This window comes from Oncorhynchus tshawytscha, linkage group LG15 (genome assembly GCF_018296145.1).
Source record: "Oncorhynchus tshawytscha isolate Ot180627B linkage group LG15, Otsh_v2.0, whole genome shotgun sequence".
Taxonomy (NCBI): domain Eukaryota; kingdom Metazoa; phylum Chordata; class Actinopteri; order Salmoniformes; family Salmonidae; genus Oncorhynchus; species Oncorhynchus tshawytscha.
The window spans coordinates 15,548,825-15,693,003 of NC_056443.1; the positions used below are offsets into that span (position 1 = coordinate 15,548,825).

Genomic DNA, 144,179 nt, shown 5'->3' on the forward strand with positions numbered 1-144,179 from the left:
ACCGCATGATGACGAGTTTCTCACACGACTGGCCTATCTGGGTGATGTTTCTTCTCGCCTGAATGATCTGAATCTAGGATCACAGGGACTCTCCGCAACTATATTCAATGTGCAGGACAAAATTGAGGCTATGATTAAGAAGTTGGAGCTCTTCTCTGTCTTTATCAAGGACAACACACAGGACTTTCCATCATTGTATGATTTTTTTGTGTGAACACAAGCTTATGGACAATGTCAAATGTGATACAGCGAAGCACCTGAGTGAATTGGGTGTGCAATTATGCAGGTACTTTCCCAAAACGGATGACAGAAACAACTGGATTCGTTATCCCTTTCATGTCCTGCCTCCAGTCCACTTACCGATATCTGAACAAAAGAGCCTCATCGAAATTGCAACAAGCGGTTCTGTGAAAATTGAATTTAATCAGAAGCCAATGAAGCCACCTATTTCTGGATTGGGCTGCACTCAGAGTATCCTGCCTTTTGAAATCGCGCTGTTAAGACACTGATGCCCTTTGCAACCACGTACCTATGTGAGAGTGGATTCCCTCACCAGCATGAAAACTAAATACAGGCACAGACTGTGTAGAAAATTATCTCCAATAGAACCCAATATTGCAGAGTTATGTGCATCCTTTCAAGCACACCCTTCTCATTAACCTGTTGTTATTCACAATTTTCAATTAACAAATAAGGTTTTATATGTAAAAGAGCAAAATTATTGATTTTTATGATATGATTATTTATGCCCTGTTCCTAAAAAGAGCTCTTTGTCACTTCCCACGAGCTAGGTTGTGACAAAAACTCACACTCATTCTTATGTTTAATAAATGTATCACATAGTGTGTGTGTGGCAGGCAAAAAACAAAATTTGAGAGTGCGCTGACCCTGGTGCTAGAGGGGGTATGCAGCTGGAGGTTGAATGTTTGAAGGGGTACGGGGACTATAAAAAGTTTGGGAACCACTGTTCTGTAACACACAAAAATGGCGTATTCACATAACCAACATGCTACAAAGTAAATAAATTGTATTTGCTGGACTGAATATGTATGTAATAAACGTACAGCTCCAATGTGTGTGTGTGTGTGTGTGTGTTGTATCTAAGCCTATAGGTCCATGTTCATAACTGTTGTCAGATTGTGTGTTGGGAAACCTTGAGTGTGTGTGTGTTGTACTACACTGTATGAAACAGAACAACAATGATATATCAACCCAAAGAGGAACATGCTGGGGAACAATGTATCTATAACATATTCTCTTCTTTACGGTTGCAAAATTAGTTATTTTCCCAAATTCTCAGGTTTTCAAAAAAATACATATTGGGGTCCTGTGTGGCACAGTTGGTATAACATTGACGACCAGGTTGACATGAATCTTGTCCTGGAGGCAGAACTGAGCGATTTCCCCTTAGGCCAGCTGCAAAGTCAAAATTGGCTAGATTGTAAAAATGCATGAAAACTAAAATGAGCTTTGGTGTCTTAATTTAAGGTTGTATGACTTTGTGGCTGTGCCAGCTAGTGTCTGCTAAATGGCCTTGTGTATTAGGATTCACGGGTTTCCTGCTTATTCCCTTCTAATTCTAGCAATCTTCCAACATTTTGGGAAAGTTATCGGAATTAACTTAACTGGCAGATGGCTTGGTACCGTTAGTGGGGTGTAGTGTTTTTTGGGGTCTCCTTACGATATTTTTGCAACTAGTAGGAGTGTCTATATGTGTGAGCGAGGGTCCAGTGAGCAAACTTGATCAAAGTAAAAAAATGTTGGAAGTGACAGGATTAAAACAGCAACCAAACAAATAAAGACAGCTGTCACACTTGTGAAAAAAACTAACAATTTATGGTTCACTTGGTGTCTCCACCCTCTCCCTCAAGTTTACACAGTATAAGAACTATACAGATGGAGGCTCTTAATTTGCGGGTGCAGGAAATTTCTAAATTGTTGTGTATTTGAGGTTTAAAAAGACTTCTGAAGTTTGTAATTTCCCCCGCAAAACCCCCCACAAAAATGTCCAAGAATTATAATATAATTAGAATAATTCACATTTACTGTTGCTGCAGGATTATGTTCCTGCATTATGGATCAAATTAAGATCCTACACCTGTACATACACTATAAACACAGATACAACCCACCACAGATTCTTGGAAGAGGTGGTTAATCGTCACCCAGTTTTGTGTGTTATGTGTGTGCGTGTGTATGTGTAAGAGAGAGAGTGTGGGCGTGTGGGTTGCATGTTCTGCGGAGTCCCTATCATGTGTATATTTATGCATTTGAATGTGTTGCGTGTTCTGCGGAGTCCCTATCATGTGAATATCTATGCATTTGAATGTGTTGCGTGTTCTGCGGAGTTCCTCTTGTGTGTCTGTGTGTTTGTGTGTTTTTCTGCATGTGTCTCGTGTTCCGCGGCGTCCCTCTCGTGTGTCTGACTGTGTGTGTGGGTGTATTTCGTGTTCCTCTTTGAGAGAGAGAAAGTGTTTGTGTGTGTTGCATGTTTCTCTGTAAAACAAAGAATACAAAGCTGGCAGGCGCGCCCCCAAACAAACCCTACTGTATGTTTGTTTAACCTTTCCTCCGAGACAACCACGGAGCCAATGAACACTGAAGACACACACACACACACACACACACACACACACACACACACACACACACACACACACACACACACACACACACACACAGCCTCCGCTTGTGCACTGACAATTACCAGACGACAAAGGTGTGTGTGTGTGTCTCAGAGAGAGAAGTGAAGTGTGTCTGTAGGGCAGGGAACCATGATGTACTGTGTATGGTTTGTGTTTAGATTAAAGTGTGTTTACTTTCTGCCAATTGTTGCTGACTGGCATGGACTTAAAGTAGGTCCGACAGTGTGTGTGTGTGTGTGTGTGTGTGTGTATGTGTTTCCCGGCGTCAGTATGCTGTTCCACAGGTTACACTGGACAGACAGGTGGAGACCAGAGAGATTCCAGAGAGAGAGATTCCAGAGAGAGAGAGATAAGAGAGAAAGAAAGAGAGCAAGAGACAACGTTTACTTAAGAGACTGGTAGGGCCATATACCCCTCTTTCGCTCTCTCTGTCCTTTCTTTGTACTGTCTGTTCCATTCCTCTGCCCTTTCCTTATCCTCCTCTTCTTCTCCTTTATTCAATCCATAACTGTGTTCAACAGTGTCCAATGTCGTTTAAACAACAACAAAGAGTCCTCTTCCAAACTGTCTTACATCCAAAGTTTAAAAGTCCTCAACAAAGCAGCGAGCAAAAGTCATCCACTCTTCTTCTTTCTCTAAATGGTCTTGTATACAACATATTAGTATTTGTTCTAATTTCCCAAACCGCCGAATGTCCAGTTAGAACCTTTGGAACAGACAGTCAACTTCACAGAAATAGAATGATTAGAATATAACTCATTCTAGTTCTGTGCTCAACTCCTTTCTATACAGTCAGTATGTAATGTGTGTATAAATGGCACAGATACAGCGAGCATACTGCACCACTCTTGGCTATCACATACATTTCTTTTTTTCTGCTACCATTCTGTTCCATAGTTCCACATTATATGATGTGAATTATAAATGAATACATTCTTCTGTCTTTTGATCCTCTGTGTCCATCCAATGTTTTGAGGTTCATAACTCCCTCCTTCACATGTAGAATCTACAGATCTATTTACAATTCACTTTGGAAAGAATGGGGGAGTTAGTCCTTGGGGTCTCACCCTTCCCTCCTCCTCTCCTCTAAATCCCTCCTTTCACCCCCTAATTCCTAACTCTGGCAGTGTCCTCACGCTGCCTCCGTTCCTCACCCTATCCTTTTCATCCCACCCCATACCCTCTTCTGGCAGTGGTCTCCTCTCTCTCTCCTCCATCCATCCATCTTTACAGATCCAAACGGAACACCCCAAAATAACTTGATGACTCCTCTGCATGAACCATGGTGGGGGAAGAGACAGAGACGAAGAGCTCATCCCCGGCCCTCAGCTCAAACAGCCCTCCCTGGTAGACAGAGTGGAGGGCGTACTCCGCCTCTGGGGCCCAACACTTAGTGCCTACGCCCTTCAACAACTGGATGGGCCGCAGGTAGGACGTCTTCTTGTAGACACACTGGACCAGCTGGTGACTGGCTGTTGGCTGGTCCCCTTCACTGGGCGACGGGTAGCGGAAGTAGACCTAGGGATGAGGGCGGGATGTAGGGAGAGAGATATACATATTACTCAACGTGATAAAATGCATTATGATATGATTATAATGCAGTAGAAGACTTGTCTTAAGCATGCATCACCACTTAATAATGTCTTATTATCATCGCATATGATGCTCACTATATTTAAAAAAACTTTTGAGTCTCATACTTGTTCCCACAATTGCAAAAGTATTCATCCCCCTTGGTGTTTTTCCTACTTTGTTGCAATACAACCTGTAATTTAATTGGATTTTTTTTGGGATTTCATGTAATGGACATACACAAAATACTCAAAATACAATTGGTGAAGTGAAATTAATGTGAAATCACCCCCTTTGTTATCAGACCCATAAGTATGATCTGGTGCAACCAATTACCTTCAAAAGTCACATAATTATTTAAATAAAGTCCAGCTGTGTGCAATCTAAGTGTCACATGATCTCAGTATTTATATGCTTGTTCTGAAAGGCCCCAGAGTCTGCAACACTATAAGCAAAGGACACCACGAAGCAAACGACACCATGAAGACCAAGGAGCTCTCCAAACAGGTCAGGGACAAAGTTGTGGAGAAATACAGATCAGGATTGTGTTATAAAAAAATATCTGAAACTTTGAATATCCCATGGAGCACCATTAAATCCATTATTAAAAAATGGAAAGAATATGGCACCATAACAAACCTGCCAAGAGAGGGCCGCCCACCAAAACTCATTGACCAGGCAAGGAGGGCATTAATCAGAGAGGCAACAAAGAGACCAAAGATAACCCTGAAGGAACTGCAAAGCTCCACAGCGGAGATTGGAGAATCTGTCCATAGGACCATTTTAAGCCATACACTTCACAGAGCTGGGCTTTACAGAAGAGTGGCCATAAAAAGGCATTGTTTAAAGAAACACATTGTGTTCACCAAAAGGCATGTGGGAGACTCTCCAAACATATGGAAGAAGGTACTTTTTGTCAGATGAGACTAAAATGTAGTTATTTGACCATCAAGGAAAACGCTGTCTGGAGCAAACCCAACACCTCTTATCACCCAGAGAACCCCATCCCCACAGTGAAGCATGGTGGTGGCAGCATCATGCTGGGGGGGATGTTTTTCCATCGGCAGGGACTGGGAAACTGGTCAGAATTGAAGGAATGATGAATGATGCTAAATACAGGGAAATTCTTGAGGGAAACCTGTTTCAATCTTCCAGAGATTTGAGACTGGGACTGAGGTTCACCTTCCAGCAGGACAATGACCCTAAGCATACTGCTAAAGCAACACTCGAGTAGTTTTAAGGGTAACATTTAAATGTCTTGGAATGGCCTAGTCAAAGCCCAGACTTCAATCCAATTGAGAATCTGTGGTATGACTTAAAGATTGCTGTACACCAGCGGAACCCATGCAACTTGAAGGAGCTGGAGCAGTTTTGCCTTAAAGAATGGGCAAAAATCCCAGTGGCTAGATGTGCCAAGCTTATAGAGACTTACAGCAAAATTACTGCATAAATAGGGGGGATAAATAGTTGTGCACGCTCAAGTTAAGTTTTTGTGTCTTATGACTTGTTTGTTTCACAATAAAAAATATTTTGCATCTTCAAAGTGGTAGGCATGTTGTGTAAATCAAACGATACAACCCCCCCCAAAATCTATTTTAATTCCAGGTTGTAAAGGCAACAAAATAGGAAAAATACCAAGACCACTGTGTGTATTAATACACGTGTGAATTGGAAATGTGTTTTTGCATATCCCAACTCTCCTTGGGACAACCTTGGAGAGCGGGGTCAACGCAAGGGTCAGCCATTATCAATGGCAAACTTGGAGAAATTAGTGCCTTGCTCAAAGATACGTCAGCAGATTTGTCACCTTGTCGGTTTGGGGATTCAAACAAGCTACCTTAACCAGCCCAATGCTCTAAACGCTAGGCTACCTGCCGCCCTTATACAGTATACTTCAATGTCAAATGTGTTTACCTGAGAGTACATGTAGTAACGCCCATCCTGGGGCACACGCAGCCTCCCATCGGCTAAGGTCATGTTGTGAAGGTGGGCTCCGAAGCTCTGATTGGTCCACGAGCGGACTGGGTGGCGACATGATTGGTGGAGGTCGGGCTGGGGGGTGGGATACACGGGAGACCCTGTTGGAGAGAGAGTGCGCAAGAGAGAGAGAGAGCGAGGAAAGGAGAAAAATGGGCAGCAGCGGGCACAGAGAAAGAAACAAAGTGAGGGTGAAAGGGAGGGAGAGGCAGAAAATAAGTGAGTATAGGAGGAGTAACCAAACAGACAAGTAATATTCCTGCAGGAAAATCTATATCAGATAAGTGTGCATGTGTCCCAAATGGCACAATATTCCCTAGTAAGTTCTATTGGCCCTTTATAAGGTACACCTATTTATTAATTTGCCTCCAGAACAGCCTGAATTCTTCATGGCATGGATTCTACAAAGTGTAGTTCAAACGTTACTCAATTGGTATCAAGGGACCTAACATGTCCCAGGAAAACATTCCCCGCACCATTACACCACCGCCACCAGCCTGTACCATTAAAACCAGGCAGGATGGGACCATGAACTCATGCTGCTTACGCCAAATCCTGACTCTGCCATCAGCATGACACAACAGGAACCGGGATTCACCGCCTCCTAAATTGTCTAGCGTTGGTGATCGCGTACCCACTGAAACAGCTTCTTCTTGTTTTTAGCGGATAAAAGTGGAACCCGGGGTGGTCGTCTGCTGTAATATTCCACCCGTGACAAGGACCGACGGAGTTGTGCGTTCCGAGATGCCGTTCTGCAAACCACTGTTGTACTGCACCGTTACTTGCCTGTTTGTGGCCCGCCTGTTAGCTTGCATGATTCATGCCATTCTCCTTCGATCTCTCTCATCAATGAGCTGTTTTCACCAACACGACTGCCACTGACTGGATGTTTTTTTTCCAGACCCCTCGACTTTCCCCAAATTTTATTATGGTACAGCCTTATTATAAAATTGATTCAATTGACCCCCCCCTTATCAATCTGCACACAATAGCCAATAATGAAATAGGGAAAACAGTTTTTATTTTTGCAAATGTATTAAAAATGTAAAACAGAAGTGTCTTATTAATACAAGTATTCCGACCCTTTGCTATGAGACTCGAAATGGAGCTCAGATGCATCCTGTTTCCATTGATCATCCTTGAGATGTTTCTACAACTTGATTGGAGCCCACCTGTGGTAATTAAATTGATTGGACATGAGTTGGAAAGGCACACTCCTGTCTATATAAGGTCCCACAGTTGAGCAAAAACCAAGCCATGATTTCGAAGGAATTGCCCGAAGAGCTTCGAGATAGGATTGTGTTTTTTGTTTGTAGATTGATGAGGGAAATTAAAAAAAAATTTTTTTTTAGAATAAGCCTGTAATGTAACAAAATGTGGAAAAAGGGCTCTGAATACTTTCCGAATGCACTGAATAGGGTGCCAAACTGATTCCTAATGTTCCTATTAGTTAAACCACACAAACGAGCTTGCATGGATGCACACACAAAACACACACACACACACTCATAGCGTTAGGCGATGAGCTAAAACACATAGCCCTTTGAAGTGTGTGTAAGTGTGCATGCACGCCTGCATGCGTGCGTACATGCATGTGTACATTCTTGTAATGTCACCCAGGGCTTCTTGGCTGGTCTGGAATGGACTTCCTTATTGCCTTACAAGAAGAGCCAGGAGTTTTGCCAAGACAGGAGACCTTCCAGATCAGGATAAACTTCTGGCACTCATAAGGAATTAAAGTGACTTATTTCCTTATGAGAAAAGTTGACTCCCTCTTCCTCCTCCCTACTGACTGTTTTTTTATTTTTTTATTGAACCTTTATGTAACTAGGCAAGTCAGTTAAGAACAAATTCTTATTTAAAATGACGGCCTAGGAACAGTGAGTTAACTGCCTTGTTCAGGGGCAGAACGACAGCTTTTTACCTTGTCAGCTCAGGGATTCAGTCTAGAATACTTTCGGTTAATGGCCCAATGCTCTAACCACTAGGCTACCTGCCGCCCCTGTTGACTAACAAAGAGACAGGCCTTGGCCTGGATGGCTAGCAAAGAAAGAGAGAGCGAGAGAGCAGGAGCGAGAGAGAAAGGGGAACCATGCCCTTAGTGCCCTGAAGAGCAGTGGATGCTGCTAAGGGGAGGACGGCTCATAATAATTGCTGGAATGGAGTAAATGGAATGGTACTATATCAACCATGTGTTTGATACCATTCCATTTACTCCATTCCAGACATTATGAGTTGTCCTCCCCTCAGCAGCCTCCACTGCTTTAGAGCTGATGGTAATAACACCAGAAACGCAGGCCAAACCAGACTACAACCTGCTGTAGCATTTCAAATAATTCCCCATAAATAGCATAATATTTGAAAGCATTTTCAAATACTTATTTCAAATGCTATTTCTAAAATACCTGGGTAAATGCTTCGGAGTGTATCTGAGTATTTTCAAATAGTTTCCAATTGCATTTCCAAATATATTAAAATATTAAACTAGTTGTCTTTTCAAACAACAAATATCTAAATTACAAATGTAAAACCTTAAATAGTATTTGAACCCAGGTCTGGTACACACTAGCACAGACAGAGAGACACACACACTCTCACCTTGAGTGCTGCTGTCTCTGAGGGTCAGGTGGGCTGACGGCCGCTGGGGCACAGAGGTAGCGAACTTTGACCCCGAAGTGTTGAAGGTGTGAGGTAACGTTCTCGCTTCTGACAGAGACGCATAAACATGACATCATCATCACCACTCACGAGGTCATGACCGATAAAGACAAAATGTAGTTCCAGATTCAACACCACAATAGGGGGTATACATGTACTGTGTGTATAGATAGATTTGTCATTGTTTTTTAGTCAGACAATAGGTCATGGAGGTAGAGTATGATAGGGGATAGGTATTCGGTTGATAGAGTTTTAATTGTTGTCATTGTTACTGAGTGTCACACAACAGTCATACAGACAGGTACAGTATTTTAGAGATTGACTCACCTTGAAACGTCTGCTTTGAGATTATGTTCTCTGTCACCTATAAAATTAAGATAAAGATGTTGTATGAGAACAGGTGGTATTGGTGCTGGCAGAGACTAGATCAGCATCATTATCTTTATGATAGAAGCTTCCAAAACAACAGGTTACTCAAAGTATAGACATCGAAAGTAAAAAAAAAAAAACACACAACCAACATCATCATTATCGTCATCTTCATCACTATCAGTCACGTGCTGTGGTTTAGTTTCTTCCTTATGCCATTTCTCTGGCATGTACTGTAGTCTTGACTTACTCAAAGTTAAGACACTAATACAGTCAAGCTTTCATTAAATAACACACTCCATCTCGCTCTCTTTCACTCCTTCTCAAATCCCTTACTCCTTTGACGGTGGTTTGGTGGGTACGTGGGAAAGATAAACAAACAAAATAAAAAGATATCACTTATTTGTTGGGCAGAGTGTTTGTGGGTTAGATTCAAGATGCATTGCTTAAGTTCTGCTATGGGCATATAGACATTGTAGGAAAACGTATCAGGAAAGCCAATGTGATGGTATTTACACAATGACAGTAGGCAGAGGAAAGACAGATATAGACATTGTAGGAAAACATATCAGGAAAGCCAATGTGATGGTATTTACACAATGACAGTAGGCAGAGGAAAGACGGATATAGACATTGTAGGAAAACGTATCAGGAAAGCCAATGTGATGGTATTTACACAATGACTGTAGGCAGAGGAAAGACGGATATAGACATTGTAGGAGAACATAGCAGGAAAGCCAGTGTGATGGTATTTACACAATGACAGTAGGCAGAGGAAAGACGGATATAGACATTGTAGGAGAACATAGCAGGAAAGCCAGTGTGATGGTATTTACACAATACATGCTGACAATTGGCAGCAACAACCAGTGATATTTCAAACTGTACTCTGTACTTTGTGTACAGTATGTGTACATAGCCTTGTTATTGTGTTACTACATTTTTACTTTAGTTTATTTGGTAAATATTTTCTTAACTCTTCTTGAACTGCACTGTTGGTTAAGCGCTTGTAAGCAAGCATTTCAAGGTAAGTTCGGTGCAGTTGACAAATAAAGTTTGAGTTGATTTGTTGTTGATAGAAAGACCCTGTTCTCTGTCTGTCCGTCTATGTACACTACCATTCAAACGTTTTGGGTCACTTAGAAATGTCTTTGTTTTTGAAATACATTTTTTTTTGTCCATTTAAATAACATCAAATTGATCAGAAATACAGTGCAGACATTTTTAATGTTGTAAATGACTTTTGTAGCTGGAAACGGCAGATTTTTTTATGGAATATCTACGTAGGCGCACAGAGGCCCATTATCAGAAACCACCACCCCTGTGTTCCAATGGCACGTTGTGTTAGCTAATCCAAGTGTATCATTTTAAAAGGATAATTGATCATTAGAAAACCCTTTTGCAATTGTTAGCACAGCTGAAAACTGTTGTTCTGATTCAAGAAGCAATACAACTGGCATTCTTTAGACTGGTTGAGTATCTGGAGCATCAGCATTTGAGGATTCGATTACAGGCTTAAAATGTCTAGAAACAAAAAATCTCTTCTGAAACTCGTCAGTCTTTTCTTGTTCTGAGAAATGAAGGCTACTCCATGCGGGAAATTGCCTAGAAACTGAAGATCTCATACAATACTGTGCACTGCTCCCTTCACAGAACAGCGCAAACTGGCCCTAACCAGAATACAAAGAGGAGTAGGAGGCCACGGTGCACAACTGAGTAAGAGGACAAGTACATTAGAGTGTCTAGTTTGAGAAAGAGACGCCTCACAAGTCCTCAACTGGCAGCTTCATTAAATAGAACGCGCAAAACACCAGTCTCAACGTCAACAGTGAAGAGGTGACTCGGGGATACTGGCCTTCTAGGCAGAATTCATCTATCCAGTGTCTGTGTTCTTTTGCCCATCTTTTCTCTTTATTGGCCAGTCTGAGATATGGCTTTTTCTTTGCAACTCTGCCTAGAAGGCCAGTATCCATGAGTCGCCTCTTCACTGTTGACGTTGAGACTGGTGTTTTGCGGGTAGAACAAACAGGACAATGACCCCAAGCATATAACCAAAGTGATGTTGGAATGGCTTCAGAACAATGTGATAGTTCCATGAAACATGGGACCAACACTTCACATGTTGCGTTTATATTTTTCTTCAGCGTATGTTGGTTCAGCTATATGCCCAAATGTTGACCGAACTCACAATCCTATTGCAACTGGTTACCTTACAGTTGTACGTTGAATCAACTTCAAAGCTATCTTGTTGAGAAAACTCACAATCCTATTGCTGCTGGTTGCTTTACAATTGTACATTGATAACATCTTATTTTACAGTGCATGCACACATACACAAAACACACACGCACCAGACAATTGCTTTCACACTGCAGTTTTGGTTTATAGCACGAAGAGCTGTGTTCTAAATGTGACCAGGGTTAAAGTTTGAGCACCGACTGCAACCATAACAGTAAAACCACCAGCTGCAATAACAACAAACAAACTAAGTCTTCAACCTTTCACCCTTTTTACAGAGGCCCTAGTACAGTACAGACCCTGTAGAGAAAGAACTGAGACACAGGGTCCTGATTCACTTAAATGGATAGTGCAGATTTTCAGATGAACTCGGATACCATTTTTATATCTCTGCAGCATAAAGGAAGTTAAACGTAGTTTCGCGAGCCAATGCTAACTAGAGTTAGCGCAATGACTGGAGATCTCTGGATGCAGAGACCTAGAAATGGTATCCACAAGTTCATCTGACTAGGGAAGTAGACAGAGGGCTTAATTTCCAAAATCTTGACCTATCCCTTTAAAGTTCTTAAGAACGCATTTGAAAAAGTTCTTAAGATGATTCTGCACAGAGCCTTATTGGGGCCAGTAATCAATGCGACTAAAACTAGGAGTGCTGATCGAGGATCAATCCCACCCCCCCATGTAATCTTATTAATTACGATCTATGAAGGCCAAACTGATCCTTGATCAGCAGAACTACACTGTCATGCTTTGTGAATATGGCCACTGATATCAGAAAGAGCTGATAAACAGGGTCTTGATTCACTAAACATTTTTAAGGAGTAATTTGAGAAAGTTCTTACGATTTTGCAGATTTGCATGTACCTCAAAACTTCCTTAAGAACTTATTTGCGTTTTTGTTGTTATGAAGCTTCTTGGATTTTTTTCTCTAGAAGGTTTTACTGAATCCATGCCCTCGTTATTTACTGGAAAAGCTAGTGAAAAGTGAAGAAGGAAAGAGGGAAAACAATGGGAGAGGGAAAGACAAGTATGCACATGAACAAGTATTAGGACTACTCTGGGAGCTTAGCAGAAGATGGAAACCCAATCCCTTAATATGTGTGTGTGGTGCAGGTCTGGGCCAGTCTAAACTCTCCATAGCTCTGTGGCACAGAAAGGGAAACTTATCTTGCCATAATCTACTCAAAAAAGTTTGTTTCTCAGTTCCTTCTGCAGGGCTGATGATAAATATGTAACTTATATCTCATTTAAGAGGCAGATATAGAAATATGATAGATAGAATGAACATTGTCTGAGTGATATACAGATCTAGATCTATGGTACGGACAGGGAACCTTATCTAGGTCTGATCTAATCTAAGAAGTTACTGTTTTTCCCTTCTTTCAGCAGGAGTTAACAGTAATAAGTAACTTATACCTCCTTTAAGACACAGTTCTAGAAATACAGTAGACTGTCACAGTCTGAGTGATATACAGATCTGAGCTAGTGGTCTTACAGTGGGTGAATCTTATCTAGTACTAATATACTCTAAGAAGTTACAGTTTCTGTATTTCAGCAGGGTCAATAATGTAATAAGTAATTTATACCCTCCTATAGGTATAGAATAGAAATCTAGTAGATTGTATTTGTATTTATTATGGATTCCCATGCTGCCAAGGCAGCAGCTACTCTTACTTGGGTCTGGCAAAATTAAGGCAATTATACAATTTTAAAATCATTAAATACATTCAGAACAGATTTCACAACACACAAAGTGTGTTTCCTCTGGCCCCTACTCCAGTATCACATATCTACAACACAAAATCCATGTGTTCTTGTGTATAGTGCGTCTGTTATCATGTTGCTTCACAGTCCCTGCTGTTCAATAAGGTGTATTTTTATCTGTTTAAAAACAAATCTGATTCTACTGCTTGCATGAGTTACTTGATGTGGAAAAGAGTTCCATGTAGTCATGGCTATATGGAATACTGTGCTCCTCCCATAGTTTGTTCTGGACTGTGAAGAGACCTCTGGTGGCATGTCTTGTGGGGTATGCATGGGTGTCTGAGCTGTGTGCCAGTGGTTTAAAATGACAGCTCGGTGATTTCAATACCTCTCACAAATACAAGCAGTGATAAAGTCAATCTCTCCTCCACTTTGAGCCAGGAGAGATTGACGTGCATATTACAAATGTTTGCTCTCTGTGTACATCCAAGGGCCATCTGAGCCAATTGTAATTTTTTTAAGTCCCTCCTTGTGGCACCTTTTATTTAAAAAAAATTCACCTTTATTTAACCAGGTAGGCAAATTGAGAACAAGTTCTCATTTACAACCGCGACCTGGCCAAGACAAAGCAAAGCATTGCGACAAAAACAACACAGAGTTACACACGGGATAAAAAAATGTACAGTTAATAACACGATAGAAAAATCTTTATACAGTGTGTGCAAATTAAGTAAAGAGGTAAGGTAATAAATAGGCCAAAAGTGTCAAAGTAATTACAATTTAGTAATTTACACTGGAGTGATATGTGCAGATGAGGATATGCACTTAGAAATACTGGTGTGCAAATGAGCAGAAAAACAAACAAATATGGGGATGAGGTAGGTAGTTGGTTGGATAGGCTATTTACAGATGGTCTGTGTACAGCTGCCGCGATCGGTAAGCTGGTCTGACAGCTGACGCTTAAAGTTAGGGAGGGAGAAATAAGCCTCCAACATCAGTGATTTTTGCAATTCATTTCAGTCATTGGCAGAAGAGAACTGGAAGGAAAGGTGGCCAAAGAGTTGTTGGCTTTGGGGATGACCAGTGAAATATACCTGCTGGAGGGCATGCTACAGGTGGGTGTTGCTATGGTGACCAGTGAGCTGAGATAAGACGGAGCATTACCTAGCAAAGACTTATAGATGACTTGAAGCCAGTGGGATTGGCAACAAATATGCAGCGAGAAGTCAAGGATCGGTAGGATAGTCAGTTTTACGGGGTTATGTTAGGCAGCATGAGTGAAGGAGGCTTTGTTGCGAAATAGGAAGTCGATTGAGATTTGACTTTGGATTGGAGATGCTTAATGTGAGTCTGGAAGGAGCGTTTACAGTCTAGCCAGATACCTAGGTATTTATAGTTGTCCACATATTCAAAGTCAGATCCGTCCAGAGTAGTGATGCCAGTCGGGCAGGAGGGGTGCGGGCAGCGACTGGTTGAAGAGCATGCATTTAGTTTTACTAGCATTTAAGAGCAGTTGGAGGCCACGGAAGGACTGTTCTATGGCATTGAACCTCATCTGGAGGTTTGTTAACACAGTGTCCATAGAAGGGCCAGAAGTATACAGAATGGTGTCTGCATAGAGGTGAATCAAAGAATCTCCAGCAGCCAGAGCATCCTTGATGTATACAGAGAAGAGTGTTGGCCCGAGAATTGAACCCTGTGGTACCCCCATAGAGACGGCCAGAGGTCCGGACAACAGGCCCTCCGATTCGACACACTGAACTCTATCTGAGAAGTAGTTAGTGAACCAGGCAAGGCAGTCATTTCAGAAACCAAGGCTGTTGAGTGTGCCGATAAGAATGTGGTGATTGACAGAGTCGAAGGCCTTGACCAGGTCGATGAAGACAGCTGCACAGACCTGTATTTTATCGAAGGAGGTTATGATATCGTTTAGGACCTTGAGCGTGGCTGAGGTGCACCCGTGACCAGTTCGGAAACCAGATTGCATAGCAGAGAAGGTACGGTGGGATTCGAAATGGTCAGTGATCTGTTTGTTCACTTGGCTTTCGAAGACTTTATAAAGGCAGGGCAGGAAGGATATAGGTATGTAACAGTTTGGGTCTAGAGTGTCTCCTCCTTTGAAGAGGGGGATGGCCGCGGCCGCTTTCCAATCTTTAGGAATCTCAGATGATACGAAAGAGAGGTTGAACAGACTAGTAATAGGGGTTGCAACAATGGCGATTGATCATTTTAGGAAGAGAGGGTACAGATTGTCTAGCCCAGCTGATTTGTAGGGATCCAGATTTTGCATCTCTTTCAGAACATCAGCTGTCTGGATTTGGGTGAAGGAGAAGCCAGGGGGCTTGGGCCAGTTGCTGAGAGGGGTGCGGAGCTGTTGGCCAGAGTTGGAGTAGCCAGGTGGAAAGCATGGCCAGCCGTAGAGAAATGCTTATTGAAATTCTCGATTATCGTGGATTAATCAGTGGTGACCGTGTTTCCTAGTCTCAGTGCAGTGGGAAGCTGGGAGGAGGTACTCTTATTCTCCATTGACTTTACAGTGTCCAAAAACATTTTGGAATTAGTGCTGCAGGATGCACATTTCTGTTTGAAAAAGCTAGCCTTTGCTATCCTAACTGACTGTGTGTATTGGTTTCTGACTTCCCTGAAAAGTTGCATATCGCTGGGACTATTCGAAGCTAGTGCAGTACACCACAGGGTGTTTTTGTGCTGGTCAAGGGTAGTCAAGTCTGGAGTGAACCAAGTGCTATATCTGTTCTTAGTTCTACATTTTTTAAAAGGGGCATGCTTATTTCTGATGGTGAGGAAAGCACTTTTAAAGAAGAACCAGGCAGCCTATACTGACGGGGTGAGGTCAATATCCTTCCAGGAGACCCGGGCTAGGTCGATTAGAAAGGCCTGCTCGCAGAAGTGTTTTAGGGAGCATTTGACAGTGATGAGGGATGGTCGTTTGACTGCGGACCCATAAAGGACGCAGGCAATGAGATAGTGATCCTGGTTGAAAACAGCAGAGGTGTATTTAGAGGGAAAGTTGGTCAGGATGATATCTATGAGGGTGCCCATGTTTACGGATTTGGGGTTGTACCTGGTAGGTTCCTTGATAATTTGTGTGAAATTGAGGGCATCTAGCTTAGATTGTAGGATGGCCGGGGTGTTAAGCATATCCCAATTTAGGTCACGTAGCAGTATGAACTCTGACGATAGATGGGGGGGCAATCAATTCACATATGGTGTCCAGGGCACAGCTGGGAGCTGAGGGGGGTCTATAACAAGCGGCAACAGGGAGGGACTTATTTCTGGAGAGATGGATCTTTAAAAGTAGAAGCTCGAACTGTTTGGGCATAGACCTGGATAGTATGACAGAACTCTGCAGGCTCTCTCTACAGTAGATTGCAATTCGCCCCTTTAGCAGTTCTGTCTTGACGGAAAATGTAATTGGGATGGACATTTTTTGGTGGCCTTCCTAAGCCAGGATTTTGACACGGCTAAGACATCAGGGTTGGTGGAGTGTGCTAAAGCAGCGAATAAAGCAAACTTAGGGATGATGCTTCTGATGTTAACATGCATGAACCCAAAGCTTTTACGTTTGCAGAAGTAAACAAATGAGAGCGTCCGGGGAGACACAGGGCCTGGGTTAACCTCTACATCACCAGAAGAACAGAGGAGGAGTAGGATGAGGGTACGGCTAAAGGCTATAAGAACTGGTCGTCTAGTGCTTTGGGAACAGAGAATAAAAGGAGCAGATTTCTGGGCGTGGTAGGATAGATTCAGGGCATAGTGTATAGAGAAGGGTATGGTAGGGTGCGAGTACAGTGGGGGTAAACCTAGGCATTGAGTGACGATGAGAGGTTGCATCTCTGGAGGCTCCAGTTAAGCTACAGTACAGTAGTCCAGTTGTGCTAGGGCATGTAGGACCTGCCTTGTCGATAGTGCTATTAAGAAGGTACATCGATGGAACAGTAGTGGAGAGGGTAGTATTTTAAGTTCCTCGGCGTACACATCACAGACAAACTGAATTGGTCCACCCACACAGACAGCATCGTGAAGAAGGCGCAGCAGCGCCTCTTCAACCTCAGGAGGCTGAAGAAATTCGGCTTGTCACCAAAAGCACTCAAACTTCTACAGATGCACAATCGAGAGCATCCTGTCGGGCTGTATCACCGCCTGGTACGGCAACTGCTCCGCCCACAACCGTAAGGCTCTCCAGAGGGTAGTGAGGTCTGCACAACGCATCACCGGGGGCAAACTACCTGCCCTCCAGGACACCTACACAACCCGATGTCACAGGAAGGCCATTAAGATCATCAAGGACAACAACCACCCGAGCCACTGCCTGTTCACCCCGCTATCATCCAGAAGGCGAGGTCTGTACAGGTGCATCAAAGCTGGGACCGAGAGACTGAAAAACAGCTTCTATCTCAAGGCCATCAGACTGTTAAACAGCCACCACTAACATTGAGTGGCTGCTGCCAACACACTGACACTGACTCAACTCCAGCCACTTTAATAATGGGAATTGATGGGAAATGATGTAAAATATATCACTAGCCACTTTAAACAATGCTACCTAATATAATGTTACATACCCTACATTATTCATCTCATATACATACGTATATACTGTACTCTATATCATCTACTGCATCCTTATGTAATACATGTATCACTAGCCACTTTAACTATGCCACTTTGTTTACATACTCATCTCATATGTATATACTGTACTCGATACCATCTACTGTATCTTGCCTATGCTGCTCTGTACCATCACTCATTCATATATCTTTATGTACATATTCTTTATCCCCTTACACTGTGTATAAGACAGTAGTTTTGAAATTGTTAGTTAGATTACTTGTTGGTTATTACTGCATTGTCGGAACTACAAAGCACAAGCATTTCGCTACACTCGCATTAACATCTGCTAACCATGTGTATGTGACAAATAAAATTTGATTTGATTTGATTTATTCTGGACAGACTTCTCCCCATCTTAGTTACTGTTATATCAATATGTTGTGACCATGCCATCTCAACTTGCTCAATTTCCACATGATTTATTAAGAGATTTAGGGTTTTGTGAATGATTTGTCCCACATACAATGCTTTTAGTTTTTGAAATATTTAGGACTAACATTCCTTGCCACCCATTCTGAAACTAACTGCAGCTCTTTGTTAAGTGTTGCAGTCATTTCAGTCGCTGTAGTAGCTGATGTGTATAGTCATCCTCATACATAGACACACTGGCATCACTCAAAGTGGCATGTTGTTTGTAAAAATTGAGTTCGATCCTTTCAAAACAACCACCTTGTTCACAAACACAGAATCATTCACAGCCTAAAATATCTCAAATCCATTCTATAATTGTTTCTATGATCTCAGACAAACAACATGGCATCGACCTCTATTGTGACTTTTTCTCTGTAGGGCACTGTGGAACAACCACAGACATAGATTTCATGCCAGACATCCAATCTCATGATAACCCCCATACTGGAGTTTCCAGTCCTTTATATGCTTCACCTGCATTCATGGGCCAGGGAGGGGCAAGACGGTGTTGAAGCCCTCTTTAGAATAGGCATAGCACCTCCATTAGCACCAGCAAAAAGTATTTTATTAGTACCTGCACGCACACCTTATAACACCTAAGAATTTAGACGTTTGTTCAACCAGTTGCCTTGATCCGTTGGTTTCATTTCACTAGAAACCCTCTGAGCATAGAAATGTGTCTGGACTGGTAGAATATGAAAGCAATGCATTTAAACTTCAAAAGATTAGCATTCTCATGTCTGAACTGATCTCCAATGTTGTTATAAATGCTTAAATTGAATTAAATCTATCAAGAGTATTTTCCCTCTAGCATGGGTAGTAAACATAACACATCCTACCCTACATTGTTTGTATTTATTGGAGGTATTGCCTAAGAAACAGACAACTCTTCGTCTACATTATTCAGTTATATCATATTGGCACACACACGTTTACCTGTCCAGCAACCAGACTTGAATTATCAGGCTTATATCATTCACAAATGGGGAGTTTGTACTGCTCTGTGGATGAATGATGCCACACACACACCTCTATGTAATCCCTGGATGAACCGCTCCATATTGTCATGCCCTGGCCATAGAGAGGCTCTTTATTCTCTATGTTGGTTAGGCCAGGGTGTGACTAGGGTGTGTCCTTTTCTATGTCCTTTTTTCTATGTTTTGTATTTCTATGTCTTGGCCTGGTATGGTTCTCAATCAGCTGTCTTTCATTGTCTCTGATTGAGAACCATACTTAGGTACCCTTTTCCCTTTTCCCCCCACCAGTTTTTTTGGGAAGTTAATTTTGTCTTTGTTCAGGGCACATAGCCCAAAGCTTCACAGTTTGGTTTTGTTCTTTGTTTTGTCGGCGTCATTTTTAAATAAAGAAAATGTATGCTTACCATGCTGCACCTTGGTCCAGTCCTTCAGCCAGCCGTGACACATATAAACACAATCCATTAAAAGACGTACCTTAATCAAAAGTGGTGCTTTACAAAGGGAATAGGGTGCGATTTGGAACACATCCTATGATAGAAGTTTGTAAATATCTCACCTTATAAAGTTTAGGATTAACTTGTCCAGAGTTTACAGTTTGACAATCTTCTGGTTCTACATGTTATATATGTTTACTATGAATGTCATACACTGAATAATAAGTATACTAGATCAGTGTACCAAATGGCACCCTATTTCCCAATATATTGCACAGTTTTGACCAGAGCCTTATAAGCCTTGGTCAAACGTAGTGCATTAAATAGGGCATAGAGTCCTGTTTACTATGACTGTCATATATTCATGCAGTTTCACATGTGTACTTAGAGGAATAAAAGTTCATATATGCCCATAACGCCACCTATATAACAACATAGGCGGCCTATATATCCTTTAAGTAGGGTTCATACAGACATTGGGAAGTCAAATTCAAGGACTTTTTCAAGCACTTAATTGTAATTTTCAACTACCGAAATGTTATACAATTGTACAATTTATATAATAGTACATAACAGCAAATATAGAACCCCTCCCCCCACAAATCATGTAAAAATAGTTTACTTTAAAAAAATATATATATATATTTAATTTCTAGTCAAATGAAACCAATGGATCAAGGCAAAACAAATTATTTATTTTTTGAACCTTTAATTTAACTAGGCAAGTCAGTTAAGAACAAATTCTCATTTTACAATGACTAAGACACCAACACTTTTTTTAGGCCTTGCCAATGTATTGATATTGTCATTATTATTACATTATAAAATATGTGAGAATAATGTGGACATTGCCTGACTAAATAGATTGGACGCATGCGTGGTCATTTTTCTGTAGCCTATGTGGCCGACGCAGGCACAGATAAGCCATGAATAGCAGTAGCATTAATCTCACCATCACTGTTTTTATAATGAGAAGGTGAGCAAAAAACAGCTTTGTTTTTTAATGGAAGTATTTGTATGAAAAGCCAAGTTGAGGCCAATATTAGATGTTGTCGTCCTCATAATAACCGCACATGGTTTTACCGCAAAAAGAGCAGCACAACACACTTCAATTGAAGTGTCAGGAAACAAACGAAAGTCTCTCACAAAAATCCCGGATAATTATAAAGGAGTAGGAGAACATAAATTGGCTACAATAATTACAATAACTTTTCAAGCACCAAATTGAGTAAAGACGTGATTTTCAAGGTAGGCCTATTCCAGTACTTGATTTTCTGAGCTCCAAATTCAAGTTCAACTAGTCTACTTCAAGCCCCTTGTACTGTTTCAAATCGCTGTCCTATAATAAAAAGCATGAGCTGGCGCACACCCCCCAAAAAGTTGATAGAGGTGCTGACTAATGGCGAGAAAACTGTATGCTATAAAAAGAAAGAAATAGTCACACTATATGCAAGCTCCCAGTTATTTATTGGGTAACCACCAACGTTTCGGCATCACTGTGCCTTCTTTAGGTTGAAGAAGGCACAATGACGAAGAAGGCACAGTGATGCCAAAATGTAATTACTGGAAGCTTTTATGTAGAGTGTGTGACTCTTTTTTTTACTGTTATTGCAAACAGATGATCAACATCAATTCGCTAGGAATATTAGATCCAACGTGGATCCAGGCACAACTGTCTTCAATGGGGTACCGAATGAGACACCAAGATATTCTGAACATTAATCGTGAACACCTTTTTTCCAGCACTTGGCCTGTTGGTTGCATCGCAGGCACTATCACAACCGCTGTTGTTCACTTGACTGTCATTTGGAAAATTCCTTCCTGGATCAGATGATGTGTGAAAATATCATGGCGTAACTAATCAGCTGGACACCAAATGGCATCCAACAAGTAGTATGTATAATTATTGAAGAACCACGTTAACGACAGTATCGATTTAGGTTTTACGTATCAAGGTATGGTGACTCGGTTTGAAGCATTCGATTTTGAAATGCATACATTGTTTTGGATTTGTGTGCCCATGAAAACAGTTTTCGCCCAATAACATAAGGAGACACGAAATGATATGTAGTTTCACTGCATTTCTGGAATTTCTACGCAAAAAAAAACTGTAGGACAGCTAGATCTTCTCTATTCTTACATAGTTTAAGTTTAATGGCTAATTTAAATTGCTTAAAATTGCTTAAACATGCTTAATATATGATATAGTAAGTAATTGCCATAAATGCAAGGACAGAAAAGTAATGTTTTATGTCACACGATTTTGGACAAATCCGTCAAGACACCAACCATGATAAAGGGTTAAACATAGGTTTTTAAATCAACTTGTGAATTTTATTGAAAATAGCAATGATCCATCCTTATATCTTCACGTAATGACATGAAAACAATTGGCAGATTACTATCAATGACTTACCAGCAGCTGTAACAAGTTGTCCAGTGTAGGGAATCCTCACGGGCACACTAGTTTATAGAAAGACCCATGTAAACTGAGTGCGCAAATCATTATGAACACCTGCTCTTTCCATGACATAGCTTTTACCTGGATTCACCTGGTCAATCTATAATCCTTTATTGATGTCACTTGTTAAATCCACTTCAAATCAGTGTAAATGAAGGTGAGGAGACAGGTTAAAGAAAGCTTTTTAAGCCTTGAGACAATTGAGACATGGATTGTTAATGTGTGACATTCAGAGGGTGAATGGACAAGACAAAATATTTAAGTACCTGGTATGGTATTTATGTGCTTGGTATTATGGGTATGGTAGTAGGTGCCAGGTGTACCGGTTTGTGTCAAAAACTACAACGCTACTGTGTTTTTTACACTCACTGAGTAGATGCAGTGTACTCAGTGTGTGTTCCTACGTGCAATATTCTCTTAGCTCTGTCCTCTCTACTGCACCATAACCTAAGTATGTAACCTGACTCCCAGCCATACCAGCTCTGACTGAGCTGCTGCACATTGTTGGCAGAGAGAGAAAGAGAGGGGGGAGAGAGAGACCAGTTCACAGTAAACAGCAGTACTACCACCCCAAACCCCCCCCCCATACCAACTTGACCTTAGCTACTTTATCAACCAGCCTCCGTCTCTCCCTCTCCCAGTTTCCTCTCCCCGCTTCCTTGTTCTTTCTCTCTGTCCCTATAACTCTACCTTTTTTCACTCTCTCTCTCCCTCAATCGTTCCATTATTTTATTTTCCTTTTCCAAACAGTCTGCTCTGTTCACAGGTTATGGAGCAAGACCCCCGTAGTAGCACGCTCCACTCCAAGATAATATTTTCCCCCTTTATTTCTTCCTCTCTTTTTTCTCCTTTCTTCCCTTTTTTTTAAAACACAAAGGGCAGACAGCCAGACAACTCCAAACTGGGTGGAATGCAAAACCTGACCCAGGACGGAGAGAGGGATGGAGGGAGCAAGGGATGATGGAGGGACAGATGGAGAGCAAGGAGAGGGGTAGACAACTAGACACACAGATGCTTTTCTGTGTTAGTGTTTGTTTTTCTGGTAGAAATTAGACTAAGACTTTTGTGGCCCCCACACCTGGCCGTCATTCGTTATTCATTTTTAAGCCTGTTGAATATAGCCCACTTTGTTGGTACACATCACGTCCCATACCACCTCATCCTCGGGCAGGTGTTGAAGGGAGGGAAGGAAGAAAATAACACAAAGAGCACACATACACCTGTTGTATTCGGCGAAAGGGACAAATAAAAATGTGTTGAGTGTGTGCTCAGATGTGTTAGATGGTTAAACAATGTATCTACAGTAACCAGGATCTAGACCAAATCTATCTACAGTTATTACATATCCCCCTCTATTTACTTCCTTCCCTCCCTTCAACCCATTCCCGAGGACAAGAAACTTCCGAAATTAACCAGCAATTTGTGTGTGTGTGTGTGGGGGGGTTTAAAAAGAAAGGATTGGAATGAGGAAGAGAGGGCGGACAAAACGAGCCACTGAGACTGGGCAGCGGAAGAGGGGATAGTGAGGATTATCTACAACGTTTGGAGGAGGCTAGCCGAGGGGGGGTCACGTATAACACACATGCAAGGAGCAGAGGAGAGATGGATAAATTAACAATTTGGATGACTATGAGTGGAGGAGAGGAAGAGGAGGGGAAATAAAATGATAGAAGAGGTGGATGAATGAGGAATGTAGATGACTATGGGTCAGATGAGCAGTGGAGAGAAGGAGAAAGGAGAGGAGGATGGATGAGATACGAGGATGACTATGGGTCAGATGAGTGGAGAAGAGGGGGAGAAAGGAGAGGGGGATGAATGAGAAGGACTATGAGTGCTGTATGGTCTCCTTGTCTCTAAGGTGTTAATAATAGATTATACCAGCCATGTCTGGTTAAAGCCACATGTGCCTAAGAGATTAGAATGAATGAAGGAACATCAGTGTTCTTTTCAAGTTGACCTGAAATACTTGTTCCCTTCCAAGTTGTTTTATTTCACCTTATTTAACCAGATAGGTCACTTGAGAACAAGTTCTCATTTACAACTGTGACCTGGCCAAGATAAAGCAAAGCAGTGCGACACAAACAACACAGAGTTACACATGGAATAAACAAACTTACAGTCAATAACACAATAGAAGAAATTCAATATACAGTGTGTGCAAATTAGTTAAGGCAATAAATAGGCCGTAGTGGCAAAGTAATTACAATTGAACAATTAAACACTGGAGTGATAGATGTGCAGAAGATGAATGTGCAAGTAGAGATACTGGGGTGCAAAGGAGCAAAAAATAAATAATAATAACAATATGGGGATGGGTAGTTGGATGGGCTATTTACAGATGGGCTCATGTACAGGTGCAGTGATCTGTGAGCTGCTCTGACAGCTGATGCTTAAAGTTAGTGAGGGAGATATGAGTCTCCAGCTTCTGAGATTTTTGCAATTCGTTCCAGTCATTGGCAGCAGAGAACTGGAAGGAAAGGCAGCCAAAGGAGGAATAGGATTTGGGGGTGACCAGTGAAATATACCTGCTGGAGCGCATGCTATGGGTGGGTGCTGCTATGGTGACCAGTGAGCTGACAAGGAGGGGCTTTACCTTTAGCAAATACTTAGATGACCTGGAGACAGTGGGTTTGGCGATGAATATGAAGCGAGGACCAGCCAACGAGAGCATACAGGTTGCAGTGGTGGATAGTGTATGGGGATTTGGTGACAAAACAGATGGCACTGTGATAGACTGCATCCAATTTGCTGAGTAGAGTGTTGGAAGCTATTTTTTAAATACATCGCCGAAGTCAAGGATCAGTAGGATAGTCAGTTTTACGACGGCTGTTTGGCAGCATGAGTGAAGGATGCTTTGTTTGCGAAATAGGAAGCCGATTCTAGATTGGAGATGCATGATGTGAGTCTGGAAGGAGAGTTTACAGTCTAACCAGACACCTAGGTATTTGTATTTGTCCACATTTTCTAAGTCAGAACCGTCCAGAGTTATGATGCTGGACGGGCGCGCAGGTGCGGGTAGCGTTCGGTTGAAGAGCATGCATTTAGTTTTACTTGCATTTAAGAGCAGTTGGAGGCCACGGCAGGAGAGTTATATGGCATTGAAGCTCGTCTGGAGGTTTGTTAACACAGTGTCCAAAGGAACAGAAGTATACAGAATGGTGTCATCTGCGTAGAGGTGGATCAGAGAATCACCAGCAGCAAGAGCGACATCATTGATGTATACAGAGAAAAGAGTCGGCCCGAGAATTGAACCCTGTGGCACCCCCATAGAGACTGCCACAGGTCTGGACAACAGGCCCTCCGATTTGACACACTAAACTCTATCTGAGAAGTAGTTAGTGAACCAGGTGAGGTAGTCATTTGAGAAACCAAGACTGTTGAGTCTGCCGATATGAATGTGGTGATTGATAGAGTCGAAAGCCTTTGCCAGGTTGAAGACAGCTGCACAGTACTGTCTTTTATCGATGCCGGTTATGTTACCTTTTAGGACCTTTAACGTGGCTGAGGTGCACCCGTGACCAGCTCGGAAACCAGATTGCATAGCGGAGCGGAGAGTGTCTTCCCCTTTGAAGAGGGGGAATTTGACCATTTGTTTATCTTCAAGTTGACCTAACTTGTTCCCTTCTCGTTGACATTACTGTACCCTACAATGAAGCGTCAGTATCACCGCCCTTTAGTAGCTCCCATGGAGGGTGTCTAGCAATGGAGCATTGGTCTTTACTGGTCTCCAACCCTGGTACAGGAGAGATACTGTATGCAGGCTTACACTGGCACATCTGATTCAGCTAAACAACTAATTGTCAGGAGCACAAACACTTTTGGTCTTATCTTAGGCTATAGGACTTCTGTTTACATTCCTAAGCACTAATGCATACATACCATCACTAATCCCTCTCCTGCCTTCTCTAAGTTTCCCTCCCCTCTCTCTCCTGCCCCTTCTCCATACACTCTCTCCTCCCTCTGTTTCAGCCATCTCTTTTCAGAAATGTGCAATCTCTCTCTAGTTCAAGCCACTATCCCCACCTGCTTCAATATTTCCACTATCATCCCAGTGCCCAAGAAAGGGAAAGTAACCCACTACTAACCCATAGCACTCACCTCTGTCATCATGAAGTGCTTCGAGAGGCTAGTCAAAGATCACATCACTTCCTCCCTCCCTGACACAATTGACCCACTCCAATTTGCCCATCGCCCTGACAGACCAACTGACGACGCAATCGCCATTGCACAATGCCCTCACCCATCTGGAAAAAAGGAATGCATATGTGAGGATGCTGTTCATTGACTACAGCTCAACCTTCAATAACACAGTGCCCTCTAAGCTCACCACAAAGCTCACGGCCCTGGGTCTGAACTCCTCCCTATGCAACTGGGTCCTGAACTTCCTGACAGGCTGCCACCAGGTGGTGAAGGTAGGCAACATTATCTCCTCGACACTGATTCTCAACCCAGGGCCCCACAAGGGTGCGTCCTCAGTCCACTCCTGTATACCCACGACTGTGTGGCCTCATACAGTTCCAACTCCATCAAATTCGCTGATGATATGACAGTAGTAGGCCTGATTACCAACAACGACGAGGCGGCCTACAGGGAGGCGGTACGCACGCTGACGTCATGGTGCCTGTTAAACATCCTCTCCCTCAACGTCAACAAAACAAAGTAGTGGATTGTGGACTTCAGGATGAACCAGGCTAGGCACGCGCCATCCTTATCAACAGGGAGAGAGTCAAAAACTTCAAGTTTCTCGGCGCAACTCCAAGTAGCTGAATTGGTCAAATTACAAGGACACTGTGGTGAAGAAGGCATGACAGCGACTCTTCAACCTCAGGATGCTAAAGAAATTCTGCCTGCCCAAGAGGGTCCTCAGTGTTCTACAGGAGCAACATTAAGAGCATACGGGCAGGCTGCATCACAGCCTGGTACAGCAACTCCATCGCCGCGGATCGCAAGGCACTACAGTGGGTGTTACGCTCAGCCGAACGCACCATTGTCCTCCAGGACACCACCAATATTTTATTTATAGAATTATTTATTTAATATTACATGTATTGCTTTTATTTCATTTTGACCTTCATTGTTGGAGCTCGGACCTTAAGATGTCCCCTGTACCCTGTAATTACACCAGCAACCCTGTACATGTGACTATTAAAATTATAATTTAATATCTCTGGTTCTCTCCCTCTGCTTCAGCCCTCGCTACATACCCCACATCTGGAACCACATCGTAAGGCCAATGCATGAAAGAGACAAGGAGATAGATGTAAAAAGAGAGAGAGAATACCTAACACACACAGGGGGTCCAGCGGACAGGAAAAACACTGTCCCTTTTCTTTCGTTGTCTCCATTCCTCTATTTCTCTCCATTCCTTAGTCTTCCTCTCTTTCCCCTCCATTCCCCTCTGTTCCTCTCCATAACAGTAAATAAGTGTGTTCCACGGTCAGGAATTCGACTACGTCATAGAAACTTATTCTCTCTCCCTGTGATAATAACTACCAGGTGTGTCAGCTACATGTTCTAAAGAATGGAATGACTTCGTGAAAAGTAGGTTACGAGTCTTTTCTTTCTCTTTTTTTCCCCTTTTCAATTTCCCTCTGTTCTTCTCCCTCTCTGTCGCTCTTCAATCATTCCCAGACTCTTCCATTTGTCTCTCCTCTCCTCTTTTCATCCATCAATCCATCCATCTCTTATTTTACTTCTCTCCATTGATTAACCTCCCTCCATTCTCTACCACTTTTCTTCATCTATCACTCACTTTTCTTTTTCTCTACCCTCCCTCTCCATCACCAAGTACGCGGAGAGATTTATAATCGCATTATTCATCATTGTGGCATTAGGCCTAACCAATCCCAGCATTCTGTGGGTCTATGTTAATACACTTCATGTCTCCGAGTGTGATTGTGTGCGCCCACAGTGTGTGTGTGTGTATTTATGCGTGTATATGTATGCGTGTATAGTATTTGTGTGTGTGTGTTGTGGTCCATGTGTTTTACATTAGGATCTAGAATGCCTCTGTCCCTGCTGACAGATAATGGACTACAGCCGCTCTCAATTAGCACACAGATTTGATGACCCACTGGGAGTGTGTGTGTGTGGGTGTATGTGGGAGAACCCCAAAATACTTTCTTACAGACAGACAGAGAGAGTGTGCCTATAGGAGAGGCAATGCATTACACTGTGTCTTAATGACAGCTATCGAGAGTGCAAGCTAAAGTGTGATTGTGTGATTGTGTGCATCCGCTCGCTCAATCGCTCAAATGTGTATCTTGGATAGGGAGATATAATATATTCCATATTAACAGTGGCTATGTGAGGGCTCTAGCAAAACGGTTTGGTTAAAGCTAGGCCAGTTTTACATTTTTTGAACAGAGACAGAATCTAACACAGACCAGCCAAAGCCCCACAGAAAACCATTGGCACTCATTAGCCTGAGTATTTTCATGCTAGAACACTGAGCAGAAAGAGCAAGCCAAGTGCTGGGTTTGGCTTACGCTAAACTAATGTTAGCCATATAGCCTAGCATAGCCTAACACTTGTTAACCCTAATTTTAAAAAATTGCCCCAGTTGCATAGAACATTAAGTGTTTCCCTTAAGGATTAAGGAACAATTTTCCCATACCTAAGGGAATTGTTTAAAGTGGAACTGACAGAGTTTAAGCAACATAAAATCTGTTCATATACACACAGGAAGAATAGGACACTTTTTATTTTTTTTAAATGGACAAGCGAACACTTAGATGGTCATTTTCAAGTTTTCATAAATTCATAGAATGTTTGGGAATGACTTATAGTAAGGCATTTGTGAAAATTCAACAGCAATTTAGTGGAAAAGCGGCCATGCGTTTGGACAATTAATAGACACTGCAGTAAATAAAACTACGCAGAGCGGTGCGCCATAGCCAATCAGAGCTACAGTAGGCCTATATGCAAATAAGTCATTTGCCACAAGGGCCTGAAATCAATCATTTGAACTGGAATGTGTGTTTACAGGCAGTAGCAACAGTTTGACTTCAGTTCATTAGAACGCATTTGCCACCTGCATGGATATCAGCAAATATGGGAATACCACGGGAGTCCTCTTATGTTTGGGAACTTCACAGTTCTATTGATCAAACAACAATGAAAAGGTAGGCTCTCTCCCCCTCAGCTACCTATACACATCAACTACGAGATCACCAACTAGAGATAAGCTAAAATCTAACCAGGGAACATTAGATAAACCCACTCAAACTTTTTAAACCGAAGCCAGACTGCAACATTTTCATAGCCTAGCTAGGACTATGGCATGTACACTTTCCCCTGCTGCATGCTGTAAATGGGACAAATGACAGCAGCGTAATTTAACTTCAATTCACAGATGCGTGCGCATCAGGCTGTAATTTCATATAGTAGATGACTCAACTGTTGACTCATTTATGCTCGCTTGTGTGTTCTATTCGGCCTGCAGGGCCTTGTGTTTGACACGTGTGCTAGCCTATTAGCCATGTTATTACTGACTTGTGATCTTTGCCCTTGCTAGTTTGATTGTATTGACATTCCCAGCCTTAGTTACAGTCGTCCATTTTTATTTATCCTTTTGTCACCAAGATGGCATCAGACGTCTTTTGTCCTCATCTTGTCCCATATATATATATATATATATATATATATATATATATATATATTTACAAATTTCTTCGCATACCTTTTTATTAATATTTTTTTTATTCCATAAACTCAACTTCAAAACACTCTCCTGCAACCCACCAATTTATGAAAAAAATAAAGTATTATTTACCTCAAATCTGTAATCCTCCATAGAAGCTAACCAGAAGCTAGCCAGAAGCTAGCCAGAAGCTAACCAGAAGCTAGCCTGAAGCTAACCAGAAGCTAGCCTGAAGCTAGCCAGAAGCTAATCAGAAGCTAGCCAGAAGCTAGCCAGAAGCTAGTTAGCTTCTTTACTGGCTAATCGTTAGTATTCAGCTAACCACGGTTTGTGGTAATCAGCTATCCTTCAGCTCGAAAATCTATCGGCAGTTTTGTGCGGCGCGGCTCGGACCGGAACATACCGGACCTATTTTTCTCTCCATGTCCCAGGATTTCAACCGCAAGCTCTGGACATTTATACCTCAAATCAAATCAAATCAAATTTTATTTGTCACATACACATGGTTAGCAGATGTTAATGCGAGTGTAGCGAAATGCTTGTGCTTCTAGTTCCGACAATGCAGTAATAACGAGCAAGTAATCTAACTAACAATTCCAAAAAAAACTACTGTCTTATACACAGTGTAAGGGGATAAAGAATATGTACATAAGGATATATGAATGAGTGATGGTACAGAGCAGCATAGGCAAGATACAGTAGATGATATCGAGTACAGTATATACATATGAGATAAGTATGTAAACCAAGTGGCATAGTTAAAGTGGCTAGTGATACATGTATTACATAAGGATGCAGTCGATGATATAGAGTACAGTATCAACGTATGCATATGAGATGAACAATGTAGGGTAAGTAACATTATATAAGGTAGCATTGTTTAAAGTGGCTAGTGATATATTTACATCATTTCCCATCAATTCCCATGATTAAAGTGGCTGGAGTAGAGTCAGTGTCATTGACAGTGTGTTGGCAGTAGCCACTCAATGTTAGTGGTGGCTGTTTCTCACATCTAGCTAGCTGCTATCCGTGTGACTATCGGCTTACGTCGATCCCGGAGCAAACATCCATTATTCCAGAGCTAGCCAGCTGAAGAGTTCCATCAGCCACTCCTGTGCTACAATCACTTATCCGGACCCGTTTTATTGCCAACGCGGAGCCCCACTGGGCCTTCACAACTGGAACACCGACGTTATCTGCCCGAGGGAGTTATCCAGCTGGCTCCTCCGTTGCGACGTTACCTGAACGCCCATCTGCGGTCCGCTAATCGTTGATGAGGGGTGGTCGTTTGACTGCGGACTCGTAGCGGATACAGGCAATGAGGCAGTGATCGCTGAGATCCTGATTGAAGACAGCAGAGGTGTATTTGGAGGGCAAGTTGGTCAGGATAATGTCTATTAGGCTGCCCATGTTTACGGATTTAGGGTTGTACCTGGTGGGTTCCTTGATGATTTTTGTGAGATTGAGGGCATCTAGCTTAGATTGTAGGACTGCTGGGGTGTTAAGCATATCCCAGTTTAGGTCACCTAACAGAACAAACTCTGAAGCTAGATGGGGGGGCGATCAATTCACATATGGTGTCCAGGACACAGCTGGGAGCTGAGGGGGGTCAGTAGCAGGCGGCAACAGTGAGAGACTTATTTCTGGAGAGATAATTTTTTTTAATTAGAAGTTAACTGTTTGGGCATAGACCTGGAAAGTATGACAGAACTTTGCAGGCTATCACTGCAGTAAATTGCAACTCCTCCCCCTTTGGCAGTTCTATCTTGACAGAAAGTGTTACAGTTGGGTATGGAAATCTCAGAATTGTTGGTGGCCTTGCTAAGCCAGGATTCAGACACGGCAAGGACATCAGGGTTGGCAGAGTGTGCTAAAACAAACTTAGGGAGGAGGCTTCTGATGTTGACATGCATGAAACCAAGGCTTTTTTCACAGAAGTCAACAAATGAGGGTGCTTGGGGACATGCAGGGCCTGGGTTTACCTCCACTTCACCCGGGGAACAGAGAAGGAGTAGGATGAGGGTGCTAAAGGCTATCAAAACTGGTCGCCTAGAGCGTTGGGGACAAGGAATAAAAGGAGCAGATTTATGGGCGTGGTAGAATATATTCAGGGCATAATGTGCAGACAGGGGTACAGCGGAGGTAAGCCCAGGCACTGGGTGATGATAAGAGAGATTGTATCTCTGGACATGCTGGTTATAATGGGTGAGGTCACCGCATGTGTGGAAGGTGGGACAAAGGAGGTATCAGAGGTATGAGGAGTGGAACTAGGGGCTCCATTGTAAACTAAAACAATGATAACTAACCTGAACAACAGTATACAATGCATATTTGATATTTGAGAGAGACATACAGCAAGGCATAAAGTAATCACAGGTCTTGATTGGGAGAGCTAGCTAAAACAACAGGTGAGGCAACAACAGCTAGTCAGCTAACACAACAACAGCAGGTAAAATGGCGATGACTAGGCAGAGAGGGTCGGATAAACTACACACAGAGCCTGAGTTCGCGGCTGGGGCCGACAGATAAAACAAAAATAAACAGAATGGAGTACCGTGATTAATGGACAGTCCAGTAGGCATCAGCTATGTAGCCAAGTGATCATAGTGTCCAGGGGCAGCAGTAGATGGAACAGGGAAGCCGCCACTACGCTAGCACGCGGGCGACACAGCGTTTAAAGTTAGTCGCCCGGGGGTGGTAGGGGGGTCTGCTCAGACGGAGGCTGGTTGAAGGCACAGCGGATGGAGTATTCGTCGGTAGACCAGACGTGGTGGTGCGGCGGGGCGCCGCGTCGACAGAGAATCCAGGCCAGATGGCAAAAGAGGTATTGTAGAATTTTGTTTGCTAGCCGGGAGATGTGCCTGGCTCACGGCTAACTGGTGCTAGCTTCGTGGCAGTGGCGTTAGCCACTATAGCCAATCGTAGCAGCGGTGATCCGGTGCCAAGGTCCAGAGTTTACAGCAAGGATCCGGTGGAGTGGTATCCGGTGGAGTGGCTGGTATCTGTGCAGAAGGTAAAAGCCGCTAGCAGTGGCTAACAATGACTAAATAGCTTGTAGCTAATTAGCTGGTTAAGTTCTGGAGGTTCTTGAATGTGTTAAAAAATAATAGCGATTCTGTATCACATTTGGGTGAGGCAGGTTACCGGAAGGTATAATCGAATTAAAAATCGAAAAAGCGATAGATTTTTGGGGGGAAATATATACAAAAAATACAAAAGTACATGAGAGGATGAACAAAACACGACTACACTGCTACGCCATCTTGGATATAATCATGCAGGAGGGTCATATCAGGATGAGCCTGCAGGAAGGGTTCCACATGAGGGAGGAGGATGCCCTGTAACGCACAGCATTGAGATTGCCTGCAATGACAACAAGCTCAATCCGATGATGCTGTGACACACCGCCCCACACTATGACAGAAACTCCACCTCCAAAATCGATCCCGTTCCAGAGTACAGGCCTCGGTGTAACGCTCATTCCTTCAACGATAAACGCGAATCCGACCATCACCCCTGGTAATACTAAACTGCGACTTGTCAGTGAAGAGCACTTTTTTCCAGCCCTGTCTGGTCCAGCAATGGTGGGTTTGTGCCGATAGGCAACGTTGTTGCCGGGGATGTCTGATGAGGAGCTGCCTTACAATAGGCCTACAAGCACTCAGTCCAGTCTCTCTCAGCCTATTGTGGACAGTCTGAGCACTGATGGAGGGATTGTGCGTTCCTGGTGTAACTCGGGCAGTTGTTGTTGCCATCCTGTACCTATCCCACAGGTGTGATGTTCGGATGTACTGATCCTGTGCTGGTGTTGTTACACGTGATCTACCACTGCGAGGACGATCAGCTGTCCATCCTGTTTCCCTGTAACGCTGTGTCTTAGGCGTCTCACATTGTAATTTTTTACCCTATCTGCAGTCCTCATGCCTTCTTGCAGCATGCCTAAGGTACGTTCACGCAGATGAGTCAGTAGAAAGGTCTCTTTAGTGTCCTTAGTTTCCCGAACTGTGAATTTAAATTGCCTACCGTCTGTAAGCTGCTAGTGTCTTAACGATTGTTCCACAGGTACATGTTCATTAATTGTTTATGGTTCATTGAACAAGCATGGGAAACAGTGTTGACCTCTTGAAGCTAGGGGGCACTATTTTTATGTTTGGAAAAACAACGTTCCCAAAGTAAACGGCCTATTTCTCAGGACCAGATGCATATAATTGACAGATTAGGATAGAAAACTCTAAAGTTTCCAAAACTGTCAAAAATATTGTCTGTGAGTATAACAGAACTGATATTGCAGGTGAAACCCTGAGGAAAATCAAACCAGGAAGTGGCTTCTATTTTGAAAACTCCATGTTCCATAGCCCGTCTTTGCTCCATTTAAAGGGATAATCAACCAGATTCCTTTTCCTATCCCTTCCTCAAGGTGTCAACAGTCTTTAGACATAGTTTCAGGCTTTTATTTTGAAAAATAAGCAAGAAAGATAACATCGTGTTATTGTATCGCCGGGTGCCAGCAACGTTTTGTTTGGCGCAACAGAGTTTGGGCAGCCATTGCCTTTCCCTCTCCTACTGAAAAGAACAGTTTTGGTTGATATATTATCGATTATAGATTTTAAAAACGACCTGATGATTGATTATAAAAAACGTTTGACATGTTTCTATGGACATTACGGATATTATTTGGAATTTTCATCTGCGTTGTCGTGACCGCTCTTTCCTGTGGATTTCTGAACATAACGCACCAAACAAACGGAGGTATTTTGGATAAAAAAACAATCTTTATGGAACAAAAGGAACATTTATTGTGTAACTGGGAGTCTCGTGAGTGAAAACATCCGAAGATCAAAGGTAAATGATTAATTTGATTGCTTTTCTGATTTTCGTGACCAAGCTACTTGATGCTAGGTGTACATAATGTTTTGTCGAGTGATCGATAAACTTACACAAACGCTTGGATTGCTTTCGCTGTAAAGCATATTTTCAAAATCTGACACGACATGTGGATTAACAAAAGGCTAAACTGTGTTTTGCTATTTTGCACTTGTGATTTCATGAATATAAATATTTTTAGTAATATTATTTGAATGTGGCGCTATGCAATTCAACGGTTGTTGATGACAATTATCCCGCTAAAGGGATGGGTAGCGTCAAGAAGTTTTTAACACACTTCACAATGAAGATCTGTGAAGTTATTTGGATTTTTACAAATTATCTATGAAAGACAGGGTCCAGAAAAAGGGACATTTCTTTTCATGCTGAGTATATATTAATCATACATTGAACTGCATCCATCTATTCTGACAACAATGTCTCACTGTACGTCATGGAATTTGTCAAATAGAACCTATTTGTAAAACCTCTTATGAAGTTAGTTTTGAAGCATAAACTGGGAATTTGATATTTTTAACAAATATTATAATTGTCTGTTTCATATCTGCAAAGTAGTTAACACGCTGTCAGTTCCACTTTAAGGGCGTTGCATAGAGCCCTTAAACGTTCCTTAGGTAAGGGCATCATGTCAAATGTGCAATGAGATGGCAGAATTCAGATATGACATCATTGTTTTGGCACTATCCACTGAGTTTGTAAACTAAGGTGCGCGACATGGTTCAATGTGCCAATAAATCAGCAAAAAATACCTTTTCGGTTTTTCACACTGCCTGCGTCTTGAAGCTAAAATTGGGATCATGTATTCTCAGCTAATGTCCTTATAAAAAAATAGTAACGGAGAGCAATGTACAATACAGTTTTCAAGTGGGGAAGTATGATCTTACAAGTTTCTTCTAGATTTTACTTTTCTTCTCCAAGAACTTGGGCTACAATACAGTGCATGCAGTCAGGCAGATGTTCATTCTGAAACAGACATTGTGTAGCCTCATGGGGTTCACTTTGGACAAGCTCAGTCTCATACATCGCCAATCCAAGTCAATTAACAGTCACATACATTCACATGCACACGCGTGCATGCACAAACAAATATATACATGCACACTATCCAAGTAAATTTGCACCACAATAAATAAGATATTCCATTTCTATTGCAACTGGCGACAGGACTGGCATAGAACAATTGTATAATTGTGGTGGAACGGTGACTGTCAGAGTGTGTGTGTGTCTGTATTGAAGCAGAGAAGTAAGGAAATGAGGGGGTTGCAGAAATAATCAGACACCAACACAGATGGGGAATGCCTGTGGTGGTGTCTGTGTTAAGGTAGTGTGTGATACAGACTATGACTCATCATTAAACTCACTGACTCAGTAGAAATCAAGGTAATCTGAACCAAAAGCAGACCTATGTGACCAAGGGTCCATATGTATCAAGCACCTGATTAGGACTGCTGATCTAGGATCTGCCTGTCCATGTAATGTTTTTCAATGCGATCTAAAGGGCAAAACTGATCTCCGATACAGATGGCCCGAGATCAATGTGATTCATTGTACTACCAGAGATGGCTGATTTAGGTTGTGTTGATCTATGATGGTAAGACTCTGAATGGTGCCCCATATTTTAGGGGCAAGGGAGCTCAACCGAGTGTGTAGTTACGTGTGTATGTGTGGCTTTTGACTGTGTGTGCGCGCATGTTCACATGTACATGTTACGTGGGTGTTGAAAACCCCATTAAATGGAAGACACCATATAGCTTTATGAAGGATCCCTTAACATGACAGAGACAGAACTAAATCCAAACACTTTAACCCAATGCTGTCAAACCCAATGCTCTCCTCACAGTAAATTTGTGATCTGATTTTTAACACCCACAGTGTTAAATGTAACACTTTCTTAGAAATGATATGTGACCATGTCATACACTGTGAAACTAACACTTTTCAAAGTGTTGATACCAACACCCCAAGAGTACATAATACCATGGGTGTTATACATTTCAAATCATTGGAGCTGATGCTGTTACACTTTCCCAGTGTTAGGGAATCAAAAAAATGTGATGTTACAGTAACTATATATGGGGGTGTTGTTTTAACACTGTAGGGTGTAAATTTGCATTTATTTCCTAAGGTGCCTTTAGAGTGAATTTTAGGTACCAGTACATCCCATGACTATGTTTGCTAGTGACAGAGACATGATTGTTGCATTTGATGGCTTTCAACCTGTAGCCTTAACCAAGTGAGTGCCTAAGTTAATATTTTATCATAAATATTTTATTATTTATGACAATACATTTTCCTTTTTTTCCCCCTTTTTTTTATTTTCTTTTACAATACTATACTTTGACAGCCTAGCTTTACCTTAACACAGTTGTTTGAAACTTCTGGTTTGCAAGCGACATCAGCAAGTCACATTATACTGGCTGACAAAGTGTCACAGTGGGGCAAAAAAGTATTTAGTCAGCCACCGATTGTGCAAGTTCTCCCACTTAAGAAGATGAGAGGCCTGTAATTTTCATCATAGGTACACTTCAACTATGACAGACAAAATGAGAAGAAAAAAAAAATCCAGAAAATCACATTGTAGGATTTTTAATTAATTAATTTGCAAATTATGGTGGAAAATAATGTGTACTTAACCATAAGCATCAATGCCCTTCTTAAAATCAATACACATGTATATATTTTTAAACCTGCATATTTAGCTAAAAGAAATCCAGGTTAGCAAGCAATATTAACCAGGTGAAATTGTGTCACTTCTCTTGCGTTCATTGCACGCAAAGTCAGGGTATATGCAACAGTTTGGGCCGCCTGGCTCTTTGCAAACTAATTTGCCAGAATTTTACGTAATTATGACAAAACATTGAAGGTTGTGCAATGTAACAGGAATATTTAGACTCATGGATGCCACCCGTTAGATAAAATACGGAACGGAATAAACGTTTTGTTTTCGAGGTGATAGTTTCCGGATTTGACCTAAGGCTCGAATTTCTGTGTGTTTATTATAGTTAAGTCTATGATTTGATATTTGATAGAGCAGTCTGACTGAGGGGTGGTAGGCAGCTGCAGGCTCGTAATAGTCAAAGGTATACGGTTTAGAGAGAAATAGTCGATGCGTTATAATTCCTGTAATAACTTGCGGCTGAACTTGAAAGGGGTTCCTTCGTTACTTTACCGTTCATGTCTTCCATAGAGAATGTCTTGATCTACTTCAAATAAGGTCTGTGTTTCGTGCAGGCTTAAATCACCTCACCGTTTTGATATCTGTGTAAATCTCACTAGGATAAGGTAACGTTTGTCAAAATATTTTCATAAATCCACTCTACAAATTATCCTTGCTTATATTTAGCCAATATTGATCAGAGTTACCTTGTCCTATGGATATCTACACAGTTATAAAATTGGCAAGGTGGTGTAAGCCTACACGAAACACAGGCCTTATTTTAAGTGAATCTAAAAATATCCTATGGAATAAATGAATGAAGGAACTGCTTTTTAGATTTTGCTAGAAGGTGTCATGGGAATTATGACTCGCACTTTGGTAGTCAATTCTTACCATGTCCATTATTAAAATAGGATTTCCTGCATATAGAAATTACAGTTTTTGTTTTCAACATTCATCACAGGTAACTTAAACTCAATTTTTATTCAAACAGTTGAGAGTATTTGTCTCCTAAGCAGACTCAGTATCATTGTCACTTCAGAGCTGTGTGTGTGTTTTACAGATGGCAGAGAAAAGCAGAGCACCAGTGTGGGACAATTTCATGGAATTGGCACCAGGGAAAGCAAGGTGTCTTATTTGTGATAAAGACATAAGCATGGGGTCAGCAACATGTGGAATCACCTTAACCTCTTGAAACTAGGGGGCACTATTTTCATTTTTGGAAAAATAACATTCCCAAAGTAAACAGCTATTTTTCAGGACCAGATAATAGAATATGCATATAATTGACAGCTTAGGATAGAAAACACTCTAAAGTTTCCAAAACTGTACAAATATTGTCTGTGAGTATAACAGAACTGATATTACAGGCGAAAGCCTGAGAAAAATCCAATCAGGAAGTGACTCTTATTTAGAAACCTCTGCGTTCCTATGCGTCCCTATTGAGCAGTGAAAGGGATATCAACCAGATTCCCTTTTCTATGGCTTCCCTAATGTGTCTAGTGTCACAACACATAGTTTCAGGCTTTTATTTTGAAAAATGAGCATGAGCGACAACATTTGCGTCAGTGGTCAGCTGGTGTCTCTCAGAGTGATTTGTGCGTAATAGACAAATGCGGCCATTGTTTCTCTCGCTCCTACTAAGAAGCCAACTGACCCGGTTGATATATTATCGAATAGATATTTGAAAAACACCTTGAGGATTGATTATAATAAAAAAAATATTTAAAAAATGTTTGCCATCTTTCTGTCGATATTATGGATCTAATTTGGAATATTTTTCGGCGTTGTCGTGACCGCAGTTTCCGGTGGATGTCTCAACCAAACGTGAAGAACAAACGGAGGTATTTCGGCTATAAAAATAATCTTTATGGAACAAAATGAACATTTGCTGTCTCGTCAGTGAAAACATCCGAAGATCAAAGGTAAACGGTTAATTTGATTGCTTTTCTGATTTTCGTGACCAAGCTTCCTGCTGCTAGCTGGACATAATGCTATGCTAGGCTATCGTTAACCTTACACAAATGCTTGTCTTGCTTTGGCTGTAAAGCATAATTTCAATTTCAAAATCTGAGATGACAGGGAGATTAACAAAAGGCTAAACTGTGTTTCACTATATTTCACTTGTGATTTCATGAATATGAATATTTTCTAGTAATATTTTTTGTCCGTTGCATTATGCTAATTAGTGTCAGGTGATGACAATTCTCCTGGATCCGGGATGAGTAGTTCCAAGAGGTTAAGAACACCCATCCAAAAGCCCATATGTACAATATTAAGTTAAAATAAAAGTGTTCATTGTTCATTCAGTATTGTTGCAATTGTCATTATTACAAAAAAGTGTATATAAACACATTTTAAAAAATTGTCCGATTAATCGGTATGGGCCCTCCTATGTAGGGCCCTGCGTTACCTTAGAGATGTACAGTACCAGTCAAAAGTTTTGACACACCTACTCATTCAAGGGTTTTCTTGATTTTTACTATTTTTTACATTGTCGTCAAAACTATGAAATAACACATATGGAATCATGTAGTAATTTTAAAAAAGAGTTAAACAAATGAAGATATATTTGAGATTCTTCAAAGTAGACACCCTTTGCCTTTATGATAGCTTTGCACACTCTTGGCATTCTCTCAACCAGCTTCATGAGGTAGTTACCTGGAATGCATTTCAATTAACCATTGTGTGTTGTACAGGTCTGTGAGACCAATTTTCAATGTTTACTAAAGTAAAACGTTTTTTTCAACCTGAGACGCATTGGCCTTGGCTCATTTTCTGTGAATAATATGTAAAATAACACATTGTCATTTAGTGCACATTGTGCACACCTCTACATATTTACATTACATATGTGGTGTTCGGGTCCACTGGATGGAAATAAAAGTAATAAAAGTGTGGAAAAGTGTGTGTGTAGATGAAAACAAGTAAAAATTAAACAAAAAGGTTTTCTCTGTGCCTTCACTCTGTATTCCTCCTCTCTGGGGCCGGCTGTTTCAACATAGCACCAATAACCTGTCTCACTCCCTGCCTGTCTCCCGCTTTTCTCGCACTCTTTACCCTTTGTAGTGTGTGAAATTACACACATGTCTTGCAGGAACCTGCACACTTATTACAATACATTATTTCGATACATTGTAAACAATTCTGTATTTCCCACACTACCACAGCCAGGTGCAAATTGGGGGAGGGACATAACAAATAAATACTTTGCATGTGTGGCTCCTTACCACAATCAATCAGTATGGCTCTTTCTCGATGAGCTGGGCAAGGCATTGGTAAGACCTCAAATCCAGAGGCAACATATCCCAAGGACCCCAGCATCTGCAGCCATCGTGAGGAGGATTCAGGAGGAGGATGCAGGGGGCCCATCCGCCCGACCCACAGAAATAACACCTCCAATACCAGAAGAAAGTGTGGGTGATGTTGTTGCATGTGTGTCTGACTCTCTTACCTTGGCCTGCAGTAACTATACATGTGAGTGAGATGTTACTAAAATTCCTGAAGTGTTTTCATCATTCTAGATTGTAGTAACAAGAAAAAGCACAGTGATGTGTGTGGACCCAAGAAGGACAGTAAGACAGTACACATGCATCAAGTGCAAGAAATACATTTGTAACACACACACAGCAAAAAAAATCTGTCCCTCATGTGGTGTGTAGACAGGCCTTAATTTCTGTTCATTGGGGCTCATTTATCATTTCCATAAAATACTGTATGTTAGTTCAGTTCCAAGCAATAAACATCAATAGTGATGAAAATACTTGTTTCATTTATATTTGTTCAAGATAAACATGACTTATTCTACCGTTGTCTTGATGTTAAGTTTTTTAATTTTAAATAAACGAATAGTGCTTTTTTTGATAAATTTGATCTAGCAGAGGTAAATGGCAAATATTAACCATGTATGCTGTCTAAATTGCTTGTAATTGATATCAGTCAACATCTCAGTATTTTTACGTAAATCGTTATGGCTGTATTGTTTTAAAAACCCAAAAATGTTGTGTGTCCATCAGACACGCGAACATTGGGTAATTAACAAAAACATGGGAAAAACACAAGCGTTAACAGGCGTGCTTTGATAAAAGTTAATTTGTGGAATTTCTTTCCTTCTTAATGCGTTTGAGCCATTTCAGTTGTGTTGTGACAAGGGAGATAGACCTATTTGGTAAAATATCAAGTCCATATTAGGGCAAGAACAGCTCAAATAAGCAAAGTCATGAAGGTCAGTCAATGCGGGAAATTTCAATAACTTTGAACATTTCTTCAAGTGCAGTCACAAAAACCAGTCAAACGCTATGGTGAAATTGGTTCTCATGAGGACGGCCACAGGAAAGGAAGACCCAGAGGTACCTCTGCAGCAGAAGATAAGTTCATTAGACTTAACAGCCTCAGAAATTGCAGCCCAAATAAATGCTTCATAGTTCAAGTTACAGACATATCTCAACATCAACTGTTCAGAGGAGACTGCATGAATTTGATTTGCTGCAAAGAAACCACTAATAAAAGACCAATAAAAAGAAGAGACTTGCTTGGGCCAAGAAACACGAGCAATGGACATTAGACCAGTGGAAATATGTTTTTTGGTCTGATGAGTCCAAATTTGAGATTTTTGGATCCAACAGCCAAGTCTTTGTGAGAAGCAGAGTAGGTGAACGGATTAGCTCTGCATGTGTGGTTCCCACCGTGAAGCATGGAGGAGGTGGTGTGATGGTGTGGGTGTGCTTTGCTGGTGACACGGTCTGTCATTTATTTAGAATTCAAGGCAAACCTTAGCAGTATGGCTACCACAGATTTCTGCAGTGATACGCCATCCCATCTGATTTGTGCTTAGTGGGACTATCCTTTGCTTTCAACAAGACAATGACCCATCACACATCCAGGATGTATAAGGGCTATCTGACCTGGAAGGAGAGTGATTGAGTGCTGGTCTCCACAATCACCCGACCTCAACCCAATTGAGATGGTTTGGGATGAGTTGGACTGTTAAGGAAAAGCAGCCAACAAGTGATCAGCATATGTGGGAATTCCTTCAAGAATGTTGGAAAAGCATTCCAGCTGGTTTAGAGAATGCAGAGCGTGTGCAAAGCTGTCATCAAGGCAAAGGGTAGCTATTTGAAGAATCTCAAATATATTTTGATGTATTTAACACTTTTTTGGTTACTACTTGATTCCATATATGTTATTTCATAGTTTTGATGTTGTCACTATTATTCTACAATGTAGAAAATAGTAAAAATAAAGAAAAATCCTTGAATGAGTAGGTGTGTCCAAACTTTTGACCGGTACTGTAGGTCTTGATGCCCTTGGCCCGTTTGATGCAGGGTCCTATTGTAGTGCACTATCTAGGGAATATGCTGCCATTGAGCACTACATCTGTGTTCTTCTTACCTTAGAGATGTAGGCCTTGATGCCCTCGGCCAGTTTGATGCAGGGCTCTCCAAACAGCTGAGCCAGGTTCTCTGGGATGTCTTGGTCTTTATCCAGAGCATTTAACAGACTGAGACACTTCAGCTCCTCTGTTACACCCTGGCTACGCACCTACAGGGAGGAAATAATATAAAAACTTGGGTTACGAGAGATAGTGTTATAAGCGTACGTAGCAGTAACAAAGCATTCGGCAGACTGATACACTTCAACGCCCTGGCAATAAAAAAAAAGAAGTTTATTTAACCTGGCAAGAACACATTCTTATCTAGGAACAGTGGGTTGTTGCCTTGTTCAGAGGCAGAAAGACAGATTTTTAGCTTGTCAGCTCGGGGATTAGATCTAGTAACCTTTCGGTTACTGGCCCAACGCTCTAACCACTAAGCTACCTGCCGCCCCAAAATCACCTGACCTCAAATCTGTGAATCAAGCCTTCATGTTCGAATTGCTGCAAAGAAACCACTACTAAACGACACCAATAAGAAGAGACTTGCTTGGGCCAAGAAACTCGAGCAATGGACATTGGACCAGTGGAAATATGTCCTTTGGTCTGATGAGTCCAAATTTGAGATTTTTGGTTCCAAACGCCATGTCTTTGTGAGACGCAGAGTAGATGAACAGATAATCTCCACATATGTGGTTCCCACCGTGAAGCATGGAGGAGGTGTGATGGTGCTTTGCTGGTGACACTGTCTGTGATTTATTTACAATTCAAGGCAAACTTTAGCAGCATGGCTACCACAGCATTCTGCAGCGATACGCCATCACATCTGGTTTGCGCTTAGTGGGACTCATTTGCTTTTCAACAGGATAATGAACCATCACACATCCAGGCTGTGTAAGGGCTATTTGACCTGGAATGCGATGCATCTACAGGGAGGAGAGAATAGAAAAGACTTAGCGACATAAAGCCATATAAGCAATGCATAGAGTGATATAAAGCATTCAACAGGCAGAAACTTTAGCTCCTCTGTTAAGCCCTGGCTACGCACCTACAGGGAAGGAACAAAGAAAACATATTTTAGGAGAGGTAGTGTAAGTGTTATAAGTGTGACATATGGCATTCATAGTTACTTTGAATGTCACAATCAATGAGAGATTGCGTCGATGATGGCAGACCAACAGCAAGATGAGAACAAGATTGTAATAAAGGATCGGTCATTTTATGAATGTTAGTGCTTTCATTATGTCTGGAATGTGTCATCCTTAACAACAGTTTCAATGTCATTCACAGACTGCTTAACTAGCGATTTGATTCTCCTGGAATGAACTCGAACATACACCCAGATCCCAGATATCTAATAGGCCAATAAACCACCCACTCCTCCAGGGCACACAGGAAATACTTAAATTTCTCTCCTTTCTTCCTCTCTTCTGGTCTTTCTCTCCATCTGAGACTCAGACTCTTTCTATCCCCCACTCAGATCCCTGCAGTTAATTTCTGTATTACGTTTGTGTGTAATTGAGTGTGTGTGTAATTTGTGGCCAGGGGTACGGAACTGCTCAGCATCACGTTTGGGGGGGGTTGTACTATTGACCCTTTAACAAGGCCCAACAGGGGTATGACTGCGGTGTGTGCGCATGCGAGCATACAGTGAGCACTTGGATGATCCAGAAGAAGATTGGGAGAATGTCATATGGTCAGATGAAACCAAAATATAACTTTTTGGTAAAAAACTCAACTCGTCGTGTTTGGAGGACAAAGAATGCTGAGTTGCATCCAAAGAACACCATACCTACTGTGAAGCATGGGGGTGGAAACATCATGCTTTGGGGCTGTTTTTCTGCAATGGGATCAGGACGACTGATCCGTGTAAAGGAAAGAATGAATGGGGCCATGTTGAGTGAAAACCTTCCATCAGCAAGGGCATTGAAGATGAAACGTGCCTGGGTCTTTCAGCATGACAATGATCCCAAACACACCGCCCGGGCAACGAAGGAGTGGCTTCGTAAGAAGCATTTCAAGGTCCTGGAGTGGCCTAGCCAGTCTCCAGATCTCAACCCCATAGAAAATCTTTGGAGGGAGTTGAAAGTCCGTGTTGCCCAGCAACAGCCCCAAAACATCACTTCTCTAGAGGAGATCTGAATGGAGGAATGGACCAAAATAAAAGCAACAGTGTGTGAAAACCTTGTGAAGACTTACAGAAAACATTTGACCTCTGTCATTGCCAACAAAGGGTATATAACAAAGTATTGAGATAAACTTTTGTTATTGACCAAATACTTACTTTACACCATAATTTGCAAATAAATTCATTAAAAATCCTACAATGTGATTTTCTGGATTTTTTTCCTTCTCATTTTGTCTGTCATAGTTGAAGTGTACCTATGATGAAAATTACAGGCCTCTCATCTTTTTAAGTGGGAGAACTTGCACAATTGGTGGCTGACTAAATACTTTTTTGCCCCACTGTATATACTGTATCTAAAAGCATAATTGATAAAAATTGGTATATTTATGACATTTTGGACTTTCCAGGACTCCATAATGTTTCAGTTGTTTTGATTTCAAGAAAACTTTTTATTTTACATTAATTTGACACGTACCAAAACAGGGTGTGATCATTCTACAGTGGTCCATGCAGCGTACACTCAAACCACAGTGACTAGAATGTCTCAAGAACGTCCAGCTTCAATTGACCCAACAGTCAGCGTTTGAGCTTGCAACACTGTTTTTTACAAACAGTCCTGACAAATGTGACCATTTTATTTTTGGATGCAATGTTCAGACATCCACAGACGTGGCTACAGCATAACACAATCATCCAAACCGTAAAATGCAGGCCACAATAGTCCTAGTGCTAACTGAGGAAAGATTGACTTAACACAAGCGGTCATATTCAACTAACTCTCGGATGATAGAAACCATAATATTAATTAGACAATAGAAATGACGGGTGAGCTTACTATTGATCAAAATAATTTCATATAACTCTTTCCAAAAATAGAAAGTAATCCGATGGGTAGTTTGTAGACACCACCATGTTTCATTTTACTGGTCAACCAAAGATAAGATGAGACTAGATGAGTTTGATCTGTTTGCAGTAGGCATGTTGAAGGGGGTGTGTCGTTTACCATCACTCACTTCCCATCATTCACTTCCGGAAGTTTACTCGAAAGATGAGTGAACCATCCCTCACCTCATTTTGTTATAACATCTTTGGTTCGACAGACGCTTACGTGACAACCAGAATGCATTGTATAATGTCAACAAACACGGTGCCCCACATACCTGGCATTCCTAGGCCATCCTTAGCATTAGCTCATCATAATCAGTACAACCTTCAAAAAATTATTTTACACACATCATATGTGTCCATTACAATCTATGGATGAATAGGAATTCATGATTTGTCACCAGAACTTGAAATGTAAATACATTATGAAAACAGTAAATACAGTTGAAGTCGGAAGTTTACATACACTTAGGTTGAAGTCATTAAAAGTCGTTTTTCAACCACTCCACAAATTTCTTGTTAACAAACTATAGTTTTGGCAAGTTGGTTAGGACATCTACTTTGTGCAAGACACAAGTAATTGTTCCAACAATTTTTACAGACAGATTATTTCACGTATAATTCACTTTATCACAATTCCAGTGGGTCAGAAGTTTACATATACTAAGTTGACTGTGCCTTTAAACAGCTTGGAAAATTCCAGAACATGATGTCATGGCTTTAGAAGCTTCTGATAGGCAAATTGACATCATTTGAGTCAATTGGAGGTGAACCTGTGGATGTATTTCAAGGCCTACCTTCAAACTCAGTGCCTCTTACTTGACATCATGGGAAAATCAAATGAAATCAGCGTAGACCTAAAAAAAAAAAAATTGTAGACCTCCACAAGTCTGGTTCATCCTTGGGAGCAATTTCCAAACGCCTGAAGGTACCATGTTCATCTATACAAACAATAGTACACATGTATAAACACCATGGGACCACGCAGCCATCATACCGCTCAGGAAGGAGGCGCGTTCTGTCTCCTAGAAGAATGTACTTTGGTGTGAAAAGTGCAAATCAACAGCAAAGGACCTTGTGAAGATGCTGGTGGAAACAGGTACAAAAGTATCTATATCCACAGTAAAACAAGTCCTATATTGACATAAGCTGAAAGTCCGCTCAGCAAGGAAGAAGCCTCTGCTTCAAATTCACCATAAAAAAGCCAGACTACGGTTTGCACCTGCACATGGAGACAAAGATCGCACTTTTTGGAGAAATGTCCTCTGGTCTGATGAAACAAAAATAGAACTGTTTGGCTGTAATGACCGTCGTTATGTTATGGAGGAAAAAGGGGGATGCTTGCAAGCCGAAGAACACCATCCCAACCGTGAAGCACGGGGGTGGAAGCATCATGTTGTGGGGGTGCTTTGCTGCAGGAGGGGACTGGTGTACTTCACAAAATAGATGGCATCATGAGTAGGAAAATTATGTGGATATATTGAAGCAACATCTCAAGACATCAGTCAAGAAGTTAAAGCTTGGTCGCAAATGGATCTTCCAAATGGACAATGACCCTAAGCATACTTCCAAAGTTGTGGCAAAATGGCTTAAGGACAACAAAGTCAAGCTATTGGAGAGGCCATCAGAAAGCCCTGACCTCAATCCCACAGAACATTTGTGGGCAGAACAGAAAAAGTGTGTGCGAGCAAGGAGTTCCACAAACCTAACTCCCGTTACACCAGCTCTGTCAGGAGGAATGGGCCAAAACTCACCCAACTTATTGTGTGAAGCTTGTGGAAGGCTACCCGAAACGTTTCACCCAAGTTAAACAATTTAAAGGCAATGCTACCAAATACTAATTGAGTGTATGTAAACATCTGACCCACTGGGAATGTGATGAAAGAAATAAAAGCTGAAATAAACCACTCTCTACTATTATTCTGACATTCCACATTCTTAAAACAAAGTGATGATCCTAACAGACCTAAGACAGGGAATTTTTATTTGGATTAAATGTCAGGAATTGTGAAAAACTGAGTTTTTAAATGTATTTGGTTAAGGTGTATGTAAACGTCCGACTTCAACTGTACATTATGATCCACACATATATACGGTATGCTACAATCGAACTGACAAGACGATATACAGAAAATAAAGGGCTTACTTTGATTGGAATGCACACATGTCCAAAGTTATTATTTGTAAGGACAAAAATGAAGGCAATGCGAGCGCCAGCCAGAAAATGTGCCAAGGGGAAAAAGTTTGTACTAGACTGTGTAAACGTCTGCATACTTGATCTGGGGAAAGACTAGGGTGTTGCTTGCGCTGTCATCGAAAAGAGTCAAGCCTCAAACAAATTGTCCACAACAGTGAAATGGGCTACATCTTTTTGAAATAATGAGGAGGCGGAACATATCTAAATTCAAAATGTTGTTAGAAAATAAAACTTGTTGTAAAATAATTTCATATTGACAAGTTTAAATATAGCCTATAGATAATTTGCAGGCAGCGTGTGGCTTGGTTTGAGGGCAGGGTGGGTTAACGTTCATGTTGTGTAACAATCACATTTTGGAACAGTTGAGTGCATTCTGACATCACGTTAGAGATATTTGGAACTCACACGTGAAAAGGTTAATTTATGAATAATGAAATATATAAACATAAATATAGAAAATATACCATTTGGATTTGGCAAAATTATCAATATATTGTTTAACATAATATACTCTACGGGTATATCAATGTTCCCGAGTGGGATCCCTGCTAGTTTTCAAGTTTTCGCCCATTTTATATACAGAAATTGGTATATTAGGCAATGTATCCAATCACAGCCCTCCTTTTACTTGCATCATTGCAAATTCTGTAAATCACCAGCAGACGGTGGCCATGTTGAATCCATTTTCACATTCCCTCGGTAATGCTTACTTACATTTTCATATGACACAAATGTTTGCTATGTAGCACTTACAGACTAAACACTATGGAGTCTTAAAAGAGGCCCGGGTAAGGCCAAAATGTCATAAATATGCCAACTTTGATAAATTACTTATCAATTATGCTTTTAGATACAAATGTCAAATATATGTCAACAGTGCTTTCTCCAATGGGCTATTCTATGGATTACATTTCGTGAAAATCCTCAAAATCATGGTCTTATTTGTCTGTGTTTCATGAGGAATCACTAGCATAAAACAAGATTCTGGCACATTCTACTTACGGGAAGTGTCTGGGTTCTCCAAAACAGTGGCTGGCTAGGCCTAAATCTAATATAGCCAGACATGGGGTGCGTCTCCATACTCTTGACAGTAGCATCCTCTCATCTCCTTTCCCTAGTCTAAAACATTGTTAAAGTGCATGACTAATTTATAAAAAATACAAGAGTGACTGCTTTTTAAAATATTTTCACCGTATTGCTGTGTTTTCAGATGAGTGCTAATGTGGAAGAGGAGATGACGAAAATAAGGAAAAGGAAGCCATGCTAGACTTTTGAGATGCACCCTATGTCTGGCTGGACTTCTGACTTTGCATTGTCTTTGTGATATCAGTGAGAGTTGATGTTTTGTGCATGAGTGTGCATGGCATGAAAGAGAACGTAAAAGTGGGCTATTGGTGTCTTTGTAGGCCATCGCCAGATTATTTGTTATTAACCTTTTGAAGCTAGGGGGCACTATTTTTATGTTTGGAAAAATAACGTTCCCAAAGTAAACGGCCTATTTCTCAAGACCAGATGCTAGAATATGCATATAATTGACAGATTAGGATAGAAAACACTCACAAGTTTCCAAAACTGTCAAAATATTGTCTGAGTATAACAGAACTGATATTGCAGGCGAAACCCTGAGGAAAATCTAACCAGGAAGTGGCTTCTATTTTGAAAACTCCATGTTCCATAGCCTGCCTTTGCTCCATTTAAAGGGATATCAACCAGATTCCTTTTCCTATCGCTTCCTCAAGGTGTCAACAGTCTTTAGACATAGTTTCAGGCTTTTATTTTGAAAAATTAGCGAGAAAGATAACATTGCGTCATTGTATGGCCGGGTGCCAGCAGCGTTTTGCTTGGCGCAACAGAGTTTGGGCAGCCATTGCCTTTCCCTCTCCTACTGCAAAAGACAGTTGCGGTTGATATATTATCGATTATATATTTTAAAAACAACCTGAGGATTGATTATAAAAAACGTTTGGTATGTTTCTGTGGACATTACTATTTGGAATTTGTCTGCGTTGTCGTGACCGCTCTTTCCTGTGGATTTCTGAACATAACGCGCCAAACAAACTGAGGTATTTTGGATATAAAAATAATCTTTATGGAACAAAAGGAACATTTATTGTGTAACTTGGAGTCTCGTGACTGAAAACATCCGAAGATCATCAAAGGTAAACGATTAATTTGATTGCTTTTCTGATTTTCGTGACCAAGCTACTTGATGCTAGGTGTTCATAATGTTTTGTTGAGCGATTGATAAACTTTCACAAACACTTGGATTGCTTTCGCTGTAAAGCATATTTTCAAAATCTGACACGACAGTTGGATTAATAAAATGCTAAACTGTGTTTTGCTATATTGCACTTGTGATTTAATGAATATAAATATTTTTTGTAATATTATTTGAATGTGGCACTATCCAATTCAGCGGTTGTTGATGACAATTATCCCGCTAAAGGGATGGGTAGCATCAAGAAGTTTTAACAGATGTTTACAGCAGGGCAGTGGAGACTGCAGTGTGTGTGTAATCCTTCCCTCCCATTAGAAAAACCCCTATTACAGGATTAATGTCATTAACTCTACCCATAGCCAGGTGGAGGGGTCAGAGAGGACAGGAACACACACAAATCGACAAAGCCCCACAGATCTCAGGAACGCCATCAAGGAAGTAGGGAACAATGTAGTAGTGTTACCTCTGGACACCAAGCACCGGCCATGGCCCAGGGAGTGTGTGTGTGTGTTCACAACGCAGGATTTTACCAAGTCTTATTAAAGGTGATTATGGAAGAGAAGCCAGCCATGTAACTCAAAGCCGGGCCCAGAGACCTGGATTGTGTGTGTGTGAGTCATGCATGTGTCTAAGCGCAACTGTACATTACATTTTGTAAGTGTGTACGTGTGCTTCACACAATCCATGTCTCAATTTTCTGAAGGCTTAAAAATCATTCTTTAATCTCTCTCCTCATCTTCATCGACACTGACTGAAGTGAATTTAAGAACTTACAATAAGGGATCATGGTTTTCACCTGGATTCACCTGATCAGTCTACGTCATGGAAAGAGTTGTACACTCAGTGTATATCTCTCTATTACGAGTGGGAATACGTCCAAAATTAAAACCACTTGGAGCTGATTTGCTGGCATTTTTACAGTCATTTATATCCAACGATTAAAAAAAAGATATACACTACCATTCAAAAGTTTGGGGTCACTTAGAAATGTCCTTGTTTTTTAAAGAAAAGCACATTTTGTGTCCATAAAAAACAAACATCAAAATGATTAGAAATACAGTGTAGACATTGTTAATGTTGTAATCGACTGTTGTAGCTGGAAACGGATGATTTTTAAAAATGGAATATGGGCGTACAGACGCCCATTATCAGCAACCATCACTGCTGTGTTCCAATGGCACATTGTGTTAGCTAATCCAAGTTTATAATTTTAAAATGATAATTGATCATTACAAAACCCTTTTGCAAGTGAAAACTGTTGTCCTGATTAAAGAAGCAATAAAACTGGCCTATGTATGTAATAGGGTGCCATTTGGGACACAGTCATTGTATAAATCAGAAACAGAATAACCAACCAGCCTAGAGTAATTTTTTCTCTCCCTCCCTGTCTTCTCCCTCCATTCCCCTGGTCCCCTGCTCATGTCCTTGAGAACATTGTTCTTGTTCTTTTAAACGCATGCTGTAATGATTAGCTACGATAACACAATGAAGCGCACACACATTAAGTAGAACAGGTGATTACAGATCTTCACTCACTTTAAACCAGGGTTAATTTAAAGCGGCAATTTGTAGCTTTTTGGTCGACTTGACCAAATTCACATAGAAGTGTGAGTTACAGATCGGTCATTCTCATTTAAAGCAAGTCTAGGAAGCGGCAGACCTGTTCTATGTGTACTATTTCAATGATTCCCTTGCTGATCTCACGGTCAGTTTGGCGTTGCCACAAATGTTAAGGTCAGCAGTTATGGTAATCTGATCCTACATCAGAACAACATGGGGCTTCAGTTCAGCCAACTAACAGACAGAACCCGCTGCTTCCTGGGTTCCGTCCCAGGGTTCCACTCCACTTCCATCTATGACTCAACGCATTCATTCTACTGTGTCCAAAATCGCTCATGCATCCAAGTGGCTACCACCTTCAAACGCCTAGCGCGTCCAAGACACTAACGTTGTCGCTAACCTCTGACCTCTCATCTGAACCTCCTGCTAAGGAACACAAGGGCTAGGATAATTTTCATAGAGCAGCCTGAAGCCACTGGATTCTCTGTCATGGAGGAGTGAAATGGAAAATATGTTTTAGTGAAATGAGGCAAAAGGGGGTAAAGAGAGATTGGGAAGTTAAATAAAATAGGGAAGAGGTGTGTGAGGGGTTAGGGAAAGGGAGAGAAGACAGAAGGGAGTGAGAGCAGAGAGAGGAGAAGGAAGAGGTGATAAATAGATTAGGAAAGAGGGTAGAGGAGAGGGGAGTAGAAGGGATAGTGTACAGAAAGGAGAACGAAGAAGGGGGAAAAGGAGGGTAAAGAGAAATAGACCCCTCGAGTCGGGGAGAGAGAAGAGAATGCGAGAGAGGAGAAAAAGAGGGGAATGTTCTTCCAGTAGCTTTAATTAATAGCTATAGAAATGAGCGTTGACTGTGGGACAGGAGGGCCCAATTTCTACATTTATTTCGCAATGAAGTGTGTCAATCTCAAGGTCAAATCAAATTAAAGGTTACATCTCTCTCTCCCCCTCGTCTCTCTATCCCTGCCCCGTCTTTCCGTCTCCCTCTCACCATTCCCAGTCTATCCATCCCCCAGTCTCTCCCTCTCCCCCCCCCGTCTCTTTCTGTCTCTCGCTCTCCATCCCGTCTCTCTCGGTCTCTCCCAATCACTCTGTGTCTCTCCCTCCCCCAGTCTCTCCCTTCCACCGTCTCTCTCCCTCATCTCTCCCTCCCTGCCCCCAGCAACTCTGTCCCTCGCCCCGTCTCTCTCTCTCCCGTCCTCCCCCTGCAACACTGTCCCTCGTCCTGTCACTCTCTTGCTCTCCCTCCCCCGTCTCCCTCCCTCCCACCCACCCATGTCTCTCCCCCAGTTTCTCATTCCCTTCACCGTCTCTCTCCCTCCCTCCAGCTCTCTCTCTACCGCAGTCTTTGTCTCTTCCCCCCACCTCTCCCTCCCCCAGTCTCTCCCACTCTCCCTCCCCCAGTCTCTCCCACTCTCCCGAGTGACACAGCGGTCTAAGGTGTAGCATCTCATTGCTAGAGGCGTCACCACTGACCCTGGTTTGGTTCCAGGCTGTAACACAACCGGCCGTGAATGGGAGTCCCATAGGGCGGCACACAATTGTCCCAGCGTCCCAAATGGTACTTTACTCCCTATAAAGCACACTACATTTGACCAAGTGGCCATAGGGTGTGCGCGCGAGTGTTTGCGTGTGTTTCCGTCTCTGTATATTTGTAGTACACATAATCTATAGCAGGGACACTATCCTCTCTTCTTCCCGCTCATTTGTTGACTGATTTTGACCTATTTGCTCTCTCTATTTTGCTCTTTACTTCCCTCTCCTCCTTCCTTTTTGCATCTCTCTCCCCCTCCCCTCCTCTCTTCTGATAGAGAAAATTTGTCCCAAAAAAATGCATATAACCATTCCTGGAAGATCCGTTCTATTTATAACGGACAAAATCTGTATATAAAAAAGGTTTGCGTTATGCAAGTCAGTTGCACAACACTCATTGCATAACGGAGAGAATGAATTGAGAGAGAGAGGGAAGAAAGAGAGAGGGGTGAGAAAGAGAGAGAAGGGGCGGAAAGATGGATGGAGAGAGAGACAGGAGAAATAGGAAATAAGTGAGGAGGAAAGAGAGAAACAAAGAGATAGTGTGTGTACTTTGGCAGAAGGGAATGTGTGTGAGGTTTATGTTAGTAGCGTTGAGGGAAAATTCATACATTGTGCTATTAAGATAAACCGCTGTGTCTCTCGTTCTCCAACTCCCTCTCTCTCCTTCTCCCTTTCTGCTGGAACGAGCATAGTCTTGCATCATCAGTTAGACACTACATTATAAAGGCTTCAGCATGGTATCTCTGTATCAGCATGGTATTGACCTGTCTAGTGTTAACGTTTACTCTGTTTAAATCAATTACACTACCGGCCTAAAGTTTAAGAACACCTACTCATTCAAGGGTTTCTTTATTTGTACTATTTTCTACATTGTAGAATAATAGTGAAGAAATCAAAACTATGAAATAAAAAAAGTGTAAAATCAAAATATATTTTGAGAGTCTTCAAATTGCAAAGCTGTCATCAAGGCGAAGGTTGGCTTACTCTTTGCATTCTCTCAACCAGCTTCATGAGGTAGTCACCTGGAATGCATTTCAAATAACAGGTTTCTTCAAGTGCAGTCTCAAAAACCATCAAGCGCTACGATGAAACTGGCTCTCATGACGACCGCCACAAGAATGGAAGACCCAGAGTTTCCTCTGTGAAAGATAAGTACATTAGAGTTAGCAGCCTCAGAAATGGCAGCCCAAATAAGTGCTTCATAGAGTTCAAGTAACAGACACATCTCAACATCAACTGTTCAAAGGAGACTGTGTGAATCAGGCCTTCATGGTCGAATTGCTGCAAAGAAACCACTACTAAAGGACACCAATAAGAAGAAGAGACTTGCTTTGGCCAAGAAACATGAGCAATGGACATTAGACCGGTGGAAAGTTGTCCTTGTGAGATGCTGTGTGGGTGAACGGATGATTTCTTGCATTTGTATTTCCCACTGTAAAGCATGGAGTAGGTGTGATGGTGCAGGGGTGCTTTGCAGATTACACGGTCAGTGATTGATTTAGAATTCCATGCACACTTAACCAGCATGGCTACCACAGCATTCTGCAGCTATACGCCATCACACCTGGTTTGGGCTTAGTGGAACTATCATTTGGTTTTCCAACAGGACAATGAACTAACACACCTCCATGCTGTGTAAGGGCTATTTTTCCAAGAAGGAGAGTGATGGAGTGCTGCATCAGATGACCTGGCCTCCACAATCCCGACCTCAACCAAATGGAGACGGTTTGGGATGAGTCAAACCACAGAGTGAAGGAAAAGCAGCTAACAAGTGCTCAGCATATGTGGGAACGCCTTCAAAACTGTTGGAAAAGCATTTCAGGTGAAGTTGGTTGAGAGAATTCCAGGAGTGTGCAAAGCTGTCATCAAGGCAAAGGGTGGCTATTTGAAGAATCTCAAATATATTTGGATGTGTTTAACCTTTTGGGATAGGGGGCAGCATTTTCACATTTGGATGAATAGCGTGCCCAGAGTGAACTGCCTCCTACTCTGTCCCAGATGCTGATATATGCATATTATTAGTAGCATTGGATGGAAAACACTCTTTAGTTTCTAAAACTGTTTGAATGATGTCTGTGAGTATAACAGAACTCATATGGCAGGCGAAAACCTGAGAAAAATCCAACCAGGAAGTGGGAAATCTGAGGTTTGTAGTTTTTAAAAGCTTAGCCTACCGAATACACAGTGTCTATGCGGTCAAGTTGCACTTCCTAAGGCTTCCACTAAATGTCAACCGTCTTTAGAAACGTGTTTCAGGCTTCTGCTATAAAGGAGGGGGAAATGGGAGCTGAATGAGTCATGGGTCTGGCAGAGTGTCTCAGGCTCGTGAAGCGCGGTCCCGACAGAGTTAGCTCTCGTTCCAGGGCTTTTCTTCAGACAATGGAATTCTCCGGTTGGAACCTTATTGGTGATTTATGTTAAAAACATCATAAAGATTGATTCCATACATCGTTTGACTTGTTTCTACGACCTGTAACGGAACTTTGAGTTTTTGTCTGGACGTAGTGCTAACAACAAGTGGCTATTTGGACATAAATTATGGACTCTATGGATCTTTATAGAAATAAATCTGTCATTTATTGTCGAACTGCGATTCCTGGGAGTGCATTCTGATGAAGATCAAAGGTAAGTGAATATTTATAATGTTATTGCTAACTTCTGTTGACTCCAACATGGCGGATATTTCTTTGGCTGGATTGGGTTCTGAGCGCCGTACTCAGATTGTTTTTTCCGTAAAGTTTTTTTTAAATCTGACACAGACTTCTCCTTAATGCAATCGCTATCTTTAATTATGTGAATAACAGTTGTATCTTTTATCAATGTTTATTATGAGTATTTCTGCAAAATCACCGGATATTTTGGAATCATAACATTACTGCACGTAACACGCCAATGTAAACAGAGATTTTTGGATATAAATATGCACATTATCGAACAAAACATACATATATTGTGTAACATGATGTCCTATGAGTGTCATCTGATGAAGCTCAAAGGTTTATATATTTATGCTTTTTGTGACGCCTATTTCTGGCTGGTGTTTTTTTTACTTGGCTCTGACCTAACATAATCATACAGTGGGGCAAAAAAGTATTTAGTCAGCCACCAATTGTGCAAGTTCTCCCACTTAAAAAGATGAGGCCTGTAATTTTCATCATAGGTACACTTCAACTATGACCGACAAAATTAGAAAAAAAATTCCAGAAAATTACATTGTAAGGTTTTTATTTATTTATTTGCAAATTATGGTGGAAAATAAGTATTTGGTCAATAACAAAACTTTCTCAAAACTTTGTTATATACCCTTGTTGGCAATGACAGAGGTCAAACGTTTTCTGTAAGTCTTCACAAGGTTTTCACACACTGTTGCTGTTTTTTTGGCCCATTCCTTCATGCAGATCTCCTCTAGAGCAGTGATGTTTTGGGGCTGTTGCTGGGAAACACGGACTTACAACTCCCTCCAAAGATTTTCTATGGGGTTGAGATCTGGAGACTGGCTAGGCCACTCCAGGACCTTGAAATGCTCCTTCGTTGCCTGGGCGGTGTGTTTGGGATCATTGTCATGCTGAAAGACCCAGCCACGTTTCATCTTCAATGCCCTTGCTGATGGAAGGTTTTCACTCAACATGGCCCCATTCATTCTTTCCTTTACACGGATCAGTCGTCCTGATCCCTTTGCAGAAAAACAGCCCCAAAGCATGATGTTTCCACCCCCATGCTTCACAGTAGGTATGGTGTTCTTTGGATGCAACTCAGCATTCTTTGTCCTCCAAACACGACGAGTTGAGTTTTTACCAAAAAGTTCTATTTTGGTTTCATCTGACCATATGACATTCTCCCAATCTTCTTCTGGATCATCCAAATGCTCTCTAGCAAACTTCAGACGGGCCTGGACATGTACTGGCTTAAGCAGGGGGACAAGTCTGGCACTGCAGAATTTGAGTCCCTGGTGGCGTAGTGTGTTACTGATGGTAGGCTTTGTTACTTTGGTCCCAGCTCTCTGCAGGTCATTCACTAGGTCCCCCCGTGTGGTTCTGGGATTTTTGCTCACCGTTCTTGTGATCATTTTGACCCCACGTGGTGAGATCTTGCGTGGAGCCCCAGATCGAGGGAGATTATCAGTGGTCTTGTATGTCTTCCATTTCCTAATAATTGCTCCCACAGTTGATTTCTTCAAACCAAGCTGCTTACCTGTTGCAGATTCAGTCTTCCCAGCCTGGTGCAGGTCTACAATTTTGTTTCCGGTGTCCTTTGACAGCTCTTTGGTCTTGGCCATAGTGGAGTTTGGAGTGTGACTGTTTGAGGTTGTGGACAGGTGTCTTTTATACTGATAACAAGTTCAAACAGGTGCCATTAATACAGGTAACGGGTGGAGGACAGAGGAGCCTCTTAAAGAAGAAGTTACAGGTCTGTGAGAGCCAGAAATCTTGCTTGTTTGTAGGTGACCAAAGACTTATTTTCTACCATAATTTGCAAATAAATTCATAAAAAAATCCTACAATGTGATTTTCTGGATTTTTTCCCCTCATTTTGTCTGTCATGGTTGAAGTGTACCTATGATGAAAATTACAGGCCTCTCTCATCTTTCTAAGTGGGAGAACTTGCACAATTGGTGGCTGACTAAATTATTTTTTGCCCCACTGTATGTTGTGCTTTCACTGTAAAGCCTTTTTGAAAATCGGACATGATGGGTAGATTAACAACAAGTTTATCTTTCATTCGCTGTATTGGACTTGTTAATGTGTGAAAGTTACATATTTACAAAAAATATTTTGAATTTCGTGCACTGCCTTTTCAGCGGAATGTTGTCGAGGGGTTCCGCAAGCGGAAGGTTAACACTTTTTTGGTTACTACATGATTCCATGTGTTATTTCATAGTTTTGATGTCTACACTATAATTCTCCAATGTAGAAAATAGTAAAGATAAAGAAAAACTCTTGAATGAGTAAGTGTTCTACAACTTTTGACTAGTGTAGGTTATATCCCTTTCATGCTCACTTGATGAAAACATGAAAGCCCCTGTTGTTCCGGATCACTGTCTGATCTCACTCTCCATTGGATATGAGCAAAACTTTTAAATCATGTTAACACTTGCAAGGCCTCCGGGCTAGATGGAATACAAGGACCGGCCCATTCACAGAGCATGCAAGGACCAACTGGCAAGTGTCTTCACAGACATTTTCAATCTTTCCTTGTCCCAGTCTATAATGTTTCACGGTGACCACCATTGTCCCTGTTCCCAAGAACTCCAAGGTAACAAGCCTATATCGCCCTGTAGCACTCACATCTGTAATTATGAAGTGCTTTAAAAAAACTGGTCATGACACACAACACCACCATCATCTCACACACCCTGGACCTACTCCAATTTGCATACCGCCCCAACAGACCCACAGATGGTGAAATCTTAATTGTACTTCGCACTGCCCTATCCCACCTGGACAAGAGGGAAAATAACTATGTCATAAACTGAGGGTATTTGGAAAAAGACACAGGATGGTTATTCAATACCATCAATTTCAAAACTATTTCTTTGAATTTGTTCAATAAATTTGAATATTTGTAGCTACCTTTTAAGTTAATACCTGCAGTCAACTTGTGCAATATGTTAGGAGATGAAGCAGATTGCTGTCACGCCCTGACCTTAGAGAGCCATTTTATTTCTCTATTTCGTGAGGTCAGGATGTGATGTGGGGTGGGAATTCTATGTTTTGTATTTCTTAGTGTTTAGCCCAAGTGTGGTTCCCAATCAGAGGCAGCTGTCTATCATTGTCTCTGATTGGGAATCATACTTAGGTAGCCTTTTTCCCACCTATGTTGTGGGATCTTGTTTTTTTGTACAGCTCTTGTAGCCTACAGAATGGTACATTCATTTTGGTTTCACTTTGTTGCTGGTTCTCATTTAAATAAATATGATGACCACAAATTACGCTGCGCCTTGGTCTCCTTCAAACAACGAACGTTATAATTGCGTTCTTCATTTCACCAGCCACATTATGAAGCTTACTGGAGTTACCCAGAACAGTTGAGCCTGTCACGCATTTATTTCTAAATAGCACAATGGGAGAAAGCGAGAGCCGGTGAGTCCTTAGCTTCTATATCTTTCAGGGAGTCTCTGTTGTGTGGCGCACATGAGGTGATGAAGTTACAATTGTACGCAATTCACTACAAAATGTTTGCAATCTGATATCTTACAATGGCTTTCTTTCAGAAGTCAAAGTGCTCTGGATGAGTTCTGTAAAGCTGCCATTTTTTTCTTCCTCTTCCTTCAAAAAAGCATGCGCCACAACTATGTTAATTTGAACAATTTCTCTAGTTCAGTAGCTACTAGCTATGCTTGTATCACTGTGTGCTTGATTTGCCTGTCTTTGCAATTAGTTTTGTAGGTGACCAAATACTTATTTTACACCATAATTTGCAAATTCATTAAATCCTACAATGTGATTTTCTGGATTTCTCATTTTGTCTCAGTTGAAGTGTACCTACGATAAATTACAGGCCTCATCTTTTTAAGTGGGAGAACTTGCACAATTGGTGGCTGACTAAATACTTTTTTTTGGCCAACTGTATATGTTATTAATAGGGATGCGCAACATATCGGTGAGCATATCAGAATCGGACGATATTAGCTAAAAATGCCAGCATCCACCCGATGTCTTGTTCGACGCCGATGTGCAAAACTGATGTCAAAGCTGACGTGCATACCTATATAAACATAAGTAGATTACGTAACAAAACACAGCGCCACACAGAACAAAAGCAGAAAAATACTAAGCGCACACTTAGCAAAAGTTCAAAGTTCAAGTCGAGCAGTCATTTTTAAGAGTAAGAACATTTCAACGAGACAACTCAAAAGGCAAAATCCATTAATGCCAAGATAATGGAATTCATTGCCCTTGACAATCAAGTGCTCTGTCGTGGATGATGTTGGCTTTCGCCGACTGGTCGAGCCCCAGTACACACTATTTTTCAGATGTTGCCCAACCAGAGTTATACAGTATTGTTGAAACTCACATCCATGAGCGTCACTGTTATTAGCTTCACGACTGACATTTGGACCAGTGACGTCAGCCCCATGAGCATTATGAGTCTGGTTCTCATACCGCTGCTGCCATTTCAAAGGCATTTGAGAACATGTTTGAAATTTGGAAACATGAGCGCTCCATTCGAACAACTGACTCAACTGCATCTTCAGCAGACGGGATACCCTGTCATGGCATCGAAACGCCTGCTCAACAAAATGGCCAACACAGACCGTGGGGTTAAAACAAAAGTACTCGAGGCTGTGAACAAGCTCTCTGAGCCTCTTTACTGTGTCGCCACCATGCTCGACGCTAGATACAAGGACCGCTACTTCGATGCAGACAAACTATGATTATGTGAAATGTTACATACACAGGTGGACATGGGGGTGGGGATATACGTAAATGCCAACCTAAACTTTTTGGTCAGTGTGTGTGTAACCTTTATTTAACTAGGCAAGGCAGTTAAGAACAAATTCTTATTTACAATGACAGCCCACCCCAGCCAAACCTGGACGACACTGGGCCAATTGTGCGCCGCACTATGGCACTCCCGATCACGGCCAGATGTGACTGTAGTGACGCCTCTTGCACTGAGATGCAGTGCCTTAGACCGCTGTGTGTGTGTTAACTATTTACTGTACTAGAATGCTTAAAATGCCACAAATGTACAAAATTGGTCATCTGTATAGTTTTTTTTTGGCAAGGAAAATATTAGATATCGGTATCGGCCAAAAATGTAATATCAGTGCATCACTAGCTAATGTTGCATTGATTCAGTCAATTGCCACAAAGGGGTTGCTAGTGTTAACAGGGAAAACTCTAGAAAGTTAAGTGAAGTTCAATCTCGTGCTTCTCTCCATGGGCTGATTGTTCCCTCTAAACTGCGTAAGTACTTTGCTCACAAGCTTATACAGTTGAAGTAGGAAGTTTACATACACCTTAGCCAACTACATTTAAACTCAGTTTTTCACAATTCCTGATATTTAATCCAAGTAAAAATTCCCTGTCTTAGGTCAGTTAGGATCGCCACTTTATTAAGAATGTGTAATGTCAGAATAATAGTAGATTTATTTCAGCTTTTATTTCTTTCATCACATTCCCAGTGGGTCAGTTTACATACAATCAATTAGTATTTGGTAGCATTGCCTTTAAATTGTTTCACTTGGGTCAAACGTTTCAGGTAACCTTCCACAAGCTCCCCACAAGTTGGGTGAATGTTGGCCCTATCACCCTGACAGCACTGGTGTAACTGAGTCAGGTTTGTAGGCCTCCTTGCTCGCACACGCTTTTTTCAAATTTTCCATAGGATTGAGGTCAGGGCTTTCATGGCCACTCCAATATCTTGACTTTAAACCATTTTGACGCAACTTTGGAAGTATGCTTGGGGTCATTGTCCATTTGGAAGACCCATTTGCGACCAAGCTTTAACTTCCTGACTGATGTCTTGAGATGTTGCTTCAATATAGCCACCTAATTTTCCTTACTCATGAAGCCATCTATTTTGTGAAGTGCACCAGTTCTTCCTGCAGCAAAGCACCCCCACAACATGATGCTGCCACCCCCGTGCTTCACGGTTGGGATGGTGGTGTTCGGCTTGCAAGCCTCCCCCTTTTTCTCGAAACATAACAATAGTTATTGTGGCCAAACAGTTCTATTTTTGTTTCATCAGACCAGAGGACATTTCCCCAAAAAATACGCTCTTTGTCCCAAAATGCAGTTGCAAACCGCAGTCTGGCTTTTTTTATGGCGGTTTTGGAGCAGAGGCTTCTTCCTTGCTGAGCAGCCTTTCAGGTTGTCGATATAGGACATTTACTGTAGCCTATCAGAAGCTTCTAAAGCCATGACATAATTTTCTGGAATTTTACAAGCTATTTAGTCAGTCAACTTAGTGTATGTACACTTCTGACTCACTGGAATAGTGATTGAGTGAAATAATCTGTCTGTAAACAATTGCCACAAGTAATTGTTGCATGCACAAAGTAGATGTCCTAACCGACTTGCCAAAACTATAGTTTGTTAACAAGACATTCGTGGAGTTTTAATGATGAGTTGATAAGTTTTGATAAGTTTGATATGATAAGTTTTAATGATGCCAACCTAAGTGTATGTAAACTTCCGACTTCAACCGTATATATAAAACATATGTGACCCGTTTCAAGAAGCTAGACCAATGTCGCACGTCACTACTACACAGGAGAGGCATTTGAAAGTTTTTTTATTTTTACATAAATTGGTTTTTGGCAGAATTGCCTTCTGGAATTGCCATCCTGTGCCTTAATAACATGTGTATGTCATCTGTAAATACAAATAAAATTGTTAAATTACGAGCCTAGTTTACAGGACAAAGCCAGGAACCTTCCCGCTAACCGTGATTGACTGAGATAATGGATGGGCTGGACATGCCAAGAAATTAGTTCAGGTTGGTCTGCCATGTAGCACACTTGTCTATAACATGTTAAATATATAGTGTTAGCCATGGAGAACTGCAAAAGTGTTGCTACTGCTCTCAACAATATGGCTTCTCTGAAGATCAGTGGGAACAAATTGTGATGGGCTACTTTCTGCACACGATCAGAGTGAACCGGGATGACTTGACACAACGGCCAAACAAGTTTTAGCTAACTTCAAACCAAATGGAAAAAAGATGATGCTGCCACCACCATGTTTGACAGTGGGGATGGTGTATTCAGGGTGATGAACTTTGTTGCTTTTACACCAAACATAACATTTTGCATTGTTGCCAAAAAGTTCCATTTTGGTTTCATCTGACCAGAGCACCTTCTTCCACATGTTTGGTGTGTCTCCCAGGTGGCTTGTGGCAAACTTTAAACAACACTTTTTATGGATATCTTTAAGAAATGGCTTTCTTATTGCCACTCTTCCATAAAGGCCAGATTTGTGCAATATACGACTGATTGTTGTCCTATGGACAGAGTCTCCCACCTCAGCTGTAGATCTCTGCAGTTCATCCAGAGTGATCATGGGCCTCTTGGCTGCATCTCTGATCAGTCTTCTCCTTGTATGAGCTGAAAGGTTAGAGGGACGGCCAGGTCTTGGTAGATTTGCAGTGGTCTGATACTCCTTCCATTTCAATATTATCGCTTGCACAGTGCTCCTTGGGATGTTTAAAGCTTGGGAAATATTTTTGTATCCAAATCCGGCTTTAAACTTCTTCACAACAGTATCTCGGACCTGCCTGGTGTGTTCCTTGTTCTTCATGATGCTCTCTGTGCTTTTAACGGACCTCTGAGACTATCACAGTGCAGGTGCATTTATACGGAGACTTGATTACACACAGGTGGATTGTATTTATCATCATTAGTCATTTAGGTCAACATTGGATCATTCAGAGATCCTCACTGAACTTCTGGAGAGAGTTTGCTGCACTGAAAGTAAAGGGGCTGAATAATTTTGCACGCCCAATTTTTCAGTTTTTGATTTGTTAAAAAAGTTTGAAATATCCAATAAATGTCGTTCCACTTCATGATTGTGTCCCACTTGTTGTTGATTCTTCACAAAATAATACAGTTTTATATCTTTGTTTTAATCCTGAAATGTGGCAAAAGGTCGCAAAGTTCAAGGGGGCCGAATACTTTCGCAAGGCACTGTATATGAAGCCAAAGTCATATGATTAACTATGGGTTAGATAATGTATTAGAATGTGTGCACCATTTGTAAGCTAGCTAGCTAGACGAAAAAGCTAGGCTACTTTAATAAACCACTTTACAAGTTAGCTAACTTACTCTTACAAATAAATATACTTTTTAAATTATGGAATATGAAAAATAGAGCTACAGACCCAGCCTGACATTGGAAATTATCTAATTGTTCATTGTATGAGTATTTCAGTGAGGGGACTATTTTCTTGAAGTCAAAGAAAACTGTTGCTGACCTCTGAAAGTACGTAGTGGGCTGACAGAGGAGGTATGTATCTAAATGATTTATTAATAAAGTATTATATATGGTATAATAAGTCTTGGTGATTCAATAGCCTAGGTAATCATGAATTGACTTAACACACCATCTATGTTTTGCTCAGTCTGGCAGTAACTCAACTATCAGAGGCAGAGGATCTCTTTTGGCTGCTGCTGACAACAGCTGCATGCAAATTGTTCTTCTACATCATAATAATGTTTACGTAGCATTTCTTCTTCCTTTTGGCATACTAATTTGTTTCTCCTCCTTTCTTCGTATTCTCAGAAACCAGCCAGGCAACCACCCAAAATGTACTGTTCCATAAAAGTCAGTCAGTTGTTACCAAGATTGACATGGGTCATCATTCAAACAAAGGGATGCCGCCCAGGCCACGACCATACTTCCAAACTATGTTTGCATATAATGAAAATAAAATCTCAAATATACTTGTCTTTTTCCCCATTATTTAACTGTTTATTCTATTATATTCTTAGCTAAAAAAAATACTATTTATTAGTAGTAGCCTTAATTCATAAATTACACCATACAGAGTTCTAGAGAACCAGTCAAAAGTTTGAACACCTACTCATTTAAGGGTTTCTTTATTTTTACTATTTTCTACATTGTAGAATAGCACATATGAAATCACGTAATAACCAAAAGTGTTCAATTTAAAGTAGACACCCTTTGCCTCAGTGACAGCTTTGCACACTCTTGGCATTCTCTCAATCAGCTTCAACTGGAATGCTTTTCCAACAGTCTTGTTGGCTGCCTTTCCTCCACTCTGCAGTCCAACTCATCCCAAACCATCTCAATTGGGTTGAGGTCAGGTGATTGTGGAGGCCACGTCATCTGATGCACCACTCCTTCTTGGTTAAATAGCCTTTACAGAGCCTGGAGGTGTGTTGGGCAATTGTCCTGTTGAAAAACAAATTATAGAAACACTAAGCACAAACCAGGTGGGATGGCAAATCACTGCAGAATGTTGTGATAGCCATGCTGGTTAAGTGTGCCTTGAATTCTAAATAAATCACAGACAGTGTCACCAGCAAAGCAACTTGACACCACCTCACCTCATCCTCCATGCTTCACGGTGAGAACCACATATGCGGAGATCATCCGTTCACCTACTCTGCTTCTCACAAAGACACAGCGGTTGGAACCAAAAAAGTGAAAAATGTGGACTCATCAGAGGAAAGGACAGATTTCCACCAGTAATGTCCATTGCTCGTGTTTTTTGGCCCAAGCAAGTCTCTTTTTCTTATTGGTGTCCTTTAGTAGTGGTTTCTTTGCAGCAATTTGACCATGAAGGCCTGATTCATGCAGTCTCCTTTGAACAGTTGATGTTGAGATGTGTCTGTAACGTGAACTGTGAAGCATTTATTTGGGCTGCAGTTAATTGCCGATTTCTGAGGCTGGTAACTCTAATGAACTTATCCTCTGCAACAGAGGTAACTCTGGCTCTTCCTTTCCTGTGGCGGTCCTCATGAGATTCAGTTTCATCATAGCGCTTGATTGTTTTTGTGACTGCACTAGAAGAAATATGGACTCAATCTTTTACCAAATAGGGCTATCTTCATTATACCATCCCTACCACGTCACAGCACAACTGATTGACTCAAACGCATTAAGAAGGAAAGAAATTCCACAAATTAACTTAACAAGGCACATCTGTTAATTGAAATGCATTCCACCTCATGAAGCTGGCTGAGAATATGCCAAATGTGCAAAGCAAGTCAACGCAAAGGGTGGCTACTTTGAATAATCTAAAATATATTTTTTAACACTTTTGGTAGCTACATTATTCCATGTGTTATTTCATAGTTTTAATGTCTTAACGATTATTCTACATGTAGAAAATGGTATAAAGATACAAATGTTTTAAAAAAGAATAACCCTTGAATGAGTACGTGTGGCCAAACTTTTGACTGGTACTATTTTATTTATTTTTGCTCAGAAAACGTGAGGTCTAAATAAAACCACAAATAATGTGTAAGGCTACACCAGGGTTCCACAACTGTTAGATTAACACAAACAACATGGTTGGCCGCTATTGTCAGGCAGGCGACATGCCAGTTAACATTTTCGGTCACACGATTTCCTAAAACGTTGTCAAATCGTGCATAAAGTTCGTCCACAGCAGTGTTGGAATATCATCAAGCACGTCTCGTCATGAAACTTTATTCACAAAGTGTTCGTTAAACTCCAAAACTGCACTGCTGCTGCGGCCAACCCAACACCCTCCTCTCTCCTTCCGTATCCAATCCACTGAACAAAAACCAATTCCTTACCTGTGATACTGACATATTCAGGTACACGAACAGTCCGGTGGTCGAGGCAATCTGTAGAACGATCACCACAATCACCACCATTGCGATCCACATCTTGGATGGCGCGGCATCGCGACGCGTGTTTGCCGTGGCCGGGACCATCATATACGTTGTGGATTCGTTGCTGACGCTTCTGAAGTAATCCTGCTGCTGCTGAAGGCTGTTCGGCGTGGCCATGGTAGCATTCCCGACACATGTGTATCCGTCAAAAACAACAACGAAGTCAAGGACTGGACGGGTATATTAAATCAATGCTCAGGCTACATGAGCTTGTCTCATGCTTTTCGAGTCGGAAAGAGCCCCTTCATTCAATTTACCGTGTGAGGAGGAGAAGGAGGGTAACCACTCCAGTCGTTTATCCTATTCCTCGTATTTCTTCCTCTTTGCCCCGACGACTTGAGAGAAAGTTGACTGGGGTAACCACGTTCCAATCCTGCAGACAGAGAGTGTGCGCAGCCTGCCTCCGCTCCAGTTCCTTCAAAACAGAGATGGGTGCGTGGTGTTAACCTCTCAGTTACCTCCTGAGAGAGGCCACTGCACTGAACAGAATAGGACAAATATTTAGCCAAAACTCTAGAAAACTGAGCCTTGATTAAATATTTGAACTTTCCCTTGGCAATCGTCTATTTTATTGTTAGTATGGCTATGGAAATTTGTATTTGAAATGAATGGTACTTTTTTTATCATGAAAAATTAAAACCTAACTAAAGTGTTTTTCATCGAACTTATATTTATTATTAAGAATAGATTACATTTGTGAAACTAAAAGGGAAGCATTTATGGTAAAATAAACAACTTTCATCTCAAACACAACCTCCCAATGAAGATGCATTAAGTTCCATTTGAAATGACTGTAGAAGAAGCAGATAGATGGGAACAGATAAGTGACTGCTTTTAGCGTTGTAAATATGTCTGACTATCTTTATTAATAATCTTGATTTCCTTTCTGTCTCTCCCACTTTCTGTCTCTGGTCTCTACAGCTGTGTGGTCATGTGTGAGCCAAGGGGACCACTGCTTGTCTCATTGCTCCATGAGTGTATGCTCTATATTGAGATGGGAGACAGATTGTGGGGGAGACTGTGGTTTTGGGACCCCGCCAGACAGACAGCCCTGATACTGAGGACCTTGCCCCCTCAAACCTTGTTATAAGACCGACTGACCGAACAGAGCCCTGGGAGAAAGGGAGTAGCCTAGGTTTATTAATAAACCATCCCCAGACACTGACTAATGTAAGGTCAGTTGTTTTGGGTGTTTTCTCCCCCAAATAGTTTGGCACAGGTACTTTGATTCTTACACTTCATAGTAGCGCACATATGTGTGGTGATCCCTTTTCCAAAGTATGGCTGGCCTATTCCTCTCTACCTCTCCAAATGACTATGGCATCTCCCTCTCATAATTCCTGGAAGCAGGGGAAGGAAAGCCCTGTCGCTTTTATGCTCCCATCCCTGTAAAGAGGTGAAACCACAGGTCTGCTGCTGATGTCAAAGGAGAAATAAACTCTTCACAGAGATGTTCAACATGGTTGCGTTGAAGGGCAACAATAAACCAATCAGACATTCATATGACAGAGCTGGCTGCAATCATTTGATTCAAATGATAGTGGGACTCGAAGAAAAAAAAAGTGTTTGAACCAATGACCTACAGAGATGAAATGATATACAGTATATGTCTCTGAGAGACAAATTAACCTTTTCTTGAGTCAGGCTTGTAATGTGTACCCACTGGGCACAGACGTCAATTCAACGTCTATTCCTTGTTGGTTTCAAGACGTGGAAACAACGTTGATTCAACAAGTGTGTACCCAGTGGGTAGTGTAGTGGTAGCTTATCTACTGTGCAACTGGGACTGCTGAAAATTATCAATGTATGTAATCCACATGTGTTACTATACAGACAAAAAGCAGTGTGTGCGTGTTCACACTGTATTTCACATGTAAACTGCCTGGATGGAAAAATAGGTGATTGCAAAGTTAAACAAACCATACAAATCCATGCACGAGGTACAGATGCAAAGTTTGGTAACAAAATGATGGCACAAACAGCACAAACCTTCATTGTTACCGAACTTTGCCTATGCACTGTTCTTCAAGTAAATGTGTTTTTGTAACATTTTCCGTGGAAATTATTGAAGGTAGTCCTTGTGCATAGAGTTCTATGATTTGTTTAACTTTGCAATCATGCATTTTTGTTTGAGATACATTTTAAAGGGTAAAATCTGAGTCTCAGTTTCACTCTGTTACTCTGGAATTGCCCAGTAGCAAGCCAGCACTTCTTTCACTCACTCACTCACTCACTCACTCACTCACTCACTCACTCACTCACTCACTCACTCACTCACTCACTCACTCACTCACTCACTCACTTACTCACACCTTGCCGTGAAGACTATTCTTCTGAAACTCTGTGCATGTATCCGTCTAAACCTGGGCTCTTTGTATATATATTTTGCTTGTGTGTATGTTTCTGCCTATGTGTGTGTGTATGTTCCTATCCGTAATTGTGTCCCGCGGAAGGGGCTGCCCGTGGCCAAATGTGGGAGGCAAAAGTTCACAATCTAAATTCCTGCCATGTTAGATATCTGAGCTGGGGGAATACATCAGACACACACACCCGCGCACGCAGGCAGGCAGAAACACACCTCAGACAAACATGTGCACACACACACGCACACTAAAACATACCTTAGCCACACACACACACACACACACACACACAATGCCGTTTCTAAGGATAACTGACATAAGCAGCTGCCCCGCTAGGGGGCCCCCAGCTCAAAAAGTATGTTCAGCTTACTGTTAGTTAGTATAGTAGAATCCACAATATGCAATTTGTAAATTTGGTAGTGCACCAGCAGTTTTCCTCTTTTTACTGTATGTCAGTCACTGACAGTCACTCAATTAGCCCATGTCAGCACTTTATAGATTGCTAGGTAAATTAGTCTAGGCAGCAATCTAAACCTTCTAGTAATCATGGCTGAATTACTGACCAGACAAACAAGGCATGTGCCCAGGGACCCTGACCTCTAGGGGGCCCCCATTGATTTTGTTAGTCACTCTCACTGCGACATCATATGAACATGGCATGCACAATAAATATAAGTATGTGAACACCCCTTCAAATTAGTGGATTTGGCTATTTCAGCCACACCATTGCTGACAGGTGTATAATATCGACCACACAGTCATGCAATCTCCATTGGCAGTAGAATGGCCTTATTGGAGAGCTCAGTGACTTTCAATGTGGCAATATCATAGGATGCCACCTTTCCAACAAATCAGTTCTTCAAATGTCTGCCCTGCTAGAGCTGCCACGGTCAACTGTAAATGTTGTTATTGTGAAGTGGAAATATCTAGGAGCAACAACGGCTCAGCAGTGAAGTGGTAGGCCACACAAGCACACAGAATGGGGACCATCGAGTGCTGAAGCGCATAAAAACCTTCTTTCCTCGGTTCCAACTATCACTACCGAGTTCCAAACTGCCTCTGGAAGAAATGTCAGCACAATAACTGTTCGTATTGAGCTTCATGAAATGGGTTTCCATGGCCGAGCAGCTGCACACAAGCCTAAGATCACTTTGCGCAATGCCAAGCATCGGCCTGGGGGGTGTAAAGCTCACCGCCATTGGACTCTGGAGTGATGACTCACACTTCACCATCTGGCTGTCCGGTGGACGAATATGAGTTTGGCGGATGCCAGGAGAACGCTACCTGCCCCAATGCATAGTGCCAACTGTAAAGTTTGGTGGAGGAGGAATAATATTCTGTTTCTGGCTAGGCCCCTTAGTTCCAGTGAAGGGAAATAATTGTATATATTTCATATATTACATATATACAATTGGATATTTCATGATATCCAATTGGTAGTTACAGTCTTGTCCCATCGCTGCAACTCACGTACTGACTAGGGAGAGGCAAAGATCGAGAGCCATGCGTCCTCCAGAACACGACACTGCCAAACCGCACTGCTTCTAGACACACTACTCACTTATCCCGGAAGCCAGCCTCACCAATGTGTCAGAAGAAACACTGTTCAACTGGCGACCGTGTCAGCATGCATGCTCCCAGCCCACCACAGGAGTCACTAGAGTGCAATGGGACAAGGACATCCCGGCCGGCCATAGCTAGGTTGCAATGGAGCCCGCTTAGCCTGGAATAGCTAACGAACGTTTCCAGAAGCTGTACAAGCTGTGTTTATTATGCACTTGTCCAGGACAGAATTAACAATCCGAAGTTCCAATGCGGCTATGCTTAAAACACAAATCTCAATTCTGTGCAAATTTATGGAGAGAAATGTTTGTCTTTCTCAACGACGCCTTGTCATCTGTCCCTATCTGAATGGCCTGTGCTAAATGGAACTTGCCTGCCAAGGAAACCGAAAGCAGCAGCATGCTGCTAAGCAGACGGGAGTAACTGCGAGAGGTTCGGAGGAGATTGACATCAGAAATAATAGCTTCACCGGTGCCAGATCTACCTGCGCCTTCATCAAATTAAAAATCAAATCAAATGTTATTTGTCATATACACATGGTTAGCAGATGTTTATGGGAGTGTAGCGAAATGCTTGTGTTTCTAGTTCCGACCATGCAGTAATATCTAACAAGTAATCTAACAATTTCACAACAACTACCTTATACACACAAGTGTAAGGGAATGAATAAGAATATGTACATAAAAATATTTGGATGAGCGATGGCCAAACGGCATTGGTAAGATCCAGTAGATGGTATAGAGTACAGTATATACATATAACATGAGTAATGTAGGGTATGTAAACATCATATAAAGTGGCATTGTTTAAAGTGGCTACTGATACATTTATTACATCCAATTTTTTATTATTAAAGTGGCTAGAGATGAGTCAGTATGTTGGCAGCAGCCACTCAATGTTAGTGATGGCTGTTTAACAGCCTGATGTCCATGAGATAGAAGGTGTTTTTCAGTCTCTCGGTCCCAGCTTTGATGCACCTGTACTGACCTCACCTTCTGGATAATAACGGGGTGAACAGGCAGTGGCTCGGGTGGTTGTTGTCCTTGATGATCTTTTTGGCCTTCCTGTGACATCGGGTGGTGTAGGTGTCCTGGAGGGCAGGTAGTTTGCCGCCGGTGATGCATTGTGCAGACCTCACTACCCTCTGGAGAGCCTTACGGTTGTGGGCGGGGCAGTTGCCGTATCAGGCGGTGATACAGCCCGACAGGATGCTCTCGATTGTGCATCTGTAAAAGTTTGAGTGTTTCTGATGACAAGCCAAATTTCTTCAGCCTCCTGAGGTTGAAGAGGCACTGCTGCAACTTCTTCACCACGCTGTCTCTGTGCGTGGACCATTTAAGTTTGTCTGTGATGTGTACGCCGAGGAACTTCAAACTTTCCACCTTCTCCACTATTGTCCTGTCGATGTCGATAGGGTTGTGCTCCCTCTGCTGTTTCCTGAAGTTCACGATCATCTCCTTTGTTTTGTTGACATTGAGTGTGAGGTTATTTTCCTGACACCCCCTCACCTCCTCCCTGTAGGCCGTCTCGTCAGCAGGGTGGAGATGTTGTTTCCTACCCTCACCACCTGGAGGCGGCCTGTCAGGACATCCAGGACCCAGTTGCACAGGGAGGGGTCGAGACCCAGGGTCTTGAGCTTAATGACGAGTTTGTAGGGTACTATGTTGTTAAATGCTGAGCTGTAGTTGAAGAACAGCATTCTTACATAGGTATTCCTCTTGTCCAGATGGGTTAGGGCAGTGTGATTGCGATTGCATCGTCTGTTGACCTATTGGAGCGGTAAGCAAATTGGAGTGGGTCTAGGGTGTCAGGTAGGGTGGAGGTGATATGGTCCTTTACTAGTCTCCCAAAGCACTTTATGATGACGGAAGTGAGTGCTATGGGGCGATAGTCATTTAGCTCAGCTAACTTAGCATTATTGGAAACAGGAACAATGGTGGCCCACTTGAAGCATGTGGGAACAGCAGACTGGGATAAGGATTGATTGAATATGTCTGTAAACACACCAGCCAGCTAGTCTGCGCATGCTCTGAGGCCGCGGCTAGGTATCCCGTCTGGGCCGGCAGCCTTGCGAGGGTTAACACATTTAAATGTTTTACTCATGTTGGCTGCAGTGAAGGAGAGCCTGCAGGTTTTGGTAGCGGGCCGTGTCAGTGGCACTTGTATTGTCTTAAAAGCGAGCAAAGAATTTGTTTAGTTTGTCTGGGAGCAAGACATCGTGATCCGTGACGGGGCTGGTTTTCTTTTTGTAGTCCGTGATTGGCTGTAGACCCTGCCACATACCTCTCATGCCTGAGCCGTTGAATTGCGACTCTACTTTGCCTCTACACTGATGCTTAGCTTGTTTGATTGCCTTGCGTAGGGAATAGCTACACTGTTTGTATTCGGTCATGTTTCCGGTCGCCTTGCCCTGATTAAAAGCCGTGGTTCGCGCTTTCAGTTTTGCGCAAATGCTACCATCAATCCACGGTTTCTGGTTGGGGAAGGTTTTAATAGTCGCTGTGGGTACAACATCACTGATGCACTTGCTAATAAACTCGCTCACCGAATCAGCGTATTCATCAATGTTATTGTCCGACGCTATGCGGAACATGTCCCAGTCCACGTGATCGAAGCAATCTTGAAGCGTGGAATCCGATTGGTCGAACCAGCATTGAACAGACCTGAGCACAGGTGTTTCCTGTTTTAGTTTCTTTCTATAGGCTGGGAGCAACAAAATGGAGTCGTGCCCGGGTCGCGCATTCAATATGCTGATAAAATTTAGGGAGCCTTGTTTTCAGATTAGCCTTATTAAAATCCCCAGCTACAATAGATGTAGCCTCAGGATATGTGGTTTCCAGTTTACAATGAAGTGAAGTTCTTTCACGGCCGTCGATGTGTCTGCTTGGGGGGGATATACTCTACTGTGATTATAATCAAAGATAATTCTCTTGGTAGATAATGCGGTCGGCATTTGATTGTATGGAACTCTATATCAGCTTAACAAAATGACTTGAGTTCCTGTATGTTGTTATGATCACACCACGTCTCGTTAATTATAAGGCATACACCCCCACCCTTCTTCTTACCAGAAAGATGTTTGTTTCTGTCGGCGTGATGCATGAAGAAACCAGGTGGCTGTACCAGCTCTGATAACGTATCCCGAGTGAGCCATGTTTCCGTGAAACAAAGAACTTTACAATCTCTGTCTCTCTGGATTTCGTCTACCTTGTTGTCAAGAGACTGGACATTGGCGAGTAGTGTACTCGGGAGCTGTGCGCGATGTGCCAGTCCACGGAGCCTGACCAGAAGACCGCTCCATCTTCCCCTTCTGCGGCGCCGTTGTTTTGGGTCGCCGGCTGGGATCCGATCCATTGTCCTGGGTGGTGGACCAAACAGAGGATCCGCTTCGGGAAAGTTGTATTCCTGGTCGTAATGTTGGTGAGTTGGTGTTGCTCTTATCTCCAATAGTTCCTTCCGGCTGTATGTAATAAAACTTAAGATTTTCTGGGGTAACAATGTAAGAAATAATACATAAAAAAACAAAATACTGTATAATGTCCTAGGAGCGCGAATCAAGGCGGCCATCTCTGTCGGCGCCGGAAGTTTATGGGATTGCCTGTGTCCGCGATGGCGTTGCTGACTTCAACTCTAGCAGAGGCTTTGTTGTCGGGTTGGGCTCCTTTTCCTCTCTCTGGATCTGACGGTGCACTGCCTGCTGTGGGAGGTTTGGACCTTTCACCGGGAGCAGCGAGCGTACACTTTCCTGCTTCTCTTGGGCTCCGTGAAAAACTCAACTAATTGTGTAAGGGGTGGGACTGGGCGGATTTCGCCATTCCCTTCTCCGGTAGTTGTATTGGGCAATTCAATAGTGAGAAATGTCTTAGTCCATGAAGCAAAAATGTTATGCTATTCAGGAGTATCAGTACAGGACATCAATAAGCTGCTCCCAAACATTTTAAACCAGCATCAAGAAACTGAATCTATCGTAGTTCATGTTCGATGCAATGACATTATGAAGGGCAGCTCATAACAGCTGAAGATGGATTTTAAATGACTGATTAGGTAACTATTCGACACCCAACAAACACCCCATAATGTCTGTCCCTCTGCCCTCTCTAAATCGTGGCATTGAACGGTTCAGCAGACTTTTAGCACTCCATAACTGGCTACAAGACTATTGCAGCTCTGTAAGTGTATACTTTTTTGAGAATGTTGATACCTTCTGGAAACAAAGCTCGTATTATAAAGAGAATGGGATCCAACTAAATCATTTGTGTTCCTCGATCCTTTCACAGCATTATAAGGCTGCGTGGAGACAATGATTCATCAATGACCTAAACCCAGCTCATGTAATCCCTTCCATTGTGTCACTGAGTTACATAATGCTTCAGCAACTGTACGTTATCCCAGGGGCATTGGAAGACACAATGTAAAGTAGCCTAACTTTTATGTCCCTCTTTCTGCACTGAATGCCTCTGCTGATCCCACAGCTACTGTATGCAGTGTGTCTATGAACCAGAGTGATACTGTTATCACTGAGGCAATGTGCCCTAGCAGGAAGTCCACCATGTGCAGCTCACCCTGCACCAACATAAATGACAGGAACATGTCTACCTCTGCTATGCTTCTCTGCTAAGCAATAAAAATAATCAAGCATCCCAGAAAAGTGCTAAAATTAGCCCAATTTAACATACAGTACCCGTAAAAGTTTGGACACACCTACTCATTCATGTGTTTTTCTTTATTTTTACATTGTAGAATAATAGTGAAGACATGAAAACTATGAAATACCACATATGGAATCATGTAGTAACCAAAAAAAGGGTTAAACAAATTCTTCAAAGTAGCTATGATTAATGACTCATGGTGTGACTGTGATAACATACAGGAACTCAAGTCCTTTTGTTCACCTGACCTAGAATACCTCACAATCAAATGCTGGCCGTATTATCTCCCAGGAGAATTCCCTTCAGTTATCGTCACAGCCGTGTATATCATCCCTCAAGCCGTTAGCACGACAGCCCTCAAAGAACCACATCTCCTGAGGCCGAATTAATAGTAGCTGGGGATTTAAATAAAGCAAATTTGATGAAAGGCCTGCCGAAGTTCTATCAACACATTGACTGACATCGACCACTGCTACTCCAACTTCCGGGATCCCTACAAGGCCCTACCCCGCCATCCTTTCAGCAAATCTAATCACAACTCCATTTTGCTCCACCCTTCCTACAGGCAGAAACTCAAACAGGAAGTACCCATGCTAAGGACTATTCAACGCTGGTCTGACCAATCAGAATCCATGCTTCAAGATTGTTTTGATTAAGCTAGATAGATGGCAGCATTCACACAAATCTGAAAGTGCCAGAGCATTTAACAATGGCAAGGTGACTGGGAATACGACAGAATACAAACAGTGTAGTTATTCCCTCTGTCAGGCAATCAAACAGGCAAAATGTCAGTATAGAGACAGAGTGGAGTCGCAATTCAACGGCTCAGACACAAGACATATGTGGCAGTGTCTACAGACAATCACGGACTACAAAGGGTAAATCCAACGTCTTGCTTCCAGACAAGCTGAACACCTTCTTCGCCTGCTTTGAGGATAGCACAGTGCCACCAACGTGGCCCGCTACCAAAATCTGTGGCCAACGTGAGTAAGACATTTAAGCGTGTTAACCCTCGCAAGGCTGCCAGACGGCATCCTTAGCTGCGTCCTCAGAGCATGCACAGGCCAGCTGGCTGAAGTGTTTACGGGCATATTCAATCTCTCCCTATCCCAGTCTACTGTCCCCACATGGTTCAAGAGTTCCACCATCGTTCCTGTACCCAAGAAGGCAAAGGTAACTAAATGACTATTGCCCGTAGCCCTCACTTCTGTCATCATGAAGTGCTTTGAGAGACAGGTCAAGTATCATATCAACTCCACCTTACCTGACACCCTAGACGCACTTCAATTTGCTTACCGCCCCAATAGATCCACAGAAGATACAACCGCCATCGCACTGCACACTGCCCTATCCAACCCGAAAGAGGAATAACTACAGTGAGGGAAAAAAGTATTTGATCCCTTCTGATTTTGTACGTTTACCCACGGACAAAGAAATTATGAGTCTATCATTTTAATGGTAGGTTTATTTGAACAGTGAGAGACAGAATAACAACAAAAAAATCCAGAAAAACGCATGTCAAAAATGTTATAAATTGATTTGCATTTTAATGAGGGAAATAAGTATTTGACCCCTCTGCAAAACATGACTTAGTACTTGGTGGCAAAACCCTTGTTGGCAATCAGAGGTCAGATGTTTCTTGTAATCTCAGGAGGGATTTTGTCCCACTCCTCTTCACAGATCTTCTCCAAGTCATTAAGGTTTCGAGGCTGACGTTTGGCAACTCGAACCTTCAGCTCCTTCCATAGATTTTCTATGGGATTACGGTCTGGAGACTGGCTAGGCCACTCCAGGACCTTAATGTGCTTCTTCTTGAGCCAGTCCTTTGTTGCCTTGGCCGTGTGTTTTGGGTCATTGTCATGCTGGAATACCCATCCACAAACCATTTTCAATGCCCTGGCTGAGGGAAGGAGGTTCTCACCCAAGATTAGACGGTACATGGTTCCGTCCATCGTCCCTTTGATGCGGTGAAGTTGTCCTGTCCCCTTAGCAGAAAAACACCCCCAAAGCATAATGTTTCCACCTCCATGTTTTACGGTGAGGATGGTGTTCTTGGGGTCATAGGCAGCATTCCTCCTCCTCGAAACACGGCCAGTTGAGTTGATGCCAAAGAGCTCCATTTTGGTCTCATCTGACCACAACATTTTCACCCAGTTGTCCTCTGAATCATTCAGATGTTCATTGGCAAACTTCAGATGGGCATGTATATGTGCTTTGAAAATTGAATTGATGCCGAATTGAAGCCATTGAAAATAAGAATTTGTTCTTAACTGACTTTCCTAGTAAAATAAAGGTAAAATGTTTTTTTATTTTTTAAATCCCACGTTTTGGCTCGATAGGTCATTTGGTGCCCGAGCAAGACCTTGACTGGGCTATCAGACAGAAATGTTGGTGTCCAACTATATGGGCTGAGGCAGTCGCAATGCACCTAGTCTTGCGACTCTGAGACATGTCTAAATGTCGGCATTTTTGTGATGTAAAAATGAATTGAAGTTATTGCAAATGTATGAGGCTGTTTCTCGGTCCGAGAACCTTCTAGAGCCACATAACCCACCACGCACTATTGACCTGAGCTCTAGAACAGGTTTCTAAAGTTTCAGAACTCTAGGTCTGACAGTTCTTTAATAGTTCGAACAAAGTTAACTATTGCAGGCACTGTCTGTCTCTACGCACCCCAATGTGTCCCTCCTTCCAAGCTGTGTGTGTGTGATTTAGTTTTTCTTGGAAATTTTATGGGAGACATGACTGATTTTACAGTTCACGAGGGTTGCCTAATTACACATATGAAGTTTGGAAAAGATCTGACCTTTTTAACTCTTTGAAACAGCCCCTATGACACCATTTAAGGCACTTCCGGCTGGCACAGAAAGCTATAAGGAAACACATATCCTGATTGGGGTATGGAAAAAAACTTTTAGGGTGATTTTAACCACTTCCATTTGCTTCAGGAAGCTTAGAATCGACACAGGTAGACCTCATAGTGTCCTGATGGACTGTCATTGAATACAGGTTCATAAGGCACTTATAACCCACATAGGCTTCAGGTTGACTTTAGAGGAGCTGGCAATGTATTCCTATGGGGAGAGATATTGTAATCTGTGAGATCAAAAATCCCTGATTAACTGTTAAGGGTTAATGCCACACGGTCAAGGTTAGGCTTGCACAGAACCTCAGGAGGACCTCAGGAACGTACCTGAGGTCGAATTGTCCTTCTCACCCTAACGGTTATCTCACTTTCACCCAAAAGCAAATGACATTTAGGGCCAGGCTTCATTTTGGGCCTACTTTTTCACAGTCGCTGCACTCAGAGCGAGCTACGGTCAAGCGGGGCATCTCGTTGAAGTCGGCACGGCCTTGAGAATATGGAAATGCCATTGTAGGATCTGTGTGTCTTTAAGCACCGCACTTTGTCACTCCATCCTTGCTGTGTGTGTGTGTGTGTGTGTGTGAGAGAGCTTTTCTTTGACATCTGTTGGGAGAAATGACTGACTTACAGTTCATGAGGGTTGCCTAATCACACATATGAAGTTTTGCAAAGATTGGACCTTTTTAACCCTTCGAAACAGCACCTATGACACCATTTTAAGGCACGTCCGGTTTACACAGGAAACTGAAAGTGAACACATATCCTCCTTGGGGTAGGCAATTATACAATTTTTAGTTTTAGGTCTTTACATTAAGAACTGACTTATTTACGGAGGGTTTTAGTGAGTGTGTGTTGTTTCAGAAAATCACAGAAAAATCACAGAAATCTCGCAGAGCTCCGAAGCACACTTTAAAAAGATTTGTATGAACACAACTGCTGCAACTGGATCTGTAACTGTTTTTTTTTTAAACTATTTTTGAACATCACCAATTTGACATTGTACGATTTCTCTTAAATGACGATAGACAAATGTCTGGTTATTTTTTTATTGACACTGTAGGTTCCTTTGCTTTGCGCTACAGCGCCTCTTCAACCACTGGTGGCTGAAAAAAATGTGGTTTGTCACCGAAAACCCTCACAAACTTTTACAGATGCACAATTGAGAGTATTCTGTCGTGCTGTATCATTGCCTGGTAAGGCAACTGCACCGCATACAACCGCAGGGCTCTCCAGAGGCTGGTGCTGTCTGCCCAACGCATCACCAAGGACAAACTACACCTACAGCACCTGATGTCACAGGAAGGCCAAAACGATCATCAAGGACAACAACCACCTGAGCCACTGCATGTTCACCCCGCTATCATCCAGAAGGCGAGGTCAGTACAGGTGCATCAAAGCTTGGACCGAGAGACTGAAACACATCAGACGGTTAACCTTTTTGGGATTGGGGGCAGCATTTTCACATTTAGATGAATAGCATGCCCAGAGTGAACTGCCTCCTACTCTGTCCCAGATGCAAATATACAGTGGGGCAAAAAAGTATTTAGTCAGCCACCAATTGTGCAAGTTCTCCCACTTAAAAAGATGAGAGGCCTGTAATTTTCATCATAGGTACACTTCAACTATGACAGACAAAATGAGAAAATCACATTGTAGGATTTTTAATGAATTTATTTGCAAATTATGGTGGAAAATAAGTCTTTGGTCAATAACAAAAGTTTATCTCAATACTTTGTTATATACCCTTTGTTGGCAATGACAGAGGTCAAACGTTTTCTGTAAGTCTTCACAAGGTTTTCACACACTGTTGCTGGTATTTTGGCCCATTCCTCCATGCAGATCTCCTCTAGAGCAGTGATGTTTTGGGGCTGTTGCTGGGCAACACAGACTTTCAACTCCCTCCAAAGATTTTCTATGGGGTTAAGATCTGGAGACTGGCTAGGCCACTCCAGGACCTTGAAATGCTTCTTACGAGGCCACTCCTTCGTTGCCCGGGCGGTGTGTTTGGGATCATTGTCATGCTGAAAGACCCAGCCACGTTTCATCTTCAATGCCCTTGCTGATGGAAGGAGGTTTTCACTCAAAATCTCACGATACATGGCCCCATTCATTCTTTCCTTTACACGGATCAGTCGTCCTGGTCCCTTTACAGAAAAACAGCCCCAAAGCATGATGTTTCCACTCCCATGCTTCACAGTAGGTGTGGTGTTCTTTGGATGCAACTCAGCATTCTTTGTCCTCCAAACACGACGAGTTGAGTTTTTACCAAAAAGTTCTATTTTGGTTTCATTTGACCATATGACATTCTCCCAGTCTTCTTCTGGATCATCCAAATTCTTTCTAGCAAACTTCAGACGGGTCTGGACATGTATTGGCTTAAGCAGGGCGACACGTCTGGCACGGCAGGATTGAGTCTCTGGTGGCGTAGTGTGTTACTGATGGTAGGCTTTGTTACTTTGGTCCCAGCTCTCTGCAGGTCATTCACTAGGTCCCCCCGTGTGGTTCTGGGATTTTTGCTCACCGTTTTTGTGATCATTTTGACCCCACGGGGTGAGATCTTGCGTGGAGCCCCAGATCGAGGGAGATTATCAGTGGTCTTGTATGTCTTCCATTTCCTAATAATTGCTCCCACAGTTGATTTCTTCAATACAAGCTGCTTACCTATTGCAGATTCAGTCTTCTCAGCCTGGTGCAGGTCTACAATTTTGTTTCTTGTGTCCTTTGACAGCTCTTTGGTCTTGGCCATAGTGGAGTTTGGAGTGTGACTGTTTGAGGTTGTGGACAGGTGTCTTTTATAAGGTGTCTGATAACAAGTTCAAACAGGTGCCATTAATACAGGTAACGAGTGGAGAACAGAGGAGCCTCTTAAAGAAGAAGTTACAGGTCTGTGAGAGCCAGAAATCTTGCTTGTTTGTAGGTTTCACACTAAAATCACTTGTTTTTCTAGTCAGAATTTTCTTGTAGTCTCAATATGCCTCCCTTTCTCCACCCAAAGACACACACACACACACACACACACACACACACACCCCTAACACAAGCTCAAAAGAGAGAAAAAAAACACACACACTGACCTCATCCTTACTCCCACTCTCTCCCAGGGCTGGGTTAAGAAATCATAAGCCAGGGGGCTTTTTTTTTAATGGAAGTGGGGTTATTTTTTTACTAGTGGCTTAAAACCACTAGTAGAATCTATGCTAAGGTGCATTGAAAGTGTTCTGGCAGCTTGTTGTGGCGCAACACCCTTTTAGGACACTTTATGTTGTTTTCTTAATTTTGGCAGATACCTGTATGTGCTTGTAATAAAACTTAATCCACAGTTATTTTTGACCCTCTCTGGCTAGATTATTCTCTTTGGTGTATTTTGAACATTGAGAGCGTGCTCCTGTGTTTGGATAAAACATGTATTATAATGCAGTATATTTGGGCCCAGTACGTGCTTGGGCCCAGGCACTGACTCATACAATTCAACAGTCACATATTTATTAAGCATTTTGTATTTACTGTTATTAACCTTTCCAGCGGTCCCTGTAGCATACAATCAAACCAGTGTGATTAGAACACATATTTAGAACGTTCAATTTCGAATGACGCAACAATCAGAATTTGAGCTGGCCACAGTTTTTTCAGAAACAATTTGCACAAACAGAGTCCTTACAACGTTATGTCCAGAATGGGAACAGTTTATTTTTGGATGCAATATTCAGACATTCACAGAAGTAGCTACAGCATAACACAATCATCCAAACCGGAAAAATGTAAACTACATTTGTCCTAGCGCTATCTGAGGACAGATTGATATATTACAAGCGGTCATATTTTTATAACTCTCGGCTTACAGAAACTACAATATGAATGAGCTAATAGCAATCACTATTTATAATTAATCACATCATGGGTGAGCGAAATAATTGAGTAAAACACTTTCTAGATATCGAAAGTAATCCGATGATGTGTAGTTTGTGCTTCACCATGCTTCTTTTTTTTTCATCAACCAAAGATAATAAGAGGAGACAAGATGAGATTGGTCTGTTTATAGTATGCATGTTGAAGGGGGTGAAATGGACTACTTCTATGTGAATTAATGAAGAGGCAAATATTGTCAATTTTCTCTTTCAGTTAAAGTTACAGTTCAGGTTCAAGTGCACAACAACGTTGTCTGACCACTAACTCTAACCTTATGGCATATTGTCAGTAAGCAATTATACATAAACAATGCATTCTTCATGTTGGATTTAGGTTATAGCCCATGTACATCAACCTCATCGGTTCTGACAATACTAGCATGTCATTTTGACCACTAACTCCAACCTTGTGGCAATATCATCAGAAGTTAGCAAATTTAACGACCATTCTTAATTAGGTCTATAGCTCATGTAACAAACCTAATCAGAATTGTGTGTTAAGGTTGTGTCGTATATCAAGCTCATCAGTTTTGACATTACCAACTGTTTTCCATCTCCAACACTTTGTTCAGGAGCTGTCTATTACTCTAATGTCGCCCTCTTGGGGTCAGTTAGTTTATTTTTTACCACCAGGCCGTCCAACACAGTCCAACCAGCCTGGAAAACTACACATATTCCCTATATGGTGCATTTTTTTTGACCAGAGATCTGGTCAAAATTGGTCCACCATACAGGGATTAGGGTGTAATTTGGGATGCAACCCTGGAGAGCTACATACACTGCTTCCTGGAGGCTTCCATTACACAACACCTCACCACAGCTCGGGCCAAGTCTTCAGCATAGGATTGACTGATTACAGAGGTTGGCGAGTGGGCTGGAGGGTGGGCTGTGTTAGTGGTCAGATCCAGATCCATCTCATTAGTTTTGGGTGAGCAAAGTTGGATGCTGGATGACTGGTTGGGATTGGTTGGATAGGGATAGACAATTAGATGAGCCCCTTGGTCCATTGGGTTTGGTTCCCTTCTCCCTATCTGCTCCTGCCGGAGAACCAGGGAGTGATGGAGAGAGGCTGCCTTCTGCTCTTCCCATCCCATGGAGACTGCATCTGAGACCAGCCTTCCAACATACTTCCTCAGCCTCACCTCACTCATGGAGGATGTGATGATTTGATCAACCATTTGATCACATATCAGAGAGAGGCCGTCAATATTTGTCATGTTATTTGTCATCCAGGTGGTGATCTCATCAGAGAGTGCATCCACATATAGTGCATCCACATATGCCATCAGCTTGGCTCTCCTTCCGTGGGGTCCTCGCTCTTCATAACCGTCCATCAAAATACCTGTTGGTAAATCAAACTCTTCCTCTTCTTTCCAAAATTCCTCTCTCTCAGAACACTCCAGAGAAAGAGAGCTCAACAGACGCCCAATGAAATCCTCCCCCTCCCGGGTGTCCTCGACCTCCCCCACAGTCTCCAATGCGAGCCCCCCCTCTCTGTGCTTTTCCTTAGGGGTAGTGGGAGGGGGAGAGGGGAGGAACTCTTTAGCCAAACCCCCCTTTAGTTTTTGGGTAAAGCTAGCCCTGCTCTGGACCATCTCTGGGAAAAGAGGGGTGGTTGGGGGGGCATCTGGGTAGTCCAGTGATCCCACTGTAGGAAGCCCCGACTGGGGTAAGAAGGAGCAGTAGGAGTGGGTGTGTTTGGAGGGTTGTGAAGTGGAGGTGGATGATCCAGAGCTGTGGGACTTGATGGTCACATTGGGGTTATATTGAGGTTTCTCGCCATTGCCACTCATCTCTGTGTGCATATGAACTTCCCCATGTCTTGTATTGTGTAGTCCCTGCTCCCTTCTATCTGAGGATGGGCTGGGGTTGGAAAATGACCAAGATCTTGTATTAGACCAAAAGATATCACTTCTAATTGCTTCCTTCAAGGCAGCTGTGATGGCCAGAGAGGCTAACTTCTCAGCCAGTCTCTCCTGGACTGGAGGACGCCCGGATGAGGACTCATATGTAGCTGAGTATATTATGTCTTCAGCCATGGTGTGGGCGAAACCGTGAATGGTTCTTTCATTGTCTGGGCTGGGATCTAGAACCTTCAGGCTCACACTTTCTGGACTGGGTTCTGGAACATTTTGGACCCCATTCAATACCTCCATTGGAACCTATTAATAAAAAATAAAAATCCAAAAGACACATTTTTAGAGTTTATTGTACACATTTGAGAGCTAAGAGCTGTATTGTGGTACACAGTTACATTGTTTTTTTATTTTTTTTATTTTGACTTCAAGTTCAGGGGGGTAAAGTACTAAAGTAAAAACACTTTAAAGTACTACTTAAGTAGTTTTGGGGGGTATCTGTAGTTTAGTTGACTAATTATATTTTTGACAACTTTTACTTTTACTTCACTACATTCCTAAATAAAATAATGTACTTTTTACTCCATATATTTTCCCTGACACACAAAAGTACTCATTTTGATTCCTTAGCGGGACAGGAAAAGGGTCCAATTCACACACTTATCAAGAGAACATCCATGGACATCCCTACTGCCTTTTGATCTGGCGGACACACTAAACACAATTGCGAAATTTGTAAATTGTGTTGGAGTATCCCCCTGGCTATCTGTAGATTTTTAAAAAAGAAAAACATTTTGTTGTTTGGTTTGCTTTAAGAAGCAATTTGAAATTATCTTTACTTTCACCGGGTGATTTTCACTTTTGCTTGAGTCATTTTCTATTAAGGTATCTTTACTTTTACTCAAGTATGACAATTGGATACTTTTTCCACCACTGTTCAAGTTAAAGTTTATGTTGTCTGTGTGTTCCTGTGTTTCTAACGTCACAGACTACAGTAAGGGTTGGGAAAAGTCAGTGGTCGGAAACCACAGCCAGTGTGTGTGTGTATGCGTGTTGTGCGTGAAAAAGACAGAGGTTGGAAATGCACAGCGAGCCTGCCAATCACCACAGCTGTCAAGTTTCCAGGAAGTCAGTGGGTCACATGACAGACTGACAGGAATTGCAGTTTTATTTAGATCAGAGATGAAAGAGAAACCGTTTGCCTTTGTTCTTCAGTCTTTTACTGTGGTTGAATGTCTGACTTTATAAGAGCTTCTATGATACATTGTAAAGCCAATACCTACTCTCTCTGCCTTTGCATGCTCTACAATATTAGGCTACTACAAGAAAGTGAGAAAAAAAGATGTACAAAGTTAGACTAGAAGACCTTTATTACCCAAACTTGGGAAATTTGATTGGTATTTTAAGCTTCACATCATCACCAAGTACATTCAGATAACTATGAGTACTAGGAAACATTTCACAACACTTACCTTCACTTACAAGTACAAAAAAAAACTATTAAAACATTCTTGGCTTTCTCACTGCCAGAGCATGTCTATAACACAATTGAACTGGCACAAAGTCAAGGCGTTTATTCCTGTCTATGTTATTACAGAGAACTGACCTGAAACCCAGGATGTGTTTTGATAGATGATGGAAGTGTGTGTGTGTGTGTGTGTGTGTTGGATAATTTCACAGATGTAATACAGCTCAATAAAGGATAGTTCACAGTGGCAACAGTGTGTCAGGGTGTTCTAATGGATAACTGTATCCACCTGTGAAATGTATTTGGTTTGAATGTGTGTGCAGGGGAGGCTCCTCAGAGGAGGGGGAGGACCCATCCTCCTCAATGAATTTCATAAAAATAAAAATGTATCATTTTTAGATAAACTATACTAAATATTATTTAAAAACACACTGTTTTGCAATGAAGGTCTAAAGTAGCCTCAACAGCAGTCCGTAGGGTAGCACCATGGTGTAGCCGGAGGACAGCTAGCTTCCGTCCTCCTCTTGGTACATTGACTTCAATACAAAACCTAGGATCTCACCCCTTCCATAACTTACACAGTAATTATGACAACTTCTGGAGGATGTCCTCCAAGATATCAGAGCCCTTGCAGCATGAACTGACATGTTGTTCACACAATCAAAGGATCAGAGAATGCATTTTTTATATTATTTTACTTAACCTTTATTTAACTAGGCAAGTCACTTAAGAACAAAGTCCTATTTACAATGACAGCCTACCCTGGACGGCGCTGGGCCAATTGTGCACCTCCTAATCACGACCAATTGTGATACAGCCTGGAATCAAACCAGGGTCTGTAGAGATGTCTCTAGCACTGAGATGCAGTGCCTTAGACCGATGCACCACTCGGGAGCCCTATGAATCTAGTACTGAAACCATAAGCTATTGCTAGCTAGCACTTGCAGTGCATGAAATGTGGTGAGTAGTTGACTTAAAGAGAGAGAAAGACAATACTTGAAGAGATTTGAACAAATACATTTTTTAAATGAAGGAGAAGCAAGAGAAAGATTGTCATTTCTTTTCTGTTTCACTTACTTAGCTAGCAAATGCAGCTAGATAGTTTAGCATACTCAAAACACTGCTTAACGAGAGGAATGCTAAGTTAGCTAGCTGGCTTTGACTATCCAACAAAACACTGGGAATTTTCCAAGTAAAGGTACATTTTTGGTTTTACAATTGTATTGCCAACGGGGCCTGCATGTGTAACTGCTAACTGCTAATTGACTATGCACTGTAAAGTTAGTGCATGATTGTAGTGGGTAGTGGATCATGTAGTGGATCATGCAGCGGCCAACTCGTTAGTCCTATTAGCTATGCTGACTATAACGTTACTTTAGCTAATATGGTGACAACGATGTAGGCTGTGTGTAGCAGTTATGATATGGTTTGGCTTGGAAAGTTTTTTTTTCTTGATCACATAGAGCTGATGTGTTGTGCAGTGAAGTCCACAAATGAAGGGAAAGGGTGAGAGGAGGAGAGTGCATAGATGTGAGAAGGAATACAAGTTGGCTGCTATGAATGTGAACTGTGTTTACGTGTGACCAGGGGTGTATTTGTTCCGCCGATTCTGTTGAAAAACGTTTCTTAAGCAGAAGCAAACGGAATGAAAAGGGGATAAACATATCTGACTTTGTCCAATATAAACTCTCATTTTCAACTGTTGGACTAATGATTACACCCTAGATCAGCTTGATGCAGTCAAGAGTGTGCAAGGCGGTATTGAATGTGTTGCTGTCTGTCCATGTGTCACTGTTTGTCACCTCAATATTTTCTCTCAACCTGTGTGCACCTACATTCTAACTTTTTATTCATAGACTAGGTTGTAGCAACCTCATGAGTATCATATAGTAGCATAAACCTAGTAATGTTACATTGAACTGGGTGAATGGAACATGAATGACAGTCATCCAATATGCTGTAATAGAAATAAGGCCATGCTCATAAAATATACAAATTGTCCTCCCTAATCTTAAACAGCACTGACCACCACTATGTGTGTGTGTTCTGTGTGTGTGTGTATCTGTGTGCGTGCGAATATAGTTTATTATCCAAGGCTAAAACACATGCCTCTGCCTACCAAACATAGATGATGCTATAGGAAAACATATTTTTACTAAACAATTACAGTCTCCAGATACAGTATGATGTTATAGTAATAATAATCAGTTATTTTCAGAAGGGTGAATGTCAGCCCCAAATGACTCCCTATTCCCTATATTTCACTACTTTTGACCAAAGTCTTACGCAGACAGAGCAGATGCAGAGCGAAGTAATGTGGAACCAATCAGACAGACAGGGATATCTCTTTGGCTATTCAGACACGAGGACGTAGACACATGCTTCTCCCCAAATGGCACCTTATTTCCTATGTAGTGCATTTACTTCTGACCAGAGTCCTACAGGCCCTGTTAAAAAGTAATGCACCATGTACAGAATAGGGTGCCAAATATTTGCATGCTCCAAAAAAATGTAAATATTTTTAGATTTTATCCTAAAACAATATTTTGTTTAAAAAGTAAAGTACTTCGTAAAGTTAATTATGCCGTTGACCTGCACCATCATATTTTACCGTAAGTTTGAGGTCATTTTGTGCATTTGCTTATTTATTTATTTTTGTTGCCAACAAGCTCTATTTTCATGTCATCTGACCATAGCACCGTCTGCAGTTTGAAAAACGGCATTGGCACTTGGATTGGAACTGGTGCTACGGTCAAATGACATGAACATAGAGCTATTTTGCCACGCACACCAGTCGTGGGTTTGGTATTGAAAAACAGAAGCATATGCAGAAAAATACCTCATAATTATGGTAAAATATGGTGGTTGATCTTTGATGTTATTGGTCTATTTTACTTCCACTGGTCCTGAGGCCCTTGCTAAGGTCAACAGCATCATGAACTTTACCAAGTACCAGGACATTTTAGCCAAAAAGCTGGTTACCTCTGCCAGGAAGCTGACACTTGGCCGCTAGTGGATCTTCCAGTAAAGCAATAACCGCAAGCACTAATCAAAATCCGCCCCCCAAATGTTTAATTGACCACAAAATCAACATTTCAGTCTCCTGAATTGACCCCATTTAAAATGTGGTTTTGAATTGAAAAGGGCAGTCCATAATAGCTGACAAAGGATATTAAGGATCTGGAAAGATTCTGTATGGAGGAATGGTCTAAGATCCCTCCCAACGTGTTCTCCAATCTCATAAAACATTTTTAGAAAAAGGCTCAGTGTCATCATCCTCGCCATTGAAGACTGCTATTGAAGACAGGGGTGCGAATAATTTGTATTACTTTTTTAAATGTTGTATTACTTGTTAAGAAAAATCTCTTTCTTTGAGAAATTGTATTAGCATAAAATAATATGATTTCCTTTTTCTGAGCATGCAATATAACTCAGTATTTGTATTTCTTTTATACTGTCTTTTTGCTTATCTTTATTTAAGGGTGCAAAAAATGATGGACCTAACTGTATAGGATTTCTAGAAATAAAGGATAAATAAATTAAGAGATTGGAGAAAAGACTAGTTCTAGAGAAGAGACAGTAAAGAAAACCTTTTTAGGCATGTAGGCTACTCACCATGTTCTATCTGCGAAAGAAGTGTCAGGCAAGAGAAGACATGACAGGCTTGCTGTAGCTGAGATGCAAATGGCCATGATGAGGAAATAGATATACTGTTATGAGCATATACTCACTTCCTGTGTGTGTAATATGAGAGAGAGAGAGAGAGCGAGATATTAAAAGGTCAAATGGTTATGGAGAGTGTTGTAATTTATGTCACCCTTTCATTCTAATGCCTTTCATTCTAATTCTGGCACATGAAAATAGGACTAGGCCCGCCAATTTGTTAAAAGAACCCTGGGGACTTTTTGTAATATGAATTTGACTTTCAAATAGGAGTACTTCAACAGTAAAAAAAATATTTGCGTGAACTTTTTGTCTGTTGTAAACGAGCTAGATTTAGCTTGCTAACCTCATTTGGAACGTGCCTCCTGCAAATCACACTCACATAAATTAAAACTGTTCAATAGTGAAACAGTTTAATTGTTTTTATAGGTCAAAACAAAGACAGTACAGTATGAATATAGGTTGAAACTGCCTTTCCAAAAGAGTGGGGCTTGTCCAAAGTAATTTTGAGTTTTCTCATGTCAATTAACTCATGACATTCCTGGATTACTCATTACACTTATAAAGTCAGATTTAATCAACAAAAAATGTAGTCAGTTAAAAAAAGGTTCAGGGTGCTGTGTGGGTAAATATCTGGCTGTCTTGGCAAAATCACCAGGTAATGCTTGTTGTAGGGGATATCATGGCGACATTGACTAGCTGAGGTCATGCGCAGAATCACGGCATTTGGTCTATCGGTCGCTGTGCAGGCCGTCAAATCAAAGGCACTCCTTCGATTTGAAGTTGTTTTTGAAGAAAACATGTTCAGCTACTTAAGACTTAAGACATTGGCTCGAATCTATGTTGAGGCTTTAGATTTTGAGAAAATGAACAACTAAGGAATACTTTTTCAGTTTTCTCTTTGACTTCTCAAACCCCAATCCGCAGCCTGGTCTGCATGATCTGTTTTACATCCCAGAAGTCTCATGATTTTGTCCCTCTGTGTTTAGAAATGCTGTGATAAAATCAGAGCAGAACTCTCGCAAAAATAAGCTCAATACGTTCCTATGGGTTTATTTTGGACCCTAAGCTTGTGCTACCTTCACACCTTTGAGACAATGACACCGATTGTTAGGGCGGAGACATGAGCATCTTGTCATTATATACAGATTTCTGTTAATTAAAATGATATTTTCAGAAATATGCTATGTAGAGCAAGCGCCTCTCCGACATTTAGAATATGGAGACACTTCGGCTCTATTCATGGTTTTCTATCTGCAATGTTTGCAACTGAACGTGGCCCTGATCTTGTGAAAGAAAGCAAAACCAGAGACAGTACAGTCCTGTTGGAAAATGTATTATGCAAAACATATTATGCAAACCACAAACGCTGCCTGCAGGAAACTACTACAACCGAATTTCGTAAGAACGCAAAAATCTCAACAAACACCAGCAAGCTCCAATTGGTTGCTAAAAGTTTGAAAATTCTAAAGGCTCCGACACCTAACAAAAGCATCATAGCCGAGCGCTGATAGGCTAACTAGCAACACATTTCAACCAATCAAAGTGTGCTTGTTTGAAATGAAAAAGCGTTGCGGTAGCTTTAAATAAAGAATGACATCAAGACGAAGCAGCTGCTTTATAAGTGGAAGGCACTGTTGAGCGATACAGCCCAAGTGGTTCGTGCTGATTGTACGGAGATTGTGACAGCCGGTTAAATGGCATACCTTGAAAAAGCAAGAACAAGATGTACATCAGGAGAAGTGCAGTGTTATCATAAGGAGATGTATACTTGGAGGGAAAACGTATAGGAATGGAGGGAAAAAGGGAGGCAAAGAGGTCTAAGAGAGGGTCTTACAGGGGTTTTCAGTTTAGCGTGAATGCTGCCATCTATCCACAGTTTCTGGTTAGGGTAGGTTTTAATAGTCACAGTGAGTACAACATCTCCTATGCACTTCCTTATTAACTCACAGAATCAGCGTAGAAAACAATATTATTATTATAGGCTACTCAGAACATGTCCCAGTCCGCATGATCATGCAGCGGCAGGTAGCCTAGTGGTTAGAGCATTGGGCTACTAACCGAAAGCTGCAAGATTGAATCCCTGAGCTGACAAGGTAAAAATCGTTCTGCCCCTGAACAATGCAGTTAACCAACTGCTCCTAGGCCGTCATTGAAAAAAAACCATGTGTTCTTAACTGACTTGCCTAGTTAAATAAACCTCTTTGGGCTGAGATCCCGCTAACGGGATCGATATGACAACAGCCAGTGAAAGTGCAGGGCACCAAATTCAAAACAACAGAAATCCCATAATTAAAATTCCTTAAATTAAATTAAAGTATTTTACTCCATTTTAAAGATACACTTCCCACCACAGTGTCCGATTTCAAAAAGACTTTACAGCGAAAGCAAACCAAATGATTATGTTAGGTCAGAGCCAAGTCACAGAAAAACACAGCCATTTTTCCAGCCAAAGAAAGGAGTCACAAAAAGTGACTCAAGGTGCCAGTCTGGTTGGGATATGTATGTATGGTCACTGTGGGTACGATGTCGTCGATGCACTTATTGATGAAGCTGATGACTGGTATACTCCTCAATGCCATTGGATGAATCCAGGAACATATTCCAGTCTGCTAGAAAAACAGACCTGTAGCGTGGCATCCGCATAATCTGACCACTTCCGCATTGAGTGAGCCACTGGTACTTCCTGCTTTAGTTTCCACTTTTAAGCAGGAATCGGGAGGATATAATTATGGTCAGATTGCCAAATGGAGTCGTGTGGAGAGCTTTGTATGCTTCCGTTTGTGGAGTAAAGGTGGTCCTGAGTTTTTTAAACATTTTTTTTTCTTCCTCTGGTTGCACGTGAAATGCGGGAAGAAATTAGGTAAAAATGATTTAAGTTAAACCTGCTTTAAAATCCATGGTCACTAGGAGCGCCACTTCTGTGTTATTATTTTCTTCTTTGCTTTCACCTTATACAGCTCGTTGAGTGTGGTCCTAGTGTTGGTTTGTGGTGGTAAATAGACGGCTTCAAAAAATTTAGATAGTGTGGTCTATAGCTTATCATGAGGTACTCTACCTCAGACAAGCAATACCTCAAGGCTAGCTTAATATTAGACATCATGCACCAGCTGTTATTGACAAATAGACACACACCCCCACCCCTTGTCTTCCCGGATGTAGCTGTTCTGTCCAGCCATGTCGTTGTTCAACCATGACTCGGAGAAACATAAGATATTCAGGTTTTTTATGTGCTGTTTATATTATAGTCTCGAATGGAACTCATGCAGTTTATTCTCAAGTGATTGCTTGTTGGCTAATAGAATGGATGGTAGAGGCCCACTCACCGAAAAATTCTCAGAAGGCACCCTGATCTGTGCCACTGTATTTCCTTTTCTTCATGTGAATGACGTGGATTTGGCATTGTCTGGGAGCAACATTATATCCTTTGCTTCAGACTTCTTAGGGCTGAGATCCCGTTAACAGGATCGATATGACAACAGCCAGTGAAAGTGCAGGGCGCCAAATTCAAAACAACAGAAATCTCATAATTAAAACTCCTCAAACATACATGTATTTTATACTGTTTTAATCCCACCACAGTGTCGGATTTCAAATAGGCTTTACAGCGAAAGCACCACAAACGATTATGTTAGGTCACCACCATCTCACAGAAAAACACAGCCATTTTTCCAGCCAAAGAGCACAAATAGAGAAGATTAATCACTAACCTTTGATGATCTTCATCAGATGGCACTCATAGGACTTCATGTTACAAAATACATGTATGTTTTGTTTGATAAAGTTCATATTTATATCAAAGAAATCTCAGTATACATTGACGCGTTACGTTCACTAGTTCCAAAAACATTCGGTGATATTGCAGAGAGCCACATCATTTGACAGAAATACTCATTATAAATGGCGATGAAAATACAATTGTTAAACATGGAATTATAGATATACCTCTCCTTAATGCTACCGCTGTGTCAGATTTCAAAAAAACTTTACGGAAAAAGCAAACCATGTAATAATCTGAGAACGGAGCTAAGAAAAAAAAATATATCCGCCATGTTGGAGTCAACAGAAATCAGAAATAACATTATAAATATTCCCTTACCTTTGATGCTCTTCATCAGTTTGCATTCCCAGGAATCCTAGTTCCACAATAAATGTTTGATGATTTGATTTGTTCGATAATGTCCATTATTTATGTCCAAGTAGCTACTGTTGTAGGGCGTTTAGTACACAAATCCAAACGCTCGTGCAGGTCCAGTTGAACGTCGGACGAAAACTTCAAAAAGTTATATTACAGATTGATTCTATACTTAGTTTGAAATGTTTCTACAATCTTTAGGATGTTTTTATCATACATCTTCAATAACGTTCCCACCGGAGAATTCCATATTGTCTGTAGAAAAGCCATGGAACACAGGTCGCTATCATATAAAATGCACGTGACCAGGACCTGGCTCTCTGCCAGACCACTGACTCAAAGAGCTCTCATCCGGCCTCACATCACAGTAGAAGCCTCATTCAAGTTTCTAAAGACGGTTGACATCTAGTGGAAGCCTTAGGAAGTTCAGCATAACCAATATCCCACTGTGTATTCAATAGGGGCTGGGTAGAAAATCGACCAACCTCAATTTCCCACTTCCTGTTTGGATTTCTTCTCAGGTTTTTGCCTGCCATATGAGTTATGTTATACTCACAGACATCATTCAAACACTTTTAGAAACTTCAGAGTGTGTTCTATCCAATACTACAATAATATGCATATATTTGCAACTGGGACTGAGGAGCAGGCCATTTACTCTGGGCACCTTTCATCCAAACTACTCAATACTGCCCCTGCAACCATAAGAAGTTAATATCAAACTTGTATGCCATCTGTAAATACGAATACAATTGTTAAATTACGAGCCTAGTTGGTTTAGCCACAGAAAAAGAGAGCAACGTTCCCGCTAGCCATGATTTGCTGAGATAATGAGTGGGCTGAACATGCCGAGAGATGAGTTTGGATTGGTCTGCCATATAGCTCGCATCTGTCTATTGGAGCTGATCAGTACGTCTAGATAATCATGTCAATTGCAGATTTATTTGAATTGTATCGTAGTAAAACTGCATAAACCTAATCTCAAGTTAATGTACTGTTAGCTAGCTAACGTTAGCTGTCTGGCTCGCTAGCTAACGTTATGTGTATGCTCACCACTTTCTGGAGGACTGCGTTTTGAAATCAGTGAAATTCGAGTATGGTAGCTAAGGAGTCTGGATTACATCGTGCTTGGCATTAGACAGGAGACGCATCCAACCATGATGTATGTAAGATAGTCTAGCTAGCTACATTTTCAGATATTACACATTTTTAATTTTGACAAAGTGGTTTCATTTCAAGTGTACTGTTAGCTAGCAAACGTTAGCTGGCTGGGTCGTTAGCTAACATTGTGTATGATCTTGTTCTTCGTATCTCAGACACATTTGCTTGACTAGTTATAGCCATAGAACCTGGAACCCTGCAGATTGATGCAGGGTAGTAACGTTGGGATTATGGTCCATTGTTTAGCTAGCTATCTAATGTAAATTCACTCACTTTTGTACATCGCGCTGGTCCGTACAATTTACCTTATTTTAGTGCCCAAAAAACGTAATACTTCCAGATCAACTGTAATATCAATACCAATGTAAAGTAGAATTTCTCCCCTTTCCAACAAAATTAATGACACGACCTTCATGATGCCCATCTCTGCATGATTCAAGAAGGCAATGAGCTCTGTCGGGTCTTATTAAAAATGGCGGGTGGGGAAGCTAAACCTATTGCGTGATAGTGATAAGGAGAGATGTCGTGTGGGGAAACCTTATCGCCTCTAAAATGTAAATAAAACACTATAAAGAGTTTATATAATGTGTCATTACATACCAATTTGAATCGGGTTTTTAGGGGGGTGCTAAGTGATCTTCAGAAGTAAACAGCGGCTTTTGAGAGTCATGATAGCTTGCAGTGTTGACGCAAAAAAATGACCCTGTCCCTGTTCCTTTCTCGTGCGAGAAGTGCTACACCTGGTGGAGAGAGGCTGTAAGACAGAATTATTTGCTTTATGCGTGCTGTACATTACACCATGACACGTCACGATGTAACGTACAGCGTCGGCGGGGTCCGTTTTTTCAACTTTTCTCCAATACTATAGATCCATTACCATGCCAATCAACGCTTGAATAGAAACGAAGTTCACACCCCAGATTTTGATGTCAACATAGTTGCTACAGTCCCATTAGTTTTCTTTGCATCCGCATTTGAATGTTGCAGTTGTGCACATTTGTACGGAATGGGATTAGCGTACGTTACATGTCTTAACAAAAGACTCATCTCTAATTTTGAAAAAGTATTTTCACTTCAAGTTAGTGCACTATTAGCTAGCTAGTTAACGTTAGCTGGCTGGCTCGCTAACTAACATTACATAATGTTGGGATTCATTGTTTACCTAGCTAGCGATCTAGCTACATTTCTTAACAAAAAACTCACGTGTTAAGAGTGCCAGAGCGCAAAATAACTGATACATTTTTGAACGCTCAACACCCATTGAATATGTCCGGTGTCACGTCGGCAACAAAGTAATTCAATTGTTTTTCAGCGCTGTTAATCACCAAAGCGCTGGATAACATGAATGCTGCCTATTCTGCTCTGCTAGGGGGAGTAAAATTGTCAGAGTGGGGTGTCTCATTATGTGTCTGGAAATAGCTAGCCAATGTTAGCCAATGGGTCCTTGACTGTCATTGTGAGGTCTGAGCTTTCAGAACAATCCTACTTATTGGCCTACCTATTCAGTGTGCGCTCTGAACGCAAAACGCTCTGAATTTACGAAGGAACAATCTGACAGCACAGTTGCAGTTACCAATGCTCTGGATAACATATTGTAACAGTCTAATAAGCTCTGCTAGGGCGAGTAATGTTCAGTGAGCTGTTCTCTCTCTCTTATATGTCTGGAAGTAGCTGGTAAATTAGTACAGAATGCACGGAGCCACACTCAAAGAGATGGGTAAGGCTAAGGCTTAAGAGGGTGTGAACAATGCTGAATGGGTATAGACAAAGAAGGGCTCTCCCAATAGTAGTACCAACACATTGAAAGACGTATTTTTCAAAAGTGAGTTTACAAGTTGATCAACTTCCAAAGCAGAATTACTATCCCATTGTTTCCTCAAATGCAGTGTATACTATGCCATTTTGTAGATCGGAGTCTCTACTTTTATCAAATGTTTAAAAAAAAAGAGAAATTCAAATGTTGTTACATAACACAGATCCAGGTTGTGAGTAACAAATGAGTTACAACCAAGTTGAAAAAAACATCAGCCATTATTCAAATGGACTGCTTAACACCATGCTGTGTGTGACTGTCTTTCCATCGGCCTATGCGGTCAGCCCTAAATACAGTGGGGCAAAAAAGTATTTAGTCAGCCACCAATTGTGCAAAATGAGAAGAAAAATCCATAAAATCACATTGTAGGATTTTTAATGAATTTATTTACAAATTATGGTGGAAAATAAGTATTTGTTCACCTACAAACAAGCAAGATTTCTGGCTCTCACAGACCTGTAACTTCTTCTTTAAGAGGCTCCTCTGTCCTCCACTCGTTACCTGTATTAATGGCACCTGTTTGAACTTGTTATCAGCATAAAAGACACCTGTCCACAACCTCAAACAGTCACACTCCAAACTCCACTATGGCCAAGACCAAAGAGCCGTCAAAGGAAACCAGAAACAAAATTGTAGACCTGCACCAGGCTGGGAAGACTGAGTCTGCAATAGGTAAGCAGCTTGGTTTGAAGAAATCAACTGTGGGAGCAATTATTAGGAAATGGAAGACATACAAGACCACTGATAATCTCCCTCGATCTGGGGCTCCATGCAAGATCTCACCCCGTGGGGTCAAAATGATCACAAGAACGGTGAGCAAAAATCCCAGCACCACACGGGGGGACCTAGTGAATGACCTGCAGAGAGCTGGGACCAAAGTAACAAAGCAAACCATCAGTAACACACTACGCCTCCAGGGACTCAAATCCTGCAGTGCCAGACGTGTCCCCCTGCTTAAGCCAGTACATGTCCAGGCCTGTCTGAAGTGTGCTAGAGAGCATTTGGATGATCCAGAAGAAGATTGGGAGAATGTCATATGGTCAGATGAAACCAAAATAGAACCTTTTGGTAAAAACTCAACTCGTCGTGTTTGGAGGACAAAGAATGCTGAGTTGCATCCAAAGAACACCATACCTACTGTGACGCATGGGGGCGGAAACATCATGCTTTGGGGATGTTTTTCTGCAAAGGGACCTTCCATCAGCAAGGGCATTGAAGATGAAACGTGGCTGGGTCTTTCAGCATGACAATGATCCCAAACACACCGCCCGGGCAACGAAGGAGTGGCTTCGTAAGAAGCATTTCAAGGTCCTGGAGTGGCCTAGCAAGTCTCCAGATCTCAACCCCATAGAAAATCTTTGGAGGGAGTTGAAAGTCAGTGTTGCCCAGCAACAGCCACAAAACATCACTGCTCTAGAGGAGATCTGCATGGAGGAATGGGCCAAAATACCAGCAACAGTGTGTGAAAACCTTGTGAAGACTTACAGAAAATGTTTGACCTCTGACATTGCCAACAAAGGGTATATAACAAAATATTGAGAAACTTTTGTTATTGACCAAATACTTATTTTCCACCATAATTTGCAAATAAATTCATTAAAAATCCTACAATGTGATTTTCTGGATTTTTTTTCTCATTTGTCTGTCATAGTTGAAGTGTACCTATGATGAACATTACAGGCCACTCTCATCTTTTTAAGTGGGAGAACATGCACAATTGGTGGCTGACTAAATACTTTTTTGCCCCACTGTATATAGATAAACAAAAATATACAAAAATATATTTGACACAGAGTGCTTTCCTTCGCCGTTTGAACTTTTTTGAGAAATTTGAGTATACTCACTTCTCCAGACACCACTGCAAAGGGCCGATGGTAAGACAGCAGTCACACATAGCATGGTGTTAAAGGATAAGCAGTCCATTCCCTCTGACATAATAAGCCAGTTGGTCCCAGTCATAAGAATACCGAAACACAACCCTTAGGCTTAGCATTTCCTAATCGAAATGTACAATTATTACTTCCCATTGCAAAAAACATTCCACGTTTAGCACACAAAGTAACCGGTGACCTAAAGTGTAAATGCAACAATGCTTCACACATGCAAGCTGCAATAAAAAACAGTTCAACTCACCGGATGATTATTCAAAGCTTTACTTATTGTTGAAAGTTATTCTTGAAAAGGTAGAAGCTAACAAATTAGCAACATCTACCTGCTGCAGCCGCTGCAAGCTAGCCTACAACAAAAGCTAGCTAGCGAGACTGTGTAAAAACTTCTGCTCACTATTGGGCAGTGACCTGTTAGCCTTTGAGAAGGAAGAAGTTTCATGAGTTAAAAAAAAATGTTAATGTTCCTACCCATTCCAAGTTAATGTGATTGGTTGAGTCGACTGTCATACCAAATCTTGCGCTAGTACAGTTGAATGGCAGAAGCCTTCTATCTAGCGTCTGATGGCCTAACCAATTACTTTTTCTTTTTGACTATGGGAAGGGAGCATATACAGTTGAAGTCGGAAGTTTACATACACTTAGGTTGGAGTCATTAAAACTCGTTTTTCAACCACTCCACAAATTTCTTGTTAATTATCAAACTATAGTTTTGGCAAGTTGGTTAGGACATCTACTTTGTGCATGACACAAGTAATTTTTACAACAACAGACAGATTATTTCACTTATGTCACTTGTATCACAATTCCAGTGGGTCAGAAGTTTAAATACACTAAGTTGACTGTGCCTTTAAACAACATGGAAATTTCCAGAAAATTATGTCATGGCTTTAGAAGTTTCTGATAGGCTAATTGACCTATTTGAGTCAATTGGAGGTGTACCAGTGGATGTATTTCAAGGCCTACCTTAATTTCAAGGCCTACCAAACTCAGTGCCTCTTTGCTTGACATCCTGGGAAAATCAAAAGAAATCAGCCAAGACCTCAGAAAAAATTGTAGACCTCCACAAGTCTGGTTCATCCTTGGGAGCAATTTCCAAATGACTGAAGGTACCACGTTCATCTGTACAAACAATAGTACGCAAGTATAAACACCATGGGACCACGCAGCCGTCATACTGCTCAGGAAGGAGAAGCATTCTGTCTCATAGAGATGAACGTACTTTGGTGGAAAAGTGCAAATCAATCCCAGAACAACATCAAAGGACCCTGTGAAGATGCTGGAGGAAACAGGTACAAAAGTATCTATATCCACAATAAAACAAGTCCTATATCGACATAACCTGAAAGGCCGCTCAGCAAGGAAGAAGCCACTGCTCCAAAACTACCATAACAAAATCCAGACTACGGTTTGCAACTGCACGGGGAAAAAAATCATACTTTTTGAAGAAATGTCCTCTGGTCTGATGAAACAAAAAATAACTGTTTGGCCATAATGACCATCATTATGTTTGAAGGAAAAAGGGGGAGGCTGCAAGTCGGCGAACACCATCCCAACTGTGAAGCACAGTGGTGGCAGCATCATATTGTGGGGGTGCTTTGCTGAATGAGGGACTGGTGCACTTTACAATGGCATCACGAGGAGGAAAATTATGTGGATATATTGAAGCAACATCTCTAGACATCAGTCGGGAAGTTAAAGCTTGGTCGCAAATGAGTCTTCCAAATGGACAATGACCCCAAGCATACTTCCAAAGTTGCGGCAAAGTGGTGTAAGGACAACAAAGTCAAGGTATTGGAGTGGCCATCACAAAGCCCTGACCTCAATGGCATAGAACATTTGTGGGCCGAACTGAAAAAGCATGCACGATTAAGGAGGCCTACAAACCTGACTCTGTTACACCAGCTCTGTCAGGAGGAATTGGCCAAAACTCACCCAACTTGTTGTGGGAAGCTTGTGGAAGCTACCTGAAACCTTTAACCCAAGTTAAACAATTTAAAGACAATGCTACCATATACCAATTGAGTGTATGTAAACTTACCCACTGGGAATGTGATGAAAGAAATAAAAGCTGAAATAAATCATTCTCTCTAGTATTCCTCTGACATTTCACATTCTTAAAATAAAGTTGTGATCATAACTGACCTAAGACAGGGAATTTTTACTCATTTTCAATGTCATTAATCATGAAAAACAGTTTAAATGTATTTGCCTAGGGTGCATGTAAACTTCCGACTTAATCTATAAGTGCTGAAAGATTGGATTCGACCCTGGGCACTTTTCTCTTTGACGTTATGTCAGCGCACCCTTTTTTTGTGGCCACAATCCTCTCTTTCCCTCCATCAGGTGTGTTGTCTGCCCTGCGTGAGTGACTTCCTGTACATCTGTGATGATGCGTACAAGAGGGTGCTCATGGAGGGGGGGGGGTTAGAGGGTCTGTCGCTGTCGGTGTATGTTTAACCCTTGTCTACAGTGTGCGTGTGTGTGTGTGTGTGTGTGTGTGTGTGTGTGTGTATTCCAGGTTGCTTTCTCTCAGTCCAGTGTATGTGTAACCCTTCTCCATCTATCACTGGTCACCAAGGAGCTGGGAGGATGGGTGTGTCTATACACACACACACCCTCTTCACACTTTCTACACCTACACTTCTATCACTTTTTAAATCACTCTCTCAAACTAGACTTTTTGCAATGGCATGTCCTTATGAGTTTATTACATATCCCATACTCAATGAGCCAATACATGTTATAGTATGAAAATGTATACCAATCTTACCCCTCCCTCTCCCCCCTCCTCCAGTCCCCCATCCTGGTATTTCACTCTGGGTACAGTGTGTCAGAGCTGGCCTCTATTGTCTGAAGGCTCTACTCCATGCTCAACTCCCCGCCAGATGACAAACTCTGGGCTGTCCATAGCAAATACTTTCACAAGTAAGTATTTTCATTCAAAACTAGGTATTACAGTCCTCACAAAAGTATGTACTGTCCTTCAGGTTAGCCTTGACCAGCCTGCGGAAAGAACTCAATCCATGACCTCTTTGGGATCGGGGGCATCATTTTCACTTTTGGATAAATAGCATGCCCAATTTCAACTTCCTGCTACTCATGCCAAGAATATAAGATATGCATATTATTAGTCGATGTTGATAGAACACAGGTAAAGGTTCTAAAACTGTTTGAATCATGTCTGTGAGTATAACAGAACCTATGTAGCAGGCAAAACCCAGAGGACTAACCATTCAGAATTTAAAACAAATTGAGGTCACTGTCTATTCAATGAGTTTTCATTGGGAAACGAGATTTCCAAGGTACTTGTTTGCAGTTCACGTCGCTTCCACTGGATGTCCCCAGTATTTGGAAATTGGTTGAGGTGTGAAATGAAGAAGTACGGCCATCTTGGATCAGGGTAACGTTATGTGTACTGTTTGAGAGTTGCGCAAGAATAGGAAAGTAGCGTTAGTTTGTGATCCTCCTGTATTTAAAACAGATAGACCATCTTCAATTTGATCAATAATTAACGTATAAAAATACCTAAAGTTGTATTACAAAATTATTTTGAAATGTTTTGGCAAAGTTTACAGGTAACTAAACTGAAAAATTGGGCGTGCAAAATTATTCAGCCCCCTTAAGTTAATACTTTGTAGCACCACCATCAGATAATAGCTTCTTATGCTTTCGCCGAAAAGCCTTTTTGAAATCTGACATGTTGGCTGGATTCACAACGAGTGTATCTTCAATTTGGTATCTTACATGTGTGATTTAATGCCAGTTTCCCTGGCAATTGGCCAGGTGAGACATTTGCGTCCCGCCTATCCTTAAGGGTGTTTGTTCAGCATTTCCATTAGCCGGTATTTGCCAGCTTTGGCCGAAAAAATGCATAAAAGCCGACAAATAAAAACCTTACTCAAACCTCAAAAATCTAGTTTTGACTGCACTGGGCCTTTTAAAAAGCATAATCTGTCATGTGGTGAAGGCATTTATATGGGTTTATTTGATCCAGCACATTTTTTTCTAATTTAAATGTGGGTGTGAGTGTATCATTTGTAATTGATCGTTTTATGAACATTTTTATTTTATGCTTTTGCTAACAGGGTATTCTTTGAAGTCGCGACAATTCAGACAGTGGACCTAGAGAAAGCATTGCAGTGACGCAAGCCATAGAAAAGAGTTTTTGACAAGTGAGAAAATATGTACATTTCAGAAGGAACTGTATATATTTTGTAATATCAGTAATATTTATGTCACTAATTATATTATAGTAAAGAAATAGCTTTTTTTTGTTCTGTTGTATAATCCAGATTCCATTTATTTATTTTTTTGTTATTTTTTTTACAGTTTAAAGTTGAATGTTTATGCTGTTTTTATACTTGAACATAAAAATGAATGAACTATTTATAAGTGTTTTAGGTGTTACCCAATTGTTACAAGGAGCTATTTTTTAAGTGTGTAGTGAAAGAAAATGGGAAATGTTGATGGTTAATATCGATATTATTGTATGTGTAACCCACTGTACCTCTTCTTATAGATACAGTATAAACAATGTGCGCCTGTCTGTCAAGAGGTGGCAGGATTTTGCAGGATTGGCACAAAAACATGCACATGCTCTCCAAGAGGAGGGTTGGACACCCCTTGGTCTGTGCATACCTAAATGTGTTCTTATATGTTGTGTTCCCAGCGGGCCGACTGACCTGCGGGTGGTTTTTATTATATATGTATACCGCGTAATTCCTTGTGACTAAAACCACAAGGAAATCTGCTCCAAGTGATTTTAATTTGGGAAATCTTTTTCAAAGAATTACCACGCTTTATAGAGAGAGATGATCATATCTTCCGTCGAAGGAGAGTCGGACCAAAATGCAGCGTGGTTAATACGATACATGTTTAATGTAGACAAAACACGATCAATACAAAAACAATAAATGGAATGTGTGAACCTATACAGCCTATCTGGTGACAACTAACACAAAGACAGGAACAATCACCCACGAAACACTCAAAGAATATGGCTGCCTAAATATGGTTCCCAATCAGAGACAACGAGAATCACCTGCCTCTGATTGAGAACCGCCTCAGGCAACCATAGACTTTGCTAGAACACCCCACTAAGCCACAATCCCAAAACCTACGAAAAACCCCAATACACAAACACACCACAAAATAAACCCATGTCACACCCTGGCCTGGCCAAAATAAATAAAGAAAACACAAAATACTAAGACCAGGGCGTGACAGAACCCCCCCCCCCAAGGTGCGGACTCCCGGCCACACACTTAAACCCATAGGGGAGGGTCCGGGTGGGTGTCTGTCCACAGTGGCGGCTCCGGCTCGGGACGTGGACCCCACTCCAACCAAGTCTTAGTCCCCCTGTAACGCGTCCTTTGATTGGCGACCCTCGCCGGACCGACCTGAGGGCCTGAGGTAACCCTCACCAAGGACCCCACTGGACTGAGGGGCAGCTCGGGAATGAGGTAGAAGCTCGGGACTGAGGGGTAGCTCGGGACTGAGGGGTAGCTCGGGACTGAGGGGTAGCTCGGGACTGAGGGGAAGCTCAGCACTGAGGGGAAGCTCAGCACTAAGGGAAGCTCAGCGCTGAAGAGGAGAAAGGCTCTGGCAGCGCTGAACAGGCGAGGCGCACTGAAGGCCTGGTGCGTGGTGCTGGCACTGGTGGTACTGGGCCGAGGACACGCACAGGAAGCCTGGTGCGGGGAGCTGCCACCGGAGGACTGGTGTGTGGAGGTGGCACTGGATAGACCGGACCGTGCAGGCGCACTGGAGCTCTTGAGCACCGAGTCTGCCCAACCTTATCTGGCTCGATGCCCACTCTAGCCCGGCCAATACGAAGAGCTGGTATGCATCCGCACTGGAGACACCGTGCGCTCCATAGCATAACACGGTGCCTGCCCGGTCTCTTTAGCCCCCCGGTAAGCACAGGAAGTTAGCGCAGGTCTCCTACCTGGCGTAGCCATACTCCCTGTGAGCCCTCCCCCCCCCCAAAACATTTTTGGGGCTGACTCTCGGGCTTCCATCCGCGTCGCCGTGCTGCCTCTTCATACCAGCGCCTCTCCGCTTTCGCCACCTCCAGTTCTTCTTTGGGGCGGCGATATTCTCCAGGCTGTGCCCAGGTTCCTTTTCCGTCCAATATCTCCTCCCAAGTCCAGAAGTCCTGTGATCGCTGCTCCTCACGATAAACAGGGGGAGTTGGCTCAGGTCTGAACCCTGACTCTGCCACACTCTCACTGAGCCCCCCAATACATTTTTGGGGCTGACTCTCGGGCTTCCTTGCCAACCGTGTTCCCTCGTATCGCCGGCTCCTATCTCCGGCTGCCACTGATCTCCTAAGTGCCTCCACCTGTTCCCATGGGAGGCGATCTCTTCCAGCCAGTATCTCCTCCCAAGTGTAACAACCCTTGCCATCCAAAACGTCTTCCCATGTCCATTCCTCTTTTCGCTGTTCCTGCAGTCGCTGCCTGTCACCACGCCGCTTGGTCCTGTGGTGGGTGATTCTGTTACGGTTTTCTTCCGTCGAAGGAGAGTCGGACCAAAATGCAGCGTGGTTAATACGATACATGTTTAATGTAGACAAAACACAATCAATACAAAAACAATAAACGGAACGTGAAAACCTATACAGCCTATCTGGCGACAACTAACACAAAGACAGGAACAATCACCCACGAAACACTCAAAGAATATGGCTGCCTAAATATGGTTCCCAATCAGAGACAACGAGAATCACCTGCCTCTGATTGAGAACCGCCTCAGGCAACCATAGACTTTACTAGAACACCCCACTAAGCCACAATCCCAAAACCTACGAAAAACCCCAATACACAAACACACCACAAAATAAACCCATGTCACACCCTGGCCTGGCCAAAATAAATAAATAAAACACAAAATACGAAGACCAGGGCGTGACATCATATTCAAATGTAAGTAAGGTTTAAAATGGTTTTAGTCAAATATATCCGTTTGGGCTTCTTTGCAATCAAGTAACAGTCTACAAATGATTTGTAATTATGTTGCACCCCCCTGACCATCCACTCAAGAAAAATTGGCCCGCCGCTGAATCTATGAATCCCATCATGTAAAAACTAGTTTTGTACAATGGACGATCTGACTGTTATGCTATTTTTCAATTGCTATCAGAGCTCTGAAAATTAAATAAATCTGATGTGTTGTATATATGGGTCAATATCACTAAAAGTGTTATTTTTTGTCCTCAAGATAAATCATTCAAAATTGTATATAAAAAAATATACACTGGATCAAATTTCAAAAGGATCCATGCCTTCATGATAAGTGAAGCATAATGACATAGACTTCAAAGAACATTTTATACATTGTAGATTTTTATTTCAGTGGAAGGAGGGAATTTTTCAATGTCCCAGGTGCTGCTCAATCAACTTCAACGAGAATAATTAGGTATAAAATTATTAATAAAAACATATTTCCTAATTTTCTTAATTAAATGTTGTCTTATGTATAGTCTTTTTATGTTAAATGCTCGACTTTTTATAATAATATTGACTATTTTCTGTACATCCTCACCCTGTTACATTGTGGTTACTGGCGCTTTAAGAAAATATATATTTTCTACAATGACATCATAAACAGGAAATTATGTCACTTCCTTGGCAGGGAAAAACATCTAGATCTAGAGTTTCTAGATTTCATCCTATTACATTTTCAGCATTATATGCTGGTGATCTGATGTGGGAAAGCATAACATGTCCATCCTGTTAAGAAAAAATACAAAAGACGTTATTCGAATTTCGAAATTTCAAAATATATTTGTCAAACATTGCAGATTCCTTTTCAAGTGGCAGCCATTGTCCTAGCTTCATCACGATCACTTGGAACATAGTTCCTAATGTTAGCTCAATGTCCACCCTGTTATTGTCCACCCTGTTATTCATGCACTCAACAGGGTGGACAAATGGATATCTTGCAGTAATGTGTTGCAAAATACGTGTTTGTTCATTAATCGTATTACATAATTACAGCATGTATAGTATTTTTTTAAGTAAATAAATATCAATTGAATCAGATCTTTATGAAGGAATTTCACCTCATGTTAGTGCAGCTGAAAGACAGCGGCAATACAGAGAACAACGTAATGCTGACCCAGAAAGGAGAGAGTATCTAGAGAAAGAGAGGGAGAAATGGAGGAAAGATAGAGACAGGGAAGAAGAGGGCAATAGCTGAACTCAGTGACAGATATTCAAAAAGGATACTCAGAGCCAGGGCCAAGGCTAGTGCATTGCTGCAGTCCCAAACACCCCCCTCAACTCCTGAAAATCAGCCTCGGCCTTCAAGGTTAGAATATGCTTAAGATAAGGCATTTAAGATTATTAGTTGCTAAACTTTGTAACTCTAACCGGAAGCCCTAACCATAACCCTAATCACGATCTACTAACCCTTATCCGTAACTTTATCTCTGACTACCCCTAGAATCTTAACCATGCATTTAATGTGTTTTGGGCAACACCAGAAAGTGTAACGCATTAGAAAAAAAATACACAGAAGACTCCAAAAAGAGAGAACATTTCAAATCAGAAGTGACAAATAAGAGGAAAAATACAGGAAGGATTAGGGGAGAACAGGCATCGGTATCGCCTCATTCAACAGTCAAAGCATTGCTGAGACGTAAGAATGTGACTATTAAGTAGTAGTAACAGTACCTATTAAGAGGGCTCTTCTCTTTCACACATCTCTCATTAAAGATATCAAAACAAAATACACAAATGCGAGGAAACAGAAGAACAAGCAAATCATTGCGAAAGTGACCTCTGTGAATATGCTAAAGAAGTATAAACCTCAGAAGTATGCCCAGAAGGTGTTGGGCTTTTCAAATAAGAGAGCGAAGTTGGAAGAGGGACCTTTGCCCTTTTTTGACGAGGAAGGGAAGCAGAACAGAAACATAAATCAAAAGGAAAGTAAAAGGATGTCTTTCTCCGTGATGATGCAGAAGAGGCTTTTGACTGACTCAATTAATATATATTTAAAATTTTCACAATGAATATGTACCTAAATAGCAGTTCCAATGTTGTTACTACATGTATTACTATGTAGACTTCTATTCAGTGTTTAATTTATGTTCTGTCATGTTATAACTGTCCACCCTGTTATACCTTGATCCATCCACCCTGTAGTCAAGGCATCTTTTTCAAATGAATTCAGTTACATTGTCAAATATCAAATATTACAATTTGTGTCATGTATTTTAAAGAGTAAGACACGGCCAACACCACACAATTATTGAGAACTTGGATAAAATATCATTAATACCTGCCTCCATTTAGAATGATAAGGTGCAAATTAGATGAAGTTCTATATAAAACCACACATTGTATACAAAATCTGTTATTTCTTTAATTTGACCAGAACAAATGGACAGGGTTGACAAGGCTACACAATAGCTTTATGAAAATGTAAAGATTATTAAAATAGTCCAATGAAAGTAATTAAAAACAGTTAAGTGCATATCCGCAACAGGGTAGACATATCATATGGCTGAATCACTCAAAATGTGTTTATCTATGTGCTGGAGCTTGGCCAACATGTTTTTCTAACAAGCCTAATATTTCATTTTTATAGTAAAACATAAAAGGAATACAAATTCTGAAATAAAAATGTAAAATGTTGCATGGGTGCAAATGGTAACTTTTTGTGATATATATCCATATCTTGTCATTTTTGCATTGGTTTTCTGTCCTTACATTAAGGTATGATAGAAACTGACTTGCACGAGGGAAGTCTGTCACAACTTGCAACTAATGTGTGCAAAAGGGGGCGGAGGTTGGGCTGCCTTCTGAGAATTCGAAGGTGAGCTAGTAAACTCCCACTGCCATCCGTTCTATTGGCCAACATGCAATCATTGGAAAATAAAATCGATGACCTACAATCAAGATTATCCTACCAACTGGACATTAAAAACTTTAAAGTTTAAATTTCTGCCGAGACGACATGGATAATATAGAGCTACCGGGATTTTCCATGCACTAGCAAAACAGAGAAGCTACATCTGGTAAGATGGGGGGTGGGGTGGGGTCTTTGTCAGCTGGTGAGTGATGTCTAATACTAAAGAAGTCTCAAGTTATTGCTTGCCTGAGGTAGAATACCTTATTATAAGCTGTAGACCACACGATCTACCAAGAGAGTTCTCGTCTATATTATTCGTAGCCATCTATTTAGCACCTCAAACCGATGTTGGGACTAAGACCACACTCAACCAACTGTATAAGGCCATAAAGCAAACAAGAAAATGCTTATCCAGAACTTACAAGAAATCCCGCTATGCCCTCAGACGAACCATCAAAGAAGTAAAGAGTCAATACAGGATTAAGCTTGAATCCTACTACACTGGCTCTGATGCTCGTCGGATGTGGCAGGGCTTGAAAATTATTACAGATTACAAAGGGAAATCCAGATGCGAGCTGCCCAGTGACACGAGCACACTAGATGAGCTAAATGCCTTTTATGCTCACTTCGAGGCAAGCAGCACTGAAGCATGCACGAGAGCACCAGTTGTTCTGGACGACTGTGTGATAACGCTCTCGGAAGCCAATGTGAGAAAGACCTTTTGTGTTTGGATTTCTGAGCTTTAACTATTATTAATCATTGGTTATAATAGAGACATGAGGGGTGCCATACTGAAACATGGAGGGGCTGAGAGCATGAAATGTTTAGCGATATGGAGGAGACCACACCCAAAGTGGGGTATGTATACTACCACGGGTGGAACCATGTCTTTGTCGGTTCAGCTGTTCGATCCTCTGGGAAAAATAAACTTGTTTTAAGCTTTCACAGTGTCTGTCGAGTTCTTACTCTAATAATTAGAACTTAACACTTTTAAACAGGTCAACATTTACAAAGCCGCAGGGCCAGACGGGTTACCAGGATATGAACTCAAAGCATCCGTGGGCCAACCTGCAAGTGTCTTCACTGACCTTTTCAACCTCTCCCTGACTGTAATACCTACAAATTTCAAGCAGACCACCATAGTCCCTGTGCCCAAGGAAGCGAAGGTAACCTGCCAAATGATTACCGCCCTATAGCACCATGAAGTTCTTTGAAAGGCTGGTCATGGCTCACATCAACAGCATCCTCCCAGATACGCTAGACCCACTCCAATTCTTATACCTCCCCCGTAAGCATTTCACTGTAAGTTCTACACATGTTGTATTTGGCGCACGTGACAAATAAAATTGGATTTGATTTGATCCACAGATGACGCAATCTCAATCGAACTCCACAAGGCCCTTTCCCACCTGGACAAAAGGAACACCTATGTGAGAATGCTGTTCATTGACTACAGCTCAGCGTTCAGGACTATATTGCCCACGAAGCTCATCACTAAGCTAAGGACTATGGGACTAAGCACCTCCCTCTGCAACTGGATCCTGGACTTCCTGACGGGCCGCCTCCAGGTTTAAGTTTTCTGACGACACAAGTGGTAGGCCTGATCACCGACAATGATGAGACCACCTATAGGAAGGAGGTCAGAGACCTGGCAGTGTGTGTGGTGCCAGGACAACAACCTCTCCCTCAATGTGAGCAAGACAGGAGCTGATCGTGGACTATAGGAAAAGGTGGGCTGAACAGGCCCCTATTAACGTCGACAGGGCTGTAGTGGAGCGGGAGTTTCAAGTTCCTTGGTGTCCACATCACCAACGAACTATCATGGTCCAAACACACCAAGACAGTCATTAAGAGGGCACGACAACACCTTTTCCCCTCAAGCACTTGAAAAGATTTGGCATGGGTCCCCAGATCCTCAAAGTTCTACAGCTGCACCATCAAGAGCATCCTCATCGGTTGCATCACCGCCTGGTATGGCATTTGCGCGGCATCTGACCGTAAGGCGCTACAGAGGGAAGTGCGTACAGCCCAGTATTTCACTGGGGCCAAGCTTCCTGCCATGCAGGACCTATATACGAAGAAAGCCCTAAAAATTGTCAGAGACTCCAGTCACCCAAGTCAGACTGTTTTCCCTGTTACCGCACGGCAAACGGTACCGGAGCGCCAAGTCTAGGACGGAAAGCCTCCTTAACAGCTTCTACCCCCAAGCCATAAGACTTCTGAACAATTAATCAATTGGCTACCGAACTATTTACTGCATGGCTACATGTACTACCTATGTGTGGAAAACATTTCATCCACAGGATGTTGATGACACCTTAATTGGGGAGAACAGGCTTGTAGTAAGGACTAGAGCGGAATTGTTGGAATGGTATCAAATACATCAAAAGCATGGTTCCCAGGTGTTTGATGCCATTCCATTTGCTCTGTTCTGGCCATTATTATGAGCTGTTGTCTCCTCAGGACCATCCTGGTATTTCAACGTAGGTAAGACATTTAAGTTGTTTAGTACAATCCGTTTGTAACTCCACTCACTACTTGTAGCTTTATAGTGTGTTTGCTTGTGTTGTTGGTCTTGGCTCGATTAATGTTCTGGTCGGTAGCTAGCTAGCACTCACTCACTTGGCTGCACCTTCATGAAATGGGGCATGAGGGAAGCCCTACAATATTACATTTTACTAAGTGGTGAGAAAGCTCAGGAGCAGGCAATGTTGAAAAGTAATCTTTAGACATGTTTTACTTTTCTTAAATGTAGTTTTGTAATTGACAAGTAAACATGAAAACTGCGTTTGAAAAAGGTCAGCAAAAAGGTCAAAGCCAATGGGGCCAATGGGGTAACCTAGGTACCTACAGGTTGTTTTCCCCACAGGGAGGAGGGGCCGCAACGTTCAATCTAATACCGACTGGGACTATGGCTGAAGTTTTTTTTTAGAACTGGTACATTTGTCGAGACTGACTGACTACAAACCATTCACTGGGCTCTGGGTAAAAGTTGCCTCTGCAGGCCCAGATCTGGCATTGCTTAACCTTCAAATCCTTACCTAAACCAGTAGGTGGGGTAAAACAAAGGGAGAATCTCAATTGCATTTCTTTGATTCCTTGCTTCCTTTCTCGTCGCCTCCTGCTTAAAGCCAATTGGATGAGAAGGTTAGAGGGGAGGGACCTCTCAAGGAAGTGCATTTGAGAATCTCTTCATATTTCGATCAGAGTGTATGGAATCAGAAGAAAAGGCGAAGCTTATTTTGGACCTAAGCTTGTCGCCTGCCTTCCCCCTTTGGGATAACGACTTGTTAGGACGGAGACATGAACATCTCGTCATTATATATATATATATATGTACCAGTCAAAAGTCTGGACATCAAAACTAGGAAATAACACTTGGAATCATGTAGTAATCAAAAAAGTGTTAAACAAAACAAAATATATTTTAACTTTGAGAATCTTCAAAATAGCCACCCTTTGCCTTGATGACAGGTTTGCACACTCTGGCATTCTCTCAACCAACTTCATGAGGTAGTCACCTGGAATGCATTTCAATTAACAGGTGTACCTTGATAAAATTTCATTTGTGGAATTTCTTTCCTTCTTAATGCATTTGAGCCAATCAGTGTTTGTTAAGGGAATTTTTATCAATGATGACTATGTATACATTTCAATGACTAGTCCAAATGCTATTATGTACTGTACATAATGAATTTTCTCTCTTGCTCCCATTCCCAATTGTGTATATAATATAGTCAGGAGTTTAGTAACAATGACGGTCTGTTCCTTTGTACAAATGAATTAACTATCTCCAGACTGTCTAGAATGCTGATTTACAGTGACTGACCTTGGCTTTAGGAGAGGAGGGAAGGCTCGAGAACTATAGGGCCTCTACCCGTGTCATGAAGAGATAGAACATTTAGGAAACGCTGACGTCATTTTCAGTTTATAACCTGTGGTAAAATGTGTATGTAGGGAGTACTCACATGAATTAAACGCTGTTACCTGACTTTTAAGACTGGTCTTGATCTATTTCATGCATAATTAATGAATTTACAACTCATTAATGAAATAGAGTGCAAATTTGGTTTTGGCTACAAAACATATAGGAATTTAGAATTCCTCTAACAGTGTTGTGACAAGGTAGGGGTGGTATACAGAAGATAGCCCTATTTGGTAGAAGACCAAGTCCATATTATGGCAGGAACAGCTCAAATAAGCAACGAGAAACGACAGTCCATCATTACTTTAAGACCTGAAGGTCAGTCAATCTGGAAAATTTCAAGAACTTTGAAAGTTTCTTAAAGTGCAGTCACAAAAACCATCAAGCGCTATGATGAAACTGAATCTCATGAAGACCACCACAGGAAAGGAAGAGCCAGAGTTTTTTTTTTTACTAGGCAAGTCAGTTAAGAACAAATTCTTATTTTCAATGATGGCCTAGGAACAGTGGGTTAACTGCCTTTGGTCTGATGAGTCCAAATTTGCGATTTTTGGTTCCAACTGCTGTGTCTTTGTGAGATGTAGGTGAACGGATTATCTCAGCATGTGTGGTTCCCACCATGAGCATGCAGGAGGAGGTATGATGGTGTGGGGGGTGCTTTGCTGGTGACACTGTCTGTGATTTATTTAGAATTCAAGGCACACTTAACCAGCATGGCTACCGCATTCTGCAGAGATACGCCATTACATCTGATTTGTGCTTAGTTTGACTGTCATTTGTATTTCTTTTTTTGAATTTGACCCCTTTTTCTCCCCAATTTTGTGGTATCCAATTGTTTAGTAGCTACTATCCTGTCTCATCACTACAACTCCCGTACGGGCTCAGGAGAGACGAAGGTTGAAAGTCATGCGTCCTCCGATACACAACCCAACCAAGCCGCACTGCTTCTTAACACAGCGCCATCCAACCTAGAAGCCAGCCGCACCAATGTGTCGGAGGAAACACCGTGCACCTAAAAACCTTGGTTAGCGCGCACTGTGCCCGGCCCACCACAGGAGATGCTGGAGCGCGATGAGACAAGGATTTCCCTACCGGCCTAACCCGGTCGACGCTAGGCCAATTGTGCGTCGCCCCTCGGACCTCCCGGTCGTGGGCAGTTACGACAGAGCCTGGGCGCGAACCCAGAGTCTCTGGTGGCACAGCTGGCACTGCAGTACAGCGCCCTTAACCCCCGCACCACCCGGGAGGCCCCTGTCATTTGTTTTTCAACAGGACAATGACCCAACACATCTCCAGGCTTTGTAAGGGCTATTTGACCAATAAGGAAAGTGCTGCATCAGATGACCTGGCCTCCACAATCACCCGATCTCAACTTAATTGGGATGGGTTGGGATGAGTTGGAAAGGGAAGGAAAAGCAGCCAACAACTGCTCAGAATGTGTGGGAACACCTTCAAGACTATTGGAAAAGCATTCCAACTGAAGCTGGTTGAGAGAACGCCAAGAGTGTGCAAAGCTGTAATAATGGCAAAGGTTGGCTACTTTGGATTATCTCAAATATAAAATATATTTTGATTTGTTTAACAATTTTTTTGGTTACTACATGATTCCATATGTGTTATTTCATAGTTTTAATGTCTTCACTATTATTCTACAATGTATAAAATAGTAAAAATAAAGAAAAACCCTTGAATGATTCGGTGTCCAAACTTTTGACCGGTACTGTATCTCTGCTACGGACTATTTCTGTAGTATTCACATTTGGCCAGTAGATGACAGTAGTGAATTACGCCTGCAATCTCCACACCTGTAGTTTGACAAAAGAAGGATAATGATAACTGACTTCATGAAAATGAATCGACTCTGGCTGTTTTCATAAAACTGCTTGTATGTGTGTAGTCCCTGACAACACACACACCTTTCCTTGAGTAGCACAGTAGTTGTTTTCAACAGGTTGTAGGAAGAAATAACAATATAATTAGGTCACTTATTTTGAGATTTTTTAAAACCATTCCCCAGGTCGTTGCTGTAAATATGAATGTGTTCTCAGTCAACTTAACAGGTAAAATAAGGGAAAAAATAAAAGTAATATTCAAGGAGAAAAGCAGAGTATAAAGTAGGTTGCAGTGTTGGAAATTAAATGGCGGGAAGTTTAAATGTTGAGAAGTAGCTCTGGTGTGATATGATTGGCTGGTGGTGATACATTGATAGAATAAATGTCTGAACTGATGCAATGCAAACATCCAGGACAAACAGAGAGAAATTATTTAATTCACGCAACTCCTGCTGTAGATACCGGTGTGAGTGATGTCATTTTTGCCATTTTGTGTGTCCTAGCTAGTGTGACCGTGTATGATTTCAACGTATCCATCCATGCTGATATTGAAATGTAACTGTTCCACAAAACTGCGTGAAGGATAAATGTAAATGCATTATGATAAAAAACGGTGTTCCATTTACAGGTGATCCAATGAAAGGTGTTCCAATTAATATTTAAACTATCAAGATTTCTGATAAGTGCAATTCAAAACGGCAAAGAAAAGAGTCACATCACATTGGAACTTTGTCTTGATAAATCCAACACATCAAAGGAATATTGTTCATAAATCAAAACCAGCATTTAGGTAACTTTACGAAACGAAACGTAAACCATTTTGAATTACAGAAAAAACGCTGACAGAAAAAATAAATAGGTTTGCAACCTAACAGCTGGTGAGTACATCGGAGAAATGTAATATTGTTTAGAAAAGAGCGAGGCCTACCGTGTCACCTGAGGTAACAGCGGCTAAATTCTTAGAGTTTATTGTATAGACTTCACAGAGGAGGAAGTGAATGTCATAAAAATGTAAATAGAGAAACATTCTAAATGCTATTTTTAAGAGGCAAAAACTACAAATATATTCACGTCATCAAATAATTGATTAAATGGAAGCAAACAGAACAAAACGGGCATAAACATACCTGAATTCGTCCAATAGAAACTCTTGTTTGCAACAGTGGGACTATGATTACACCCTAGGCTAGCTAGATGCAGACAAGAGAGTGCAAGGCGGTATTGAATGTGTCAATCAATGTCTGTCACCTTCATTGCTCAAAATTCTCTCGACCCGTGCACCTACATTGTAGACTTTCATTCATGGGCTAGGTCGTTGAAACCTCATGATGGGTATAGGGAACATTTTAGTGTCAAGTAGTAACCTAAACCTATCGATGTTACATTGAGCTGGGTGAATGGAATATGAATGACAGTCATCCAATATTCTGTAATAGAAATAAGGCCATGCTCATACAAATATTATTGTCCTCCTTTATCTTAGACGTTATCAGTGCTTGTGTAACGAATTGTGCCCACAAACCACCTCCTGGCCTGTACACAAATGGTAAAAATTGCAGCTGGCTTAACAGGGGTGCTGTCAATTCAGCACCACTGACTTTTTAAAATGTTTCCTTTATTTAACTAGGCAAGTCAGTTAAGAACAAATTCTTATTTTCAATGACAGCCTAGGAACAGTGGGTTAACTGCCTTTTCAGGGGCAGAACAACAGATGTCGTCAGCTCGGGATTTGAACTTGAACTTGCAACCTTTCGGTTACTAGTCCAACACTCTAACCACTAGGCTACCCTGCCACCCCACTAGGCTACTTAACCTGTCCCTGATAACTTGGACATTAAAACAAAAGTCGGAGGTAATTCTAGCAGAATTATGTTTTCATTTATGGTCACGTATTTTACACGTACCTGTCATGTACACAATAATCAAGCGTTAATTACTCAATACGATAGGGGGTGGTCACAGAATTGATCATAGTCTACTGATAACTTCTAGATAGCCTAGTTAAGAAGTTTGGAAGGGATAGGTCAATATAACAGAGGCAGACAGACACCTTCACTTATTTTTACTAAATGCATAGATATTATACACATAATAAAGACATTTTAAAAAATTGTTAGAAAATATGAAATTAGATTTTTGAAAATGTATTTAGTTAATTAATTTCACACTAAAGTAAAAAAACAAATAATATATTTGAAATCAATAATAACGAAAGCACATTCAATAATAACGAAAGCACATACTGCCGCACACAAAGACCATTCATATCATTTCATTTTTATTTTTTATTTATCCAGGTTAAATACTTTTCTTTAAACTGGTAGTCTATTACTACTTTTTTAAACAGGATGGTGTCATTGAGTGTCCTTGGTGCCAACCATCAAGCGCTATGATGAAACTGGCTCTCATGAGGACCGCCACAGGAAAGGAAGACCCAGAGTTACCTCTGCTGCAAAAGATAAATTCATTAGAGTTACCAGCCTCAGAAATTGCTGCCCAAATAAATTCTTCACTGAGTTAAGGTAACAGACACATCTCAACATCAACTGTTCAGAGGAGACTGCATATGGATGAATTGCTGCAAAAAAACACTACTAAAGAACACCAATAAGAAGAAGAGACTTGCTTGTGCCAAGAAACACGAGCAATGGACATTAGACCGATGGAAATCTGTCCTTTGGTCTGAATTTTCGATTTTTGGTTCCATCCGCCGTGCCTTTGTGAGATGCAGCGTAGGTGAACAGATGATTTCTGCATATGTGGTTCCCACCATGAAGCATGGAAGAGGAGGCGTTATGGTGTGGGGGTGCTTTGCCAGTGACACTATCTGTGATTTATTTAGAATTCAATGGACACAACCATCATGGCTACCACAGCATTCTGCAGCGATACGCCGTCCCATCTGGTTTGTGATTAGTGGTACTATCATTTGTTTTTCAACAGGACAATGACCCAACACAACTCCAGGGTCTGCAAAAGCTATATGACCAATAAGGAGAGTGATGGAGTGCTGCTTCAGATGACCTGGCCTCCACAATCACCCATCCTCAACCCATTTGAGATGGTTTGGGATGAGTTGGACCGCAGAGTGAAGGAAAAGCAGCCAACAAGTGCTCAGTATATATGGGATCCAAGACTGTTGGAAAAGCATTCCAGGTGAAGCTGGTTGAGAGAATGCCAAGAGTGTGCAAAGCTGTCATCAAGGCAAAGGGTGGCTACTTTGAATAATCTCAAATCTCAAATATGTTTTGATTTGTTTGACACTTTTTTGGTTACTAGATGATTCCATATGCCTAGAATTTCATGTCAGCATCCCATTTGTGTGGCCGTAATGCACCCTAAGAAAGTCCATGTCTTTTGCTGTGCGCTCCATCAGCAATCTACTATCCCTGATAGTACAAAGGTCTACCTATTCTATTCTGTGCGAGAAATGAATATTCCAAACACAGTCTGAGACTGTTGTGAGATGCGATAGATCCCAAATTATAACAACCACTAGCATTAATAAATATTTTTTACGCAACGGGGCTGATGCAACAGGTCAGAACGTTTAGCTTAAAATGTTGTTAAATTATTAGGTTATTTCTTAACTTTATAAGCGCATTAATGCACACAAGCTATAAGCTATAAGAGCAAATGTTTCATTAGCGTAAAACACAATCATCAAAAGCGACCGCAAATGCAATTATGCATGTAATGCTTTTATTATAAACGTGCATTTTATGGTGAGAATTATCTTTCCCAAACTTGAAACTCACGCGCTGCTTATACAGTGGGGCAAAAAAGTATTTAGTCAGCCACCAATTGTGTAAGTTCTCCCACTTAAAAAGATGAGAGAGGCCTGTAATTTTCATCATAGGTACACTTCAACTATGACAGACAAAATGAGAAAAAAAAAATCCAGAAAATCACATTGCAGGTTTTTTTTAAATCTTCTGTATACCACCCCTACTTTGTTACAACACAACTGATTGGCTCAAACGTATTAAGAAGGAAAGAAATTCCACAAATGAACTTTTAACAAGGCACACCTGTTCATTTAAATGCAATCCAAATGGAACCTCATGAAGCTGGTTGAGATCATGTCAAGAGTGTGGAAAGCTGTCATCAAGGCAAAGGGTAGCTACTTTGAAGAATCTCAAATAGAAAATATATTTTGTTTTGTTTAACACTTTTTTTGTTTTAGCCACTCAAGGACATTTATAGACTTGTCCTGAAGCCACTCCTGCATTGTCTTGGCTGTGTGCTTAGGGTCATTGTCCTGTTGGAGGGTGAACCTTCGTCCCAGTCTGAGGTCCTGAGTGCTCTGGAGCAGGTTTTCATCAAGGATCTCTTGATACATTGCTCCTTTCATCTTTTCCTAGATCCTGACTAGTCTCCCAGTCTTGCCACTGAAAAACATCCTTACAGCATAATATTGCCAACACCATGTTTCACCGTAAGGATGGTGCCAGGTTTCCTCCAGATGTGACGATTGGCATTCAGACCAAGGAGTTCAATCTTGTTTCCATCAAACCAGAGAATCTCGCTTCTCATGTCTAAGAGTCCTTTAGGTGCCTTTTGGCAAAATCCAACTGGGATTTATGTGCCTTTTATGGAGAGGTGGCTTCCGTCTGGCCACTCTAGCATAAAGTCCTGATTGTTGGAGTGCTGCAGAGATGGTTGTCCTTCTGGAAGGTTCTCCCATCTCTACAGAGGAACTCTAGAGCTCTGTCAGAGTGACCATTGGGTTCTTGGTCACCTCCCTGACCAAGGCCCAGTTCAGCTGGGAAGACAGCTCTAGGAAGTGTCTTGATGTTTCCAAACTTCTTCCATTTAAGAGTGATGGAGGCCACTGTGTTCTTGGGGACCTTCAATGCTGTAAAAATGTTTTGGTACCCTTCCCCATATCTGTGCCTTGACACAATCCTGTCACGGACCTCTAAGGACAAATCCGTCATCCTAATGGTTTGGTTTTTGATCTGACATGCACGGTCAACTGTGAGACCTTTTATAGACAGGTGGGTGCCTTTCCAAATCATGTCCAATCAATTGAATTTACCACAGTTGGACTCAAATCAAGGATGATCAATGGGAACAGGATGCACCTGAGCTCAATTTCTAGTCTCATAGCACAAAGGGTCTGAATACCTATGTAAAAATGGTATTTATGTTTTTTATTTTTAATACATTTGCAAAAAATTATTTTTCGAATAACGTAACAAATGTGGAAAAGGGGAAGGGGTGTGAATACTTTCCAAATGCACTGTATGTGCGCAGGAGAGGGTAGAGTTTAGGTTCTGGTTTTATGTTCAGACCCTTTGTGGGCTATACTCGGCCTTGTCTCTGGTAAGTTGGTGGTTGAAGATATCCCTCTAATGGTGTGGGGGCTGTGCTTTGGCAAAGTGGGTGGGGTTATATCCTTCGTGTTTGGCCCACAGTGTCTCCTGACCCCTCCTGTCTCAGCCTCCAGTATTTATGCTGCAGTAGTTTATGTGTCGGGGGCTATGGTCAGTTTGTTATATCTGGAGTACTTCTCCTGTCTTATCCGGTGTCCTGTGTGAATTTAAGTATGCTCTCTCTAATTCTCTCTTTCTCTCTCTCTCTCGGAGGACCTGAGCCCTAGGACCATGCCTCAGGACTACCTGGCATGATGACTCCTTGCTGTCCCCAGTCCACCTGGCCGTGCTGCTGCTCCAGTTTCAACTGTTCTGCCTGCGGCTATGGAACCCTGACCTGTTCACCGGACGTGCTACCTGTCCCAGACCTGCTCTCTAGAGACAACAGGAGCGGTAGAGATACTCTTAATGTGCGGCTATGAAAAGCCAACTAACATTTACTCCTGAGGTGCTGACTTGCTGCACCCTCGACAACTACTGTGATTATTATTTGGCCATGCTGGTCATTTATGAACATTTGAACATCTTCGTCATGTTCTGTTATAATCTCCACCAGAAGGACTGGCCACCCCTCATAGCCTGCTTCCTCTCTTAGGTTTCTTCCTAGGGTTTGGCCTTTCTAGGGAGTTTTTCCTAGCCACCGTGCTTCTACACCTGCATTGCTTGCTGTTTGGGGTTTTAGGCTGGGTTTCTGTACAGCACTTTGAGATATCAGCTGATGTAAGAAGGGCTATATAAAAAAATTGATTTGATTTGAACTAGGCATGGTTTATCTGATCATTTCAGATACATTCTAATTTTGCAATGGTCTGACAAATGGATTTGACCATAAAGGCATTGATTTTTTTCTTGCTCCATATCTGTTATGGCATTTTCGACTACACTTTTTCCAAGTGCAGAGCAATACGTAAACCTACCCAGACAGTCACCCTTAGTCCTGCAATTAATAATATACAGACCCAGGCTTTTACAGAGTACTTTTACATTTTGGTTGACAATACTGTCACAGCTTTTTCTCTGTGTAGTCAGTTATGATTCATATACAGATGTAGTACAATGTACATGGATGTTTCCCTCTAAATCCATGTAGTCTGCTTTTTTACTGTTCTAGCATTTAGATCCCCATTAACAGAACTGTGCCTACTGACTGGTAATGAATTATATCAGAATAGAGAGTCTAAATACAGTCTTTGTTAAAATATGGAGAGTCAGATTGGGTCCATCCGCATTACACACATGTAAATGTCTGAGTTGACAATTAATTGTTTTATCTTCAGCTAAATGTATGTTTTTCCTTTTCTGTCTGCTGTGATATAATTGGAAAGATCTTCATTAAACCAGATTATAATCCTTATTATAAACTGTAGGTTCCAGCCCTGTATGCTGATTGGTTGACAGCTGTGGTATATCAGACAATTTACCACAGGTATGACAAAACATGTATTTTTACTGCTCTAATTACATTGGTAACCAGTTTATAATAACAATAAGGCACCTCGGGGGTTTGTGGTATATGGCCAATATAGCACGGCTATGGGCTGTGTCCAGGCACTCAGTGATGCGTCGTGCATAAAAACAGCCCTCGTGCCTTATTGCTTAATGAACATTTTACATGTGGATGTTTCACTGAAGTTATCTTTCTCTCCTCACATTCTCAGTTCCTCTTCATCCCTATCTTTCTTTCTCTGTTTGGAGTGGTTTTTGCAGGTTGACGGAGATGTAGGCGGTGAGGCGTGAGTAAGCGGGTGATTTCCAAATGGCTCCCCATTACCTTTATATTGCACTACTTTTTAGCATAAATAAGAAAAATACCCCAAAAATATATATAAGAAATAAAAGTAACAAATATTTAAAGAGCAGCAGTAAAATAACAATAGCGAGGCTTTATATAGGGGCTACCGGTACAGAGTCAACGTGCGGGGGCACCAGTTAGTCAAGGTAATTGAGGTAATATGTACACGTAGGTAGAATTATTAGTGACTATGCATAGATAATAACAGAGAGTAGCAGCAGCATAAAGGGGGTGGGGTTGTCAATGCAAATAGTCTCGGTAGCCATTTGAATAGATGTTCAGGAGTCTTATGGCTTGGGGGTAGAAGCTGTTTAGAAGCCTCTGAACTAGACTTGGCGCTCCGGTACCGCTTGCCGTGCGGTTGCAGAGAGAACAGTCTATAACTAGGGTGGCTGGAGTCTTTGACATTATTAGGGCCTTCCTCTGACACTGGTTGGTACAGAGGTACTAGATGGCAGGAAGCTTGACCCCAGTGATGTACTGGACTGTACACACTACCCTCTGTAGTGTCTTGCAGTTGGAAGCCGAGCAGTTGCCATACCAGGCAGTGATGCAACCCATCAGGATGCTCTCGATGGTGCAGTTGTATAACTTTTTGAGGATCTGAGGACCCATGCCAAATATTTTCAGTCTCCTGAGGTGGAATAGGTTTTGTCGTGCAATCTTCACGACTGTCCTGGTGTGCTTGGACCATGTTGGTTTGTTGGTGATGTGGAACTTGAAGCTCTCAACCTGCTCCACTACAGCCCCGTCGATGAGAATGGGGGTGTGCTCGGTCCACCCCAATGGTCTCTAGTCAAATGTAGTGCACATAATAGGGAATAGGGTGCCATTTGGGATGCATTCTCTGTGTAGGCTTGACTGGCCTTTGCATATCAATTGCTAGCTTTCCATCCAGGTGTCGATATATTTTAATGCAAATATTTTCATGCAAAAAATATGCAAATTTTCCACCAAACTGACTTGTTGGGGATAAAAGTCAATGCATCCTGCATGATAAAGCAGTAGACACAAAATGTACTTTCCCGTGTAAAGTTGCAATATGTAACTTTTTGGACGACCCTATGAAATACACACAGAAATGTTATAGATCTGTCCTTCTCATTAAAAACAAGTCTAAGTAGCGATACATATGTTCTATGTGCGCTATTTCTATGTTTCCCATTATTAACTTTCGTTTTTGCATCTTTTACTTTAGGTATTGTACACCAGCATCAAACAGCTGTAAATACAATACTTTTGGTTAAGGAAATTATATTTCACAGCGATTTTGATGATACAATGATTCTCTACACCAGGGCTGTCAAACCCTGTTTTTGGAGAGCTACCCTCCTGTACCCTCCTGTAGGTTTTCCTTTCAACAACAGTTGTAACTAACCTGATTCAGCTTATCAACCAGCTGCTTATTAGAATCAGGTGCACTAGATTAGGGTTGCAGTGAAAACCTACAGGATGGTAGCTCTCCAGGAATAGGTTTGGACAGCCCTGCTCTACACTATACCTGCTTGTTTTTTCACACAAACTGAAATTAGGCAAATTGTAAAATTTTAGCTACCAGGAAAGGGCAGAGCAATTTCTGCATAGTGCATCTTTAAGTTTTCATGTGCTGAATACTAATCTAAAGGTCAATGTGATTCCATCACATTTTCAACTCTACCGATCGTTTGGTCACAATATAAAATCTGTCTACTCTGGTTTTGGCATGTACGCTTTAGCCAACATCTCACAAATACAGTGTGGTTCGGCTATGCGGGTAGGGTAGTTTACATGATGAGATTATTATGTGTAAGAGCGAGAATATTTGTATTTATTAACATGGCAGTCAAGCATGAATCATCATGTCAACCTATGTCACCAATATTTATTGGAAAGGAGCATCAAGATCACTGTGTCACGCCCTGGTCTTAGTTATCTGTGTTTTCTTTATTATTTTGGTTAGGCCAGGGTGTGACATGGGTGATTTATTGTGTTTTGTCTTGTCTAGGGGTTTATTAGATTTATGGGGTTGTGTTCAATGTAGTTGTCTATGTAAGTCTATGGTTGCCTAGAGTGGTTCTCAATCAGAGGCAGGTGTTTATCGTTGTCTCTGATTGGGAACCATATTTAGGCAGCCATATTCTTTGGATATTTTGTGGGTGGTTGTCTCCTGTGTCAGTGTTTGTGCCACACGGGACTGTTTTTGTGTTTTCACGTTTCTTGTTTTGTATTCTGTTCATGTATAGTTTCTCTTATTAAATAACCATGAACTTTAACCACGCTGCATATTGGTCCTCCGATCCTTCTCGCCTCCCTTACACTGTGCACTTTCCCCACCCTGTTAAATTCACCAGTAGCCTAATAAACTGCATGGTTTCCTGAGTTATAGTCAAAGGACCACACACCATATCATCGTGTGGCTCCAAGTTTATTTCGATATGATGGTTATAATATCAATTAGGGCTGACCCCAATTAGTCGACTAGTTGATTGTTTGGTCAATAAACTGGTGGTCTACCAATATTCAAGTCGAGCAGTGGCAAATATATTTAAAAAATATATATACAGTGCCTTGCGAAAGTATTCGGCCCCCTTGAACTTTGCGACCTTTTGCCACATTTCAGGCTTCAAACATAAAGATATAAAACTGTATTTTTTTGTGAAGAATCAACAACAAGTGGGACACAATCATGAAGTGGAACGACATTTATTGGATATTTCAAACTTTTTTAACAAATCAAAAACTGAAAAATTGGGCGTGCAAAATTATTCAGCCCCCTTAAGTTAATACTTTGTAGCGCCACCTTTTGCTGCGATTACAGCTGTAAGTCGCTTGGGGTATGTCTCTATCAGTTTTGCACATCGAGAGACTGAAAATTTTTCCTCCTTGCAAAACAGCTCGAGCTCAGTGAGGTTGGATGGAGAGCATTTGTGAACAGCAGTTTTCAGTTCTTTCCACAGATTCTCGATTGGATTCAGGTCTGGACTTTGACTTGGCCATTCTAACACCTGGATATGTTTATTTTTGAACCATTCCATTGAAGATTTTGCTTTATGTTTTGGATCATTGTCTTGTTGGAAGACAAATCTCCGTCCCAGTCTCAGGTCTTTTGCAGACTCCATCAGGTTTTCTTCCAGAATGGTCCTGTATTTGGCTCCATCCATCTTCCCATCAATTTTAACCATCTTCCCTGTCCCTGCTGAAGAAAAGCAGGCCCAAACCATGATGCTGCCACCACCATGTTTGACAGTGGGGATGGTGTGTTCAGGGTGATGCGCTGTGTTGCTTTTATGCCAAATATAACGTTTTGCATTGTTGCCAAAAAGTTCAATTTTGGTTTCATCTGACCAGAGCACCTTCTTCCACATGATTGGTGTGTCTCCCAGGTGGCTTGTGGCAAACTTTAAACAACACTTTTTATGGATATCTTTAAGAAATGGCTTTCTTCTTGCCACTCTTCCATAAAGGCCAGATTTGTGCTATATACGACTGATTGTTGTCCTATGGACAGAGTCTCCCACCTCAGCTGTAGATCTCTGCAGTTCATCCAGAGTGATCATGGGCCTCTTGGCTGCATCTCTGATCAGTCTTCTCCTTGTTTGAGCTGAAAGTTTAGAGGGACGGCCAGGTCTTGGTAGATTTGCAGTGGTCTGTTACTCCTTCCATTTCAATATTATCGCTTGCACAGTGCTCCTTGGGATGTTTAAAGCTTGGGAAATCTTTTCGTATCCAAATCCGGCTTTAAACATCTTCACAACAGTATCTCGGACCTGCCTGGTGTGTTCCTTGTTCTTCATGATGCTCTCTGCGCTTTTAACGGACCTCTGAGACTATCACAGTGCAGGTGCATTTATACGGAGACTTGATTACATACAGGTGGATTGTATTTATCATCATTAGTCATTTAGGTCAACATTGGATCATTCAGAGATCCTCACTGAACTTCTGGAGAGAGTTTGCTGCACTGAAAGTAAAGGGGCTTAATAATTTTGCACGCCCAATTTTTCAGTTTTTGATTTGTTAAAAAAGTTTGAAATATCCAATAAATGTCGTTCCACTTCATGATTGTGTCCCACTTGTTGTTGATTCTTCACAAAAAATACAGTTTTATATCTTTATGTTTGAAGCCTGAAATGTGGCAAAAGGTCGCAAAGTTCAAGGGTGCCGAATACTTTCGCAAGGCACTGTATATATATATGGCACACGAGACATGTCTGATCCTGGACAAATCCATTGTGGAGGCCACAGGGTTGGAACACGAGCATCACCAGTAGTACATTTACCATTAATTCCCATAATTTCTAATCTAAAATGCTTGTTTGGTTACAACCGTTCGCTACCGCACCCGCCCGCCCGACTAGCATCACCACCCTGGACGGTTCCGACCTAGAATATGTGGACAACTATAAATACCTAGGTGTCTGGTTAGACTGTAAACTCTCCTTCCAGAGTCATATTAAACATCTCCAATCCAAAATCAAATCTAGAATCGGCTATCTATTTCGCAACAAAGCCTCCTTCAATCACGCTGCCAAACTTACCCTAGTAAATAAAACTGACTATATTACCGATACTCGACTTTGGCGATGTCATCTACAAAATAGCTTCCAATACTCTACTTAGCAAACTGGATGCAGTCTATCACAGTGCCATCCGTTTTGTTACCAAATCACCTTATACCGCCCACCATTGGGACCTACAGTATATGCTCTAATCGGCTGGCCCTCGCTACATATTCATCGCCAGACCCACTGGCTCCCGGTCATCTATCAAATTATATTACATTTATTTGTCACACGCACATGGTTAGCAGATGTTAATGCAAGTGTAGCGAAATGCTTGTGCTTCTAGTTCCGACAATGCAGTAATAACCAACAAGTAATCTAACCTAACAATTCCAAAACTAATACCTTATACACACAAGTGTAAAGGGATAAAGAATATGTACATAAAGATATACGAATGAGTGATGGTACAGAACAGCATAGACAAAAAGGTTGGAGATTGGCAATGATAGGGGCAGCAACCTTAAAGAAGAAAGGGTATAAACCATCTGACCCAGATGTTTTTTTGGGGTCAAGTTTCTGGAGCTCCTTTAGAACCTCGGACTCCGTGACTGCCTGCAGGGAGAAACGTTGTAGCGGGGCCGGGGAAAGAGGGAGGGCATTGGGGATAGTTGCATTTGAAGGGGTGGGAGATGAGGGAATGTTGGACAGGCAAGGAGGCATGGCTGAGTCAAATAGGAATCCTGGGTTAATGAAGTGGTGATTAAAGAGCTCAGCCATGTGCTTCATGTCAGTAACAACCACATCATCAACATTAAGGGACATGGGCAGCTGTGAGGAGGAGCGTTTATTCTCCAGGCCTTTAACCGTTTTCCAGAACTTCTTGGGGTTAGATCCAAAGAGAGAGAACTATTCCTTAAAGTAACTAACTTTGTCCTTCAGGATAGCCTGAGTGCACTTATTTCTCATTTGCCTTAATGAGATCCAGTCAGCCTGAGTATGCGTCTGCCGAGCCTTTTGCCAAATGCAATTCTTGAGGTGGAGTAACTCTGCAAGATCACGGTCGAACCAGGGGCTGAACCTGTTTTTAATTCTCATTTTCTTTATGGGGGTGTGTTGACAATACCACTGAAAATATTAAAAAATAAGGTCCAAGCGTCTTCGACAGAGGGGATCAAGCTGATTCTATACCATTTTACAGAGGCCAGTTCATGAAGGAAGGCTTGCTCGTTAAACTTTTTTAGCAAGCATATATGACATCAGGACAGGTCGTTTCACTGAGCAGCCATTACGAACACAGGGTGTAAAACAGTGATCACTAAGGTCATTACAGAAAACACCAGACTGATACCTAATCAGGATTATTTGTGAGGATAACATCAGGAAGAGTAGCCTTTTCTGGGTGTTTGGAGTTCTACCTTGTGGGATTTGTAATAATCTGAGAGATTTCGGGAGTACCATGGCTTTAGGACTTGGTCAGGTTGTTTTAGCATGTTCCAATTTAGGTCACCTGGCAGGATAAATTCAGACTTAGTGTAAGGGGCCAGGAGAGAGGTTAGCGCAGGTAGGGTACAGGCCGGTGCTGATGGAGGACAATAGCACCCAGCAACAGTCAACAAAGAGCTATTTGAAAGTTTAATGTTTAAAACCAACAAATAGCACTGAAGGTGATCCTTCGTAAAGATTGCCACTACCCCACCTTTGGAAGATCTGTCTTGCCGAAAAAGGTTATAACCAGAAACACTCTTCCTTAATAACCACACCTCAGTAATGACCAACACATCTGGATTGATTCATTTTAGGTAATAAACATCTTTTAACGTGCAGAAAACCCAGGCTTTTACGAGAACAGAATTCAGTGAAGCAGATATCAGAGCACAAGACAGAATTGGGGTTAGCAACAGTAGATGGGCCAGAGTGTACATGCATATTTCCAGATATCATCAACAGTAATACAATCAAGGCACGGCATAGGACAGTGAGAGCTCTGCCGGCTAGTGATGGCTATTTAACAGTGTGATGGCCTTGAGATAGAAGCTGTTTTTCAGTCCCAGCTTTGATGCACCTGTAGAGCTCGCCTTCTGGATGGTAGCGGGCTGAACAGGCCGTGGCTAGGGTGGTTGATGTCCTTGATTATATTTTTGGCCTTCCTGTGACATCGGATGCTGTAGGTGTCCTGGAGGGCAGGCAGTGTGCCCCCAGTGATGGGTTGGGCAGACCTCACCATCCTCTGGAGAGCCCTGTAGTGGTGAGGTTGCCATACTAGGTGGTGATACAGCCCGACAGGATGGTTTCAATTGTGCATCTGTAAAAGTTTGTGAGGGTCTTAGGGGCAAAGCCACATTTAGTCAGCCTCCTGAGGTTGAAGAGGAGCTGTAGCGCCTTCTTCACCACACTGGCTGTGTGGGTGGACCATTTCAGATTGTCAGTGATGTGTATGCCCAGGAACTTGAAGCTTTCCACCTTCTCCACTGTGGTCCCGTCGATGTGGATAGAGGCATGCTCCCTCTGCTGTTTCCAGAAGTCCAGAAGATCAGCTCCTTCGTTTTGTTGGCGTTGATGGAGAGGTTATTTTCCTGGCACCACTCCAGCAGGGCCCTCACCTCCTCCCTGTAGGCAGGCTGTCTCATCATTGTTGGTAATCAGGCCTACTACTGTTGTGTTGTCTGCAAACTTAATGATTGAGTTGGAGGCTTACGTGGTCATGCAGTCATTGATGAACAGGGATTACAGGAGGGGGCTGAGCACACACCTTTGTGTGGCCCCTGTGTTGAGGATCAGTGAAGTGGAGGTATTGTTTCCTACCTTCAAAACCTGGGGGCGGCCTGTCAGGAAGTCCAGGACTCCGTTGCACAGGGCGGGGTTCAGACCCAGGGCCCAGAGCTTAAGGATGAGCTTGGAGGGTACCATGGTGTTGACAGCTGAGCTATAGTCAATGAACAGCATTCTTACATAGGTATTCATATTGTCCAGATGGGATGGGGCAGAGTGCAGTGCAATGGCGATTGCATTGTCTGCGGATCTATTTTGGCGGTATGCAAAAAGTGGGTCTATGGTGTAAGGGTGAGGTGATATGATCCTTAACCAGCCTCTCAAAGTACTTCATGATGACAGAAGTGAGTGCTACGATAGTCATTTATTTAAGTTACCTTTGCTTTCTTGGGTACAGGAACAAGGGTGGACATCTTGAAGCAAGTGGGGACAGCATACTGGGATAGGGAGTGATTGAATGTCTGTAAACACTCCAGCCAGCTGGTCTGCGCATGCTATGAGGACATAGCTGGTGATGCCATCTGGGCCGGTAGCCTTGCAAGAGTTTCCACACTTAAATGTCTTACTCACGTCGGTTATGGAGAACGAGAGTCCACAGTCCTTGGGAACGGGACGCGTCAGTGGCACTGTTATCCTCAACGTGGGTGAAAAAGGTATTCAGCTTGTCCGGGAGTCCAGTGTAGTTCCTTGAGGGCGTCGGGGTATCGGCTTGAGCGGGAATATACACGGAGGTGACTATAACCGAAGATAATTGTCTTTGAGGTAATACGGTCTGTATTTGATTGTGAGGTATTCTAGGTCAGGTGAACAAAAGGACTAGAGTTTCTGTACGTTATCACAATCACACCATGAATAGTTAATCATAAAACTTACACCACCTTTCTTCTTCCTGGAGAGTTCTTTATTCCTCTCTGCGCGATGTACTGAGAACCCAGCTGGCTGAATGAACTAGGAGACAGTATATCCGGAGAGAGCCATGATTCCGTGAAACAGAGTATGCTACAGTCCCAGTCTGGAAGGAGATCCTTGCTCTGAGCTCATCTAATTTATTGTCCAAAGACTGAACATTAGCGAGTAATATACTCAGAAGTGGTAGATGGTGTGCAGGCTTCCTTAGTTGGACTAGAAGTCCACTCCGAATATCTCGTCTCCGCCAGTGGCGTCTTGGAGCAACTTCTGGGCTAAGTTCAATTGCCCTGGGGGGTACGAAAAAAGGGTCTAATTTGGGAATGTTTTATTCCTGGTCGTAATACTGGTGATTTACCGCCGCTCTGATATCCAAAAGTTATTTCCGGCTGTATGTAATAACACAAAAACATTCTGGGCTAATGATGTATGAAGTAACAGACAAAAAAAAGAATCTGTAAATTAACACACACTCTAAGAGTGCTTTGGACGCAGAGGCAGAGATGGAGCAGGAACAACCCATTGCTTCTCCCACAGATGATGCCAATCATGGCGATCACAATGATAATGAAGGAAGAAAGGTGGTGACTTTTGGCCCCCTTAAACCGGTATTTTATTATTATTTTTTATTTTTTTCACCTTTATTTAACCAGGTAGGCTAGTTGAGAACAAGTTCTCATTTGCAACTGCGACCTGGCCAAGATAAAGCATAGCAGTGTGAACAGACAACACAGTTACACATGGAGTAAACAATTAACAAGTCAATAACACAGTAGAAAAAAAAGAGAGTCTATATACATTGTGTGCAAAAGGCATGAGGAGGTAGGCGAATGATTACAATTTTGCAGATTAACACTGGAGTGATAAATGATCAGATGGTCATATACAGGTAGAGATATTGGTGTGCAAAAGAGCAGAAAAGTAAATAAATAAAAACAGTATGGGGATGAGGTAGGTAAAAATGGGTGGGCTTTTTTTAACGATAGACTATGTACAGCTGCAGCGATCGGTTAGCTGCTCAGATAGCAGATGTTTGAAGTTGGTGAGGGAGATAAAAGTCTCCAACTTCAGCGATTTTTGCAATTCGTATCTATATCAAAACCACAATTCCCATATTGGTTGGAATCTAGCTTGAGCCAAAGCCTACCAGTACTCTCTGCATTGTTGGCAAGAGCCCGGAAGTTAGCATTTCACTGCTAGTCCACACCTGTCGTTTATGAAGCATGTGACAAACACAATTGGATGGCACCTAAGTCCTTTCCATGATGACAACTGTGTATCACTGGCATACAGGTTAAATTCAAGCGACCCCTTGGCCTTTGCGCTACAAAGTGCATTAACGTTTAAGAGTTACAAAACAATATCATAAAGTGGAAAATTACACAGCTAATCATTTCATACGTAATAACTGATACTAAACACTGATATTAAGCAAAATGAAACTGTTTGCATTTCAGAACAGTCCCCCATTAACCTGCCAGTTTCTAAGAAATACACACAAAATATGAAAATACAATTAACTAAAGGATTAGTTTGTTCGGCTGAGTGGCAAATGGGCTGAATCAAGCGCCGATTGAGCATTGTCTTTTGTCCCCTCCAAAGACAAACGTTTGATGATCTGAGTTGGTGAGCCCTTTTCTTTCTGCCTGGTGACATAGAGTCCATCAACAGGACACAGATATCAACAGCCTGAGGAAGGAGGAGATTATGGCCTGAGGGAGAGTTACTGGGTGATAAGGGCATGTGTGTAAAAATATATTGGATGGGAATGATAGTGAGCAGAATACATCTTTGTCAGACACAACTAGAAAGATAAAACGCATGCTTACATTCACCATGTCTAACATTTTCAGCAAAAAACACGAATCATCAGAAAATACTGTTGGTCACACTCCCTTTGACATCTTCATGCTATCTACTGTTAACACTAGCAGAGGAAGAATGCGTACCATGGCCAAGTCAAGTGCAGTCTGTCCCTCCTGCTTCTTCATGGTAGGGTCGTCTCTGTAGGCCAGCAGTAGAGCACACGAGGCAGAGTACGGCCCTTCTGAGCCGCCTCGTGGAGAGGGCTGGAGGGTCACTTGTCTGTGGTGTTTACATGCGTTGACCCTCAGAAGGGTCGCAATGTCTACGTGCTGTAGAGAAGAAACAGAGTAGAGGAGTGACAGAGGAGAGAAGAGAGGACAGGAGAGACCGAGGAGTGACCGAGAGGAGCGAGAGAATTTAACCTCATCATGACATACCCAAAGCCTGATGCCATCCAAGCTGTTACATATAATAGTGTACAGAACATTTCTTCTCTTGATGGGAAAACTATTGTGTAATTTTAAAAAGCCATAAAAATAGCCAAAATGAATTAAAGAGGTACAGGGAGCTCTTTAGCCTATATTCTGGAATCATTTTCAGCATGGGCTCCGGTACCAACACATTTGCATTTCACATTGTAATGAGTGCACTGCATGGCGTATTGGGAAAGGGGTGTGACATCTTCAGTCGTTATTTTTATGTTAGTCATCTTTCTTCTCAAATCTGGTGGACATAAAACAATAGAGGTAAGATAGATATCGATTTTGAGACGTGTATTGTAGTATTTTCATATTTTAGTATACGCTGTTCATATTACTGCAATGTTTTTCTATGCATAGATATGTGAATCTGTAACAAAGACACAGGGAGCCAGGAAGCAAGTGCAGTTGGTGAGTTTAATAACAAACACATGATGATATACAAAACAAGAGAAGCATACTGGGCATGAAACCAAAACCAATACTCCCTGAAGACTGAGGCTACTGAAGGCTAAATAAAGGGGAAGTATTCAAGGTACTGGTGAAGTCCAGGTGTGCATAATGATGGGGAGCAGGTGTGTGTAATGATGATTGCCAGGTGTGCGTAATGTGGGTTTTTGTAGGCCATCGATGTCGAGCACTGGAGCGCGAGTAGGTGTGACAGAAATGTCAACAGAGCACTAAGCATACCCCAAGCTTTTTAATGTCAAAGACTTACATTTCATTCAGCTCTTGTCATGCTAATTTAGCTATTTGCGACCTGCAGAAAACAACATGGAAGCCTAGCCCTCTACTAGCATAAGTCCAGCCCTAGTTGACATGAAAACATGAAAGTGAAGATCATAATTTAAAAAGATGACAGATTTACCCGAAAAAAAGAAGAACATGATCCTCCTTGGAATAGCAATTAGCACAGTTAAATCCTGAACAAGGCAGGTTTGCACTTGCTATCAAAACTGTATCCAAAGGAATCCAAAGAACAAACACTGGAAAGTGGCACAATCAGCGACTAGAAAAAAAGCTCTGATAGCTTTTCTATCAGTCTGTAGGGAGGAAGGAGGCTTATTTTTCCTGCAGAGTACAATGACCATATAAGGTTCTTTCTCTGGTTCCCTACACAGGATTGTGACATCAAAATGTATTGCCGGTAGCAACTCAATTATCCTCAACTTCATCTGTGTGCAATATTTTATTAATCGTTTAAAAATATATACTTCTGGTGAAATAGAAGCAAGTATTGGTACATGATCGTGTTCGGAAACCTTTTTGTATATCCATGAGTTTGGACCATGAAGATCACCAAGAGCACCATACATCCATGTACTATAATCCTGTTTCATAGAAACAATTGCCTCCAGTACCAGCCTTGAATAAGAACTCCTCAATGTGAGGGGGCAGTCATTCTCACCTGGATTCCAGCACCACCATATTTCACAAATACTGAGACATGCAACCATTCTTGTCAGTCTTTTTCAACTAGCTAGTACACAGTGACACCTACTGATATGAACTGGTAATGCAGGTTAGAATAGCGCTCAATAGAATGAGTGACTTTCAATAAGATCTACTTCATGAAAAGGGGATATTATTTTCACTGAAAATGTTGAAAGTATTTGATTAAATTATTGAAAATATGGATTTTACAGGCAATCCGTTCCTACAGTGAGTGCCAAGGAATCAACCTCTGGTAGGCCAGAAGGAGACCAGGACTAAGGTTAGTGGTTTTATGACTTACACATATAACAAACATTGTTAAAAGTCTACTGTGCATAGTGTTAAATGCTACTCTGCTTACTTAAAGCTTACAGAACAAATAATTGCAGAAGTAGCACTGTAATAGGTTTTATGACATAAAATTATAACTTTTCTATATTGAAACCTGTCTGTCTTTTTTATTTTTCAAAGTCCACTGCTTAACATTGTGTGTATATGTGAAAATAATATTTAAGGACATTGTAAGCATTCTTTGCAAAACGCTCAGCCCTGCTACACTTAACTACCGAATATGTCCATTGAAGTTGTTTTCTCTGGCTCTTTTGATATCAGATTCTGAATGAAAATTCAACAAGGTTTGTGGTAGTTTCAAAGGGTTTGATCCACCTTAGACCAGGAGTGCTTACAATTCACATGGCCCGACGAAAAAACCCCAGCCCTATAGTCATAGTCTACGAACAGGACCCAGAGTTTTACCCGACCAGGTCATGAGAACCAGAAAACCTCCAGGACCCAGAAAAGACACCTCTCGAGCCTTCCTACATACCATTTACGTAACAATTTTTTATTTGGTTGTAAAAAAGCAAAGTTCTCCTTTAACCGTCAAGTTTTTTCTGTTTTAACAATCTGAATCCTTACCTACAGTACTTTCACTTCACCCATAGACATGTATCCCCCCTGAACAAATGTTGAATACTGAAGTGAGACTGTGAGATCTTGTTGGATCCCATGCTGTTACTTATTGACCCAATAAAGCTTGTTGTTGTAGACAGGCTGGGCTGATGTCACACACACACACACACACACACACACACACACACACACACACACACACAGTGATCTGCAGTCTCAGTATAGCTGGCAAAAGGCATTTGTTGTTAAGCTGAGTTGAAATTAACAGGGTGAAAGTCGGTACAGAGAGAAGGGTGATTAAGGCTGTTTGTGATGAATCAATTTAATGATTAATTAATCGAGTAATCCGTTTTTTTATAGTTCAGTGTGTCCCGAGGCCTTCATTGTCAAAGAAAAAGGCCATACTGAGGCAAATCACATTTGAGGCACAAACTGACAGGTTTTGAAGAAATGTATTTTCTTTTGTCAATGAAACACAGAGGAAAGTTGACAGCATCACATTTTAATTTTGGTATACTCGTTAACGCTTGTTTCTTGACACTGAAGAGAACATTCCATGTCAAATAATGACACTGGCACAAAGCGCATTTTGATTTTCTAATTAGCGTTCATCAGTATTTTTTTGTCTTCTTAACATCAATGTTGTCGTATTGTCATCTTGTCTAGATTGATTTGTTGGAGATTGTTTCTTCCTTTTTCATCAGGATTTAACCCTATCAGTCCCGAGAAAAAAATCTGATTTTCATTTATCTGACTTTCATTTATCTGCATGTACAGACCTTATGTTAAACCTCACAATTAAGTATTTCACTATTTTATTTTCAGGACAACCAGGGCAATTAGTAGAACAGAATTTGACATAAACAGTTGCCTTCATGAGTTTTATTGAGAAATGTCAATAGATTCATGTAGTAACCAAAAAAGTATCAAACAAATCTAAATATATTTTATATTTTATATTATTCAAAATAGCCACCCTTTGCCTTGATGACAGCTTTGCACACTCTTGGCATTCTCTCAACTAGCTTCACCTGGAATGCTTTTCCAACAGTCTTGGAGAACTTCCCACATATGCTGAGCACTTGTTGGCTGCTTTTCCTTTACTCTGCAGTCCAACTCATCCCAAACCATCCCAATTGGGTTGAGGTCACTCTCCTTCTTTGTAAAATAGCCTTTCCACAGCCTGGAGGTGTGTTGGGTTATTGACCTGTTGAAAAACAAATGATAGTCCCACTAAGCGCAAACCAGATGGGATGGCGTATAGCTGCAGAATGCTGTGGTAGCCATGCTGGTTAAGTTTGAATTGAATTCTAAATATGTCTTGAATTCTAAATAAATCACTGATAATGTCACCAGAAAATCACACCCACACCATCACATCTCCTCCATGCTTCAAGATGGGAACCACACATGCTTTCAACTACTCTGCATCTCACAAGGACACGGCAGTTGGAACCAAAAATCTCACATTTTGTCTCATCAGACCAAAGGACAAATGTTCACCGGTCTAATGTTCATTGCTCATGTTTCTTTGCCCAAGCAAGTCTATTCTTCTTATTGGTGTCCTTTAGTAGTGATTTTTTTGCAGCAATTCTACCATGAAGGCCTGATTCATGCAGTCTCCTTTGAACAGTTGATGTTGAGATGTTTCTGTTACTTGAAATCTGTGAAGCATTTATTTGGGCTGCAATTTCTGAGGCTGGTAACTCTAATGAACTTATCCTCTGCAGCAGAAGTAACTCTGGGTCTTCCTTTCCTGTGGCGGTCCTCGTGAGAGCCAGTTTCATCATAGCGCTTGATGTTTTTTTGCGACTGCACATGAAGAAACTTTTAAAGTTCTTGAAATGTTCTGGATTGACTTTCATGTCTTAAAGTATTGATTGACTTTTGTTTCTCTTTGCTTATTTGAGCTTTTCTTGCCATAATATGGACTTGGATTTTTCCAAATAGGGCTATCTTCTGTATACCACCCATACTTCGTCACAACACAACTGATCGTCTCAAACGCAATAAGAAGGAAAGAAAGGCACACCTGTGAATTGTAATCTGTCACCAAGGCAAATAGTGGCTACTTTTAATCATCTCAAATATAAAATATATTTTAATTTGTTTAACACTATTTTGATTACTACATTATTCCATATGTGTTATTTCATAGTTTTGATGTCTTCACTATTATTCTACAATGTAGAAAATAGTCAAAATAAAGAAAAAGCCTGGAATGAATAGGTGTTGTCACGACTTCTGCCGAAGTCGTTGCCTCTCCTTGTTCGGGCGGTGCTCGGCGTTCGACGTCACCGGTCTTCTAGCCATCATTGATCCTTTTTTCATTTTCCATTGGTTTTGTCTTGTCTTCCCACACACCTGTTTTCAATCCCAATCATTACCTGTTGTGTATTTAACCCTCTGTTTCCCCTCATGTCTTTGTCAGAGATTGTTTTATTGTCAGTGTAGTGTGATTGTTGTATAGGTGCGCGTCGGGTCCTCGTACCCATGTTTGTGTGTTTAGAACATATGTACATTTAGTGTTATGGAGCCTACTCCGTGGACTTTATTAAAAGACTCCATTTTACACTCCATTTGACTCTCCTGCGCCTGACTTCCCTGCCACCTATTACACCTATGCATGACAGGTGTGTCCAAACTTTTGACTGGGAATGTATATATGTATATATATATAATTAATGGATTATGTTTTAATGCTTATAAAAGTGTGGTAAATTATAACATTACAAAGGAAATGGACCGTCCTGGGCCGCTAAAAGTGCACTCACTCAGAATTTCTGAACTTCTGGGTCTGCTCTAGTCTCCTCCCAATAAGTCTCTCCAATGAGTCTCTCGCATGTGAGACTAGAACTGCTGTATCAGGTACATATGGCGATAAAGGAAACAGCAAATTGTAATTAACTTGTAAATAAATAATCAAAACAGTCATGGGAGCATGGGACCTGAGAAACTGGACAACCACATCCAACAAGAGTCGAAGTTAAGAATGATACACTAGCTAGAACTTTCCCATTGCGGATCTGACCTGACAAAATAATGACCAATATTGTTTCCCCCAATGTAGACTGGACAATAGAACAAGTATAAATTCACCCAAGGAACACTTGCTCGAGGCCATAGCAAATGAATTGAAACCAACCTTCTTCTGACTGGAGTGAATTCCATTTTCCTTAAATGGCACCAACAAATGTCTCCCTTTTAAATTGGTCACTACAATCTGTTCTTAGGACGAAACCGAAAAATAAAATCTTGTGTATAAAGTAAACATCTGCACCTCGATACTGTTAAATGTGCTTACGTCTTCGTAATGAGGAAGTAAGGAAAAAAGTGCAATTTCGGACTATTTCTGATCTAGTGATAGATGACAGCAGAGTATGCTGCCCAACCTTATATAATTACAAAGAATAGATTATTCTGATTAAAATTATGTTTGATATACACATTGTGAGATATTTGTGAAATAGACCAGCATGCCTCTCCATAGGAAACCAATGGACAGAGCTCAGAGTTTCATGGACAAAAGGTTTTTCGCAGCTAGCTGTCAGAGTCGTCTGTATAGGTGGCAGGGAAGTCAGGCGCAAGAGAATCAAACTGAGTTATTTAATAACGATAAACGAAACATAGTTCAAACACTAAATGTAAACAAATAAACAAAGTTGGTACGAAAACCCATCGCGCACCAATAAAAACAACAACATAACACTGAATAACAAACAATCTCTAATAAAGACATGAGGGGAAACAGACGGTTAAATGCATAACAGGTAATGAATGAGATTGAAACCAGGTGTGTAGGAAGACAAGACAAAACCAATGGAAAATGAAAAATGGATCAATGATGGCTAGAAGACCGGTGACGTTGACCGCCGAGCACCACCTGAACAATGAGAGGCTTCGACTTCGGCAGAAGTTGTGACACTAGCGGTTGATAACAGTGCAGTACACTGTCCAGCCTTGAATAATTAGAAAGAGGAGATTCTCCAGATTAACTTCTTGCGTCGAGCAATCCGGGAGTGTAATCATAGCCTGAAGCTCATTACCATAACGCAATGTTAACTTCTTGGATATAGATATAGGGGGCGCTCTTTTAATTTATGGATAAAGAAACGTGCCCGTTTTAAGCGCAATATTTTGTCACGAAAAGATGCTCGACTATGCATATAATTGACAGCTTTGGAAAGAAAACACTCTGACGTTTTCAAAACTGCAAAGATATTATCTGTAAGTGCCACAGAACTCATGCTACAGGCGAAACCAAGATGAAACTTCAAACAGGAAATGAGCAGAATTTTTGAGGCTCTGTTTTCCATTGTCTCCTTATATGGCTGTGAGTGTGCCAGGAATGAGCCTGCCCTTTCTGTCGTTTCCCCAAGTTGTCTGCAGCATTGTGACGTATTTGTAGGCATATCATTGGAAGATTGGCCATAAGAGACTACATTTACCAGGGGTCCGCCCGGTGTCCTTTGTCTAAATTGGTGCGTAATCTCCAGCTGCAGTACTTTTCCGTTTGCTACTGAGGAGAATATGGCGCTGTACAACGTGACCGGTCGGGAGTAGGCTACGGTACTAAGAGCAAAATAATACTAACATTTCCACAACCTAATTGTAGTCTAACCAATACCCAGACAGAGATTCAGTGAAAATAAAAATGTCATTGATGAGCAAGAACAGTCTCCATGCTTGTCTCAGAGCAGCTCGAAACGGTGCTGAAATAGTTGACCACACGTGGGTAGGCTATTGCTTCAAATACTAGAAGCTAATGCTTCTAACTTCAATATGCTTTAAATGCCACAATGTCACAAATTATTGAACAGACACAATTCTTAAAACTCTAGTGCCTTAATATTTAATAATTTCTGCCCTCAAAATTCATATTCTGCCATGCGGCCTTGCCTAATGGGGAAAGGGAGTGCGCTATGCGGCCATGCCTAACAGGGAAAGGGGGATGGAGCCGGTCGGGCGCAACCCAGGCGACATGGAGATGCGGGGATACGAGCTCGGGTGAGAGCCTAAGCCACCCTCCGGGCCCAGAACCCCGGGCACTCCCTTTCCCCATTAGGCAAGGGATAATGTTAATTGTATTTTTTGATCACAGAATCAATTAGAAAATATGGAAAAATAAATAAATAATGCATTGTTAATAATATAAAGCAGCCCGTATAATCATCTGCCAGAAAGTAGCCACCGGCCCGAGCCCCAAGTAATACATTTGGACCGGATAACTCACACCGGAATCGGCCCGAGCACAATCATCATCAAGAGATATGTTGGACCATATGTCAGAGAGCCATTTTTGGGACCACATTGTGTCTATTGTCCTGCTAAAAGCCCTTGTCAAAACATGTTTTCAAAAGGCCTCCAGGGCCAGCAAAGAAGTTCCTTACTTTGCCCCCCCTTCTACTTGCCTCTTCCATTTATTCCCATAGTAATTCGTTATGGTTTGCATTGCAAATGAGGGCATAAACTGGGTCATAACGCCAACAGAGTAAGTAGATCTTTATGTAGTAAAATAAAGGTTAAATCAAAAAATAAGAATAAGACCTACAACACTTTTAATAATATCAAAAATACAATAGTATATAACAGTATACATTAAAAATAAATCAATGACGTGACTCTCCACCAATAATTACATTAGAGGATTGGAGGATTCCAGATTAATATCTAAGGGGCATTTTTCATTTAGGGAAATCTGATCTGTGAGAATATCTAAGGGGCTTTTATATAATTATAATGCAGGGTTAATAATAATAATAATTGCTTTGTTTAAAAAATAACAATATTTTGGAGATGATTTGTTTCTAATAACCGAAAGTGAGCGATTGTAATCTGAATAAAGGGAAAAAGGCCATTCTTGAACATTGGTTAAGACCATTGTATTTACCCAAGTTTTCTCTTATCTCCAGGATCACAGTTTTTGTTGTTGTTGCCTGATGCAGGACTCTAGTGCCAGAGGAGAGACACTCAGACTGGAAACACCTCCATTAATTGTCACAGTTTGGACTATTGATAGATCAGCGTTCTAACTCCCCCTTGTGATTGTGTGGTGCAATGACAGAATGCCACCATCTACCACAAACAGTCGCATAAGCTCATAACTTTTAATTGAGGACCCACTGTATAGACAGTGCATTCGGAAAGTATTCAGACCTTTTGACTTTTTCCACATCTAAATTTAAAAAAAAATAATTTAAACACAATACCACACAATGACAAAGCAAAAATAGCTTTTCTTTAATTTTAGCCAATATCTAAAAACAAACAAAAAATTAAATACCTTATTTACCTAAGTATTCAGACCCTTTGCTATGAGACTCAAAATTGAGCTCAGGTGCATCCTGTTTCCATTGATCATCCTTGAGATGTTTCTACAACTTGATTGGAGTCCACCTTTGGTAAATTCAATTGATTGGACATGATTTGGAAAGGCACACAACTGTCTATATAAGGTCCTACAGTTGACAGTGCATGTCAGAGAAAAAAACAAGCCATTAAGGGTCGAAGCAATTGTCCGCAGAGCTCCGAGAGAGGATTGTGTCGAGGCACAAATCTGGGGAAGGGTACTGCAGCATTGAAGGTCCCCAAGAACACAGTGGCCTCCATCATTCTTAAATTTCAACAATGCACTCGTAAACAACCATTTTGTTTACAGAGACGTTATGGGTGGGACCATCGACCTGCTCACCTCCTCACGGATAGTGGCACACGGATAGTCTCTTATGCAAAAGTTTGTCACGAACCCACTGAGCCATGGAAGGAGATCTCTACTGGCTGCTACTGTTGAAGATCAGGCAAGATATGACAAAATTTCTCACTGGCCAATCAACACGAGGCGCCGGTTCCAGAGAAGTCGTCATTGGGACAAACGTACTACCTATGCATGCGAGAAATGCAAAGCGCCACTGCACATTGAGTGCTTCAAGATATACCATGGTTAGTAGAAAAGGAGATAAGAGTGAATGAAAAAGGGCTAAAAAAGCCAATAGAATAAAAATAGAAAAGTCAATATAGGGTGAGGAGAAGTAATACAATAGACTCTATGAAGAAAAGAAAAGTTGACGAAAAAGGAAAAAATGTTTTTGGAAAAGTATGTGTATATATATAATTTTATTTTGTTCAGTGTAGGCCTCTACTTGAATGCATGTTCTACAGGCTACCTCCATCCTAAACGTTACCTTTATGTTCAATGTGAATGAATCACACGTCTGCTATACAGTTGTTAGTGAATGTTGCACTAAAATGTCACAATGACAATGTTACTATGAATATTGCACTAAAGTTCAAATGTTACAATAAAGTTACAATATAGGTTGCACTAAAGTAACAATGTTACAGTGTATGTTACAATAAGGTAACAATCTTGAAATACGTTGATGTTTCTTGTTTTCTTGTCTTTGCGCTCATTATTCACATCGGTGTTGTATAAGGGTTTTTGATATGTAAAATAGTCACACTAGAATATGATGGGGTATCCTAGTGGCAATGCCAGTGACAGAGTTGTAAATGTTTTAATAACTGGGCTGGGATATATCAGAATTTTGATGACTGCATAGGAGAAATATGTTAATTCAGTATACATCACATTATCCCACCGGTCACAATTACCATAAAAAACCCTTTTTCACCTACTTTTCCAAGAAAAATTCAAAAATAATGATTGATTATTTCAAAGGGTTACTAATGACACATGATTTGGATATTTTCATGTCTGAGGAAAAATCCTGGATGAAATGGACTAATTGTAAAATGTTGATTACTTTTACTTGCCGTTAACTTTCACCAGGTGCTAACATATGATCTAGGTCCCTGGGTCGCTGGTTTGCCCATAGCATAACCCCGGAGTTATGCTATATCCCCATAAAGAGGTCAGGACTAACTAATCAGCATCGAGATGAGAAGTAGTAGAGAGATGATGAATACAACTGATGGGATCAGTTTATTGGTTAGAATGAGATGGCAAACAGGAGAATACAATATGTACTGTTCTTATTCATATGGCTGTGAACCCCATGTAGATTTTATTCTCTCTTTTGGTTAGGCCAGGGTGTGACTAGGGTGGGCTTTCTATGTTCTTTTTTCTATGTTTTTGTATTTCTTTGTTTTTGGCTGGGTATGGTTCTCAATCAGGGAGAGCTGTCTATCGTTGTCTCTGATTGGGAACCATACCTAGGTAGCTCTTGCCCACATGGGTTTTGTGGGTAGTTGTTTTCTGTATTGTTAGGTTCCTTAGAGAACTGTTCGTTTTCCTCTTTGTTATTTTTTGCTCTAGTGTTCTGATTTTAATAAAATATCATGAACACGTCTCATGCTGCGCCTTGGTCCAGTCATTCACAGGAAGAGGATCGTTACATTTATGAGATTTATCCCATGGGTGCTATATCAACCCAAGGTACCGAGTCTCCTATTTTCTTGTTTTGTTCTGATCGTATCATCATAGTACAGATAACTGACAAAATAAAGGTCACAACAGCGTAAAGTGTCTTAATCGGGTGATGGGCCACCACGAGCCAGAACAGCTTGAATGGACCTTGGCATAGATTCTACAAGTGTCTGGAACTCTATTGGATGGATGCGACACCATTCTTTCCCAATAAATTCCATAATTTGCTGTTTTGTTGATGGTGGTGGAAAACGCTGTCTCAGGTGCAGCTCCAGAATGTCTCATAAGTGTTGGGTTGAGATCTGGTGACAGACGGCCAAAGCATATGGTTTCCATTGTTTTCATGCTCATCAAACCATTCAGTGGCAACTCGTGCCCTGTGGATGGGGGCATAGCTTGGTAGCCAAAATAATGACCTGCCGATTTTTATACAGGAACTACACCTGTGTGGATGCACCTGCTTTCAATATACACTGAACAAAAATATGAACCACAACATGCAACAATTTCAAAGATTTTACTGAGTTACAGTTATAAGGAAATCAGTCAATTGAATTTAAGTCATTAGGCCATAATCTATGGATTTCACATGACTGGGAATACAGATATGCATCTGTTGTATTAGAAAATCGGTCAGTGTCTGGTGATATATCCACCATTTGCATCATGCAGTGCGACACATCTACTTTGCAGAGAGTTGATCAAACTAATGTTCTTGGCCTGTTGAATGTTGTCCCACTCTTCTTAAATGGCTGTGCGAAGTTGGTGGAAACTGGAACACAATCTTGTACACATCAATCCAGAGCATGGTTGTTTGTAATTTTGTCTTGCCTTTTAATCATTAGATGTGTTATTGTTTTTACCATCGAGGACCAATTGGAAACAAGCGTTGTAATTAATACTTTCAAGTAATATCCTTTGGGTTCACATTGTACATTTTGTTGTAAATGTCTGTTACCCAAAATAAATTTCATTCATTAATATGCAGGGCATGGAAGAACTGTGACATTTTTAGAACTGTGACATTTTCAGGAATTGTGTACAGATCGTTGTGACATGCTAGAACAGGAGGTGATGGCGGTGGATGACTGGCACGACAATGGGCCTCAGGATCTCAAATCATATTTTATTTGTCACATGCCTCGAATACAGGTAGATCTTACAGTGAAATGCTTACTTACAAGCTTATCAACCAACAATGCAGTTTTAAGAAAAATAAGTCTTGAAGAAAGTATTTCCTAAAATAAACTTAAGTAACAAATTTTAAAATAACAAATCATTAAAGAGCAACAATAAAATAACATTAGTTAGTTAGTCTATATACAGGGAATACCGGTACAGAGTCAAAGTGCGGGGGCACAGGTTAGTCAAGGTAATTGAGGTAATACGACATTGAAAATAAGAATGTGTTCTTAACTGACATACCTAGTTAAATAAAGGAAAAATAATAAAATTATGGTGTTGTGCCTTGACTTGCAGTCACGGGTGAACAGGGAGTATACGAGGGGATTCAGCAGACACCCCTTAGGGGCCTCCGTGTTGAGGATCAGCATGGCAGATATGTTTTTACCTACCCTTACCACCTGGGGGAGGCCCATCAGGAAGTCCAGAATCCAGTTGCAGAGGGAGGTGTTTAGTCTCAGGGTCCTTAGCTTAGTGATGAGCTTTGAGGGCGCTATGGTATTGAACACTGAGCTGTAGTCAATGAATAGTATTCTCACGTAGGTGTTCCTTTTGTCCAGGTGGGAAAGGCCAGTGTGGATTGCAATAGAGATTGCATCATCTCTGGATCTGTTGGGGCATTATGCAAATTGGAATGGGTCTAGGGTTTCTAGGATAATGGTGTTGATGTGAGCCATGACCAGCCTTTCATAACACTTCATGGCTACTGGCGTGAGGGATACAGGCAGGTTACCTTGGTGTTCTTTGGAACATGGACTATGGTGATCTGCTTAAAACATGTTGGTATTACAGACTCGGTCAGGGACAAGTTAAAAATATCAGTGAAGATACTTGTCAAGATAACTTTTCAAATTGCCATTGATAAAATGCAATTGTGTTCGCTGTACACAGCTTATGCCTGCCCATACCATCACCCCACCTCCACCATGGAGCACTCTTTTCACAACATTGACATCAGCAAACCGTTTGCCCACACGACGCCTTACACGCTGTCTGCCATCTACCTGGTATAGTTGAAACCGGGATTAATCCGTGAAGAGTACACTTCTCCAGCGTTTCAGTAGCCATCGAAGGTGAGCATTTGTCCACTGAAGAAGATTACGATGCAGAACTGCAGTCAGGTCAAGACCCTGGTGAGGACGACAAGCATGTAGATGAGCTTCCCTGAGACGTTTTCTGACAGTTTGTGCAGAAATTCTTTGGTTGTGCAAACTCAC

The 144,179-nt window shown here is 41.5% G+C and overlaps 2 protein-coding genes across 2 annotated transcripts; both read right to left on the minus strand.

Annotated features, from left to right (window-relative positions):
• Nucleotides 1-1,814: 1,814 nt before the first annotated feature.
• Nucleotides 1,815-66,900, minus strand: tnfsf10l (TNF superfamily member 10, like). The gene is made up of 6 exons (XM_024373277.2): nt 66,390-66,900; nt 42,655-42,804; nt 9,180-9,216; nt 8,793-8,900; nt 6,132-6,295; nt 1,815-4,163 (listed from the first exon to the last, which is right to left on the minus strand). Exons 1-6 carry the CDS (start codon nt 66,603-66,605, stop codon nt 3,873-3,875), a joined length of 966 nt encoding a protein of 321 aa, XP_024229045.1. The 5' UTR covers nt 66,606-66,900; the 3' UTR covers nt 1,815-3,872.
• Nucleotides 66,901-81,588: 14,688 nt separating this feature from the next.
• Nucleotides 81,589-88,906, minus strand: si:dkey-171c9.3. The gene is made up of 2 exons (XM_024373278.2): nt 88,774-88,906; nt 81,589-83,996 (listed from the first exon to the last, which is right to left on the minus strand). Exons 1-2 carry the CDS (start codon nt 88,774-88,776, stop codon nt 82,605-82,607), a joined length of 1,395 nt encoding a protein of 464 aa, XP_024229046.1. The 5' UTR covers nt 88,777-88,906; the 3' UTR covers nt 81,589-82,604.
• Between the last annotated feature and the right edge of the window lie 55,273 nt (nt 88,907-144,179).

Bases quoted from the DNA above. Each gene is read 5' to 3' on its own strand.
- tnfsf10l (XM_024373277.2), bottom strand. From the start codon at position 66,605: ATGGCCACGCCGAACAGCCTTCAGCAGCAGCAGGATTACTTCAGAAGC. The intron at 9,217-42,654 runs GTAAGAAGAACA...TTAATTTTATAG, and splicing joins TCAAGGCCTACATCTCTAAG to GTGACAGAGAACATAATCTC. The intron at 6,296-8,792 runs GTGAGAGTGTGT...TCTCTCCAACAG, and splicing joins CAGAGACAGCAGCACTCAAG to GGTCTCCCGTGTATCCCACC.